This window comes from Heptranchias perlo, chromosome 10 (genome assembly GCF_035084215.1).
Source record: "Heptranchias perlo isolate sHepPer1 chromosome 10, sHepPer1.hap1, whole genome shotgun sequence".
Lineage (NCBI taxonomy): Eukaryota > Metazoa > Chordata > Chondrichthyes > Hexanchiformes > Hexanchidae > Heptranchias > Heptranchias perlo.
In genome coordinates this window covers 15871895-16016073 of record NC_090334.1, presented here as the reverse complement: position 1 = coordinate 16016073, position 144179 = coordinate 15871895, and the positions used below count along the sequence as shown (strand labels likewise).

The 144179-nt window shown below is 45.4% G+C and overlaps 1 protein-coding gene across 1 annotated transcript; it reads left to right on the top strand.

Annotated features, from left to right (window-relative positions):
• The first annotated feature begins 36373 nt into the window (after positions 1–36373).
• LOC137326768 (regulator of G-protein signaling 6-like) lies at positions 36374–140643 on the top strand. Its single transcript, XM_067992162.1, has 16 exons — positions 36374–36434; positions 39667–39753; positions 47139–47245; positions 51318–51369; positions 59329–59393; positions 59556–59632; positions 61907–61988; positions 63872–63946; positions 65995–66093; positions 69315–69376; positions 76737–76847; positions 80788–80913; positions 115747–115933; positions 134007–134096; positions 135611–135664; positions 139985–140643. The coding sequence occupies exons 1-16, from the start codon at positions 36374–36376 to the stop codon at positions 140033–140035; spliced, it is 1386 nt and encodes a 461-aa protein (XP_067848263.1). The 3' UTR covers positions 140036–140643.
• The last annotated feature ends 3536 nt before the right edge of the window (positions 140644–144179 follow it).

Genomic DNA, 144179 nt, shown 5'->3' with positions numbered 1-144179 from the left:
AGAGAAGATGTTTCCACATGTGGGGAAAGACCAAAACTAGGAGACATAAATATAAGATAGTCGCCAATAAATCCAATGAGAAATTCAGGAGAAATTTCTTTACCCAGTGGTTAGAATGTGGAACTTGCTACCACAAGGAGTAGTTAACAGTGACTAGCATAGACGCATTTATGGGGAAGCTAGATAAACACATGAGGGAGAAAGGAATAGAAGGATATGCTGATAGGGTTAGATGTAGTAAAGTAGAAGGAGGCATAAACACTGGCATAGACCAGTTGGGCCGAATGGCCTGTTTCTGTGCTGTAAATACTATATAATTCTATGTAAAGGAAGACACCATAGAGCAGGAGTAGTGCCAAAAGAGGGAGGAGGATGAGAGCCCTACACAGGAGGCCACACCCACAGTGGGTCTTCAGTGAGCACTCCTACATCAGCTTTACTGAGGAGCAATGGATGAGATGCCATCGCTTTACCAAGGAGGCTGTCACTGAGCTACGCCACTCTACACCCACAACTCGAGCCTCACACCTGGGCATGGAAAGCACTGCCTGTGGCTGTCAAGGTCATCGTGGGCCTCAACTTTTATGCCACAAACTCCTTTCAGGTTGCAACAGCTGTCATCAACAGCATCTCCCACTTCACACTCCACTGATGTATCAGGGAGGTGACCGAGGCTCTCTACGCCAGGAAAAATACTGACATCTCCTTCCTTATTGACAGAGCGAAGCAGGATGAGAGAACACTAGGCTTTTCCCGCATTGCAGGCTTCCCCAGAGTGCAGAGTGCCATTGACTGTACCCACCTTGCCTTGTGTGCTCCCCATCACCAGCCTGGCATCTTTATCAATCGAAAGGGATTCCACTCCCTCAACATGCAGCTGGTTTGGAACCACAGGCAGTGCATCATGCAGGTCTGTGCCTGGTATCCCGGCAGCAGTCATGACTCTCATTCTGCTCCAGTCCACTGTGTTGCCTTTATTACGACCAGGCTGCCAAGTTACAGGCTGGCTATTGGATGACAAGGGTTATCCCCTACAGACATGACTACAGTCAAGAAACCAGGCACAATTTCAGAGCTAACCTATTAGAGCCAAGCGGGCACAAGAAACATCATCGAACAAATGATCGGTGTGCTCAACCTACCCTTCCGCTGCCTGGACTGTTTGGGAGGAGCTTTGCAGTACAGCCCTGGGCGGGTATCCAGATTTGTGGTCATCTGCTGCATGCTGCATAACTTCACCATCATGAGGGACCAGCCCTTACCACCGCCTGGGCAGCAAAAAGTGCAGGAGGAGGAGGAGGAGGAAGAGAAGGAGAAGGAAGGGGAGGAGAAGAGGCAGTGACCATCAGAGCCCATACCTGCCAGAGCTCTCAAAGACCAGCTCATCGAGGGGAGCTTCACCTGACCCATCCCTCCCATTCCCCAATACACCAACAGTCCCACAATCGTTATCACTGTCCTTACAACCACCATCCGATTGTCCTCCTTCACTCCGGACATATGGGTCTTACCCTCACTTCACTACAAATATCAACACCAAATCCAGAACAGGAAACAAATTTATCCAACAAATATTCTCAAATCATGTCAGCATTGACAGAAAATCCCACTACTCACCCTTCTGCAAGCCCTTAGTGCCTGTCTTATGTGCTTATTTCCCTATCCTAGTGCTCTAACAAAGTATTTCCCCACTGGCTGCAGCTTGGGAGGTGGAAGGCTGCTGGGCTTCCATTAAGGACACTTCAGATGGCCGTGGAGGATGACCTCGGGCCTAGAGGGCCCGGTTACAAACTGTAGCATCTTGGCCTGGGCTAGGGTAGTCTGGGCCGGCTGGCTCAGTGACTCCAGCTAGGGCACTGGCGGGAAGCAGGCATACTGTTATCCTGAGAGGACAGCAGATGCCTCTCCCATGGAGCCAATGCTCCTAGGACGGCCCCTCAGCACACCTAGGGCTCTGCTGGGGATCAGAGTGCTGGAGTGATGTGACGCTCTGGAAGCTCCTTTCAACAGATCCCTGAAAACCATGATGGCAGGCGACCGAGCTTCCATGCCAGCAGTATGAACTGCCATATTAACCCTGTGAGCTTCCATGCCTGCAATGTGAGCTGCCAATGTACCCGTCTTAGCTTCCATGGCAGCATTCTGTGCTGTCGGAACTGTCAGCATAGGCTCCATCATGATGCGATGCACTGTGGTGATGATGGATCTGGCCATGTTGGACCGAATGGTCTCCTGGCTTTGCATGAAGCCTTGAGACAAGTTGGAGCTGGACTCCTCCATGCTCTGCGACATTGTGTGCAAGTTCTCTGGCAGGCTGTCCTGTGCACCAAGCATTTCCCGATGTATGTCCATGAGCCTTCTTGGATAACCTGGGTCCTCGAAGTCAGCATTTGAGTCCTCTGCAGCAGAACTTGTATGCGACCTCGCCCTCCGGTAAGCTGGCATTTGTGGCATCCTATTCTCCTGCTCTGCCTCCTGTGCACTTTGCCCGGTGAGCAGAGAACAGTCTTTTTACCTTAATATCTCTAGCTAGATCATTAAATTTCATGCGGCATTCCAGCCATGTCCTGGATGCAATGCTCCTGGCATTGACCTGCTCGCCGATTTCTTCCCACTACCGGCAAATTAGATACCTGGAGAGCTTCCTGCCCCTGGAGTGAGGAGGATGTCCCTCGTCCATTGTTTTCAAATCCCTCCATGACCTCACCGCTCCCTGCTCCCTGTAACCTCCTCCAGCCCTACAACCCTCCGCGATCTCTGCGTTCCTCCAATTCTGGCCTCTTGCGCATCCCCGATTTTAATCGCTCCACTGGTGGCGACCGTGCCTTCAGCTGCCTAGGCCCTAAGCTCTGGAATTTCCTCTGTAAACCTCTCCGCCACTCTATCTCTCTTTCCTCCTTTAAGACACTCCTTAAAACCTACCTCTTTGACCAAGCTTTTGGTCACCTGTCCTAATTTCTCTTTATGCGGCTTGGTATCAAATTTTGTTTGAAAATCGCTCTTGTGAAGCACCTTGGGACATTTTACTATGTTAAAGGCTCTATATAAATGCAAGTTGGTGGTGTTGGTGTTGTTGTCCTCTCCACTGCCTGCACAAGGGCCTCCAGTGCAGCATCTTAGAATCCTGGAGCCTGCTCAACACCTCCTTCAGTCATTTCTTCAGCACTAGCTTCCTTATTCTCTGCATCCAGAATGCACCTCCCCTTTAAGAGGTGCTGGCTGCCTTTAAGTGGCATCACGCCCAATAGCCGTGCAGCCAATCAGTAGCGCATGTAGCGCTGGATGCACACCTGAGCAATTATAATCAGAAGGCAGCACGAATATTAGGTGCTGCCTGAGTCAATACTCACAGCCCCTGCCCACTGTTTCCAGGTGCGATCAGATTTTTAGGCCAATGAAACAGAATTACAAACAAACAGAAAGATAAAGAGACTTGAGCACAAAGAATCAGAATGGGAGACAAACAGAAAGATAGAGAGACACAAAGGTAGTTGAGATAGTGGATGGGCTAAAAATTGATAAAGAGGTGGTACTAGAAAGGCTGGCTGTACTTAAAGCAGATAAGTCACCTGGTCCGGATGGGGTGCATCGTAGGCTGCTGAAGGAAGTAAGGGTGGAAATTGCAGAGGTACTGACCATAATCTTCCAATCCTTAGATATGGAGATGGTGCCAGAGGACTGGAGAATTGCAAATGTTACACCCTTGTTCAAAAAAGGGTGTAAGGATAAACCCAGCAACTACAGGCCAGTCAGTTTAACCTCGGTGGTGGGGAAACTTTTAGAAACTATTACCCGGGACAAAATTAATAGTCACTTGGGTAAGTGTGAATTAATAAAGGAAAGCCAGCACGGATTTGTTAAAGGCAAATCGTGTTTAACTAACTTGATTTAGTTTTTTGATGAGGTAACAGAGAGGGCTGATGAGGGCAATGCGGCTGATGTGGTGCATATGGACTTTCAAAAGGCGTTTGATAAAGTGCCACAAGATAGGCTTGTCAGCAAAATTGAAGCCCATGGAATAAAAGGGGCAGTGGCAGCATGGATACAAAATTGGCTAAGCAACAGGAAACAGAGAGTAGTGGTGAATGGTTGTTTTTCGGACTGGAGGAAGGTATACAGTGGTGTTCCCCAGGGGTCGGTACTAGGACCACTGCTTTTCTTGATGCATAAATGACTTGGACTTGGGTGTGCAGGGCACAATTTCAAAATTTACAGATGATACAAAACTTGGAAATGTAGTAAACGGTGAGGAGGTTAGTGACAGACTTCAAGAGGACATAGACAGACTGGTGGAATGAGAGGCAGACACATGGCAGGTGAAATTTAACACAGAGGAGTGGGAAGTGACACATTTTGGCAGAAAGAATGAGGAGAGGCAATAATAACTAAATAGTACAATTCTAAAGGGTGTGCAGGAACAGAGAGACCTGGGAGTATATGTGCACAACTCTTAAAAAAGCTTACGGGATCCTGGGCTTTATAAATAGAGGCATAGAGTATAAAAGCAAGGAAGTTATGTTGAACCTTTATAAAACACTGGTTCGGCCACAACTGGAGTATTGTGTCCAATTCTGGGCACCGCACTTTAGGAAGGATGTAAAAGTCTTGTGGAAGGTGCAGAAAAGATTTACTAGAATGGTTCCAGGGATGAGGGACTTCAGTTAAGTGGATAGACTGGAGAAGCTGGGGTTGTTCTCCTTAGAACAGAGAAGGTTAAGTGGAGATTTGATAGAAGTGTTCAAAATCATGAAGGGTTTAGATAAAGTAAGTAAAGAGAATTTGTTCCCATTGGTGGAAGGGTCAAGAACCAGAGGACTCAGATTTAAGGTGATTGGCAAAATTTTGGCTACTTTTTTACGTAGCGAGTAGTTATGATCTGGAATGCGTTGCCTGAAAGGGTGGGGTAAGCAGATTCAATCGTGGCTTTCAAAAAGGAATTAGATATGTACTTGAAGGGAAAAAATTTGCCGGGCTACGGCGAAAGAGCGGGGGATTGGGACGAACTGGATTGCTGTTACAAAGAGCCGGCACATGCTCAGTGGGCCGAATGGCCTCCTTCTGTCCTGTAACCATTCTATGATTCTATGAACACAAAGAATCAGAGTGGGAGACAAGCACTCTTACATGAAGAGAAAAAGGCCAACTTTTAATTATTTTTTTTTATCCATGAACAATGTCATGACAGATCAACAAATATGAATGAAATATTTCTGTAAATTAGTTTATGCATAACATAAATTTAATTTTTAAAATGCCAGTAGATCTCGTGTGGCATTGGCCACAGATAATCTAGGACTTGGAATGCAGTTTTTGATGTTTACTGGATCCTACTTGCAAGTCCCAGCACTCTAATATGACAAATACACCGCGTGACTGACTCAAGGCAAATATGTTACCTTACTGATACTAAAAGAAAGGGCCCCCACAGATATGTCTGTAATACGATTGGCAAAATTTGCTCAAGATGAAAATAACTTGGATTTTCAAAAGGCTTTCGATAAGGTACCGCATAGTACTCATGATTAAGGTCAGAGCATGTGGAGTCAGGAGACAAGTAGCGGAATGAATAGCAAACTGGCTACAAAACAGAAAAGAGAGAGTAGGGGTTAAAGGTAGTTACTCAGACTGGCAAAAGGTGGGAAATGGGGTTCCACAAGGATCGATGCTGGGACCACTGTTGTTCACCATTTACATAAACGATTTGGACTCGGGAATCGCAAGTACAATTTCAAAATTTGCGAAAGACACCAAATTGTGGGATATAGTTAATACCGAAGAGGACTTTTTTAAAAATTCGTTCACGGGATTTGGGCGTCGCAGACGAGGCCAGCATTTATTGCCCAGCCCTAATTGCCCTCGAGAAGGTGGTGGTGAGCTGCCTTCTTGAACCGCTGCAGTCCGTGTGGTGACTGTTCTCCCACAGTGCTGTTAGGAAGGGAGTTCCAGGATTTTGACCCAGCGACAATGAAGGAACTGCGATATATTTCCAAGTCAGGATGGTGTGTGACTTGGAGGGGAACGTGCAGGTGGTGTTGTTCCCATGTGCCTGCTGCTCTTGTCCTTCTAGGTGGTAGAGGTCGCGGGTTTGGGAGGTGCTGTCGAAGAAGCCTTGGCGAGTTGCTGCAGTGCATCCTGTGGATGGTACACACTGCAGCCACAGTGCACCGGTGGTGAAGGGAGTGAATGTTTAGGGTGGTGGATGGGGTGCCAATCAAGCGGGCTGCTTTGTCCTGGATAGTGTCGAGCTTCCTGAGTGTTGTTGGAGCTGCACTCATCCAGGCAAGTGGAGAGTATTCCATCACACTCCTGACTTGTGCCTTGTAGATGGTGGAAAGGCTTTGGGGAGTCAGGAGGTGAGTCACTCACCGCAGAATACCCAGCCTCTGACCTGCTCTCGTAGCCACAGTATTTATATGGCTGGTCCAGTTAAGTTTCTGGTCAATGTTGACCCCCAGGATGTTGATGGTGGGGGATTCGGCGATGGTAATGCTGTTGAATGTCAAGGGGAGGTGGTTAGACTCACTCTTGTTGGAGATGATCATTGCCTGTCACTTATCTGGCGCGAATGTTACTTGCCACTTATGAGCCCAAGCCTGGATGTTGTCCAGGTCTTGCTGCATGCGGGCTCGGACTGCTTCATTATTTGAGGGGTTGCGAATGGAACTGAACACTGTGTAGTCATCAGCGAACATCCCCATTTCTGACCTTATGATGGAGGGAAGGTCATTGGTGAAGCAGCTGGGCCGAGGACACTGCCCTGAGGAACTCCTGCGGCAATGTCCTGGGGCTGAGATGATTGGCCTCCAACAACCACTACCATCTTCCTTTGTGCTAGGTATGACTCCAGCCACTGGAGAGTTTTCCCCCTGATTCCCATTGACTTCAATTTTACTAGGGCTCCTTGGTGCCACACTCGGTCAAATGCTGCCTTGATGTCAAGGGCAGTCACTCTCACCTCACCTCTGGAATTCAGCTCTTTTGTCCATGTTTGGACCAAGGCTGTAATGAGGTCCAGAGCCGAGTGGTCCTGGCGGAACCCAAACTGAGCATCGGTGAGCAGGTTATTGGTGAGTAAGTGCCGCTTGATAGCACTGTTGATGACACCTTCCATCACTTTGCTGATGATTGAGAGTAGACTGATGGGGCGGTAATTGGCCGGATTGGATTTGTCCTACTTTTTGTGGACAGGACATACCTGGGCAATTTTCCACATTGTCGGGTAGATGCCAGTGTTGTAGCTGTACTGGAACAGCTTGGCTAGAGGCACAGCTAGTTCTGGAGCACAAGTCTTCAGCACTACAGCTGGGATGTTGTCGGGGCCCATAGCCTTTGCTGTATCCAGTGCACTCAGCCGTTTCTTGATATCACGTGGAGTGAATCGAATTGGCTGAAGATTGGCTTCCGTGATGGTGGGGATATCGGGAGGAGGCCGAGATGGATCATCCACTCGACACTTCTGGCTGAAGATGGTTGCAAACGCTTCAGCCTTGTCTTTTGCACTCACGTGCTGGACTCCGCCATCATTGAGGATGGGAATGTTTACAGAGCCTCCTCCTCCCGTTAGTTGTTTACTTGTTCACCATCATTCTCGACTGGATGTGGCAGGACTGCAGAGCTTTGATCTGATCCGTTGGTTGTGGAATCGCTTAGCTCTGTCTATAGCATGTTGCTTCCGCTGTTTAGCATGCATGTAGTCCTGAGTTGTAGCTTCACCAGGTTGGCACCTCATTTTTAGGTACACCTGCTGCTGCTCTTGGCATGCTCTTCTGCACTCCTCATTGAACCAGGGTTGATCCCCTGGCTTGTTGGTAATGGTAGAGTGAGGAATATGCCAGGCCATGAGGTTACAGATTGTGCTGGAATACAATTCTGCTGCTGCTGATGGCCCACAGCGCCTCATGGATGCCCAGTTTTGAGCTGCTAGATCTGCTCTGAATCTATCCCATTTAGCACGGTGGTAGTGCCACACAACACGTTGGATGGTGTCCTCAGTGCGAAGACGGGACTTCATCTCCACGAGGACTGTGCGGTGGTCACTCCTACCAATACTGTCATGGACAGATGCATTTGCGACAGGTAGATTGGTGAGGACGAGGTCAAGTAAGTTTTTCCCTCGTGTTGGTTCGCTCACCACCTGCCGCAGGCCCAGTCTAGCAGCTATGTCCTTCAGGACTCGGCCAGCTCGGTCAGTAGTGGTGCTACCGAGCCCCCTCCAAGTCACACACCATCCCGACTTGGAAATATATCGCCGTTCCTTCATTGTCGCTGGGTCAAAATCCTGGAACTCCCTTCCTAACAGCACTGTGGGAGAACCGTCACCACACGGACTGCAGCGGTTCAAGAAGGCGGCTTACCACCACCTTCTCGAGGGCAATTAGGGATGGGCAATAAATGCCGGCCTTGCCAGCGACGCCCACATCCCGTGAACGAATATAAAAAAAAACTCTTGGTGATGGACATTGAAGTCCCCCACCCAGAGTACATTTTGTGCCCTTGCTACCCTCAGTGCTTCCTCCAAGTGGTGCTCAACATGGAGGAAGACTGATTCATCAGCTGAGGGAGGACGGTAGGTGGTAATCAGCAGGAGGCTTCCTTGCCCATGTTTGACCTGATGCCATGAAATTTCATGGGGTCCAGAGTCAATGTTGAGGACTCCCAGGGCCACTCCCTCCTGACTGTATACCACTGTACCACCACCTCTGGTGGGTCTGTCCTGCCGGTGGGACAGGACATACTCTGGGATGGTGATGGAAGAGTCTGGGACGTTAGCTGAAAGGTATGATTCTGTGAGTCTGGCTATGTCAGGCTGTTACTTGACTAGTCTGTGGGACAGCTCTCCCAATTTTGGCACAAGTCCCCAGATGTTAGTAAGGAGGACTGCGACAGAATACAGGAAGACATTAATAAACTTGCAGAATGGGTGTGTAATTGTCAAATGAATTTCAATATAGATAGTGTGAGGTGGTACATTTTGGTAGGAAGAATAAGGAGGCCACATACTGCTTGGATAATAAGAGTCTAAATGGAGTAGAAGAGCAAAGAGATCTCGGGGTACAGATACACAAATCACTAAAAGTAGCAATGCAGGTTAATAAGGCCATAAAAAAATCAAACAAAGCACTGGGCTTAATTTCTAGGGGGATAGAATTGAAAAGCAGAGAAGTTATGTTAAACTTGTATCGAACCTTGGTTAGACTGCACTTGGAGTACTGGTCTCCATATTATAAAAAGGATATCGAGGCACTGGAGAAGGTGCAAAAAAAATATACTAGGATAATATCAGAACTGAGAGGTTATACCTATCGGGAAAGATTAAGCAGGCTGGGGCTGTCTCCTCTAGAAAAGAGAAGACTGAGGGGTGGACCTGATAGGGGATTTTAAGATTATGAAAGGGTTTGATAGAGTAGATGTAGAGAAGATGTTTCCACTTGCAGGGGAGACCAGAACTAGGGGCCATAAATATAAGATAATCGCTAATAAATCCAATTGAGAATTCAGGAGAAACTTCTTTACCCAGAGAGTGGTTAGAATGTGGAACTTGCTACCACGTGGAGTGGTTGTGGCAACTAGCATAGATGCATTTAAGGGGAAGCTAGATAAACACATGAGGGAGAAAGGAATAGAAGGATATGCAGATAGGGTTAGATGAAGTCTGGAGGGAGGAAGCTCATGTGGAGCATAAACACCAGCATGGACCTGCTGGGCTGAATGGCCTGTTTCTGTGCTGTACATTCTATGTAATTCTATGTAACTTTGTTCTTCCTTCCACAAAACCTCTTATTTACAGTTATTTATTTTTTTCCAATCTCCCACTGTGGTTTTGTAGTATTTGTTTAAAATGCAAGTACTTTATTTATTTGTTTATTTCCCCTCCTCCTTTCTCAACCCGTTCCTCTTCCTGAGTTATTTACATGACTCTACAAGGTATATATTTTCTCCCTCTTGCTTTCCACAACCTATTGCTGAAGCACTGCCAGAGGAGCTTTATCCTACTGTCCAGTTACAATGATCCGCACCTGAATAAATAGTCATTTAATGTGGTCTAGGCCCAACTGACTGATTCAATGTGCAAAGTCTGCATCAACCCAGCTCATAAATATCGCTCTCTAATCCTAAAGTAAGCATTAGTCACTCTCAGTTCAAAGTAAACTAATCTCAAACAGTACTGTTAATGCAGAATTTATTTTGGTAGCTTAAACTATGTAAAAAAGAATATTATTCCATTGCACGCACCTCTCAGTTGTAAACTTTTGTAAACTTTTCCTTCCTGGGTCATAGTACATTCTGAGTATTGTGGTTCCACAGCAGCAGGTTATAAACTACAACTCCCATAAAGCGCCTGTCTTGCACTGAGGGAGGATTACCTTCACTACCTGGCCGGTAATCTGATGGAACATATCGTCCGCCCTTTATGGAACCTGCCCCATTTTCATTCCGTTGATTTCTATAAAGGGGTTTCAGAAAGGGCGAACAATCCACTCCTCCAGATTACTACGCAGGTGGTGAAATGAAAATCTACCCCAGGATTTCCCCATGGGAACTAGAACGTCCTGCCACATTATCATGTGACAGGGGTTGCCCTGGTGTACTGTGGATGTCACAGCGGCATGGTGAAAATAACTCCAATGATGTACCTCTCGCTCGCTCTCACACAATGGGGTCGATTTTGGGCTGGGCCTGTCTTTGTTCCCAGAATCGGCACTTGCCACAACCAAGAGGCCCGCGAGCGCCAATTTTCATCAGCGAAGACATCAATGTCGGGCCTCCTGCCCGCCAGCAGTGGCCCTCGATGGGGTCAAAGTGGCTCCAAGATGACATGCGAATAGAAATTCAATACTAAATCCGGCCTCCCTGTCGGACTTGGTAATCCAGTACACGGTGGGTCTGCAGTGCTGTTGGAGACTGACTTACCAGCCTGGACCATTAATGAAGAGATAGACCTGTTGCTAGGGGCTGAGATTCTTCCCACCCACTTCCAGATAACCTTGCAAGCCAATGTCCTAATGGGCAAAGTTGCCCTGGTTGGACAAACAGTGGGAAGCTTACCAGTGCTCTGTGCTGATAAAGTGAGTGGTTTTAGCTGGTTAGACTCTTGCAGTACCCCTATGCTCACCTGGGGGGGTGTCCCTAAGCCTCAGCTCTGCCAACTTGCACCTAAGCTCTCTGGATTTGGATAAGCGAGGTGTGTCCCTATGGGGAAAGAGTGTGCACTCCATATTCATCAAACAGAAACTCTACCTGTGTAAATTTCTCATTGACATAATTTAGAGACATTTAAACATGGTGATGAGCTGCACACATATCAGTTACCCAGCTGACCCTCTCTCCCCGCGCCCCACCCCCCAGAAAAAAATACAAGTATTCCTCTGATGGCTAAGATATACAGACTGAGACACTGCCAGGTTTGATCCCTAATCTGGGCTGAGTTGGCTGATCTCAGTCATGTAGGCTGTAGGGGCTGCAGTTGGTGTCCTTTTAACAGGGAGAGGACAATCATCCAGGGTTCCCACTCCCAGTTCTAGTTGATCCAACAACCTCTGCTGGAAGTATGCATTTGTAGCCATCAAGTGAAGATAGGATCAGGCTTGACTATGATTCCCTCCACTGCCTGCCAACTCTCACTGTCTGTGCTCACACATGAAGCATAGATACTTGAGTGAGATATTGAAGATTGATGAATGCCTGTGGAACCGTAACTGAGCAAAGAGTCAAGGTCTTCAGGAGAGGAGGAGAGAGGAGAAAATTGATGAGGGGAACAAATTATACTCACTCTGTCTTTCAATAAGGATGAGCAACAACTTATTAAATTATCTTGGCTGTGGGATTGTGTGGCCAATGTGTGTGTATGGCTGTCTCTGCCAGTTTACTCAATATATTTCATTAAAACCTCTTTCTTTAGCAATATAGCTCTTAACACTTGTGAACATTAATAACGAAAACCATTAATAACAAACACAAAGGGGCCGGTTTTTGGATGGCCAAGTGGGTGCGTTGGGGCCGGGGGGGCAACGAAAATGGCAGAATCCCAGAGCGTGTTCGGGTGCGCGCAGCTCCCGCATGTGGGACTCCCACCGGCAATTAAAGCCGGCGGGATGCTGCTTTACATAGTTATTTAGCTAGTTGAGGTACTTGACAGACCTCATTGAGTGGAGATTTTGGCAGGGGTGCAATTTTGAAGGATCCTCAGCGTGTTTCCCGTGCTGTGGGAAACACTCCCTGTTGGAGCAGATGTGTTTCAGCCAGCAGCCAGTGGGAGATGCAAAGGATTATTTGACAGTTGGGGGGAAACCTCATTTATTGAGCAGGTCACTCTGTCACTTCAGACAAAGTTTTGGCTGCAACACCTTTGTCTTTCCACTCAAAATTATTAATTTACACCCTAAAATCTGCTGTGCAAACACATTTATCTACTTTGCGGACCCCCTCAAACTCACACCGTCAGGATGGGGGGGGCGCCATGGCTGCATTTATCACTTCATCCGAGGACGAGCAACATCACCAGCCTCGCCAGGCACTCCGTCCATCTCCACCACGTGGAGCTCCACAACACAGTGCTGCACCACAGGCACCTGCACAAGAGCAGGGAGGGCAACAGCAGAGAGAGCGATGTCGCAGGAGGCTCAGCTTCCTGGACCTCTCTGAGGAGCAGTGCATACGGAGGCTCAGAATCAGTCGCCAGGTAGTCGCAGACATCTGCAGCCTCCTTCATGCTGAGCTGCTCCCGGCTGGCCCAAGCAACATCTTCCCTACCTGTCGCTGTCAAAGTCACCACTTTTTCACCTCCGGATCGTTCCAGGGTGCCACCGGGGACATCGCCGGGGTCTCTTTGCCGTCTGCACACCAGTGCATAAGGCAGGTCACCGATGGCTTGTTTCGCAGGGCCTCGCACTATATCAACTTCCCCATGGATGACCTCAGCCAGACGGAGAGGGCAGTGGGATTCCACTCTGTGGCTGGCTTCCCACGGGTGCAGGGTGTAATCGATTGTACCCATATAGCAATACGAGCATCTCCACACGAGCCAGGACTGTTCATCAACAGGAAGGGCTATCACTCCATCAACACTCAGCTCATTTGTGACCACCACAAGAGATTCCTTCACGTGTGCGCCAGATGCCCTGGCAGCTGCCATGATTCCTTCATCCTCTGGGAGTCCAACATCCCGCCCCTCTTCCATGCACCGAACACCCACAAGGGCAGGCTCCTCGGGGACAAGGGATATCCCCTGCACACGTGGCTCATGACACCTCTGAGGAACCTCATCACCGAGCAACAGCGTCGATATAATGATAGCCACATCGCTAGTAGGTCTACAATTGAGCGTGCTATAGGGCTGCTCAAGATGTGCTTCAGGTGCCTTGATCATTCTGGGGGAGCCCTTCAATACATACCAGACAAAGTGGGACACATTATAGTCATCTGTTGTGCCCTGCACAACATGGCATAACAGAGAGGAGTGCCGCTGGAGGAGGCCCCATCCACATCTACCACCCATATTGAGGAGGAGGAGGAGGAGCAACCCATGGGCAGAACAGCCGCTCACCTGGCTGCTCGTGAGGCCAGGGAGTCACTGATATGTGAACAGTTCTCCTAACATCAGACAGTGTGAAGAGTCCAGTCCTCACCACCTGGACAGAGGAGCGGCCACACCAGTCCCCTCCCCCTCCCCCGCACCCTGCACAAAACAGTCCTGCAACTACACATACACCCACTGTAGAGTGACCCAATGGGGGGCATCAAGTGTGGATGTTCATGGTGAACCTCATGAAAGGGACTTATTACTGAAGCCAGTCAAGAATGGCCAAGACGTGGCAGTAGTTATGACAATGATAAAATTTAATGCGCCATCAACAAAAATCAAATATAAATAAAAAACATGACAAACCGTCAAACACCCTTGTGAATCCCCTTTGTGCTTACAAAACCTTCGCCTTACGCTTCCGACTACTTCTACGTGGTGCTTCCCCTGTGGCTGCAGCAGAGGTAGTGGCAGTTTGCTCTTGTTCATGCCCTGACCGATTAGATGCTTTGGGCCTACGTCCTCTGGGTTTTGATGCCCGTGAGGGCCCCTCCAAAGACTGCTCCACCTGCACCTGTGCAGGGGCAGACTTGACCACCTGGAGAAGAGGCAGCATTGCAGATACTGATTGAGAATGGGTGAGATGTGGGAACGTTTTGAGTGGCGTCCCCACTTCCATGTCCCCTTTCGCCATCATCCCTCCCCTGGGCCAGGCCCACATCACTCCAACCACCCTGTTGGACGACAGTTTGGAGGACATGTGTGAAGCCTTGTAAGGCCAGTGCTAGTGTATCTGCCTGCCTGTTTAAGGTGGCAGGAAGTTTCTCACCCTGAGTCCGAAGGGCCGTTGTCAGGGCCTCAATAGACTCATTGGTGAGCCGTGCTTGAAGCTCGATGGAGGTTAGCCTTCCCTCCATCGCAGACATTCCCGCACTTACCTGTGACATTATCTCAGAGATGCCCTCACGTCCCTGTAACAGTATCTCAGAGATTCCCTCCCGTACCTGTGCCACCATTCCACTCATGCAGGAGTTGGACTCCTCCATCCTCTGCGCGATTGTGGAGAGTGCACCTGGCACTTATTCCAGCACCTTGCAAATGTGCTGCTGCCCTTCGATGTACTTTTGGTAGTTTGCTGCAGGAGCAGCAGTGGAGGACTGCCCCCTTTAAATAGGGCTCCTCCAGCTGACAGCCTGTGGTGCGGGTGCGCAGTCCACCCGCTGCGCAGGTTGACGACAGGAAACCCGGAAGCCACGGTAAGTGCCTTCAATTTACCCGCAATCGCGTGGGGAACGTACCGATTTCACTGGGCGGGTTACCCACCCGCCTAGTCGCCTCCCCCCGCCCCCCCCCCCGGCTGCCATCCCGCCTCCCTGGTAATATCGGAGCCAATTGGTCCCAACAGAAGCCTATTGCAACATAGTACTCCTGTAGTCTGCTACAGTCCCTGTAACTCATTTATTTTAATTGTGCTGGGAAATATTTGAAAGGAGAGGTGTTTTGAGATGAGAGGTGTTTTGATTTATGGATTTCACTTTCCCTCAGTAAGGCAAAAGTATGGGAATTGGGTTGGGGGGGGAAGGAAGAGTCTGGTCATTTATGTCAGTACCTTTATCAGTTTGGGCTAGACACCTCTGCTGTCACAAGGGAGGTCATTCAGCCACCAATGCCCCCCCTTAGTCACTAGGAGAAAGTGGGGGATCTCTCTTGTCCAATTTTTCCAACCCTCTCCCAAAGAAGGGATCCACCGCAGACTTCATTCAATTCCTTCCTATGCAGCACAGCTCAGGCTGGAATCTGAGCGGAGTGAAGACCGGACGTCCTTCACCCTTAGATTTAACTCTCATTGCTGTCCACCTGCCTCTCATCCTTTTTTTTCAATAAAAAATTCATGAACCGTAAGTTCTCACCTTTAAGAACTGCAAGTAATAATTTTGATGCAAATACAGCAGACAGAATACTCATGAGCTGTGCAAATCAAACCCAATATACACACCCAAATTGGGCTGATCATAAAATGGATACTCCCTAATAATCTAAGACGTGAAAGTCACATCATGATGAAAATTTAAGGGAATATTAGTGGCTATTTTAGCTCTTTGTTATTTATGCTAATTTTGCCTAGTTTACATACGTAGATAATGTTTGTAGATCCTTTTTTAGATAACTGAAATAAATGCCTGTTCCGTGTTCTGACTCCCACATTGTCATTGAGTGACTCAAAGTACAATGCAGCATTGGGTCTAAATGTGATTAGTCTTATTAATTACGGCTGCAGGAAGGTTTTATTCACTTTGGGTCAGTGCGTGTCAATTGAGAACACTGAATTGGATAGGCTGGGGTTGTTTTCTTTGGAACAGAGGAGGCTGAGGAGTGATTTAATTGAGGTATATAAAATTATGAGGGGCCTAGATAGAGTGGATAGGAAGGACCTATTCCCCTTAGCAGAGAGGTCAATAATAAGGGGGCATAGATTTAAAGTGATTGGTAGAAGGATTAGAGAGGAGTTGAAGAGAATTTTTTTCACCCAGAGGGTGGTGGGGGTCTGGAACTCACTGCTTGAAAGGGTGGCAGAGGCAGAAACCCTCATTGCATTTAAAAAGTACTTAGTTATGCACTTGAAATGCCGCAACCTACAAGGCTACGGACCAAGAGCTGGAAAGTGGGATAAGGCTCCATGGCTCTTTTTCAGCCAGCACAGACACGATGGGCCAAATGGCCTCCTTCTGTGCAGTAAATTTCTATGATTCTATGACTGAATTGTAGCACATCAGTCTGAAAATTTAAAGTGTTGATAAACTTAAGTTAAAGCATGGAGTTGTAATCTGGTAGTCTCTGAATTTGATGAATCAATTAACCACGTCTTAGCAGTATGTTGAAATAAATAAAATCTGGGAAGAGCTGTTGGAAATGCAGTGATTTTCCACGTGTTGTTCATGGTAGTTGGAAGCCAAATATTGTGGCACAACAATGATTTGCTGGACAAAAAGCAATTATAAGTAGTTGGCAATCTTTTCCGCAGAGATTCTCTGAACTGCTAAGTTTTGAAGCTATTCAGTTTGGGTCATTTACAGAAACGAACAGATTCTGAATTGCCAGATGCTTGTTTTTCTCCTATTAATATGATAATCGAGGGGTTTGTGTTGGTTTATAAGCAGTTGCGGCTTGTCAGCTTCTTTTCACAGGGGAGACCAAAAGGTCTTTGATGGTAGTCTTTCAAGTCAGATTCTGAGACCTCAGTGCCTGACTTTGTCTTCGTTTACTGTCGATCTATAGACACCAGATTTAACAGAATAAAGGCTGGGACCCAGCTGGGTGGTGGTGATGGACTCCAGCATTCTAATTTAAAAAGGAGATCAATAATAAAGCACTGTTAGTGACTTTGTTGTAATAAACCCACTTGTGACAAGAACTTGTGTGTGCAATAAGAGAATCTGCAGACGTTGTCTGGCAGGAGAGAATTCTGGACAGCTGGCAGCGAGTTGTGAAGCAGGAACTAAATCAAGCAGCTCTGTCAAAAATTGCAAGCGTGAATCTCAAAATGGTTTCTGAACATCTGCAGCACCCCTGAGATTGAATTGCTCTTTGAAACTTATTGCCTGACATTTATTGTCCTTAACATTTTCTGGTCAATTTTTTTTTTTACATTTCTGATCCTTTTTAAAGTTGGGCAACGAAGACGATTGCAATTTAGGATTTGAAGATGTTGGCAATGCAGAACTGATAACAGTCCTCTACTGAATAAATCTGGTGCTACTATCAAGAAACATACAATATATGTATAATATGTAATAATATATAATTGTCTAATATGTTCTGGTATAATAAGGAGGACGTCATTAACAAGGTGGACAGGAGAGTGTCTGTGGATGTTGTCTATATGGACTTCCAGAAGGCATTTGATGAGGTTCCATCCTCTGTGTTACTTCCCAACAAATTACAGACCCATGTCTCAAGACCCATGTCGAAGGGCCGAATGGCCAACTCCCGCTCCTATTTTCTATGTTTCTATGATTACCTCCAATTCCGTGCACTCTCATTTTCGCTAATAATATCTTGTGAGGAATCTTATCAAATGCCTTTTGAAAGCCCATCTAGACAACATTCATAGCCATTCCCCATCCACCCTGCTAGTAACCTCCTCAAAAAAATTAAACTAGATTAGTTAAACATGACCTATCCTTCACAAATCCATGTTGACTCTCTTTAATCAGCTGATACAATAAACATGGCTTAGGTAACAATGAACATTTATTTTACCGTGAGTGGAATTTTACTATTAGAAAGGTTAATATTTTGTATGAAATGAGTTCCAAAACCACTCGTGTTAGAGTGTGGAATATTCCCCTTTTAGAATTTTTTTTAAACAAATTAATCTCAAACTCTAGAGAGCAGGAGAGATTTTTCTCCTCTGTAGAGAACCTCTAATTTTCCAATGATTTTTCAACCTGGATGAAGAGTTAAGCAAAGAAAGTCCCCACTCATGGTAGTTTTGTTCATCAAAAGTAATTATTTAATGATGTTATAATTCATACGAGCATTCATGAAGCAAAATCAAACCATACATATGACCTCACTTCACCCATTATAATTTGCAATGTTATTATTTAATGATTTAACAATTCACACACGTATCAGGCAAATTGTTAATACATATAACCTTAATCCAAAGATTTTTCATCAAGGCCTGAAGAGTGATCAGTTCTTCAACACTTGAGGTCCTCTTCTTCTTGCACAATGTTCATCTGCAGTGTGGTAAAGGGACTGCTTTTACCATGAGGTCTTGTTTTATATGGTTTTGGCCAGTGAGACGTAGGATTGGGGGAGTGTCATCTTTTTGTCCAATTACCTTCCTGTTGCTAGGCTTTGATCATTAACGTACCTCAGTGATTGACAGTTTAGGCTTTGATCATTAGTATACCCCAATGATTGACAGTTAAGTCAACTGAAACTAGGTGCAATGATCTCATGTGACTGGAACGCGGAGGCCCTTCTTACCTCTGTGTCTCAAACAATTTGGTCTCCAATTCTTATCTGTCAATGGTTTCAAATCTTTTATGACCTTGTACATCCTGTTTCATATGGCCCCTTTCATTTCCTCCTCTTACACCATTTGCTTTCATGGTATATCATATGCTGGATCCAACACCACTCGATGTTTTACAAATCCCAGTTCTTTGAACAGATTACCAGAACGATATGAGAGGCCTCATGCTTCTTCACACCATGTTATTTCCTATTATTGCTTTCCCAATTTATAGCTTGTTGCAAACAACCTTTGATGTATGCAACACGTTGCCTTTTCTTACTTTACCCCCTGATGTGTTGAAAAGCTTGTGATTCCAAAATTCAGGATTTGCTTTTAAACCAATTCTGTCGACATTATTGTGTTTGCAGTTTTTCAAACGTAATGTTTTTAAAAGGAATCCTTTCTTTCAAATGTCATTTGTTCAAGGGGTTTTTAACCCCACATCTCTCACTATTTAGGTTTAAGCTTGAGGAAAAACAAAGATTTTCAATAATGGAGATAAGAAAGTATTATGAAACAAGAAAAAGAAAAGCACTGAATATGATGGAAATCTGAAATGAAACAGAAAATGCTGAAAATTCACAGCACGTCCATCAGCATCTGTAAACAGAAATTAAATGTTCTGGGTGTAAAATTTTCCTCAGAATTAGAGATTAGAAGATAGGCCTGCCCCTTAATTGTGCAAATTAAAAAGAAAAAAAAGGAGGCAGTTGGTCTACTGAAACAGTCCTGTTTGTGTACCCTGGGGATAGGAACTGGATGTGCTGGATTGGGAACTACAAGATCGGGGGCAATGGGGAACAACCTCTGGAAGAGATGAGATTGGTAACAGTCTGGGAAACAATGCTGTGGTGTTGGTAATGGGGTAATAGACTCATGACTAAAGTCAGACCTTATGGAGTCAGGGGACAAGTAGCAGAACGGAGAGCAAACTAGCTACAAAACAGAAAATAGAGAGTAGGGGTTAAATGTAGTTACTCAGACTGGCAAAAGGCCGGAAGTAGTATTTCACACAAGGATCGGTACTGGGACCGATGATTAACATAAACAATTTGGGCACGGGAATCGGAACTACAATTTCAAAATTTGTGGATGACACCAAAATGGGGGGTATAGTTAATAACGAGGAGGACTGCAACAAAATACAAGAAGTCATTAATAAACTTCCAGAACGTGTGTGTAATTTGCAAATGAATTTCAATATAGATAAGTGTGAGCTGGTACATTTTGGTAGGAAGAATAAGGAGACCACATATTGCTTGGATAATAAGAGTCTAAATGGGGTAGAGGAGCAGAGGGATCTCGGGGTACAGATACACAAATCACTAAAAGTAGCGACGCAGGTTAATAAGGCCATATAAAAAAGCAAAGCACTGGGCTTCATTTCTAGAGGGATAGATTTGAAAAGCAGAGAAGTTATGTTAAACTTGTATAGAACCTTGGAGTACTGTGAACAGTTCTGGTCGCCATATTATAATAAAGATATAGAGGCACTGGAGAAGGTGCAAAAAAGATTTACTAGGATGATACCAGAATTGAGAAGTTATACTTATCAGGAAAGATTGAACAGGCTGGGGCTCTTTTCTCTAGAAAAGAGAAGACTGAGGGTTGACCTGATCGAGGTCTTTACGATTATGAAAGGGTTTGATAGGGTAGATGTAGAGAAGATGTTTCCACTTGCGGGGGAGACCAGAACTAGGGGCCATAAATATAAGATAGTCACTAATTAATCCACTGGGGAATACAGGAGAAACTTCTTTACCCAGAGAGTGGTTAGAATGTGCAACTTGCTACCACAAGGAGTAGTTGAGATGATTAGCATTGTTGCATTTAAGGGGAAGCTAGATAAACACACGAGGGAGAAAGGAATAGAAGGATATGCTGATAAGGTTAATGGGAGGGAGGTAGAGGAAGTTTCAGAGTTAATGTTCAGTCAAAGCCACGAAGAGGTCCTTCCAGCGTAATGCAACAGCCCCTCCTTAATCAGCAGATTTGAAGACGAGGTCTGGGTTCGAACGAAGAGAATGGAGTGCTACAAATTCCGAATGTTTTAGATTAAAGTGAATAAGGAGAGTAGAGAAACTGAGATACCTAATGTCACAGTGGTAGCTGTTGATGATACGATTAAGAGAAAGCATGAGACCAAGAAAGCATTCTAGAAGAATTGAGAAGGCTGGAGATAGAAGGGAATAACAAGCAAATACTGGAAATCTGAAACAAAAACAGAAAAAGCTGGACAGCAGACCAATCAGCATCTGTCAAAAGAAGAGACCGCCAACATTTTCATACCCTTGGTCAGATCTTTAAAACCTGAAACATTGACTGACAGCGCTCTCCACAGATGTTGATTGACCTATTGTGCGTTTTCAGATTGGAGAAGGAATCAGATTCATGAGACAAGAGGGACCCTCCTGGCCAAAAATGGAGGCAAAAACAGCAGAATACCCCAACATCATTTTGAGCTTCTAATTCATTGTCGGAGAGAAGGGGTGGAGGGGGATTAAGCTAAGGCCCTTGCTACACACAGACCATTCAGAACTATAAACGGGAAAGTCAAAAGGAATGGGGAAATCCTGACAAGCAGTGAGTTTAGGAGGAGCGATAGAATCAGATGAAAGTGAAATGAAAAAGGGATCAGGGATAAGCTGACATCCAAGAATTGTGATGAAACAAAGGATGAAGTGGAACTGAAGACCAGAATAGCTAAGATACAAATTAAATCGGTGCTGCTGAAGAGAGGTTGAGAGCGTGCAAGCAGTGGCTTATAATAGAAAAGATGGATTGCATAAAACACTGAGAGACGCAATCAGAAGAGTGTAAGGTATCGGTGATTGGGGGTGGATTCGGAAAACAACAGGTGAGAATCCAGCCAGAGTCCATGTTGAATAACTTAGACCTGGAGGTAGGTGCTGAGAAAAGAGATGTCACTGTAAAAGCAGGTCTTGGCAAACACATAGGCCCCGATATTTACAGGGAGGCAGGGAGGAAGCGGGGGGGGCGCGGTGGCAGGGGGGAAAGACGTAAATCGTGGGGATGCGGAGGTCCTGCCGAATTTAATGATAGGACCTCATCTAATTTTTAAATCCCGTTTCCTGCCTGGCAGCCGGTCAGCCTGTCAATCCAGTAAGCCAGCAGCAGAAGGATGGTGGGGACGGTCCCCGGCAATCGGAGCTCGCGATCGGGGCTTCGTGGCGGGAGGTGGGGGGGAGTGGGGAGAGCCCAGCAATTGGGAAGGAGGGAGGGTGAGATCAGGGATTGGGATCGGTGGGGGGGGGGCGGGGGGGTGGGAGGCGGGGCAGGTGGAGATCGAGGGTTGGAGGAGGTGGGAGGGGGAAAGGGAAGGTTTTCTGAGGGGCCGGGGGAAGCACTCCTGCTCCTCCTGGCTCACAAGGAATACTCTAAAAAGCACTTACCTCCTGCATCTGGCTGCTAGGAGCCTGATTTAAATATGAAGATGAAGTGTCCTGCTTCTTCGGACGCGTTCCCCGATTTTTTTATTTTTAATCCCCCACCCGACCTCCTCTCGCTTGCTGTGAGGGGGTTTAATATTGACCCCATAGTGACAGACAAGGGAAAGAGATAACAATAAAGGTGAGTCATAACAAAGCGAAGAAACAAACTTCTTTAAGGCTGATATTCCTGGAAGAGAAGTGGCAGCAAATCAAACAGAGCAAATAAAAAGAAAAAACCGCAAATGCTGGAAATCTGACACATAAACAGAAAATACTGGAAGTCCACAGTCAAGTGGAGGAGGATGCTGGTAGATGGGAACATGATGGAGTAGATAAAGTGGCTGAACCTGAGTGCCATCATTAATATGAATGAAAGTATTTGGTTCTAACCAATTTTTTTTTTGCTCTTAAACTCAAATTTAAAATAATTTTCAAAAATGCTTCTTGTGCAAGGCTGTTTGAGGTTCTCGTGTCTTAGAATAAAAGAGCATTAACAAAATGCAGGTGTACGTGTCCACATTGTACTGTGATTACAATATGCTGCTGTGTAAGGCACAGGAAATTGCGCATCAAGAACTGACTGGTTCTCAGTCTAAAACATGCTCTTCCAACTGACAAGCAGATTGTCCGCAGAAAAATGTTGTCCAATTTGTTGAGGAAATTAATCTGACAATCACACAGTGCTAATCAATAGTGAACAGAGGAATCCTGAATATGCACGTAGGACGAGACATAGTCCCAGTGAGGACATACTGTAACTCATCAGGATCCTGCTGGGTAAATTAAAACTGATCAATTTTGTTTGTCACATGAAACAGGTCTCTTGGTAGAAAATCTCAAAATACTAATTGATGTAAAACTATGCTCTGCTCTTTTATTAAAGAGAATAAAATTGGATAGCCCAACTCAGTGGTTTAGAACAATGTCGTTTCACCTCTAGACTCCAATCCAACCCAGAGTGATGGGATGAAAGTCTCTCTCTGACAGCTGTAAGTGAAGTGAGTTTCAGGAGTTAGAATTCAGTCCCTAGTGGGTATAAACTCATAACCCAAAGCATTCAGTACTAAATTGACAACTTAACTCAGAGAGGATGACTTTTGTGGGAATGGAAATTCTCCGGTGCAGTAGAGGTATGTGATGGTGTCAAGGTATGTTACATAGAATTACACAGAATCTACAGCACAGAAACAGGCCATTCGGCCCAACTGGTCTATGCCAGCATTTCTGCTCCACACGAGCCTCCTCTTCAGCTAACCCTATCAGCATATCCTTCTATTCCTTTCTCCCTCATATACTTATCTAGCTTCCCTTTAAATGCATCAATGCTATTCGCCTCAACCACTCCATGTGGTAGCGAGTTCCACGTTCTTACCACTCTTTGGGTAAAGAGGTTTCTCCTGAATTCCCTATTGGATTTATTGGTGACTATCTTATATTTATGGCTCCTAGTTTTGGTCTCCCCCACAAGTGGAAACATCTTCTCTACGTCTACCCTATCAAACCCCATCATAATTTTAAAGACCTCTATTAGGTCGCCCCTCAGCATTCTATTTTCTAGAGAAAAGAGCCCCAGCTTGTTCAATCTTTCCTGATAGGTATATCCTCTCAGTTCTGCTATCATCCATGTGAATCTTTTTTGCACCTTCTCCAGTACTTCTATATCCTTTTTATAATATGAAGACCAGAACTATGCACAGTACTGTAAGTGTGGCCTAACCAAGGTTTGAGACAAATTAAACATAACTTCTCTGCTTTTAAATTCTATTCCGCTAAAAACGAACCCCTGTACTTTGTTTGCTTTTTTTTTTGTTGTTGGAACAAAGTGAGGGAGCTTTACTCTGAATCCAGCCAGTGCTATCATTGATTTGACAGTGCCTAATACTGTTGTTGTTCATAAGATCACATGATACTTATGGAAGAGGAAGGTCACTCATCCAACCAGAACAACCCTACACTCCCCCCGTTGCTGTGTTTAATTGTTTCTGAAATAATTGCAGGATTTCTACCTCCATCACTCTGCCTCAAGTCCATTCCAAGTGTAAATTTACCTTTCACTAGTTTGAATCTGTGTTCCCTTTTTCTATTCGCAATGTTTAATTTGAAGTACTATTGCAGATTAACCTTTTGATTATCAATTACTGTCTTATATAAGGTAATCTCTCAGACACCTCCTTTCCAGGCTGAAAAACCCAAGTTTCTCATAACTCAGACCCCGTGGGCATGATTATAGCTCAGAGCCGAGAACCCAGTGCATGGGTAGATATTCACGTGGGTAGATATTCACGGTTCACTGGAAGCCAAACGAGTGCTTCGCAATCTGTGATCACAACTCAACTGACGGTAAATATTTGTGCTTCTGGGTTTCCCGCGTGGCAGGCAGCCAATTGACAGGCTGGCTGCCTATCAGGAGGGAAAGGAGCCGTAAATCAAAGAGGAGGGAGGGATTGTGGTCCGTGGAAGAAATCGGGGGAGCTGGGGGGTGGACAGCATTGGGTAGGCCTTGGAGAAGATCGGGGTGGGGGGGGCGGATAGTTCACCATCAAAGGGATCCACTATTGGGAGCAGTCCACTATAGGGTGGGGGGGTCCGCCATCGGGGAAGGATCCACCATCGGGGAAGGATCCACCATCGAGGGAGGGTCCACCATCGAGGGAGGATCCACCATCGAGGGAGGGTCCACCATCGGGGAAGGATCCACCATCGAGGGAGGATCCACCATCGAGGGAGGATCCACCATCGGGGAAGGATCCACCATCGAGGGAGGGTCCACCATCGGGGAAGGATCCACCATCGGGGAAGGGTCCACCATCGGGGAAGGGTCCACCATCGAGGGAGGATCCACCATCGGGGAAGGGTCCACCATCGGGGAAGGGTCCACCATCGAGGGAGGATCCACCATCGAGGGAGGGTCCACCATCGGGGAAGGATCCACCATCGGGGAAGGGTCCACCATCGAGGGAGGATCCACCATCGGGGAAGGGTCCACCATCGAGGGAGGGTCCACCATCGGGGAAGGATCCACCATCGGGGAAGGATCCACCATCGAGGGAGGGTCCACCATCGGGGAAGGATCCACCATCGGGGAAGGATCCACCATCGGGGAAGGATCCACCATCGAGGGAGGATCCACCATCGGGGAAGGGTCCACCATCGGGGAAGGGTCCACCATCGAGGGAGGATCCACCATCGGGGAAGGATCCACCATCGGGGAAGGGTCCACCATCGGGGAAGGGTCCACCATCGAGGGAGGATCCACCATCGAGGGAGGATCCACCATCGAGGGAGGGTCCACCATCGGGGAAGGGTCCACCATCGAGGGAGGATCCACCATCGAGGGAGGATCCACCATCGAGGGAGGATCCACCATCGGGGAAGGGTTCACCATTGAGGGAGGATCCACCATCGGGGAAGGGTTCACCATTGAGGGAGGATCCACCATCGGGGAAGGGTTCACCATTGAGGGAGGATCCACCATCGGGGTGGGGTGGTCTCTCTCACCCTTTACGTTGCTCCTTAAAGCTTACCTCTTTGACCAAGTTTTTGATCACCTGTCCTAGTAATCTCCTGCTTTGGCTCAGTGTCAATTATTGTCTGATTACGCTCGGTGTCGAATTTTGTTTGACAATGCTGCTGTGAAGCGCCTTGGGACGTTAAAGGCTCTACATAAATCCAAGATGTTGTTGTTGGAGTAATACTAATGGGTCTGTATATGCCAGTGTTTGTTTTGTCATCCTTTTTGAATATGGGCCTGTTTCTAATCTACCCCAAGGTCCATTGTCTCACTCACAATGATTGTTAGTGTGCTTTTCTGAAGCATGGACATTCCTTACATTGAGGAACACAACCCTTCACCCGTCAGTTATTATGTAAGGAGCACCAGTGAGGTCACCCCTCCAGCCCAAACCCTTCATTCTGTCTTTCTCACCTTCCCTACCACGGCCAATGCTTTCTCAGCCAGGTGCAGGTCTTGTTCCCATACCTTTCATACCCCAACCAAACTTACTATCAAAACCAAAAGGTGTATACAATGTCCAGTTGTTTTTTAAGTGAGTGAAAAGATAGTTTGGTCATTTTGTTTTCAAATTTCCTGCTTGAAGACACTAAAACATTATCAAGGAATAGTAAAGAGTAAAGGGCATTGCAGTTCCACGATCAAATTTCAGATTTTTGGACCATTTTTCCATAGATAGGACTTGGAAAAAGAATTACTTTTAATGTTGGGTTTTTAAATCAACCTGTGTGGGGAACAACAAGTTTAGAGTGGAAAAGGCACTTAGTTGAAAGGTGGTTAATATGTTTAATTAAGTTGTTTTCTCTAAAGGTTGGACAGTAAGGTTTCGTTAGGTTGTCTTCATAAGTTACAAACACCTCACACCCATTGTGTTAGGAAGTCTCTGGTCCCAATTTGACAGGAGTTTTGACAGTTGCTGTTGCTCCTGTTCCAGACCCAGTGCTGTTGCTCCTGTTCCAGACCCAGTGCTGTTGCTCCTGTTCCAGACCCAGTGCTGTTGCTCCTGTTCCAGACCCAGTGCTGATGCTCCTGTTCCAGACCCAGTGCTGTTGCTCCTGTTCCAGACCCAGTGCTGTTGCTCCTGTTCCAGACCCAGTGCTGTTGCTCCTGTTCCAGACCCAGTGCTGTTGCTCCTGTTCTAGTCCCAGTGCTGATGCTCCTGTTCTAGTCCCAGTGCGGATGCTCCTGTTCCAGACCCAGTGCTGTTGCTCCTGTTCCAGACCCAGTGCTGATGCTCCTGTTCTGGGCCCAGTGCTGATGCTCCTGTTCTAGACCCAGTGCTGATGCTCCTGTTCCAGACCCAGTGCTGATGCTCCTGTTCCAGACCCAGTGCTGATGCTCCTGTTCCAGACCCAACACTGATGCTCCTGTTCTAGACCCAGTGCTGTTGCTCCTGTTCCAGACCCAATGCTGATGCTCCTGTTCTAGACCCAGTGCTGTTGCTCCTCTTCTGGGCCCAGTGCTGATGCTCCTGTTCCAGACCCAGTGCTGATGCTCCTGTTCCAGACCCAGTGCTGATGCTCCTGTTCTGGGCCCAGTGCTGATGCTCCTGTTCCAGACCCAGTGCTGATGCTCCTGTTCCAGACCCAGTGCTGATGCTCCTGTTCTAGACCCAGTGCTGTTGCTCCTGTTCCAGACCCAATGCTGATGCTCCTGCTCTAGACCCAGTCTTGTTGCTCCTGTTCCAGACCCAGTGCTGATGCTCCTGTTCTGGGCCCAGTGCTGATGCTCCTGTTCTAGACCCAGTGCTGATGCTCCTGTTCCTGACCCAGTGCTGATGCTCCTGTTCTAGACCCAGTGTTGTTGCTCCTGTTCCAGACCCAACACTGATGCTCCTGTTCTAGACCCAGTGCTGTTGCTCCTGTTCCAGACCCAATGCTGATGCTCCTGTTCCAGACCCAGTGCTGATGCTCCTGTTCTAGACCCAGTGCTGTTGCTCCTGTTCCAGACCCAGTGCTGATGCTCCTGTTCCAGACCCAGGGCTGACGCTCCTGTTCTAGACCCAGTGCTGTTGCTCCTGTTCCAGACCCAGTGCTGATGCTCCTGTTCCAGACCCAGTGCTGATGCTCCTGTTCTGGGCCCAGTGCTGTTGCTCCTGTTCCAGACCCAGTGCTGTTGCTCCTGTTCCAGACCCAGTGCTGTTGCTCCTGTTCCAGACCCAGTGCTGTTGCTCCTGTTCCAGACCCAGTGCTGATGCTCCTGTTCCAGACCCAGTGCTGATGCTCCTGTTTTGGGCCCAGTGCTGTTGCTCCTGTTCCAGACCCAGTGCTGATGCTCCTGTTCCAGACCCAGTGCTGATGCTCCTGTTCTGGGCCCAGTGCTGTTGCTCCTGTTCCAGACCCAGTGCTGTTGCTCCTGTTCCAGACCCAGTGCTGTTGCTCCTGTTCCAGACCCAGTGCTGTTGCTCCTGTTCTAGTCCCAGTGCTGATGCTCCTGTTCTAGTCCCAGTGCTGATGCTCCTGTTCCAGACCCAGTGCTGTTGCTCCTGTTCCAGACCCAGTGCTGATGCTCCTGTTCTGGGCCCAGTGCTGATGCTCCTGTTCCAGACCCAGTGCTGATGCTCCTGTTCCAGACCCAGTGCTGATGCTCCTGTTCTAGACCCAGTGCTGTTGCTCCTGTTCCAGACCCAACACTGATGCTCCTGTTCTAGACCCAGTGCTGTTGCTCCTGTTCCAGACCCAATGCTGATGCTCCTGTTCTAGACCCAGTGCTGTTGCTCCTGTTCCAGACCCAGTGCTGTTGCTCCTGTTCTGGGCCCAGTGCTGATGCTCCTGTTCCAGACCCAGTGCTGATGCTCCTGTTCCAGACCCAGTGCTGATGCTCCTGTTCTGGGCCCAGTGCTGATGCTCCTGTTCCAGACCCAGTGCTGATGCTCCTGTTCCAGACCCAGTGCTGATGCTCCTGTTCCAGACTCAGTGCTGATGCTCCTGTTCTAGACCCAGTGCTGTTGCTCCCGTTCCAGACCCAGTGCTGATGCTCCTGTTCTGGGCCCAGTGCTGATGCTTCTGTTCCAGACCTAGTGCTGATGCTCCTGTTCCAGACCCAGTGCTGATGCTCCTGTTCTGGGCCCAGTGCTGATGCTCCTGTTCCAGACCCAGTGCTGATGCTCCTGTTCTAGACCCAGTGCTGTTGCTCCTGTTCCAGACCCAGTGCTGATGCTCCTGTTCCAGACCCAGTGCTGACGCTCCTGTTCTAGACCCAGTGCTGTTGCTCCTGTTCCAGACCCAATGCTGATGCTCCTGTTCTAGACCCAGTGCTGTTGCTCCTGTTCCAGACCCAGTGCTGATGCTCCTGTTCCAGACCCAGTGCTGATGCTCCTGTTCTGGGCCCAGTGCTGTTGCTCCTGTTCCAGACCCAGTGTTATTGCTTCTGTTCCAGACCCAGTGCTGTTGCTCCTGTTCCAGACCCAGTGCTGTTGCTCCTGTTGCTCCTGTTCCAGACCCAGTGCTGTTGCTTCTGTTCCAGTCCCAGTGTTATTGCTCCTCTTCCAGACCCAGTGCTGTTGCTCCTGTTGCTCCTGTTCCAGTCCCAGTGTTATTGCTCCTGTTCCAGTCCCAGAGTTATTGCTCCTGTTCCAGACCCAGTGCTGTTGCTGCTGTTGCTCCTCTTCCAGACCCAGTGCTGTTGCTCCTGTTCCAGACCCAGTGTTGTTGCTCCTGTTCTAGTCCCAGTGCTGATGCTCCTGTTCTAGTCCCAGTGCGGATGCTCCTGTTCCAGACCCAGTGCTGTTGCTCCTGTTCCAGACCCAGTGCTGATGCTCCTGTTCTGGGCCCAGTGCTGATGCTCCTGTTCTAGACCCAGTGCTGATGCTCCTGTTCCAGACCCAGTGCTGATGCTCCTGTTCTAGACCCAGTGTTGTTGCTCCTGTTCCAGACCCAACACTGATGCTCCTGTTCTAGACCCAGTGCTGTTGCTCCTGTTCCAGACCCAATGCTGATGCTCCTGTTCTAGACCCAGTGCTGTTGCTCCTCTTCTGGGCCCAGTGCTGATGCTCCTGTTCCAGACCCAGTGCTGATGCTCCTGTTCCAGACCCAGTGCTGATGCTCCTGTTCTGGGCCCAGTGCTGATGCTCCTGTTCCAGACCCAGTGCTGATGCTCCTGTTCCAGACCCAGTGCTGATGCTCCTGTTCTAGACCCAGTGCTGTTGCTCCTGTTCCAGACCCAATGCTGATGCTCCTGCTCTAGACCCAGTCTTGTTGCTCCTGTTCCAGAACCAGTGCTGTTGCTCCCGTTCCAGACCCAGTGCTGATGCTCCTGTTCTGGGCCCAGTGCTGATGCTCCTGTTCCAGACCCAGTGCTGATGCTCCTGTTCCAGACCCAGTGCTGATGCTCCTGTTCCAGACTCAGTGCTGATGCTCCTGTTCTAGACCCAGTGCTGTTGCTCCCGTTCCAGACCCAGTGCTGATGCTCCTGTTCTGGGCCCAGTGCTGATGCTTCTGTTCCAGACCTAGTGCTGATGCTCCTGTTCCAGACCCAGTGCTGATGCTCCTGTTCTGGGCCCAGTGCTGATGCTCCTGTTCCAGACCCAGTGCTGATGCTCCTGTTCTAGACCCAGTGCTGTTGCTCCTGTTCCAGACCCAGTGCTGATGCTCCTGTTCCAGACCCAATGCTGATGCTCCTGTTCTAGACCCAGTGCTGTTGCTCCTGTTCCAGACCCAGTGCTGATGCTCCTGTTCCAGACCCAGTGCTGATGCTCCTGTTCTGGGCCCAGTGCTGTTGCTCCTGTTCCAGACCCAGTGTTATTGCTTCTGTTCCAGACCCAGTGCTGTTGCTCCTGTTCCAGACCCAGTGCTGTTGCTCCTGTTGCTCCTGTTCCAGACCCAGTGCTGTTGCTTCTGTTCCAGTCCCAGTGTTATTGCTCCTCTTCCAGACCCAGTGCTGTTGCTCCTGTTGCTCCTGTTCCAGTCCCAGTGTTATTGCTCCTGTTCCAGTCCCAGAGTTATTGCTCCTGTTCCAGACCCAGTGCTGTTGCTGCTGTTGCTCCTCTTCCAGACCCAGTGCTGTTGCTCCTGTTGCTCCTGTTCCAGACCCAGTGTTGTTGCTCCTGTTCTAGTCCCAGTGCTGATGCTCCTGTTCTAGTCCCAGTGCGGATGCTCCTGTTCCAGACCCAGTGCTGTTGCTCCTGTTCCAGACCCAGTGCTGATGCTCCTGTTCTGGGCCCAGTGCTGATGCTCCTGTTCTAGACCCAGTGCTGATGCTCCTGTTCCAGACCCAGTGCTGATGCTCCTGTTCTAGACCCAGTGTTGTTGCTCCTGTTCCAGACCCAACACTGATGCTCCTGTTCTAGACCCAGTGCTGTTGCTCCTGTTCCAGACCCAATGCTGATGCTCCTGTTCTAGACCCAGTGCTGTTGCTCCTCTTCTGGGCCCAGTGCTGATGCTCCTGTTCCAGACCCAGTGCTGATGCTCCTGTTCCAGACCCAGTGCTGATGCTCCTGTTCTGGGCCCAGTGCTGATGCTCCTGTTCCAGACCCAGTGCTGATGCTCCTGTTCCAGACCCAGTGCTGATGCTCCTGTTCTAGACCCAGTGCTGTTGCTCCTGTTCCAGACCCAATGCTGATGCTCCTGCTCTAGACCCAGTCTTGTTGCTCCTGTTCCAGACCCAGTGCTGTTGCTCCCGTTCCAGACCCAGTGCTGATGCTCCTGTTCTGGGCCCAGTGCTGATGCTCCTGTTCTAGACCCAGTGCTGATGCTCCTGTTCCAGACCCAGTGCTGATGCTCCTGTTCTAGACCCAGTGTTGTTGCTCCTGTTCCAGACCCAACACTGATGCTCCTGTTCCAGACCCAGTGCTGTTGCTCCTGTTCCAGACCCAATGCTGATGCTCCTGATCTAGACCCAGTGCTGTTGCTCCTGTTCTGGGCCCAGTGCTGATGCTTCTGTTCCAGACCCAGTGCTGTTGCTCCTGTTCCAGACCCAGTGCTGATGCTCCTGTTCCAGACCCAGTGCTGATGCTCCTGTTCTGGGCCCAGTGCTGTTGCTCCTGTTCCAGACCCAGTGCTGTTGCTCCTGTTCCAGACCCAGTGCTGTTGCTCCTGTTCCAGACCCAGTGCTGATGCTCCTGTTCCAGACCCAGTGCTGATGCTCCTGTTTTGGGCCCAGTGCTGTTGCTCCTGTTCCAGACCCAGTGCTGATGCTCCTGTTCCAGACCCAGTGCTGATGCTCCTGTTCTGGGCCCAGTGCTGTTGCTCCTGTTCCAGACCCAGTGCTGTTGCTCCTGTTCCAGACCCAGTGCTGTTGCTCCTGTTCCAGACCCAGTGCTGTTGCTCCTGTTCTAGTCCCAGTGCTGATGCTCCTGTTCTAGTCCCAGTGCTGATGCTCCTGTTCCAGACCCAGTGCTGTTGCTCCTGTTCCAGACCCAGTGCTGATGCTCCTGTTCTGGGCCCAGTGCTGATGCTCCTGTTCCAGACCCAGTGCTGATGCTCCTGTTCCAGACCCAGTGCTGATGCTCCTGTTCTAGACCCAGTGCTGTTGCTCCTGTTCCAGACCCAACACTGATGCTCCTGTTCTAGAACCAGTGCTGTTGCTCCTGTTCCAGACCCAATGCTGATGCTCCTGTTCTAGACCCAGTGCTGTTGCTCCTGTTCCAGACCCAGTGCTGTTGCTCCTGTTCTGGGCCCAGTGCTGATGCTCCTGTTCCAGACCCAGTGCTGATGCTCCTGTTCCAGACCCAGTGCTGATGCTCCTGTTCTGGGCCCAGTGCTGATGCTCCTGTTCCAGACCCAGTGCTGATGCTCCTGTTCCAGACCCAGTGCTGATGCTCCTGTTCCAAACTCAGTGCTGATGCTCCTGTTCTAGACCCAGTGCTGTTGCTCCCGTTCCAGACCCAGTGCTGATGCTCCTGTTCTGGGCCCAGTGCTGATGCTTCTGTTCCAGACCCAGTGCTGATGCTCCTGTTCCAGACCCAGTGCTGATGCTCCTGTTCTGGGCCCAGTGCTGATGCTCCTGTTCCAGACCCAGTGCTGATGCTCCTGTTCTAGACCCAGTGCTGTTGCTCCTGTTCCAGACCCAGTGCTGATGCTCCTGTTCCAGACCCAGTGCTGACGCTCCTGTTCTAGACCCAGTGCTGTTGCTCCTGTTCCAGACCCAATGCTGATGCTCCTGTTCTAGACCCAGTGCTGTTGCTCCTGTTCCAGACCCAGTGCTGATGCTCCTGTTCCAGACCCAGTGCTGATGCTCCTGTTCTGGGCCCAGTGCTGTTGCTCCTGTTCCAGACCCAGTGTTATTGCTTCTGTTCCAGACCCAGTGCTGTTGCTCCTGTTCCAGACCCAGTGCTGTTGCTCCTGTTGCTCCTGTTCCAGACCCAGTGCTGTTGCTTCTGTTCCAGTCCCAGTGTTATTGCTCCTCTTCCAGACCCAGTGTTATTGCTTCTGTTCCAGACCCAGTGCTGTTGCTCCTGTTCCAGACCCAGTGCTGTTGCTCCTGTTGCTCCTGTTCCAGACCCAGTGCTGTTGCTTCTGTTCCAGTCCCAGTGTTATTGCTCCTCTTCCAGACCCAGTGCTGTTGCTCCTGTTGCTCCTGTTCCAGTCCCAGTGTTATTGCTCCTGTTCCAGTCCCAGAGTTATTGCTCCTGTTCCAGACCCAGTGCTGTTGCTGCTGTTGCTCCTCTTCCAGACCCAGTGCTGTTGCTCCTGTTGCTCCTGTTCCAGACCCAGTGTTGTTGCTCCTGTTCCAGTCCCAGTGTTATTGCTCCTGTTCCAGTCCCAGTGTTGTTGCTGCTGTTCCAGTCCCAGTGTTGTTGCTCCTGTTCCAGTCCCAGTGCTGTTGCTCCTGTTCCAGTCCCAGTGTTGTTGCTGCTGTTCTCGGCCATATGCTGCTGTCCCATATATTCAGCTGTGTGTTGGCAGCTCTTGCATGCGTTGAACAGCTAGCAGCTGTAGGAGCAGTGGAAAAGTGGATGGCCTTTTCTGTACCAGAACACATCACTTAAATAACAAAATGCAGCTGTTTAGTGAAGAAAAGCTAGAGGGCAAAGTTGAAAAGTCCTTGGTAAAGCAGGCTGTAACTTATCTTGGAGCGGGCTACAGCGCTCCTTTAAGGACTGCTGGTTCAGCTGCTCAGTGCTCTGCCCCACTCCGCCCAGTGGAAGCCCAAATTTACATCAGCATTTTAAATATGGCATAGAACCATGATTTAAATATTTTAATGAGGCTCCTACATTTATTTCAAGGCCAGTAGGCGGGTTCAGAGCTGTATGTATTTTTCCCACTATTGTTCATTCTCACTGAAAAATAGGGCGGTGATAAGATGAAAATCACGTCCCTCACCCATGTATTACTCTGCTACGATCTAACTGCGTCTCTTTAAGGCCACAGCCGAACTTGTTGAGTAACCACAAGCTGAGGTCAGTCAGAGTTTAGTTGTTGTTTGGTCAGGGAATTTTATAGATTGGAATGTGTTTGTTCGTTTCAGGCTGCAGCTCAGAGGCACCGAACATTAAATCTAAGTTTGGTGTCTGTATGTGCTTGATGTTCTGTTTTTAATATCTGACTAGTGAATGCCCCATAACATTTCTCACGATAAGACAGAGAATACACTGTTTTACAAGGAGTAAACATTTTACCATGTGAAATAGAATGTAAGGGTGTGTCTCTTTAAAGATAGGAGGTGCATCATAGAATCATAGAATTATAGAAATAGAAATTTACAGTACAGAAAAAGGCCATTTGGCCCATCGTGTCTGTGCTAGCTGAAAAAGAGCTATCCAGCCTAATCCCACTTTCCAGCTCTTGATCCGTAGCCTTGTAGGTTACGGCACTTCAAGTGCGTTTCCAAGTACTTTTTAAATGCAATGAGGGTTTCTGCCTCTACCACCCTTTCAGGCAATGAGTTCCAGAACCCCACCACTCTCTGAGTGAAAAAAATTTCTCCTTAACTCCCCTCTAATCCTTCTATCAATCACTTTAAGTCTATGCCCCCTGATTATTGACCTCTCTGCTAAGGGAAATAGGTCCTCCTTATCCACTCTATCTAGGCCCCTCATAATTTTTTACACATCAATTAAATCTCCCCTCAGCCTCCTCTGTTCCAAAGAAAACAACCCCAGCCTATCCCATCTTTCCTCATAGCTAAAATTCTCCAATCCTGGCAACACCCTCGTAAATCTCCTCTGTGCCCTCTCTAGTGCAATCACATCTTTCCTGTAATGTGGTGACCAGAACTGTACGCAGTACTCAAGTTGTGGCCTAACTAGCGTTTTATACAGTTCCAGCATAACCTCCCTGCTCTCATTTTCTATGCCTCGGCTAATAAAGGCAAGTATCCCATATGCTTTCTTAACCACCTTCTCTACCTGTCCTGCTACCTTCAGGGATCTGTGGACATGCACTCCAAGGCCCCTCTGTTCCTTTACACTTCTCTGTGTCCTCCCATTTATTGTGTATTCCCTTGCCTTGTTTGCCCTCCCCCAAATGCATTACCTCACACTTCTCCGGATTGGATTCCATTTGCCACTTTTCTGCCCACCTGACCAGTCCACTGATATCTTCCTGCAGTCTACAGCTTTCCTCCTCACTATCAACCACACGGCCAATTTTTGTATCATCTGTAAACTTCTTAATCATGCCCCCTATATTTAAGTCAAGCAGGGTTAGAGGATGGGGGATAATTAGACCCAGGTGGGGGTGAGAGGAAATGGGGGTAGGAGGGTGATGGGAGAGTATGGGGAAGGGAGTGGATATCCACCCCTCCACTACCAACGCACTGTGGCTGCAGGATGTACAATCTACAGGATGCAGTGCAGCAACTTGGCAAACTTACTTGGACAACACCTCCTTGTCCTGCAACTTCTATCAGCAAGAAGGACAAGAGCAGCAAGATCTTGAGAACACCATCATCTGCAAATTTCTCTCCAAGTCTCACACCACTCTAACTTGGACATTTACTGCCATTCCTTCATCGTCCTAGAATTCCCTGCCTATCACTATTGTGGGAGCACCTTCAGCGTAAAGACTGCAGTGGTTGAAAGAGAGGATCCGTCACCAATCATCACCTTCTCAAGGCAATTGGGAATCAGCAATAAAAATGTGGCTTTGCCAGCATCGCCCACATTCTGAGAGCAAATTTTAAAAAAATGTACCTCTCTGCTATTTGCTACCCCTTGACAACTCAGCTGAGATTTGGCCCTCTGCAGTCACCATATGGGCAAGTTGCAGGTCCAGCCTCTAATGTTCCATTGCACATGGCAATGGCTTAACAGTATCATCGGGGTCTATGTTAACTCCCCCACGATGGGTGGGAGAGGGTTGGTGGGGGGGAGGTGGAATTTTAAAACGGGGAACGCGTCCCAAACCCGTCGAGTACGCGCCTGCCACCATTTTTATGGGAGGCAGGTTTCATGCCGTGCGTGTGGCCTGTCTTGGAGAGGCGGGACATGTCATTAACATATTTAAATCAGGCTCCCACAGTGCAGTTACTGGCACTGGCTGGGTTTCCCAGCAGTGAAAGGGAGGCGAGAGCAGTCGGATCAAGTAGGTTAGTGCTTTTTTAGAGCACTCCTTGTGGGCCAGAAGGAGCTGGAGTGATCTCCCCAGCCCCTCAAGCAAACCTTCAGCCTCCCCTCTGCCAATCGCGGCCTCTCCTCACTGCTGCGGTCAGCGACCCCCACCCACCACCCTCCCACCCCCTCAACAAGCTCCAATCTTTCCCTCCCTCATCATTGCTGGGTTCTGACACCTCCCCACCCCCAACATAGGTGATACACATCCACATAATTACATGTAGCCAGTCTGCTGGATGGAACCTTGGGCGTCCTGAGGTTGATCGCCAATGTCTTAACTTCAAGTTGACCCCAGGGCACTAGAATAAGCCAACCTTTATATCCCTTCTACAACACATCTACTTTGGTCACAGGATATGATGTAACCATGGCACCATGTGCTATTGTCTTTCTGAAAAATGGTAGAAACCAGTTTGTCCAGTTCGGCAGTACAGACATTAGGCCTCATCCCTTATCTCCTCAAGGTTTCTCTATTTCACTACGCCATGGCTGGAGCCTGTCTTTCCCGGACAGCACTTCAATTGTCTGACTTTACCCCCTTCACCAACAAAGTCTCAGTTAAGCATTCTGCTGATCTATAGTAGCTTTCCTTCTGTTTATTATGTTAGTTCTTATAATATTAAGATCATATGTTATAATCTGATCTATTCTATTATTCATGCTTACTTTTGCTTGTGAAATGGTTAACTATAAAATTGTCACAGTTGCCTAGGTAACTGATTTCTTACCCCCTTCCCTAGTCCTGAACTTCCATACTTCTCTAGTTTCTCTACTACCTCCCTTTATGCCCTCTTTGAGCTCATCTTGCCAATGAGGCCCATCTCCTGCCCCCTCGACCCTATTCCCACTAAACTACTGACCACCCAACTTCCCTTTCTGGGCCACATTAGCTGATATTGTAAATGGTTCCCTCTCCTCAGGTACTGTCCCCCTCCCTTTCAAATCTGCCGTCATCACCCACCTCCTCAAAAAACCCACCCTTGACCCATCTGTCTTTGCAAACTACCATCCCATCTTCAACCTTCCTTTCCCTAATCAATGCCACAAATGACATCCAATGTGACTGTGACCGTGGTAAACTACCCCTCCTCATCCTTCTCAACCTGTCTGCAGCCTTTGACACGTTTGACCACACCATCCTCCTTCCACGCCTCTCCTCCGTCGTCCAGCTGGGTGGGACTGTGCTCGCCTGGTTCCATTCTTATTTATCCAGTCGTAGTCAGAGAATCTACTGCAATGGCTTCTCTACCTGCTCCCGCACCGTTACCTCAGGAGTCCTCCAAGGATCTATCCTTGGCCCCCTCCTATTTCTCATCTACATGCTGCCCCTTGGTGATATCATCTGAAAACACAACATCAGATTCCACATGTACCCTGATGACACCCAGCTCTACCTCACCTGCACCTCTCTCGACCCCACCACTGTCTATGATTTGTCACACTGCTTGTCCGACATCCAGCAGGAATTTCTTCCAATTAGATATTGGGAAGACCGAAGCTATTTTCTTCGGTCCCCGCCACAAACTCCATTCCCTAGCCACCGACACCATCCCTCTCTCTGGCCACCGTCTGAGGCTCAACCAGACCATTCGCAACCTCGGTGTCCTATTTGACCCTGAGCTGAGCTTCCAACCCTATATCCTCTCCATCACCAAGGCCGCCTATTTCTACCTCAGTAATATCACCAGTCTCTGCCCCTGCCTCAATCCACCTGCTGCTGAAACTCTCATCCATGCTTTTGTTACCTCCAGACTCAACTATTCCAATGCTCTCCTGGCTGGTCTTCCATCTTCCATCCTCTGTAAACTTGAGCTGATCCAAAACTCCACTGCCCGAATCCTAACTCGCACCAAGTCCTGTTCACCCATCACCCCTGTGCTCGCTGTCCTACAATGGGCCCCGGTTCAGCAACGCCACGAATTTAACATCCTTCCGTGGCCTCGCCCCTCCCTATCTCTGTAACCTCTTCCAGCCCTACAACCCTCCAACACCTCTGCGTTCCTCCAATTAAGGCCTCTTGTGCATCCCCGATTTTCATCGCCTTCAGCTGTTTAGGCCCTAAGCTCTGGAATTCCCTTACTAAGCCTCGCAGTCTCTCCACCTTTTTCTCCTCCTTTAAGATGCAGCTTAAAACCTACCTCTTTGACCATGCTTTTGGTCCCCTGCCCTAATATGTGGCTATTTGTCGCGGTTTGTGGTTTCTGGTTATGTGGCTCGGTGTCAAATTATGTTTGATAATGCTCCTGTGAAGATGTTTTATTACGTTAAAAGTGTTATATAAATGCAAGTTGTTGTTGTTATCTCACCCAGCCTGAATACTCAAAATGTCTCTTCCTGTGTCATCAGAAATATGTGCAGAAAGCTGTCTGTATACACTTACATTTATCTATGTTGCTTTCTGCTCATGTCAGTTTATCCTTATTTAGTAATTTTCTACTATTGCCCCTAAAACCTACAGTCACCGCCTCTTACTGAAAGCACAGAATCACACCTTCTATCAAATGACCCAACTACCATTCAATCCAACATCAAATCCGTAGCCACCGGAAACACAAGATTTTTCACTTAGTTGTTTATAAATTAGTAACCATACTGGGTGACTCTTGGGTGAAATACAGACACCAATCCAGTGTAGGAGTTTAGCTGCTAGAGATTCACTTGAGTGGAATATTATGGCCATGAATTTCCTCTGATCTGCCCCCACTCCACCGCCATCTCTTCACCTGAAGGCAAATCGTCAATTGGGTTTCTGCCGCTCTTCCGGAAAAGTTACGATGGCGAAGTTGGAGCAGATCCGAGGATACTGAACCCCTGAATTGGATTACTACCAGATAGATCAGCCATCCAGTATCTTTTGTTTATAATGCCATTTCAAATCAAAGATCTCCTATACCTCACCTACATAATATTTTCAACTGTTCTTAAATGAGTGAAACCATTGCAACATATTAGGTGTGAATGGCACTGGAATGTCTTAATGAACTCCATTGTTTCAAGCTGACATGGTATGCAAGAAATAATGTTTCTCTAGCCACTTCGCCTGGATCTAATCCATATTCCAGAAGCAGATTGTGTTGTGTGGATTGAATCCCTTATGAGCTGAATTTAAGTTAATAGCAACATCTTAATATAAATTAATTCCAAATCCCTCCTAGGTCAAATTGTCAAAATTCTAAAAACATGACTGTCCCACTGAGGGCAATGGTTTTATTTGGAAATACATTTAAAAACATATTTTCTGTGTAGACAGTAAGTACCCCTGCCAAAACTATTTCCCTAACAGTCATTGTCCAGGTCAGTATTTTTTAGTACAAAAATGTGAAAAATATCCTGTGAAGCCTCCAATTTTTCCCATCCTGCCATTTTCTTAGTGGCTCAACATTAAGCCATGGGAGTTGATTCAAAACAAGCTTCTAAAGCAGTAAGTAACACTGCGTTTGTTTGTACTCCCCTCATGAGATTACCATAGTCCTGCAGTGACCATGGGTTTAATAATAGAACAGACGTGTTTGGTTTTGATTTTAATTATGAAGGTGTTACTTTCTAATTTGGAACTTGGTCTATTCTTAGTCTCACTATAAAAAGAATTTTCATCAAAGCTCCTAGATGAGCAGCTTTGATAGATTTGTTAATGACAATGCACTTGCATCGGGCTCTCAGTTCAATCATTTGTTTTGCATTATCTTTCCATTTCAGGTGCTGACATTGTACAGTGGTTGATGAAGAGCCTGAACATTGAAGATCAAGGTAAAGAAAGAATGACAATTATGAATTTAATTACGTGGCCTGAAAAGACAGCATTCTATGTTTACAATCTGCTTTGCACAGTTTATCCTGCAAATGCTTTTACCAACCAAGTCAAATCTGTGATAACAGTGCTAACTTGACAGTGCTTTAGTGAATGTTAAATGATTGAAGGGTAAGCAGGATTGGGCGAATTATAAAGACAAGCTAGACCTGGTGAAAAAAACACAATAGGAGAAGACAAGTGACCCATAGACAGAAAGATTTCTGAGAATATCTCAGTTAATAAATTGTTAAAGGTGGCAGGGCAGGTTGAGAAAGCGGCTAAAAAAGCATATGGAGTCGTGGGCTTTATAATTAGAGACATAGAGTACAAAAGCAAGGACGTCATGATGAACCTTTATTAAACACTGGTTCGGCCACAACTGGAGTATTGTGTCCAGTTCTGGGCACCGCACTTTAGGAAGGATGGGAAGGCCTTATAGAGGGTGCAGAGGAGATTTACTAGAATGATTCCAGGGATGAGGGACTTAAATTACGTGGATAGACTGGAGAAGCTGGGATTGTTCTCCTTGAAACAGAGAAGGTTGAGAGGAGATTGGATGGAGGTATTCAAAATCATGAAGGGTCTAGACAGAGTAGATACAGAGAAACTGTTCCCATTGGCAGAAGGGTTAAGAACCAGAGGATGTAGATATAAGGTGATTGGCAAAAGAACCAAAGTTGAGATGAGGAAAAACTTTTTTACACAGTGAGTGGTTAGGATCTGGAAAGCACTGCCCGAGGGAGTGGTGGAAGCAGAGTCAATCATGGCCTTCAAAAGGGAACTGGATAAGTACTTGAAACAAAAAAATGTGCAGGGCTATGGGGATAGGACAGGACAGTAAGACTAGCTGGATTGCTCATGCATAGGGCCGGCGCGGACTCAATGGGCCGAATGGCCTCCTTCCTTGCTGTAACCTTCTATGATTCTATGATTCTAATAACTAATGGATTTTCAAATATATCCCCAGCAAAAAAGTGTGAGAGAAATGATTAATCCATTAAAAAGTGATAGTGGGAAGCTTGAATCCAGAGACACAGCAATGGCAGTTTCATTAAATAGTTGCTTAACAGCTGTCTTTTCTTAATTATTTTCTTAATGGTGAGAAACTTGGAGCATTGGAGGAGCAAAAGGACTTAGGTGTCCATGTACACAAATCGCTAAAAGCAAGTACAAAAAGTGATGAAAAAGATTAATGAAATGTTGGCCTTTATCTCATGGAGGTTGGAATACAAAAGTGAGGAAGGGATGCTTCAGTTGCACAGAGTCTTGGTCAGACCCCATCTGGAGAACTGCATTCAGTTTTGGGCACCGAACTTCAGGAAAGATATATTAGCGTAGGAAGGGGCACAGCGCAGATTCACCAGAATTATACCAGGGCTTAAAGGGTTAAATTATGAGGGCAGGTTGCATAAACGAACAACAGTGACTACACTTCAAAAGTACTTCAATGGTTGTAATGCGCTTTGAGATGTCCCGAGGTCATGAAAGGCACTTTAGAAATGCAAGTCTTTCTTTCTTTATTCTTCTATAAACATGGCTTGTATTCCCGTAAATTTAGAAGATTGAGGGGTGGCCTAATCAAGGTGTTTAAAATGATAAAGGGATTCGACTGGGTCGATACAGAGAAACTATTTCCCCTGGTGCGAGAATCTAGAACAAGGGGGCATAATCTTAAAATTAGAGCTAGGTCTTTCAAGAGTGAAATCAGGAAGCATTTTTTCACAAAAAGGGTAGTGGTTTTTCTGGAACTCTCCCTCAAAAGTCTATAGATGCTGGGGGTCAATTAAAATTTTTAAGACTGAGATCGATAGATTTTTGTTAGATAACGGTATAAAGGGATAGCGAGCAAAGGTGGGTAAATGGAGTTGAGCTACAGGTCAGCCATGATCTAATTGAATAGTGGAATAGGCTTGAGGGGCTGAATGGCCTGCTTCTGTTCCTATGCCTTCACATAAAAAGACAAGTGAAAAGATCTAGACAGAATGCAAATAGCAAATGATATGGTTGCAAAAAGATTAGACGTTAAAAGATATATATATATTACATATTACATAGTATTTACAGCACAGAAACTGGGCATTCGGCCCAACAGGTCCATGCCGGTGTTTATGTCCACAGGAGCCTTCTCCCACCTTACTTCATCTAACCCTATCAATATATCCTTCTATTGCTTCTTCGCTCGTGTACTTATCTAGCATCCCCTTAAATGCATCTACGCTATTCGCCTCAACCACTCCATGTGGTAGCAAGTCCACATTCTCACCACTATCTGAGTAAAGATGTTTCTCCTGAACTCCCTATTGGATTTATTAGTGACTATCTTATATTTACGGCCCCTAGTTCTGGTCTCCCCCACAAGTGGAAACATCTTCTCTTCGTTTACCCTATCAAACCCTTCCATAATCTTAAAGACCTCTATCAGGTCACCTCTCAGCCTTCTCTGAGCCCCAACCTGTTCAGTCTTTCCTGATAGTCATAATCTCTCAGTTCTAGTATCATCCTTGTAAATCTTGCTTGCAACACAAGCCTCTCACTTCTAGGACCTGCGTTCAAATCCAATGCAGGGTTTGGAATGAAATGTTCTTGTAACTGGTGGCTGTACAGGTTCCGTGTATAATGGTTTGGGCACTCTCAATCCAGTGGCCATAGGCCCACATCACAAAACTGCCCTTCATTTGGCACTAAATTGACAACCTCACTCAGAGACGGCACAGACTGGCTGATGTGGAACTAGAAAATTTAATTCTGGTGCAGTAGGGGGCGCTCTTCTGAGACTGGTGCTGCAGCACATCGTTGGGGCAGACTGAATTGAGCATCGAGCCATGCTATATCTAACTGTGCCATACCTGGCCTGTGAGAGGCTAATCTTTTAGTTCTTATTCACATTTTACATCAATTACTGAGGGTAAAAATGATGCTTGACACTAAGTGCTTAAACAGAACTGTCTCGATGTTAACGCCCCCACGATGGGTGGGAGGAGGTTGGGGTGAGGGCGTTAAACCCTAAAAAACAGGGAACGCACCCCCAACCCAACGCCTACACCCCAGTTGCTGTTTTTACGGCAGCGGGACACCTCATTGACATATTTAAATCAGGCTCATACAGTGCAATTGGGAGCCTGATTTAAATTTAACTGCTGCCAGCCGGGTTTCCAGGGCTCAGAAAACCCGGCAGCAGGAGGGAGGCGCGAGCTGCCAGCTCCAAAAGGTAAGTCCTTTTTATACCACTCCTTGTGGGCCAAGAGGAGCAGCAGTGCTCTCCCCCCGCCTCTCCCGCTGGCCCCTGAAGGACGCCTTTGGCCTCCCTTCTGCCGATCGCGGCCTTTCTCTAGCTTCTGCTGAAATGGGTGACCTCCCTCCCCGCTCCCAACCCCTGATTTGTAACTTGCCCCGCGAGCATGATTGTCGGGGACCATCCTCGAGGGACCCCGTCTGCGGCTTCTTTCCACTGCTTTTCCCGCCCGGCAGCCGGCCAGTCTGTCAATTTGGCCGGCTGCCAGGCGGGAAACGGAAGAAAAAGATTATAATGAGGTCCTGCAGTTAAATTCGGCCGGTCCTCCGCACCCCCGGCCTTGCTGGATTTCCCCCGCACCCTTCCCGCCTCCCGTAAATATCGGGACCAAAGTGTTCCATTCCCTAGCACTGACATCCCTCAGCTTGATGAGTACAAAATTTACACAAAAAAAGAGGAAAATAAGGAGATGGGAGCTGAAATGAGTGAACCCTTAAGTTAGATTTTTGTAGGTTTGCTAACTGTTGGATATATTCTTGAACTTGTCAAGAGACATAGCCGGAAACAGCAGGCCAGTGAATGAAGCATGTGTGGCAGGGAAAGTCTTTGAGACAATTTTGAGAGATCAAGTGGGTGCCAGATTTAGAAAAAGGATAACTTGTTAAAGGATCATCAGCAAGGGGCCTGGAAAGAGGGTGTTGTGTTTAGCCAACCTTCTGGAGTTTTCAGAAACATTACTGTTAGGGTGGACAAGGGAAATGCAGTTATTATTATATACTTAGATATTTTGAAAGCCTTTAACAAGGTTCCACATCACAAATGAATGGTTAAGGTAAGCAGACATGGAAGAGGATGTAAAGTACTTTTGCTTGATAAAAGATTGGCTGGAAAACAGGAATCAAAGTATCCATAAATGAAAGGCTTTCAGGCTAAAAGGAGGTTATAATTGGGGCATCCCAAGAGTCAGACTCGGGATACGAGCAATTTTTTGTACCTCCTGGCCGATCTTCCATAGTGGTGTATGGTGAGTTGGACAATACACTGATTCACACTGACCCAGCATTACCACACGTTATTATATATGAGAAACTCTGAATGTCTGAAATGGAGAAGCTGGTTCCTGTGTGGGTGAAAGCCATTGGAAGATGGCATGGATGAGTTTATTGGTGGTGTTGTTTAATTTTGAAAATTGTTGAATCATTTAGGTGTTCAATATGTTACATATTTTACTTTTGGGGATATATAGTGGGGTGGATAAGAAATGAACATAGCTCCTGAAAGCATGTGCTCCAGTGTTGATCAGTACCTGTTTACACATCAGCTTTCCTATGAGGCTAAAGTTGGTGTGGAATTGTATCCTCACACTTCTGGACAGGATGAAGGAAAAATCTTCTGGTTTAATAGGTGATTACTCCCTTACTTCGTGCCTCCAATCTATCCCTACCGATCTCAACCTTCTTGTTTTTTTCTATTTTGTGGATACAGCTATGGTCAAAGTTTCTTCTTTTTCTCGTTCTTCTCTTTCTCATTCTAAGTTTCGAATACACTGCCCTATTCTAACTTCACTTTACATCCCCACTAAATTGAGTCAAGACTCATCACATAGTTTTGTATTCTAAGTTATTCATAGAATCATAGAAACATAGAAAATAGGAGCAAGAGTAGGCCATTCGGCCCTTCGGGCCTGCTTCATCATTCAAAGTGATCATGGCTGATCGTCTAACTCAGTACCCTGTTCCCACTTTTTCCCCATTTCCCTTGATCACTTTAACATTAAGAAATATATCTATCTCCTTTTTGAATATATTTAATGACTTGGCCTCCACTGCCTTTTGTGGTAGATAATTCCACAGGTTCACCACCCTCTGAGTGAAGAAATTTCTCCTCATCTCGGTTCTAAATGGCATACCCCGTATCCTGAGACTGTGACCCCTGGTTCTGGATTCCCCATTCATCGGGAACATCCTCCCTGTATCTAATCTGTCTAGTCCTGTTAGAATTTTATATGTTTCGACGAGATCACCTCTCATTCTTCTAAACTCTTAGCACCTCATAACTGTGGAATTCCTTACTCACCTTAGACTTCACTTCCTCCTGCACAAACCTTTTAAAAACAAATTTATATCACTTAATAGTCGCCTCCTGAATAATTCATCTTTTCTACTCCTTTCAACCTTGGTGGTATCCAGACTATGGGCCTTGGCCCATCACTTCGGTTTGTTAATAAAAGACTGACAGTTTGGATTGAAGTCCCCTCACAGCCAGTCAATGTAATCTTCAAACAGAGAGGAAACAAATAGGAAAATTACACAAAATTTGCTCTTGTGCTTAGGAAGAATTGTTCTCATCAAAACCTCACATATCTAGAATATCATAAGAACACAGGAACAGGAGTAGAGCATTCCATATCCTGAGCCTGTTCCGCCATTCAGTTAGATCATGGCTGATCTGTATTTTAACTCCATCTGTCCGCCTTGGTTCCATAATCCTTAATACCATTGCCTAACAAAAATCTATCAATCTCAGTTTTGAAATTTTTAATTGAACTAGCCTCAACAGCTTTTTGGGGAGAGAGTTCCAGATTTCCACTATCCTTTATGATAGAAGTGTTTCTTGATATCATCCCTGAATGGCCTAGCTCTAATTTTAAGGTTATGCCCCCTTGTTCTGGACTCCCCAGCAGAGGAAGTAGCTTCTCTCTATCAACCCTATCAAATCCTTTAATCATCTTAAACACCTCAATTAGATCACCTCTTAATCATCTTGAGCTCATCCAAAACTCTGCTGCCCGTATCCTAACTCGCACCAAGTCAGCAACACCTCGATTTTAAAATTCTTATCCTTATTTTCAAATCCTTCCATGGCCTCACCCCTCCCTATCTCTGTAACCTCCTCCAGCCCCATAAACCACCTAGATCTCTGCGCTCTTCCAATACTGGCCTCTTGCGCATCCCCGATATTCATCGCTCCACCATTGGCGGCCGTGCCTTCAGCTGCCTTGGTCCTAAGCTCTGGAATTGCCTCCTTACGCGTCTCCGCCTCTCTACCTCTCCTCCTTTAAGATGCTTCTTAAAACCTACCTCTTTGCTTTGATCAACTGTCCTAATACCTCCTTATGTGGCTCGGTGTCAAATTTTGTTTGCTAATGCTCCTGTGAAGGGCCTTGGGACATTTTATTGCATTAATGGAGCTATATAAATGCAAGTTGTTGTTGTTGTACTCAAGGAGGTACGAGCCTATTCTATGCAACCTGTCCTTATAATTTAACCCTTTTAGCCCCCCCCCCCCCCCCCCCCCCGGTATCATTCTGGTGAATCTGCGCTGCTCCCCCTCCAAGGCCAATATATCCTTCCTGTGGTACGGTGCCCAAAACTGAACACAGCACTCCAGATGGGGTCTAACCAGAGCTTTATATAACTGTAACATAACTTCCACCCCTTTGTATTCCAGCCCTCTTGAGATAAAGGCCAACATTCCATTAGCCTTTTAAATTATTTTTTGTACCTGTCCTCTAGTTTTTAGTGATTTCTGTACTTGGACCCCTAAATCCCTCTGCTCCTCCACGGTCCCTAGCTTCTCACCATTTAGAAAATACTCTGATCTATCTTTCTTAAGTCCAAAGTGGATGACCTCACATTTCTCCACATTTAACTCCATCTGCCACAGTTTTGCCCACTCACTTAATCTATCAATATCACATTGCAACTTTCTGCTTCCATCTACATTATTTACTGTGCCATCTGTCTTAATGTCATCAGCAAGCTTGGATATACGACTCTCTGTTACTTCATCCAAGTCATTTATAAATGTAATGAAAAGTTGAGGCTTCTGTACAGATCCCTGGGGGACGCCACTAGTCACATTCTGCCAATTGGAGTACACATATTGATCTGCAACTTTGAGTATTTTACTAAATTGCACTGGTGAGGGACATTCGGCAATAATCATAACAGACTTTGTTGAAGGAAGAAGCATAACAGTGGGATGCAGCAACAAGGAACCCTAAAAGCAAACAAGTGGGGGAGGGGGGGCAGGAGAAAGACGGTTTAAATGGAATCTATGATAATAGGAATATTATTCAAATTATATTTCCTTTTTTCCTATTCACAGGCGAAGCAATACACCTAGGGAGCCTCATCGCTGCTCAAGGATACCTGTTTCCTATCTCAGACCATGTGCTGACACTGAAGGATGATGGGACATTTTACAGGTTTCAGGTGAGTGACCGTACCTCCTTTTCCAGAATCAGAGAGCCCCTTTGCCTAAGTTACCTTGAACTGAAGGGTTCACTTGTCAAAGTGTGTTTAATACTGTGGCCCCGGAAATCCGCAGCTATTCCAGTGTTCTTCCACCATAACTTCGGTGGGAGTCCACCCGGACAACAGGGAAATAGGATAGGAGCCGGATACACTGGAAATTCCATTCGACCTGCCCCCGACAAGGCCAGTGGCAAACGTTAGAGTTCCTGCATCCTTGGCCTTTCAGTTGGTGGGAGCGGGAACAGCTGCTGGTGAGATCAAGCCATTAAGGGTCCAAGCTCTTGCCATGTCTGGGACCTCTGTAGAGGATTGGATTTTTTTATTTGAAAAGCGTTCTCGGCCTCATACAGTGGACTGCTGAGGCAATTTCTGGGTGTTTTCAGGGGAGGGCATGGTACCCTCTCCCCCACTGGCAGACCACCCTTCATGTGGACTTTCTGGCCTTTACAGTGTGCTGGGGGAGCTCTAGACGCCTCCCTTGTGGTGCAGGCACCTGTCACTGCCATGGAAATTAAGGGATCTCCCTCTTAACTTCACGGACTTTGGCAGGGTCAATAGCAAACCTTTCCCCCCCCCCCCTTAAACAGAGGGAGCAAAGAGGAAAATTCCCATAAAATGTGCTCTTAACAGAAACTGTATTCATCAGAGAGGCACATTTCCACAATGATTATTGACCAAAAACCTTGTATTGTAGTAAATAGTTCTTAAGTCCTTTGCTTTTAAGTAATATATATGAGTAACATTGTGAAGTGCAGTTACTTTATTGGCAGTTGATGTAAGCTACAAGACTGCATAAAATATTTGGGCTTTTGCTGGTTGGCAGATTTTCTTTCCTTCAATTCTACAACTGGGAATTGACTTGAAACATTAGATGGCTCCATTAACACTGGAGACCACAGCTCATGCTCAGCTCAGTCTCACACTAAATAAAGGCTATTAAAGATCATGAGAGAAAACTCCCATATGGCTTAGTGGGTATCTGCATCATTCAATATCATACAAGTCCAGATTGGATCTTCAGCCTTTACTGAGTTAGCTGACCTCAAACAGATAAGCAGTTAATGCATTCGCCAGAGAGTGTGTTTATTTTTAATTCAGTAACTAAGGTGAAGTGCCAAGGCCTACAGTGCTGGCCAAGGTTGAGAAGAGCAAAAAGGAAAAACAAGGTTAATCGGAATTTGGGATTAGCGGATGCCAAACTTGGGTTTTAAAATCCTGCGGGTTGTAGGAGGAAGGACAGATTGAGGGAGGTGAGGGGTTCCACAGTTTTGAGATCTGGGAAAGAATGAGTTAGAATAGAAGACTGTGCAAAGAGTCCTGATTTCAACCCAGTGAAGATTTGGAGAGGTGTTGCTATACATTTCCCTATATAGATTATAGGTGTTGCTGTACGAGTCTATACTTTTCCCTGTGTAAATTGTGTATGTTGCTACCTCAGTCCATACATTCCCAATGCATGAGTGCTCACATTTCTTCTTCATATTTTGTATGTATTGCCATATGGAGAATAAGTATTTCCCAGTATAGTGAGTGAGTTATGTAGATATACATCAATAGAAAGGGGTAAATTTTACAAATTGGCGCTCCCAACACAGGACTGTGCACAACGGGAGCACACATCAGGAACTTGGCACAATGTCCAGTGCATCATATTCTACAGCCTGCTTGATTTTCCACAGATTAAAATGAATCCAAAGTTTCACTTCAGGAGAGGATTCCTGTTGCAATGTAATATATAGTGACTTATAATATATACATTTATAGCACAGAAGGAGACCATTTAGCCCCTGGTGTCTGTGTCGAATCCTTGCTACAGCAATCTTCCCACGATAGTACTGCGTATTTTCTTGAACCTCAGAAACTCTGACCCCGATATTTACAGTGAGGGTGTGGGGGAGGCTGAAAACGGCCGAAGAACACAGCAAGGCCGGGGATGTGGAGGCCCTGCCGAACTTAACGGCAGGACCTCATTCACATCTTGTAGCTCTGCCTCCTGCCTGGCAGCCGGCCAAATGGACAGCCTGGCCGGTGGGCGGGATGGAACACCAGCAGCAGGAGGCCGCAGCTGGGGACTCTTGGGGACAGTCCCTGGCAATTGGGAGGGGGGAGAGGCCTGCGATCGGGAGTTGGGGAAGATCAGCAATCAGGGCTGGGGGAGGCCAAAGGCTTCCTTGAGGGGGTTGGAGGGAGCATTCCTGCTCCTTTGGCCCACAAGGAGTGATGAAAGAGGGACTTGCCTGGTGGAGGCGGCAGCTCCCGCCTCCCTTTCACTGCCAGGTTTTCTGACCCCTGGCAAACCCACACAGCAGCAGTGAATTTCAATTTGGGCTCCCAATTCCACTGTGGGAGCCCGATTTAAATATGTTAATTAAGCGCCCCACCTCTCCACAGCGGGTTACTCAGACGGGATACCCACCGCCGTAAAAAAGGCAACGGACACGTGCTTAGCGGGTTGGGGTCGTGTTCCGCGCATTTCACTTTATAACCGTACTCCCCCACCCTGCCCAGACCCTCTCCTGCCATGGTGGGGGATGGTCAATAGCGAAGCCTTAGAAGACAAAAGGACAGGGGAAATCTTAGCAGAAACACAAGCCAGGGCTTCCATTTTAAAAGTTCCAGTGCCTTGTTTTAGCTAAAGGTCATATGAAAGGATGGAATACTCTTCACTTGCCTGGATGAGTGCAGCTCCAACAACACTCAAGAAGCTCAACACCATCCAGGACAAAGCAGCCCGCTTGATTGGCACCCCATCCACCACCCTAAACATTCACTCCCTTCACCACCGGCGCACAGTGGCTGCAGTGTGTGCCATCCACAGGATGCACTGCAGCAACTCGCCAAGGCTTCTTCGACAGCACCTCCCAAACCCGCGACCTCTACCACCTAGAAGGACTAGAGCAGCAGGCACATGGGAACAACACCACCTGCACGTTCCCCTCCAAGTCACACACCATCCCGACTTGGAAATATATCGCCGTTCCTTCATCGTCGCTGGGTCAAAATCCTGGAACTCCCTTCCTAACAGCACTGTGGGAGAACCTTCAACACACGGACTGCAGCGGTTCATGGGCAATTAGGGATGGGCAATAAATGCCGGCCTCGCCAGCGACGCCCACATCCCATGAACGAATAAATTTTTAAAAATGAAGTAAGGCCACACTCCTAGTACAGAGTATTTCTTGATGGGAGCACGGAACAGAAAACCAGCAGTGCATTGTGTCTGGTGCGCTGGTGTCTGTGTCTGGCTCAGCGATCCATACTCCCATCTTTCTCTGACAAACTGCTGCTGAGGTCAATTTTAGCACCTCCCCCGCTTCACTGCTGATCCGTCAGCACAAACTAGAGGTCAAATGTCATTAAAAAAAACATGGAAATGAGTTATAAGCCCGCAACCCCATCTAATAATTCAGTTGACACAAACCACAAAAATGATATTCAACAACAACCACAACAACTTGCGTTTATATGGAGCCTTTAACATATACCATTACTGGATGTCGGACGAGCAGCGTGGCAAATTAAAGGTAGTGGAGGGGTCGAGAGAGGCGGTGGTGAGGTGGAGCTGGGTGGCATCAGCGTACATGTGGAACCTGACGTCGTGTTTTCGGATGATGTCACTGAGGGGCAGCATGTAGATGAGAGATAGGAGGGGGGGCCAAGATTAGATCCTGGGGGGACTCCAGAGGTAATGGTGCAGGAGTGGGAAGAGAAGCCATTGCAGGTGATTCTCTCACTACGACTGGATAGATCTGACCTAAAGTGAAAAATAAACCAAGCACTGAAAACTCAGTAGTCTAACACAGTTGAAGCTTGTCTATTTTGTACTTCCTGGCATTTGTTTCCTATGGATATCAGAACTATAGTGCGATGTAAATAGTTACCTGAAGCAACAACAAACTCAAAAGAAAAGCTATTCTCCACTATTCTGTAGACTTAGCCCCATCGAAGGGAGGAGTGAGCTGTGTGTATCTACCCGTGTGTCTTTAATGTCGTCAGATTAATTGCAGTAACAAATAAATCTTCATTATAGGCTCCATACTTTTGGCCATCGAACTGCTGGGAGCCAGAAAACACAGACTATGGTAAGTGCGTCTCTCATTTCATTTACTTCAGTGCTGCAAAAAATTAACACGTCAGTCAGATAATTCCATGTACATTGAACGGCCAGCTACGCAAGCAGAAACAGAATGAAAATAGCGCAGTTACATTATATTCCATTGTTCAGCCAGGAAAAATATTAATCAAGTCATTCATCTTGTACAGTTTGCTTTGCCAGTTTGTTTCCTTTCTGCTGGAAAAAAGTGCAAATACAGTGCAACATACCGCCCCCTCCCAATAGTTCCAGGTCTTCATGAATTGAGTTTGATGGTTTTCTGTGTGCCAAGGTGCACGAATAATCATTCATTCTTTCTATTTGATAACAATTAATCATCGGATATATTTTTGGAGACTGCTTCCGCAGCGCAGAAAATCAATTGATAGGAGCACAGATCAGAGGAATGGGTTGGAAGGTCAGCTCACCTGATTCACAGCAATCCAAATTTTCCAGTTATTGAAATGAAATTAATAACCAGAAAATCAGAATCATCACAAACTGGAAATGTTAACTTCTGCTCGAATTCGTCGACCCACAGTCCCAGCAAGTGAGACTTCACTCCACAAGTCACCAAAAATGTATTCTCTAAGGTCAATGTTTAATACAATTTAAGCTCAGGTCAGTCTGATGGAAATTTAACAAAGTAGGAATGAGGAGGTTCGTAGATAATTCAGCAATTATTGTTATAATTGTGATTTTTAATATTATTTGGCTTCCAGTAACTTCCTATCAATATCAGTGATGATACAGTCGATAATTAATTTGTATTGTTTGGACCTAATACCCTCGCATAAAGAACAGGCCGACTTTAACGTTATTAAGACATGATTTTCTTTAAAAAAGACATTATTGGTGAATTTTGTGCCCAATAAGATGGGGGATGTTAGAATTGGGAAACGGAACACTTTGATATTTTGTGCAGGTAATGTCAATGTCAAGCACTCCTAAGTTGGCTATAGCACCATTTGATGCAAAATAAGATTACATTTACATAATACTGTAGCATCGGTGTAAAGCGGTTTTGGTTCACATGGACATTTAATATTATAGTGTAAATCCAGAGTCAGGGCCTGACCTAACTCCAGAGCAAAGCAAAGTGCGATTTCCTTCCCCAGGATGTCTCAGTCCGCTTCACTCCAGAGTCAGCTCGGGCCTTGATTCCAGATTTACACAACATTTTTAGCTTACAGTCACAGTTTAAATGAAACTTAAAACCCCCTCTGTTCTGTACCAATAATGTACCTTAATCTCAAGCGCACAAGACCACCACTCACCTGTGTGATAGTTTAGAATTTTCGAGGTCACGGAAATGAAAAAGAACTATTTTCAAAAAAGGTGCAATGTCGCAAAAGTATTTTTGCCAAATTTGAAGACTGACAATGTGACACTTGAATTCCCCTATTGACTATCTTAACAACTGAAATTTGAAAGGTCCTCCCTGTTGATCAAGATCTAGGGCCTAGAAATCATATCACACCCAGAGACTGGAATGCAGGAGGCATGACGCTCACTGCCCATGCCAGTCAATGGCAATACAGGCAGCACGCAATATTCGTGCTGCCTGCTAATTCTAATGATCCGTGTGTGCAGCCAGTGCTACCTGCGCTGTTCATTGGCTGCATGCATACTGGGGGGACTGGAAGCCCTCCAGGCATCTACTCAGGAGTGGGAAGAGATTGCTGAGCACATCAATACCAGGAACATTGCACTAAGGACATGGCGGCAATGCAGGAAAAAATTCAGTGATCTAACTGGAGTTGTTACAGTCGGAAGATTGCTCTGATACTTCCTGATCACAGCTGCACGGCTCACAGCTTTATTAATTATAACACTGACAGCGCTCACAACACTGCCCTCACCCTGCACTGCCCAGCAATCACTACAGCACACTTCACTAAACCGCGTTCTCCTCAACCTCACACACTCGCCACTATTACAACCCCCACTTTTCCACAACTCACAACTCACCTCTCACACACACAGACTATCAGCTGTTCCACCAAGACAGCCACACTCTCCAAACGCCTTATGAGACTCTCGCTAACACACTTCCCTCTTTCTTGCAGGAGAAGGTCGCACACAACACCAGGTAACAGGCTGCCACCGGAGATCAGCCGGGTGCCTGCACACCTTCTCCCCCTTTGAAGAGCACATCTTATCCATCATGGCAGAGCAGAGGCCGTGTCCACTGGTGACACTGGAGTAGATGCAGCTGAGGGTTTCCTTACACCTAATCCTCTTAGTCTTTTCTCAGTTCTCCCTCAACCCCACACTCTGCATGACAGCCTGCAGAAGCTTTCAACACTCACTTCTTTCTCTCTGCTCTCCCTCACACCACAATCTAACCCTTATCTCTTTCATATCAGCTGCTGAGAATGCCAACGCCCCTCAGCCAGTGGAGGAAGAGGCGTGCAGTGTATAGCAGAAGAGGCACCGTCACTCGATCTGACTGTTACAAGCATCATCTCAGATACTGACACCACACGGACCTTGGAGGCTAAGTTAGAGGATGGATCTGCACGTGATGACTCACTGGGCACAAGTGCACAGGAGTTAGGGCAGGGGACAGGACACCACAGATTTCAGCTCACTGGAAACCAAGGTTGCATCCTAATTCTGCTGCCGAGGACTCAGGCACTGACTTCGAGGGCCCAGGCCACCCAAGAAGGCTCATGGACCTACACCGGGAAATGCTAGGTGCACTGGGCAGCCTGCCAGACAACCAAGTTTGCGCACAATGTTGTGGAGGATGGAGGAGTCCAGCTCCAACTTGTCTGAAAGCTTTGCACAGAACACGGAGACCATTCCGTCTAGCATGGACCGAGTGGTCAGCGCCGCAGTGGAACCCACCATGTTGGAGCGTCTTATGACAGATTCCACAGGCTGCTGGCATGGAAGCTCAGCTGACTGCCATCTTGGATTTGGGACCACTGTTTGAAGGGGCTTCCAGGACATCACATCACTGCTGCACTCTAGTCTCCAGCAAACCCCTGGGAGTGCTGAGGCAGCCCTCCAGGAGAGAGGCCTTGGCTCCATGGAAAGGGCACTCCGCCAGCACCCTTGCTGGAGCCACTCAAATAGCCGGTCCAGACTGCTGCAGCCCACGTCGAGATGCTGCAGTCTGTAGCCAGGCCCTCTAGGCCCAGAGGTGCTCGAGCTCGTTCTCCACAGACATCTGAAGTGTCCTCAGTGGAATCTCAGCAGCATTCCACCTCCCAAGCTGTAGCCAGTGGGGAAGCACTTTATAGGAGCGCCGGGATAGGAGAAAGATCACACAAAACTGGCACTAAGGGCTTGTAGAAGGGCGAGTAGTGTTTTGCTTGGACAATGCTGACATGATTTGTTTGATAAATTTGTTTTTTGTTCTGGATTTGGTGTTGATGTTTATCTTTGTAGTGAAGTGAGGGTAAGACCCATATGTCTGGAGTGAAGGTGGTAGTTGTAAGAAGAGTGGGAAGGATTGTGGGACTGTTAGTGACTAATGAATGGGAGAGCCGACTTAGATGAAGAAGCTGTCCTGGATAAACTTGTCTCTCAGAGCTCGGGCAGATAGGAGCTCTAGTGGTCGCTGCCTCTCCTCCCTTTCCTGCTGCTCCTCCTGTACTTGTTGCAGCCCAGGTGGTGGTAAGGGCTGGTCCCTCATGATGGCAAAGTTGTGGAGCATGCAGCAGATGACCACAAATCTGCTCAGGGCTGCACTGCAAAGCTCCTCCGGAACGGTCCAGGCAGTGGAAACATTGCTTGAGCACCCCAATTGTTTGCTCGATCGTGTTCCTTGTGCCAGCATGGCTCTCATTGTTCTGCAGCTGTGCCCAGGTTCCTGACAGGAGTTATGAGCCATGTCTGCAGGGGGTAGCCCTTGTCGCCCAATCGCCAACCAGTGACTTGTCGGCCTAGTTAGAATAATGGCAGCGCGGAGGACTGGAGCAGGGTGAATGAGTTATGACTGCTGCCTGGATAGGTGGCACAGATCTCCACGATGTGCTGCCTGTGTTTGCAAACCAGCTATACGTTGATGGAGTGAAATCCCTTTCGATTGATGAAGATGCCAGGCTGGCGACAGGGAACTTGCAAGGCAAGGTGTGAGCAGTCAATGGCACCTTGGACACTGGGGAAGCCTGCAATGTGTGTAAAACCTAGTGCTCTCTTGTCCTGCTTCACTCTGTCAATAGGGAAGGAAATGTAGGTGTTCCCTCCTGCTCTAGAGAGCCTCGGTGATACATCGGTATACTGTGAGCTGGGAGATGTTGCTGATGTCACCTGTTTCAGCCTGAAAGGAGCCCATGGCATAAAAGTTGAGAGCCACGGCGATCTTGACAGTCACAGGCCTGGTTCGAGGCTCGAGTTGTGGCTGCAGCTGGTGACATAACTCAGTGACAGCCTCCTTGGTGAAGCAAAGGCTCCTCACACATTGCTCCTCTGTACAATTGAGGTAGGAAGTGCTCCTGGAAGATTCTCTGTGGATATGGCCTCCTGTTCCCTGCCCCGCTCCTCCGCTTCCTCCTCCCTGTTCTGGGAACTGCTCCTGCTCTGTGGTTTCTTCCTTGCTGCTCCCCCTCATTCTCCAGTTCCAAAAGCAGTCCTATAAGACTACCCATGTCTGCAGGCGGATTATTTGTGAGGCAAAGAGCAACAGCCGTGCTACGCCAGCAAAACCTCTCACTCTACAAAGTGAACATTCCCAAGAGCTACAACACACCAAAAAACACCTAGAAGTCAAGCAGTAGCCTGAAATATTAAGCCAGCAACTAACCTGTAAGTACTGCATGATCCCTTTAAATAGTGTAGTAGCCTTTATGCCAGTTAATGCCACATTGTGCTGGGGTGATCTAAGATGGGAAACAGATCCTGCTAGAAGTCCAGGACTCTAATATTATTCTTGACATAGAATGTTACCAGCAGGTGTCTCTGCCGTCAGTGTGATCGCCTATGGTGGACAGCGCACTTCCGGTTGGAACTGTGCGCGCTCTACCTGCCCGCCATATTGGGAACCTAGTAGGCCCCATTTCGCCTGGAAAAAGGGCTGAATTTCTAGGCCCTGACGCCTACATCCTCTGCAGATGTCACATATCTAGTTGAACAGCTTACTAGGTATACCTTAAGAGACCAGTTTCTCAATGAGCCGGCGGTGTTGAAACCTTTTGAATATAATAAAAATGTCAAAGGCTACTGCTGTAACTACATGACGGACATCAAGAGACTGTCCCCATTTCTAGACCATTAAATTGAGAATATTGGCCGATTTTAATCTCCAACAAAATGGGCAGACCAGATTGCAGGGTCCTGCAATTGAAATGTTGCAACAGCTTGTGATTCACAATGCTTTCCATGAGCAGGTTTCTCATGAGCACAGCCCCAAATCTTACCATGCAACACACTGGCCAATGCACTGCACTCAGGCACCATCTCACCCCTTACCATGCAACACACTGGCCAATGCACTGCACTCAGGCACCATCTCACCCCTTACCATGCAACACACTGGCCAATGCACTGCACTCAGGCACCATCTCACCCCTTACCATGCAACACACTGGCCAATGCACTGCACTCAGGCACCATCTCACCCCTTACTATTTACTTCCAGATTATGTGACCTCGTGTAAGGAAAAAAATTGAAGCTGCTCATTTTCAATATTAAATTTTGGGCTATCTTCATTAATGAGAGGATGTGTAGGCCTGGCTATAAACTATAAGACAGACCTTTAAGCTTCAACTAATTTTTTGCTTGAAAGAAACAAGCTATTGAGCGCAAATTATTATTTTTTTGTTTAATAGCATGATAAATTAAACTATCTTGATCCTTTTTTGTGCCATTCATTTCTGTACCCTATTAAACCCACCCGTCCCCCAAAACGTAAATATTAACCAAAATCGCAGCTTCCACTCTTAAGAAAGCTGTTACTCTTTTTCGTGTTTTACATTGCAGGCCTTAGAAGTTGACACATTGCATAGATAAGACATAAATGTATTTGAAATTATTTTGTTTTGCATTAAAATGCATGGAAATTTATAGAAGTCAATCTAACCAAGCCTGTAGCTCTGTTTTAAAAGTAACTATAAATCATGACAGCTTTTCCAATCACAATCATGTACCTCATTCTTCAGATAAAAATTTGCTTTAACAGGACAATACATTTGAGAAACAATTGCTCATGTTTGTGAGGATTAACATCCCATCTGAGGGAGAGCCAGACTAGTACTGAATTTCTTTCTTCTGAGCCACTTACCCTTCAATGTAGAGCATGTACTTCCCTCACATCTCCCTCAGATTTTTGTAGACCCTGCCCAGGTCCTGTGTCTTTGCTGCCAAGAAGACAATTTGTGGGTGACCTCTTTCAGACTCTTTCCAATGGCCTCTTTAGCCAGCTGCCAAGAACTGCACAATCGTAACCTAGCGATAAACCCCCATCCACCCCACCGCCCGTCCCATCCAATTTTCTCTCCCCTGTATGTGGAGATGCCGGTGACGGACTGGGGTGGACAAATGTAAGGAATTTTACAACACCAGGTTATAGTCCAACAATTTTATTTTAAAATCACAAGCTTTCGGAGATTATCCCCTTCGTCACTCACCTGACGAAGGGGATAATCTCCGAAAGCTTCTGATTTTAAAATAAAATTGTTGGACTATAACCTGATGTTGTAAGATTCCTTACATTTGTCTCCCCTGTAGGGAGAAATCATAGCCAACGCTTTTAAGTAACAAGCGTTTCATGATAGCTTATCAAACAGGTGCACCAGTAGCTTCATTGCTCTTTCAAAATACCTCACCTTTTTCCGAAACAAGGCCTTGTCTATATCTCATCTTTAACCTCAGGAAGTCTGCTCTTTAGTGAGCATCCCTATTTCTAAGCTTTCTTTCCTGGTCGTTAGTTGATGACAATAAATTAATTTCCCCGTCAAGGTTGACTTATCTGCTGACTGCATTGATTGGGGATTTCCCTAATACATATGTTGAGGATTTCTTTTGGAGGAAGCCCATGAATTGTGTGGAGGTACGGCATATCCACCTGTTACCTGCTGGTCAGTGGATCCCGCTGCACGAGTTCCAATTGGATCCATGCAGGTGCATGAAGACAGTGGTGTTCCCAGTTCTAGCATCATCTATCATTCTACTGAAGGTCAAGCAATCCCCATATCGAACCTATCCTAGATTTCACATTCTGGTGAAATAGTACACTGCCCTATTTGGACATTGCTGGGCTCATTTTCTTCCTCAATTCTACCAGATTGTCTGTTTTTTGTAGCCTATGCAGAAACCTCTCAGGATCTAACTGGCACCTCACCCAGAGCCAGTCAGAACTTAATCTCAGAAAACATTGCCTCTTTGGATATTGACCAATTCTGACTTCTGTTTAGACATGAAGTGTTGGGTTAACCCCTTCTGGTCCATGCACAGTCATCAACTCCAATTTATCCTATACAAATAGCCAGAACAACATCAGCCTCTGAATGTTTGGTCTACTTAACCAAAGTGAAGGGGCACATCTTTGTACTTGAATCACAATCAATTCTACTCTAGCATCCTGCAACGAATCCTTATGCCACCCACTCCCTATGCATTCTCACACCTCCCGCACTCTTAGCTGGGTCTCCTGCCACAGAGCCATATCACATCTGAGCCCTTTAAATGGTGCAGGATCCTCTTCACTTTCAGTGGGGTAACCAGTCTTCTGACATTGTCACACACTTGATGTCAGGTGCTATAAAGTTATTTTGCAGACTTATGCAGTTTGTCAGGAATTGAACTATCTCACAAATGAATTGCAGTATCTTATCATTGGTACTAGTGGATGGGGAAGGAGCAGAACAGCCATGATGTGCTTTTTGTCATTGATATTGGTGAAGTGAAAAAACTTTGAATTGAAATTATGTTTAGAAAGGAAAAGGTTTAGTTATTTTAACAGTGTAGTTAATTATTTGATCTTTTTTACAATCATAGCCATCTACCTGTGCAAGCGGACAATGCAGAATAAAGCAAGACTGGAACTTGCAGATTATGAAGCCGTAGGTATACCGATTTTATAATCAGCAGCGTACTATTGTAATACCACACAGTCATTTTGAAAACTACAGCATGGATTCCAGTCAGTGCTTGCACTAACATATATCAGTAATAAAAAACAGAAACCTGTTTTCTGTTTTAACACAAGACTATTCATTCTGCAGGAAAACTTGGCCAGGTTGCAAAGAGCATTTGCAAGAAAGTGGGAGTTCATCTTTATGCAAGCAGAGGCCCAAGTAAAGTACGTAACTAACAACTTTATCAATGTATAAAATGAGAAACCATTAGGAATTAACGGGACATTTTTGTATATGTATATGCGAGCTGATCTCCCATGGTGCTGCTCATATATGATCTGGGTCTGGAGCATGATTGTAATACTAACCTGGCCTGTGCTCAGAAATTCCCTGTGGGGAATTGCTCTAAATACGTCCTGAAGTCAATTAGTGTCTAATTTGTTCTTTTGCTCCAAGTCTCTCTAGATTGGCAGGTGCTTAACTCCTCTCCTCATTATCCCAAGGTCATAAAAAATGAGATAACAGGGATTCCTGCCTTTGCAGCAGAAGCAGCAGAAATGAGATTTGATATTTTTGGGCTTACTACAATTATCCTTGTTAAAAAAGCACATTATTTTTGCTTCTACATGGTGGGTCCTCTGTGTCCCACTTTCAACTGTTTAGAGAGAGGAGAAGTCACCAGGCAGACTTTGTATGCCTTCTAGTACCTGCCCTTTCAACCAGAAATTGCTGCATGCCACAAGGAGAATCTAAAGAGAGAGAAAGAGAAAAGTTAATTGAGACAATGCCCCACCACAATCCAAATCATAGTTGAATAATTTACATAATGCAGGCACAAGCAGCATCTTAGCCACTGTTAGCACTGAGGTTATGATTGCATAACAATTTTAGGAAGCTAGTTCAGTGGTAGCACTCTCACTTCTGAGCCAGAAGGTTGTGAGTTCGAGCCCCACTCCAGAGACATGTGCACGCACTCTCAGCTGACACTCCAGTGCAGTACTGAGGGAGTGCTGCACTGTCAGAGATGCCATCTTTAGGATGAGATGTTAAACCCGTCTACTCTATCAAGCGAGCATAAAAGATCCTACGACACTATTCGAAGAAGAGCAGAGGAGTTTTCCCAGTGTCCTGACCAATATTTATCTCTCAAGAAACATCACTAAAACAGTTTAATTGGTCATTTATCTCATTGCTGTTTGTGGGGCCTTACTGTGCGCAAATTGTCTGCTGCGTTTCCTACATTACAACAATGACTACACTTCAAAAGTATTTTGTTGGCTGTAAAGCACTTTGGGACATCCTGAGGTTGTGAAAGGCGTGATATAAAGCAAGTTCGTTCTTTCTTCTGACCCAGTATCCATTGTGTCAGGTTAAAATACCTGATTTCAGATTCCATTGGAATCAAATGTGCAAAACATTTTTGCAGCATTTAAATTTATCCACAACGACATGGAAAGTGGTTGTTTATAGTCTTCAATTGCAGCCTAATTAGTCCAACATAGGCAGAATGTTTTGTTGTAATGCTGTATGTATTAAAAGAGAAGATTGATGTAGTTGTTTAGTGTGATTACCTTTGGGAAATTCCATTTTGAACCTGCGGGGGTGAAATTGGACGTGGCGGGGACGCAAAACAGGCGGAATCGCATTGGCCGACCATTATACAACACGCCTGATATTCAGTTCCAGCGTAGCCAATGGCAGTACACAGGAGGAAAATCCACACTATGCTCTCTAATGAGGGCTAGACCCAAGCTTTCAATGTAAGCAGGATTCCCAACATCTCCTCTCTTCACATCCTTCTAAACTCCATTTTTAGGCCTTGCTCCATATTGGAGCCACCACTAGATTCCACTCTCCCACAGATGGTGTTTGAGTAGAGGAGCTCCATTTGGTATGTATGTTCATAATAGGGATCAAAGAGAAAATGCATTAATCTTCCCTGGAAGCTAAGTTGAAACACAGGCTTGCCACCCATCTGATTTTGGACTGAAAAGTCTGGTTTTAACGGCCTAGCAATATTTTTTTTTTAAATGTAGTCTTATCATTAGTTAAGGATTGCAATGAATTTTCATTATTAGCAAAGCAATCATCAGAACTCAAGCCATTACCCATTGCCCTGCCTTGTGCCAACTCTGCCCCTATTCAATTTTGGACTTGGCAATAATTGGCAGCCCTGCTGCGAGAAGGAAGAGGGATTCTCTTCTCTGATTTAGTAAATTAGCTAATTTGGTGACTGCCAGTTGAAAAGGACTGAAGAGCGATGGAATTGGTGGTTCTTTGTAGAGCACAGAAAGGGGGTGGATTACATGGTACATGTTCTAAGGCCATGCAGACTTCTTATCATTGCTCATCACATATAGAGAAGCATTTCACTTATAAAAAAGAGGCGCTATTGCAGCTTAAGAGACTGTTATTTTTGCATGATTTAGGTACAACTGAAAAGTAACAATCCTGTAAATACAGTGCTTCCTTTGGAAGTTAATATCATTTTCTTTTAGAATTGACAGGAAAAAGGACAAAACGGAACGGAAGATCCTGGACAGTCAAGAAAGAGCATTTTGGGATGTCCATCGACCCGTTGTGAGTATAATTAAACTTTACCATAAGCCCTTATTTGTTTGGTGTAGTTATAAGGGGTCATTTTCCAACAAGAAGCCTCACCCGCAGTAGCTCAAATCAGAAATTCAGGCATGTGTGGCTCATGATTTTTTGCCTGGTTGGTAACCTGGCAAAATGGATTGTCTGCACTTTATAGAACCCGCTTGATTTATGTTCCACAGGAGACAGCATGATGATACTTGATTTCAACATGGGGGATGCTGGGTGGAGAAAAAGTAGCATAGGATGGTATATTTGGAGCTTAGTAAGAACAAGTGATGAAAGTTCAAAGGCACAATGGCCAAAGCAGTATTGATAACATAACCTTTAAAAAAAATTTACTTGCTTTCCAGTAAGGAGAATTTTATACATTCAAATATTTGTCTTAATATTTTATAGATCATTTTATTCAAAAATGTCTGGATAAATATTCATGAAAATGTATAGAAGATTACTTTCCTTAATTGGAATTGCGCCCTCTGAAAAGCAGTAGAGACAGAAATAAGGCAGATACTCATTTCATCGTTAGTATTTGTGTTATGTCCAAACAATCAATCTCATCTATCACGTTCTCACCATATCCCTCTGTGCAGGAGCCTGTCTAATTGTGTCTTGGATCAATTTACACTGTCTGCTGCAGTGACCTTTCCCAGTAACCCACACCACAGCTGTATTAAGCTTTGGATGAAAAAGATCCACATGGCTTCTTCTGATTTCCCAATGTTTAACTTGTGTCCGCAGGAATGTGAACTTTTCACCAATGTGAACAATTTTATCCAGATCAACATTGTCAATTCCATTCATAATCTTGAAAACTTCAATTGAGATCGCCTCTAATTGTATATTACAAGAGGTCTCCACTGGAGTGCTACAGCTGGCCTCAGCACACCTAGCTTAGGAAAGGGAAAATCACCCTGACCAACCCACCCACTTCCAGTTTTAAGTGGCAGGTCGGGGGGGCGGGTGATCAACCCGCTCTCAGGAGGTGGATCGGTCAGTGAAGGCATTTTGAGAGGCTGCAGGCCTCCATTTTGACAGCTTTTTTATTTTTAACTCCTGAGGGCTGGGATTCCCGGGCCTTCTGCTTCACTTCACATAAGAGGAGGCGAGAAGGCCCGGATCAGCAGGTAAGTGCCTTTATTGCACTGCTTGTGGGCCAGGAGGAGTAGGAGTGCTTCTTCCAGGCTCAACAAACCTACCTGCAGTGATCCCACACACGTGATCGACCCCCCCCCCCCCCCGATCTCCGACCCTCCAATGACCCCCGACCCACTGATAATCCCTGACCCCCCATCAGCCGACCCCGATGATCCCCGACCCCGATTATCCCCGACCACCCCGATGACCCCCCGAGCCCGACCCCCCACCGATGACCGAGCCCCACCCCCCTCCCTTTCTAAGACTTACCTGCTGGCATCCACTCCCTGGCTGTTCTACCATCCCAACTGACAGCCAGCCTGTCAATCTAGGCTGGCCTGTCCGGCAGGAAACCTACAAAAAAAAAGACGTCCTTACGTCAAAATTGTAAGGACTTCCGGGAAACCTGTACTTCCGGGTTTCCCATCAGGAATCCCCCCCCCCCCGCCCAACCTCTCCCTGTCTCCCGATTAAAATTTACCCCCTGGTGACTAGTGCTGAAACTGTTGAGTGAGCTGTGATGTCCTCCAGGGTCAAATGACCAGCTGTCATTCACTGTCAAGCCTCACACATGAATGATGGCCATTGGGGGAGGTAGTGGTCTGCACCCATGGTATCACACCTCAGACACGGAAAGCAAACTCTGTGACCAGCAATGGAAAAGCTAATAATCCATTGCGATTCTCACAGTCTCTTTTTAAAACCCTCTTTTAATATCCTCTCTGCAGCCTGGCTGTGTGAATACCACTGAGATGGACATCAGGAAGTGTCGCAGGATGAAAAACCCGAACAAAGTAAAGAAGGTACATACATGCAACCTCCCCATAATTCATCCAGAGAAGAATTATGTTCAATATTTAATGGGATTTTAGCAAAACAAATCACTGTCATGGTACCTACAGATCAATTTGTGCTTTAAATTGTGCTCTCTCGATGCTGAAAAAGAATGAAAAATTTAATTAAAACAGACAGCAACTTGTCATTCTGGTAATTAAAATGTGAATGGAATAATTGGAACTATATAGCCAAACAATACAGTAAATTCTCCTCAGCAAACTTGTTCTCATTTTTTTTAAAGAATGGAGTCTAACCTCAGCTGCTAAAAGCACTACCTGGCATACTGCTGAGTCATACTGACATAGAAGGTCCTCATTCAATCCCCAGTCTGTGTTGAGTTAGCACTAACATTTGCTTCAGCGTCCCCCTGATTTGAGAGGGGAAAATCTGCTGGGGTCCCCACTGCTAGTTGCTTTCCAGTAACCATCAATAGGAAGTACCTGTGTGTGCGGACAACGGGTGACAGCAGGATTAGGCACGTGGTTACCCCATGGTGGACTAGCCTAACAAAGCTCACGACCTAAGTCCAAGCATGAAGAATGGCCATTTAGGCGAAGTGATGGAGGCTAGCCCCTGTGTGAACTGCACCCCAGCGATGACAATGTCTTTGGGAGAGGAAGAGGCTTAGGAAAAGGCTTACTATGCCAAACTTTGAATTTTTTATTACAAAGAATTCAACAAAAATACCTTTCAGTTGTAAAACAAAAAGCAATAATGTCCTGACTTTTCCATGTTTGTGCAGCTGGTAAAAACCAACCCAAGGAGGAAATGAGAAGATTTCTCTAAGAAATAGATGGTCCTTGGGTTATTCAGTTTCACAATAAAAAGTGCCACTGACTACAATTAAATCTAGACAGATAGGAAATCTTATTAAATTCTCTGAAAACAATGGGAATAAGAATGCAGAACAGTCATATAAGAGCAGAGGAGACTCTCACTATTTCTAAGCAGTTGGAGTTAAAAAAGAACAGAGCATGGTCATTAGATAACCACAATTCAGGGCTTATAACCCCTGGTCTTTGAATGAGGAATAAAATGGGACAAGTAGGCACCTTCAGTGACGTGGCACATTGACATGCCAACATGGTGCATCCACTTTGCATCCACAATATTCCTGCATGCCAGGCTCCCCATCTTAGCTAGAGGGATTTGGCACATGGAATGTACATTGGTTTTTTTAGTTGTTCAGCTGTGGCAGAAGATTGTGGGCTCCAGCCCCACACTAGGACTTGACTATACACTCTAGGCTGGCACTCCATGTAGTATTGAGGGAGTGCTACTTTGTCAGAGGTGCTACCCAGATGAGATGTTCCTCAGGCGAGATGTTGTACCGAACTCCCACCCTCTTATTCAGATGGATCTTAAAAGATCCTGTGGCACGATGCAAAGAGGAGCAGGGAATTTTCTCAAGGTCATGCCTGACATTCCTCCCTCAACCAACAACAAACAAACAAAGGTGAACTGGTCAGTCACCTCATTGCTATTTATGGGACATTACTGACACGCAATGGCTGCTGCATTTGGCCATATAAAGATTGTCACTGTTACAAATTGACTAGCCCAGTGGTGAAGGATAGAATACTAGAGCCTGGTCTTCAGTTGCTTCCAAGCCTTTATTCGCAGAGCTCCACATTACCCACACCACACCCTAGATAAGCTCTTATATATGGATACAAGCGAGCACCAGTTGATACACACCACCTGATTACAATTAACACTAATTGATATAAATCATATGGATACAATTAACAGTCATTCCTCTTCACAAGTAATTCATTGCATGACTCATGTTGAGATGATTTGATGTGATAAGCTCTCTATGTAAATGTAAGTATCATTTATAAGGAGCAGGCTTTATGGGGCGAATGACCTTTTTTTAATTTCATGCTATCTTAAGTCACTGATTTCCAGGCTTATGTTTGGACAATGTAGTACTTGTTTTGTGGCAGAGTTTGAAAATGAAACAGGGATCAATCAGGGCATTTCTGACACTGAGAATTTTTTTTTATATCAGTCAGTGTATGGGGTTTCTGAAGATTCACAGATGCACAGTCCTGTACATATACACGTACCAACAGCTAAGAAACCTGCAAAAGAAGATCTGAAGAAACAGGTAACAAATTCAAATTGGAGGGTATAACATGATAGCTATTACTGAGACATGGCTGCAGGATAGTCAGGATTGGGAACTAAATATACCAGGTTATAAGGTCTACAGAAGAGATAGGGAAAATGGAAGAGGGGGAGGAGTAGCCTTACTGATTAGAGATTAAATCACTTCAATGATAAAGGAGGATATAATGAGAGATAAGCAGCCAACAGAGACCTTATGGGTCGAATTGAGAAATAGGAAAGGATCTAAGACTATAGTGGGAGTTGTGTATAGGACCCCTGGCAGCAGCTCTGAAGTGTTAGATTGTATACGTGCAGAGATTAGACAAGCGTGTAAGAAAGGCATAGTGGTCTTAATCGGGGACTTTAACCTTCACATAGATTGGGGAAAGCAGACTAGCAACTGTCAGGAAGGTAGTGAATTTCTTGAGTGTGTCCGGGATAGTTTTCTACAGCAGTATGTCCTAGAGGCAACAAGGGGGCAAGCCATACTAGATTTAGTAATGAGTAATGAACCAGATTTAGTTAACAGCTTAACTGTGCGTGAACATCTATCCAATAGCGATCATAACATGATCGAGTTCAATGTAGTGTTTGAAAGGGAAAAAAGTGAATCAGCTGCTAAAGATTCTAGACTTGGGTAAGGCCGACTTCAATGGGATGAGACAGAGACTGTCCACATTAAACTGGGCAAATCTGTTAATGGGTAAAACGAGTGATGATCAGTGGGAAATGTTTAAAGAAACATTTAACGTGATACAGAATCGGTTTATACCCCTGAGGGGCAAGAGCTCTACTTGCCAAAAAAAACAGCCGTGGACAACTAAAGAGGTAAAGGACAGTATAAGACATAAGGAAAGGGCATACAAAAAGGCAAAAAATGGCACAGGTCCTGGCAAATGGGAAAGATACAAAGATCAACAAAGGGTCACAAAACAGATAGTAAGAGCTACAAAAAGAGAGTATGAAAAGAAACTTGCAAGGGATATCAAAACCAATACGAAGAACTTTTATAGTTATATTAGGAAAAAGAGGGTGGTCAGAAGCAGTGTTGGACCCTTAAAAACTGAAAGTGGGGATATTGTCATTGACAATGGGGAAATGGCGGACATGTTGAATAATTATTTTGTGTCAGTATTTACAGTAGAAAAAGAGGATAGCAAGCCAGAAATCCCAAGAAAACTAATATTGAATCGGGGACAGGAACTCAATAAAATTAACATAAGTAAAGCAACAGTAATGAAGAAAATAATAGCACTAAAGAGTGACAAATCCCCAGGACCTGATGGTTTCCATCCCAGGGTTTTAAAGGAAGTAGGTGAGCACATTGCAGATGCAGTAACTATAATCTTTCAAAGTTCTCTAGATCCAGGAACTGTCCCTCTAGATTGGAAAATTGCACATGTCACTCCGCTTTTTAAGAAAGGAGAGAGAGGGAAACCAGGGAATTATAGACCAGTTAGCCTAACATCTGTTGTGGGGAAAATGCTGGAGTCTATAATTAAGGATAGGGTGACTGAACACCTCAAGAATTTTCAGTTAATCCGAGAGAGCCAGCATGGATTTGTGAAAGGTAGGTCGTGCCTGACAAACCTGATTGAATTTTTTGAAGAGGTGACTAAAGTAGTGGACAGGGGAATGTCAATGGATGTTATTTATATGGACTTCCAGAAGGCATTTGATAAAGTCCCACATAAGAGACTGTTAGCTAAGATAGAAGCCCATGGAATCGAGGGAAAAGTACGGACTTGGTTAGGAAGTTGGCTGAGCGAAAGGCGACAGAGAGTAGGGATAATGGGTAGGTACTCATATTGGCAGGATGTGACTAGTGGAGTCCCGCAGGGATCTGTCTTGGGGCCTCAATTATTCACAATATTTATTAACGACTTAAATGAAGGCATAGAAAGTCTCATATCTAAGTTTGCCGATGACACAAAGATTGGTGGCATTGTAAGCAGTGTAGATGAAAACATAAAATTACAAAGCGATATTGATAGATTAGGTGAATGGGCAAAATTGTGGCAAATGGAATTCAATGTAGGCAAATGTGAGGTCATCCACTTTGGACCAAAAAAGGATAGAACAGGGTACTTTCTAAATGGTAAAAAGTTAAAAACAGTGGATGTCCAAAGGGACTTAGGGGTTCAGGTACATCGATCATTGAAGTGTCATGAACAGTTGCAGAAAATAATCAATAAGGCTAATGGAATGCTGGCCTTTATATCTGGAGGACTAGAGTACAAGGGGGCAGAAGTTATGCTGCAGCTATACAAAACCCTGGTTAGACCGCACCTGGAGTACTGTGAGCAGTTCTGGGCACCGTACCTTCGGAAGGACATATTGGCCTTGGAGGGAGTGCAGCGTAGGTTTACGAGAATGATACCCGGACTTCAAGGGTTAAGTTACGAGGAGAGATTACACAAATTGGGGTTGTATTCCCTAGAGTTTAGAAGGTTAAGGGGTGATCTGATCGAAGTTTATAAGATATTAAGGGGAACAGATAGGGTGGATAGAGAGAAACTATTTCCGATGGTGGGGGATTCTAGGATTAGGGGGCACAGTCTAAAAATTAGAGCCAGACCTTTCAGGAGTGAGATTAGAAAACATTTCTACACACAAAGGGTGGTAGAAGTTTCAAACTCTCTTCCACAAACGGCAATTGATACTAGCTCAATTGCTAATTTTAAATCTGAGATAAATAACTTTTTGCCAACCAAAGGTATTAAGGGTTATGGGCCAAAGGCAAGTATATGGAGTTAGATCACAGATCAGCCATGATCTTATCAAATGGCAGAGCGGGCTCGAGGGGCTGAACGGCCTATTCCTGTTCCTATGTTCCTATGTAACATAAGATGAGAAAGATCTTCTATTCCGTGCATAACATTCCATTGTGAGTCTGGTTAGTTAATAAGCTTAATAATCTAATAGTCTTTGTTTAGTTATCTCGCTCACCTGCCAGCCGAAATCACAGATTACCACAACTTGAACTTGGAGCCCAAATCTGAATACTTTGGCAGCGGGTGATATGTGATATGATACTGAGCAGGTTCATTATGTCACTAAAAACTGTGAATTGTGACTTGGTGCATGCATTTTGGATGTGGCGTGTACATGCTCGGCGTGTGATGTGTTCAGGGTTTGTTGTGTATGTTGACTGGACTAATGTGTAGCTCCACTGATGCACGTACACATGTCTTAAACAATGTTTCTTTCTGTTTTCAGATAACCTTTTTAAATATCCAGCTAGACAGACATTGTTTAAAAATGTCCAAGGTAGCTGAAAGGTAAGGTTTTTATTTGGTAAAAATTCTGTAAAAAGCTGAAATTGGTTGTTGCTTTCAAATCTTCACACCCTTGGAGAAGAATGATACCAGAACTGAGAAGTTATAACTATCAGGAAAGTTTGAGCAGGAATTCTTTTCTCTAGAAAAGAGATGGCTGAGGGGTGACCTAATAGAGGTCTTTAAAATTATGAAAGGGTTCGATAGCGTAGACGTAGAGAAGATGTTCCCACTTGTGGGGGAGACCAGAAATAGGGGCCATAAATATAAGATAGACACCAATAAATCCAATAGGAAATTCAGGAGAAACTTCTTTACCCAAAGAGTAGTTAGAATGTGGAACTCGCTACCACAAGGAGTAGTTGAGGTGAATGGCATAAATCGGGAAGTGAGATAAACACGAGGGAGAAAGGAATAGAGGGTTATGCTGATACAATTAGATGACGAGAAGCGGGAGGAGGCTCATGTGGAGCATAAACATCGGCATGGACCAGTTGGGCCTAATGGCCTTTTTCTGTGCTGTACATTCTATGTAAGTAGTAGAAGGATTTGCAGACTGACAGGCTCCTTCCATGGCTGTGACCTTCTTTGTAGGTGGTTAATCCTATACAGTGCAAGGGTTTAAAGGCTTATGGGCTCCCACAACCCGTACGATGGGGGGGGGGGGAAGGGGAAAGGGCTACCCACACCTACCGGATGCTCTATCCCATTGGATGTTAACCCAGAATTCAGAGTTAGAGCTCTGGTCTCCACTCGCTGGGACTGCCTGGGGCAGGGTTTAAACCCTGCACCTTTGGACTCAGAGTCAGGGATGCTACCACTCGGCCAAAGGCTCGCTCTGCTGAAATGGTGCATTCGGTGTACGTGTTTGAGTTGGCCCTCACACATTTTACTATAAGTGTTGGTCATGAGGGTTTGCTCCCAAACTTTCTTCCATTTTTCTCTTGTTATTTGTTGGCCTGGAGCTCATTCCAATAGGTTGCAATACTAAACCTGGGTAACCCAGAAAAAGGCAGGGAATGGGATCCAAGTAAATAGATCCAGTTGAAGAGCACAGGCTCAGGGGAGGAGAGAGGGACAAATGGCCACCTTCTTTACTGTCATTTCTGATTCTAACTCTTAATGAATTATACATGGCAGGTTTGCTTTAAAAACAATTGAGTAGAGAAGGTAAGATAATTAGATAAATTATCCGCACATACGTCTAAACAAAAATACAGTATACAAAATATTTTTATTAAAAATATTTTTTAATATGCATTCTGTATTTCCTGGTTAAAGTGTGTCACTAGTGATTTAAAAAAATAATAAAACAGGCATTTTGTATCAGAAGGCAACACATCTGAAACAACTTATTTATTTAACTTGGAACACAATCCCACTATGGAAAGCTCCTCATTGGGTGGAGGGCACAGACTGCTTCTCCCCAAAATCTTTTGCCCCATTCACTGCAATTTGAAATCTCCAGCAGTGCTACACCATCCCTAATAGCTCACAGGTAAGTCTTAGATTGCTGGTAGCTCTATTAGTGGGTGTTTATCACTACTATCACTAGTCTAGTGATTGTGGTAGTGGACTAGCAACCCACAGGTTGTGAGGTTAACTCCCTCCATGGCAAGTTGGGAAATTGAATTCAATCATTCAGCAGAAAAAATGACCATGAAGCTACTGCATTGTCATAAAAACCCAAATAGTTCACTAATGTCCTTCAGGGAGAGAACATAAGAACATAAGAACATAAGAACATAAGAAATTGGAGCAGGAGTAGGCCAATCGGCCCCTCGAGCCTGCTCCGCCATTCAATAAGATCATGGCTGATCTGATCCCAACCACAATTCTAAAGAACACAAGAAGTCGGAGCAGGACCCGGCCACATAGCCCCTGGGCCCTCTCCGCCACCCACAGGGCATTGACCAATCCGAACTCAGCTTCATGTCCAATTTCCTGCCCGCTCCCCATAACCCCTAATTCCCTTTACTTCTAGGAAACTGTCTATTTCTGCTTTAAATTTATCTAATGATGTTGCTTCCACAGCTTCCTGGGGCAGCAAATTCCACAGACCTACCACCCTCTGAGTGAAGAAGTTTCTCCTCATCTCAGTTTTGAAAGAGCAGCCCCTTATTCTAAGATTATGCCCCCTAGTTCTAGTTTCACCCATCTTTGGGAACATCCTTACTGCATCCACCCGATCAAGACCCTTCACAATCTTATATGTTTCGATAAGATCGCCTCTCATTCTTCTGAACTCCAATGAGTAGAGTCCCAATCTACTCAACCTCTCCTCATATGTCCGCCCCCTCATCCCCGGGATTAACCGAGTGAACCTTCTTTGTACTGCCTCGAGAGCAAGTATGTATTTTCTTAAGTATGGAGACCAAAACTGTATGCAGTATTCCAGGTGCGGTCTCACCAATACCTTATATAACTGCAGCAATACCTCCTTGTTTTTATATTCTATCCCCCTAGCAATAAAAGCCAACATTCCGTTGGCTTTCTTGATCACCTGCTGCACCTGCATACCAACTTTTTGATTTTCTTGCACTAGGACCCCCAGATCCCTTTGTACTGCAGTACTTTCCAGTCTCTCGCCATTAAGAAAATAACTTGCTCTCTGATTTTTCCTGCCAAAGTGCATAACCTCACATTTTCCAATATTATATTGCATCTGCCAAATCTCCGCCCACTCACCCAGCCTGTCTATATCCCCTTGCAGGTTTTTTATGTCCTCCTCACTCTCTACTTTCCCTCCCATCTTTGTATCATCTGCAAATTTTGATATGTTGCACTCGGTCCCCTCCTCCAAATCGTTAATATAGATTGTAAAGAGTTGGGGACCCAGCACCGACCCCTGTGGAACACCACTGGTTACTGGTTGCCAGTCCGAAAATGAACCATTTATCCCAACTCTCTGCTTCCTGTTTGATAACCAATCCTCCACCCATGCCAGAATATTACCCCCAATCCCGTGATTTTTTATCTTAAGTAATAATCTTTTATGTGGCACCTTGTCGAATGCCTTCTGGAAGTCTAAATACACTACGTCCACTGGTTCCCCTTTATCCACCCTGTACGTTATATCCTCGAAGAACTCAAGCAAATTTGTCAGACATGACTTCCCCTTCATAAAGCCATGCTGACTTTGTCCTATTAAATTATGCTTATCTAAATGTTCCGTTACTGTCTCCTTAATAATAGACTCCAAAATTTTACCCACCACAGATGTTAAGCTAACTGGCCTATAATTTCCAGCCTTCTGCCTACTACCCTTTTTAAATAACGGTGTTACATTAGCAGTTTTCCAATCTGCCGGGACCTCTCCTGAGTCCAGGGAATTTTGGAAAACTATCACCAAAGCATCCACAATCCCTACTGCCACTTCCCTCAAGACCCTAGGATGGAAGCCATCAGGTCCAGGGGATTTATCCGCCTTGAGTCCCATTATTTTACTGAGTACCATCTCTTGAGTGATTTTAATCGTATTTAGCTCCTCCCCCCCGAGAGTCCCCTGTTTGTCCAGTGTTGGGATATTCTTAGTGTCCTCTACTGTAAAGACTGAAACAAAATATTTGTTCAGCATTTTTGCCATCTCCATGTTTCCCACCATTAATTTCCCGGTCTCATCCTCTAAGGGACCTATGTTTGCCTTAGCCACCCTTTTTCTTTTTATATAACTATAGAAACTCTTGCTATCTGTTTTTATATTTTTTGCTAATTTCTTTTCATAATCTAACTTCCCTTTCTTAATCAATCCTTTAGTTACTTTTTGCTGTCTTTTGAAGAATTCCCAATCTTCTATCTTCCCACTAAGTTTGGCTACCTTATATGTCCTTGTTTTTAGTCGGATACTATCCTTGATTTCTTTACTTAGCCACGGGTGGCTGTCATTTCTTTTACACCCTTTTTTCCTCAGTGGAATATATTTATTTTGAAAGTTGTAAAATAACTCCCTAAATGAACACCACTGCTCATGTACCGTCTTACCCTTTAATCTATTTTCCCAGTCCACTTTAATCAATTCTGCTCTCATACCATCATAGTCTCCTTTATTCAAGCTCAGTACGCTTGTTTGAGAATCAACCTTCTCACCCTCTAATTGGATATGGAATTCAACCATGTTGTGGTCGCTCGTTCCAAGGGGATCCTTAACTAGGACATTATTAATTAATCCTGACTCATTACACAGGACCAGGTCCAAGGTTGCCTGCCCCCTTGTAGGATCAGTTACATACTGCTCAAGAAATCCATCCCTGATGCACTCAATGAACTCGTCCTCAAGGCTGCTCTGCCCAATTTGATTTGTCCAGTTAATATGATAATTAAAATCCCCCATAATTATGGCTGTTCCCTTATTACATGCCCCGACTATCTCCTGATTAATACTTCTTCCAGCAGAGTTGCAACTATTAGGAGGCCTATATACTACGCCCACTAATGTTTTTTTTCCCTTATTATTCCTTATCTCCACCCAAACTGTTTCATTATCTTGATGCTTTGTCCCAATATCATTTCTCTGTATTACAGTGATTCCTTCCTTTATTAACATAGCCACCCCACCTCCCCTTCCTTCCTGCCTGTCCTTCCTGATTGTTAAATACCCTGGCATATTTAATTCCCAGTCGTTGTCACCCTGCAGCCATGTTTCTGTAATGGCCACAAGATCATACCCATACGTAGTTATTTGTGCCGTTAACTCGTCCATTTTATTACGAATGCTACGTGCATTCAGATAAAGAACTTTCAAATCTGTTTTGTGACGCTTAGTTCCTGCTTTTTCCTTTTTTAACACTTTACCTATTACTCCATACCTTCTGTCCCTTCCTGTTACGCTTTCCTCTCTCTCCCTGCTCAGGTTCCCAACCCCCTGCCACTCCTACCTAGTCTGGCTTAATCTCCGACACCAGTCCCACACCATGTGGTTGACTCTTGGTGCCCTCAAGGCAACTAGCGATGGGCAAAAATACTGCACTTGTCAGTGTTGCCCACATCTCAAGAATAAATTTTAAAAATTGCAATGCAGTGCTGACCCAATAAAGCCATTGTCTCCAGGATCTAGTGAAAGCTGTGATTACTGGTTCCCTCTCAAAATACTCATTCTTCTTTTACAAACTGCATATTTTACTTGTTTAAAAAAAAATGCAGCCACATCTGTGAAAATGTAATTGCTATTTGTATGTCAGTTAATTCTTTTGAAGGGTATCATGTTCTGGGCTATCTAGAGAGCTGTAAGAATTAAATTACTGGGGTTTTTTCAGCATGAGCATAAATCAGAATTAAAACAATTCATAGCATTTGTGAAAAATAGTAATTTATATCAAGTTGTTTACCCTTGTCTTGCCATTTCTAAATTTACAATCTGATGAGAGTAGGAAGTAAGGCGACTGCTGTTTGCGCATAAAATTAGTAAATGCATTGCCCAGTCTCAAAGTCGTACAAACTAGCAAGATGCCAGGTCGAATCCCTGACTGCACTGCTGAGTTAGCTGATATCAGCTCAGGTAGCAGTTGGAAGCACTGTAATTGATAGCAGTGGAGTAAGGAAAAAGCACAACTCTTTTCATGCTGGCATCACAGGTTAAAGTCTATGTAAAAAAATAATGCACGCAGGAATGTAGAATGACTGCGTTAAGTATTCATAAGTGGACTTCGCCGATCGAAAGTCCTACCCACTAATGTCTAATGGTTTGGTGCTAATATTTTGTCATTTCTAAACATGCAATGTAGAAAAGAGAGGCAGGGATACTGAAATTTATAGTAACTGCACTAACACAAAACCAGTTCAGCAGTGCAAAGTCTGACTATTACTCGTCACAGGTCACAGGTCAAAAGCTGTATCTCAGGCTGTTTCGAAGAGTTCATCCCAAACACAGTGGGATTCGTACAAAACCTTGTTTTTGCATCATTCTTGAGACTTCCTGTTTGCCTGGCCTATTTTATAGTCTTGTGACATTGGTAACAACTAGCGGTAACACTTAAGGTGTAACTGCAACGCTTGCGTCTATTACTTTCAATCGGTAACATTATAATGCCTGCTATTTAATCTTTCTACTACTGTAGCATGAGTCGCGCAGATCGCTTTTGACTGGTTACAACAGACACAGCTAAAAGAGAAGCCATTTCCTCTAACTATCTGAGATCCATGCCACAGGAGATTCCATTTTCAAATTGCCGTTCATTCAGAAACCTGTTGAATACAACAAAGCAGGAGCCGCAAAATTCCCCATTCCACAAAAAGATGGGAGAATGCCCGCTTTTCGTCATAGTTAACAACCATCCAATGAAATCATATATTTTTTTTAAATAACAGGATTACATGTCCTCATGATTTTGTTAACGTGTCATTAATCATGCAGAAAAACTGTCTTTCTGTTAATAGAGGAATTTCACCCCTTGGTCTTTTGTCAGCAGAGCATTTTAGGGAGTCTTTGTGCTGTTAGATAATGGATTTTTGATTGATTTACATAGAATTTACAGCACAGAAACAGGCCATTCGGCCCAACTGGCTTATGGTGGTGTTTATGCTCCACATGAGTCTTCTCCCACCGTACTTCATCTCACCCAATCAGCGTATCCTTCTATTATTTTCTCTCTCATGTACTTATCCAGCTTCTCCTTAAAGGCATCTATGCTATTCGCCTCAACTACTCCTTGTGATAGCAAGTTCCACATTGTAACCACTTTCTGGGTAAGAAATTTCTCCTGAATTCCTTATTGGATTTATTAGTGACTATCCTATATTTATGACCTCTAAAATCATAGAATCTCAGAAGGATACAGCACAGAAGGAGGCCATTCGGCCCATCATGCCTGTGCTGGCTCATTGAAAGAGCTATCCAATTAGTCGCACTCTCCTTCCCTTTCCCCGTAGCCATGTAAATTTTTCACTCTTGTTCTCTAGTTTTGGACTCCCCCACAAGTGGAAACATCCTCTCTACATCTACCCTATTAAAACCGTTCATAATTTTAAAGGCCTCTATCGGGTCACCCTTCTCTTTGGCCTTCTCTTTTCGAGAGAAAAGAGCTGCATCCTGTTCAGTCTTTCCTGATAGTTATAACCTCTCAATTCTGGTACCTTTAAAAATGAATTGTAATGTACTCTGTCATTTTATAGATAGAATAAAAGTGAATAGTAGCTGTTTGTTCTACTGACCCATTTTATGTAAAGTATGAAGTAAACCCTAATGCAGTGGATCCCCATTAGAGGAAAATATTACCCTACTCCACAATATCATTATGAGAGGAGTTTTCCTACATTGGGGTTTATCTATGCCAGTGGTGGGACTTTTGGCACTTTTCATTAAAAAAGGGAGTCTCAATATAACTGGATTCAGCCAGTATAACACACTGTTTGATGCATTGCTTTTCAGTTTGGTCACTTATGCCGAGCAGTACCTGGAGTATGATCCTCTGCTGACACCACAAGATCCTTCTAACCCTTGGATCAGTGACGACAGCACATTCTGGGACATGGAGGCCAGGTAAGACAGGAGGTTTTGTTTATTGTTGAACGAGACAAGTCATTAAGTGGAATATGTAGCCTAAAAATTAAATACTATTCAGTGCATAGTATCAGTGAAAAGTAACTATTAGAAAGGGATTGTGTGGAATAACGGGTTAATGCACTGTCCCTTCACCTCTGACACCTGAGATAGAATCCAGCCCAGTGATTCTTGTAGCAGTCAGTTGGGGCAAATCACAACTGAGTTTATATGTATACTTGGTGGAAGCTTATGACGTAAAACTGTTTTTGTTCATAATTAGAATCAATTCAACATGGTTTGCTTTCTGGAAAATTTAACAGGGTTCAAAATTTGGAAATGTGTTCCATTCTCCACTATATAGAGTCATAGAATGATACAACACAGAAGGAGGCCATTGAGCCCATCGTGCCTGTGCTGGCTCTCTCAAAGAGCTATCCAATTAGTCCCACTCCCCTGCTCTTTCCCATAGTCCTGCAAATTTCTCCTTTTCAAGTATTTATCTAATTCCCTTTCAAAAGTTACTATTGGCACTGCTTCCACCATCTTTTCAGGCAGTGCATTCCAGATCATAATAACTCGCTGCGTAAAAAAAATTCTCCTCATCTCTCTTCTGGTTCTTTTGCCAATTACCTTGTCAGTGGAAACAGTTTCTCCTTATTTAATCTCTCAAAACCCTTCATCATTTTGAACACCTCTGTTAAATCTCCCCTTAAGCTTCTCTGCTCTAAGGAGAATGATCCCAGCTTCTCCATTCTCTCCACATAATTGAAGTCCCTCATCCCTGGTATCATTTTAGTAAATCTGCTCTGCACCCTCTCCAAGGCCTTGACATCCTTCCTAAAGTGTGATGCCTAGAATTGGACACAATACTGAGGCCTAACCAATGATTTATAAAGGTTTACCATAACTTCCTTGCTTTTGTACTATGTGCCTCTATTTATAAAGCCCAGGATCCCACATGCTGTTTTAACAGCCCTATCAATTTCAAAGATTTGTGTATGTGCACCCCCAAGTCTCTTTGTTTCTGTAGCTCCTTTAAAATTTTACCATTTAGTTTATATTGCCTCTCCTCATTCTTACTTCTAAAATGCATTACTTCACATTTCCCTGCATTAAATTTAACCTGCCATGTGTCTGCCCATTTTACCAGTCCATATCCTCCTGAAGTGTGCTACTATCTTCCTCACTATTTACTACATTTCCAAGTTTTGTGTCATCTGCAAACTTTGAAATTATGTCCCCTATGTCCAAGTTGAGATCATTAATATGTATCAAAAACAGCAGTGGATAAAATGCCGACCCGTAGGGAACACTACTGTAAACTTCCCTCCAGTCCAAAAAACAACCGTTCACCACTACTCTCTGCTTTCTGATTCTTAGCCAATTTTGTATCCACACTGCCACTGCCCCTTTAATCCCATGGGCTTCTATTTTGCTAACAAGTCTATTATGTGGCACTTTATCAATTGCCTTTTGGAAGTCCATATACACAACATCAACTGCATTTCCTTCATTAACCCTCCCCATTATCTCATTGAAGAACTCCATCAAGTTTGACAGGCATGATATGCCTTTTACAAATCTGTGCTGGTTGTCATTTAGTAACCCGTATTTTCCAAGTACCAATTAATTTTGTCCCTGATTATGATCTCTAAAGGTTTCCCCATCACCATTGTTAGACTGACTGGCCTGTAGTTGCCAGGTTTATCTTTCTCCCCTTTTTTGAACAGGGGTGTAACATTTGCAGCCCTCCAGTCCTCTGGCACCACTCCCGTATCCAAGGAGGATTGAAAGATTGTGGCCAGAGCCTCCGTTATTTCCACCTTTACTTCCCTCAGCAACCTAAGATGCATTCCATCTGGACCGGGTGTTTTTTCTACTTTAAGCGCTGCAAACCTTTTAAGTACTCTCCTCTATCTATTTTTATCCTACCCACTTTCTCTACCCCCTCCTTTACTGTGACATTGGCAGCATCCTCTTCTTTTGTGATGACATATGCAAAGCATTCATTTAGTGCCTCAGCCATGTCCTCTGCCTCCACAAGAAGATTTCTTCTTTGTCCCTAATCGGCCCCACCCTTCCTTTGACTATTCATTTACTCTTTATATGTTTATATAAGACTTTAGTGTTCCCTTTTATGTTACAATGCTAAACTTTTCTCATAGACTCTTTTTGCCCCTCTTATTTCCCTTTTCTATATTCTGCTTGTTTCTCTACTCTATTATGAACCTGACATTTATAATAAACCTTTTTCTGTTTCATTTTAATCTCTATATCTTTGGGCATCCAGGGAGCGCTAGCTTTGGATGTCCTTCTTTTCCCCCCTCGTGGGAATGTGTCCAGTCTGTACCAGAACTATCTCCTCTTTGAAGACCTCCCATTGCTCATTTACTGTTTTACCTGCCAATCTTTGTTTCCAATCCACCAGATCCCTTCTCAACTCACTGAAATTAGCTCTCTTACAGTTGAGTATCTTCACATTTGATTGTTCCTTGTCCTTTTCCATAACTACTCTAAACCTAATGATATTGTGATCACTGTTTCCCAAATGCTCTCCCATTGAAACATGTTCCACTTGCCCCATTTTATTCCCCAGCACTGCTTCCTTCCTCATTGGGCTGGAAACATACTGATGAAGAAACTTCTCCTGTACACATTTCAGGAATTCTTCCCCTTCCTTGCCCTTTACACTGTTTTTCCCCAGTCTATATTAGGATAATTGAAGTCCCAATTATCACTACTCTATTGTGTTTATATCTTTCTGAACTTTGCCTGCATATTTGCTCCTCGATCAATGGTGATGTTGGTTGGGGGGGGGGGGGGGGGAGGGGAGTTGTCAGGGAGGTCGGGATCTGGCTACCCCAAGGCTCACCAATCTTGTAGTTAGGCCCATTTTCTTTTCCTTTACCAATATGGTGAGTGGTGCACTTCCATCCAGAAATGTGCACACGCTTCCTGCCCGCCATATTGGGGCTTAGTGGACTGTATTTATAAGCCCTTATGTTTAATGAATTTGCAATCTATCTTACTTTTAGGGATCATAAACCTTACTCCTAGAATTTCCTCAGTACTGGTAGTACTGGCAGCCCAATACTGACAGCCCTCTAGCTGACTAGTGACGACTTGGCACGAGTTGGTAGCATTTTTGACTTTAGCCCCACTCCAGGACTTGAGCTGACAGTTCAGTGCGGCACTGAGGGAGAGTTGCATTGTCTGAGGTACCATCCTCTATCTGCCCTTTTTCAGTCGTTCAAATAGACGTAAGAAACCGTATGGCACTATTTGAAGAAAAAGAGAGTTTCCAATGGTACTCCTTCAACCAGCACCACTAAAAATAGTTTAACGGATTATTTGCTGTTTGTGGGACGATGCTGTGTGCAAATTGGCTGCAACTGTGGAGGCAGGAAGAAGGGGTAATGAGAGAGAAGACATATGCCCACAGAAGCACAGCTGAGTTCAGAATCCCAATAGAGCAAGGATTAGTCTGTGGTACAGGCCATTGGTGCTGTGATAAGTCGCATTGCAAAGTTAGTAGACTTTTTAATTGTTTTTGTTAATTGTTAATACACAATTACAGAGTGCTATCACTGTGTGTTGCGTGTATTTTATAATTACATTGTTGACGTGCATTAAACATGGCAAAGTTTAACGGGCAGTATAGTTGTGGGTGGCTTATGAGTGATCCATGCAACTCACTTTAATCTGGAATTAGGGATTGTGGAAGGACATTGCTATTGGTTATATAATTCTGTGTAACAAAACTGACTATACATCATTGTATATGAATAGTTTTGGGACATCCTGAGAAACGTGATACTATATTGCTATATAAATGCAAGTTCTTCCTTTTATTTGCCTTGAATTGATCTCTTTTTTGAAATGGATACATTTGATATTATGTTAAAGAATTTCTCTCCTCTTTTTTGTGTACGTTAAGCAATGAGCCCAGCCAGCAGCGTGTGAAGAGATGGGGCTTCTCCTTCGATGAGGTGCTAAAAGATCCTGCAGGACGAGAACAATTTCTGAAGTTTGTAGAGTCGGAATTTAGCTCTGAGAATCTGAGGTAACATGATTATCACTGCACTAAAGGAACTTTAAATTAGGAATGTCAGCACCCCAGTGACCTGGTGGGTAAATATACATGATTAAATTTAAGAGATTTAGGACAGAGAACAGGAGAAACCTTTTTACACAGAGTTTGTGAGGCTAATTGGATCATCCAACTGACTGAGATAGGTTAGCTCGACACTTAACGTGTGAACATCAGTAAGTGCTTACGTGTGAACATCGGGTGAAAGCAAGAACAGACTTGTGTGAGAAGTCATATTTGCACTCGTTGTGAAGGCTCAAGTATGAAGGATGGATGAGGTACAAGAGGCTTGTGTGTCTGTGGAACTGTACCCGAGAATAATGTTCTTATTTTAGGGCTCCTTATAATCCAAGGCTAATAAAAGGAATATGCATATATCAAGCTAATATCCAGTAGTTCAGTCTTGTGCTAACAAACTCCATCTGCAGCCTATCTGTCTGGAGCAGACTGCTTCAAACCAGTGGTCTGACTGATACAATGTCAGATACTGATTGTTAATGGAATGTTCTAACATGCTCGAACTGATAGAAAACATTTTCTGTGCTAATGGTGAAGTCCTTTTGGAAGAGCATTTGTAGATGTTCTGGTGCGAATAGGCTTCACCCGAAACAGCACACTTACTGAAGTAAAGGAGCTCCTTAAATGCTCATACTGCACTGTTACAAGGAGATGAGAACATTTTAAAAACAAAATAAAGAACAACTTATTGAAAATTAGATATAGCCTTAAAAGCTGATCAAATATTTGCTTCTGACACTTAATAGCTTGTGTATTTACAGTGAGAAACTTACTTCAGAAGAATTCCTCTGGACAACACTTCAATAATGAACAATCATTTTACCAGTTTGTGCTCTGGTCTATTAAGAAGAAAAAGACACTATTTGAGTAGGATCACCAAAGCACTATAATTTAGGGCTAATTATAATGTGTATTTTTAAAATTCGTTCATGGGATGTGGGCGTCGCTGGCAAGGCCGGCATTTATTGCCCATCCCTAATTGCCCTTGAGAAGGTGGTGGTGAGCTGCCTTCTTGAACCGCTGCAGTCCGTGTGGTGAAGGTTCTCCCACAGTGCTGTTAGGAAGGGAGTTCCAGGATTTTGACCCAGCGACGACGAAGGAACGGCGATATATTCCCAAGTTGGGATGGTGTGTGACTTGGAGGGGAACGTGCAGGTGGTGGTGTTCCGATGTGCCTGCTGCCCTTGTCCTTCTAGGTGGTAGAGGTCGCAGGTTTGGAAGGTGCTGTCGAAGAAGCCTTGGCGAGTTGCTGCAGTGCATCCTGTAAATGGTACACACTGCAGCCACAGTGTGCCGGTGGTGAAGGGAGTGAATGTTTAGGGTGGTGGATGAGGTGCCAATCAAGCGGGCTGCTTTGTCCTGGATGGGGTTGAGTTTCTTGACAGCTGTGCCAATCCAGGCAAGTGGAGAGTATTCCATCACACTCCTGACTTGTGCCTTGTAGATGGTGGAAAGGCTTTGGGGAGTCAGGAGGTGAGTCACTCACCGCAGAATACCCAGCCTCTGACCTGCTCTTGTAGCCACAGTATTTATGTGGCTGGTCCAATTGAGTTTCTGGTCAATGGTGACTCCCAGGATGTTGATGGTGTGGGTTTCAGCGATGGTAATGCCATTGAATGTCAAGGGAAGGTGATTGGACTCTCTCTTGTTAGAGATGGTAATTGCCTGGCATTTGTGTGACATGAATGATATTTGCCACTTATCAGCCCAAACCTGGATGTTGTCCAGGTCGTGCTGCATGCGGGCACGGACTGCTTCCTTATCTGAGGAATTATGAATGGAGCTGAACAATGTACAATCATCAGCGAACAGCCCCATTTCTGACCTTATGATGGAGGAAAGGTCATTGATGAAGCAGCTGAAAATAGTTTGGCCTAGAACATTGCCCTGAGGAACTCCTGCAGCGATGTCCTGCGGCTGTGATGATTGGCCTCCAACAACCACTACCGTCTTCCTTTGTGCTAGGTATGACTCCAGCCACTGGAGAGATTTCCCCCTGATCCCCATTGACTTCAGTTTTACTTGGCCTCCTTGGTGCCACACTCGGTCAAATGCTGCCTTGATGTCAAGGGCAGTCACTCTCACCTCACCTCTGGAATTCAGCTCTTTTGTCCATGTTTGGACCAAGGCTGTAATGAGTTCTGGAGCTGAATGGTCCTGGTGGAATCCAAACTGAGCATCGGTGAGCAGGTTATTGGTGAGTAAGTGCCGCTTGATAGCACTGTTGACAACACCTTTCATCACTTTGCTGATGGTTGGGAGTAGGTTATTGGGGTGTATTTGGCCGGGGTGGATTTGTCCTGCATTTTGTGGACAAAACATATCTGGGCAATTCTCCGCATTGCCAGGTAGATGCCAGTGTTGTAGCTGCACTGGGACAGCTGGGCTAGAGGCACAGCTAGTTCTGGAGCTCAGGTCTTCAGCACTACAGCCAAGATATTGTAGGGGCCCTTAGCCTTTATTGTGTCCCGTGCACTCAAACACTAGGTCAGTCATTTTATGTCAAAGTAAGTACAAGGAACAATGGGGAATATTACTATGCACTGCTTGTGGCTAAGAGTTTGGTTAGGAAGGCTGCTCTCAATCATCTACCACTGCAGCCCAAGGATTACTCTCGATTTGATTTTGCTTCCAATTGTAGTGCCAGGAAGAAGGGGGAATGGTGGGGAGAAGACATGTGGCTTCTGTTTGGCTTCTGCCCACGGAAGCATAGCTGAGTTCAGGATCCAGTAGAGCAAGGGTTAATCTGTGGTACAGGCCATTGGTGCTGTGACATGTTGCATTTCAAAGTTAGTAGACTTTTTAATTGTTTTTCTTAATTGTTAATGTACAGTCACAAAGTGCTATTGTTGTGTGTTGTGTGTATTTTATACTTACATTGTTGACGTGCATTAAATGTGGCAAAGTTTAACGGGCAGTATAGTATGTATGGGTGGCTTATGGATGATCCATGCAACTCACTTTTATCTGGAACTAGGGATTGTAGAAGGGCATTACTATTGGTTGTATAATTCTGTTCCCTCTCTCATGAATCCTTAGATTTTTAATTTAATGTTAAATTATACATGTATTTGCATTGTAAATCCTTCCTCTTTAAAAAGTTAACTGAAAGGAGAATCTTTTTTCCTGTGTTAGACGCAACATTCCCAGTGTCTGACATTGGGACAATAAGTCATTTCACTACATTACCGTACGTAAATATAAAATATACACATTACTGTACATCTGATCACATCTGACTTCCTTTTCCACTGTGCGTGACTGCATATCAAACACCCTGAGGACCGGGTTCCACAAAGTTCTTGTCCTCATTGAACATTAAACAAATGGAAATGGAAGTGAGATTACACGTGGTTCCTATATTTGGGTTTTCTGGCTGCCTCGGCATGAATGCTGTGGAGCATTAATATCCTGACAGTGATCACATTAGACATATCTTAGGGTCGTTATCAAGGCCTACCCCATCTATCTTGGCTCCAATATTCACTTCCACTTCCCAAAGAATGAGATTTTAAGACAGTACCACAGTATGTGATAAGAGGGAGCAAGCACCTAACTTTACCCGAGGAGCCCAGTTTAGCCATTCTATGCAGAGTGCAGTCGAATCTATGGAGGATCTTCAGTTGCATTAACCAGATCCACATACAGCTACATGTTAAGTATGCATTTGACCAACTTGGTGAACAACTGAATTGCATGAGTTTGAGCCCAAAGTCCTTTTTGTTTTGTTGATAATAGTGTCTCCCATTTTATTGAATATCTATTATGCCTTGGCCACAAAGTGAGGTTTGTTGACCTCCTGTCAGATAAAGTTCTCAAGCGCTGAACATATAAAATAACTGATTTATGTGTTGGAACGAGCTGAGAAACCCTTTCTCTTCCGTCTTCATCAGCCTCCCCCACCTCCACACCTCCCTCTGTGTCCTCGATCATGTCTGTTTTGCTGTACATCCAAATCATCATAAATATAATCTATTGGAAGACAGTACCATGCACCCTGTAATCAATCTGGATATGAAATAACCCCCAGAGCTTCCAGACCCAGCAGATCTTTCATTTTTTGTTTTGGAATTATTATGATAATTGTTATTACTGTAGAGATCAAAGAATCAGCACTTAATTCATTAAAGTATGTGACTGCTCCTATATTCAACGTTTCCATTTGGGTTATTATGGCTTCATGAAGTGTTCAATATTTAATAACAGCAACAGTTTTTTTAATTCATCTGTTGCTTTAACAGCTAAGAGACCACAGGCTAGAAATTCGGCTGTGTAGCGCCTGTTGTTTTGGCGCTACGTGGCTTTCCGAAGTTCCGAAATGGCGTCCGGAATGCTGCTCGCATGACGTGCGCCAGATGCCATCTTGGTAAAGGGGTTCGCGCAGGTCCAAATAAATTACATGCCGGCAGCATGTAAAGTAAGGAGAATATGCATTAGATCAGTGTGATCAAATGTACAAAATAATGGGTAATTGTAACAATTTAATGTTATAGCGGCTGATAAATTTATATAATTTATGAAATGGGTTTCTTAAGTTGTGCTAGGATTTAGCAGACCAGTCGGGTTATATTTTATTCAAAATTATCTGATGGGAACGATTCCAATCAGCTTTTTGTTTAATCAGCTTAATGACTCTGATTCAAACAGAAATAAATTGTGTGCAATCAGAATATTTGAATTGAGTCAGAAATACAAAACAGCGGTCAAGTCAGTCAGTGTGAATTTGGGGATAGGGTACAGTTTAATTAAAGCTCTCCCCTAACACCCCCCCCCCCCCCGCCTCTATTGGATTCTTAGCAGGGTTAAAAAATTATTGCACTACAATCGTATATCTTGCAGGTCTCATTAGTTTTGGCTGCTTCTATGTATGGGCCCCTCACCTCTGATTGGGAGGAGATGCCTGGTCTCTGATTGGGTGGAGATGCCTGGTCTCTGATTGGGTGGAGATGCCTGGTCTCTGATTGGGAGGAGATGCCTGGTCTCTGATTGGGTGGAGATGCCTGGTCTCTGATTGGGTGGATAGGTCCGGTCTGTGATTGGCCACTGACAAATGCTTTGGTTTCAATTTTACTTCCTGGTCTGGTTTCCGCACAGCCAATCAGCTGCTCGCTGACTGCATTTCCTAGCAACGCAGGGACCCTCAGACACCACCCCCCCCCTACCTGAGGCAGAGCAGCCTGACTGGGGACTGGGGACCGGGGACCGGGGACCGGGGAACGGGGAACGGGGAACGGGGAACGGGGAACTGTAGAGGCAGAGCTGGAGAAGGGCCTGGGGTCTGGGCACTGGTCAGTGTGGGAGAGGGGCCGAGAGCATTGGTTTGGTGCGCAGATAGAATTTTTAAGTGCGTGGCCCACAACAGACTGCTGCGAGGCCGTGCATGTGTGTAACTTAGAGGCAACGATGGTCTTAACCACGACCAGCTGAACATGTCTTAAACGGCCTGGATTACCCCCAACTGTGCTATTTAAAGGGACCATGCAGGCTTTACAGGTTAGTTGCTGGATTATTGCTTCTGGCTGCTGATACATTTGTACCTGTTTTTGGAGGTCTCCTATACTTGAACACTAGGACTAGGGGACATAGCCTAACATTTAGAGCCAGGACTTGCAAGGGTGAAGTTAGGAAATGTTTCTACACGCAAAGAGTGGGAGACGTTTGGAACTCTCTTCTGCAAACGGCATTTGAAGCTAGCTCACATGTTCATTTTAAATATGAGATAGAAAGATTTCTGTGAACCAAAGGTATTAAGGGATATGGGGCTAAGGCGGGTATACAGAGTTAGGTCACAAATCAACCATGATCTCATTGAATGGCGGAACAGGCCCGAGGGGCTAAATGCCACTTGCTGCCTCCTGTTACGCACCACCTTCTCCTGTGAGAAAGTTGGACGTGTGATGGTGAGTGTCCTGCAGTATGTCTGGGCGATGTGCCTGCCATGGCTGAATAGCCGCCGGTGTGCGTGACCTGTGAGTTGTGGGTGTGCAGCTTGCAACAGTGGTAATGTGTGAGGATGAGAGGAAGCATCTGATTGGACGAGTTGTGTACTGATTGAAAGAGTTTGTTGGTAGTTGGGTGATATGGCGGTGGGGGGGTGTAGTGCATAGAGCAGTGGGTGCGGCTAGTGGTGCAGTTGGTAGGAGATGCCACTTGACAGTTGACCTCACTCACCTTGACCACTTGTGTCAAAGTGTTGAACTTCTTCCTGCACTGCATCCATGTTCGTGGTGCTATGTGCCTGGCATTGACGTCATCCCCTGATGCATCTCACTGCCTCTTGAGCATATGTCTGGAGGGTGTCTTGCCCCATCTGTGGATATAGGATGTCCCTCCTTCTGTCCATCTCTTGCACCAAGGCCTCTAGTGCATCAGCGGAGAACCTTGGTACAAACTCTAATCAGCAGATTGGTGAGTTCTGGTGTGCAGATTGGAGGATGTGGGATTTAGTAGTGTGCAACCTTTATTCAATGTTTTAACATAACTCAACAGTTTGTAAACACAGGGACAGGATCTGCATCTGTGTTTTATGTGTGCGATGTCTGATCTCTGTTCAGACTCCTTGTGGACCCATATCTTATTTTTTGCAAATAAGAGGTGCAGCCTGCCTTTAAGAGGTGTGAGCACATCACGAGCTATTTGGGCCCCCCTGCCGGTGAGAAGTGCGAAGCTGGTGCAAACATGGTCGCTGGGCCTGACTGCTGCGCTTCGATGAGGTAAGTGAGGAGGCAGCACGAATGTCTCATGCTGCCTGCATTGGAACCACTGGGCGTGGGTTAATCGCGCACCGCGATGCCCGAGCCTGGATTCGGGGGTTAACCAATTTAACGCTCACCTTCAAGATCTTTACTGATCATCAAATTTTAGTCCAGGGCCTCGATGTAACAACATTCTATCCATGGTCACAGCTGCCAGTTCCATTTTGTGAACATTTGAGACTGACATCAATGGCAATTTCAACCAATTGCTTTCACGCTGATACCAGAGGCAGAGGCAGTACTGTGCAGATTTGCCTGACCTGCTTGCACTCTTGCTGAATGCTCCAATCAAACTGCCAACCTGCTCTGCTTGTTACTAAATGCAAATTCCGTTTGATTCTCGTCTGCATCAACATGACAGTAACTGTGACAGCAATCAGTGATCATGGCAAAAATCTGCTCTAGCTCTGGTCATTTACCCTTAAGCCTCTGGCCGTTATTTTCTCAAAGATTCGTTATTTCAAATTTATGATTACAAAGCATTTTCTACTGAGAACAGAGTCAGAACTGGAGAGAGATTGGGGGTTGAATGACTGTCATTAAATAATTGAATGACATTCAGTGACATGTTATTTCGCTGGGCAAGAGCATAATTCAAAAGCTGATGTTTTCATTCCAAAATCTATAAAAGTAGACATATCTCTGGATAACAGTTCTGCTGACGACACTCACACTCACTGAGGCATTGTGTGAGCTTGGCTGTTTGCAGCACACTTACAGCTCTTCAGATATTGCAGCTCAAACAGAATATCAATCATCTCCGGATACCCGTTTGTGAATACCTGGCTGCCTTTCAGTGTTGCGTTGTTTAGTGTCTGTTATATTGTATTATTTTTGTTCTACATACATCTTTCTGTTCTTTGAAACTTGATGTGGGTTTTAGTTCAACATTGATTTTAATAATAGGCAAACCCTGTTTGTACTAAGTTAGCCCAATTTGGAGATTTTCATGGTAGCACACTTGCCTCTGAGTCAGACAGTTGTGGGTTTAAGCCCCACTCCAGAGACTTGAGCTCATAATCCAGGCTGACACTTCAGTGCAGTACTGATGGAGCGCCGCACTATCGGCGATGCCCTTTTGGATGAGATGTTAAACTGAAGGTCCCCGATCACGAGGCGCAGTGGACACCTCCTTCCTGTGATATACCCGACTGCAGAGGACTGTTCCTTCGGTCCCCAGCAGCAGCTTTCTGCTGCCCGACATTGTGTTCCTGCCCACCTGTATTCTAAGCTGCCACTTGGAATCATAGAATCGTACAGCACAGAAGGAGACCATTTGGCCCATCGTGCCTGTGCCGGCTCTTTGAAAGAGCTGTCCAATTAGTCCCACTCCCCTGCTCTTTCCCCATGGCCCTGCAAATTTTTCCTTTTCAAGTATATATCTAATTCCCTTTTGAAAGTTACTATTGAATCTGCTTCCACCGTCCTTTCAGGCAGAGCATTCCAGATCATAACAACTCACTGCGTAATAAAATTTCTCCTCACCTCTCCTCTGGTTCTTTTGGTAATTACCTTAAATCTGTAGCCTTCAGTTACCGACCCTCCTGCCAGTGGAAACAGTTTCTCCTTATTTGCTCTATCAAAACTGTTCATAATTTTGAACACCTCTATTAACCTTCTCTGCTCTAAGGAGAACAACCCTAGTTACTCATAGAATCGTAGAATGATACAGCACAAAAGGAGGCCATTCGGCCCATTGTGCCTGTGCCGGCTCTTTGAAAGAGCTATCCAATTAGTCCCACTCCCCTGTTCTTTCCCCATAACCCTGTACTTTTTTCCCTTCAGGGATTTATCTAATTCCCTTTTGAAAGTTATTATTGAATCTGCTTCCCCCACCCTTTCAGGCAGTGCATTCCAGATCATAACAACTCGCTGCGTAAAAAACTTTTTCATCATGTCGCCTCTGGTTCTTTTGCCAATTACCTTAAATCTGCGTCTTTTGGTTACCGACTCTTCTGCCACTGGAAACAGTTTCTCCTTATTCACTCGATCAAAACCATTCATGATTTTGAACACTTCTATCAAATCTCCACCTAACCTTCTCTGCTCTAAGAAGAACAACCCCAGCTTCTCCAGTCTCTCCACATAACTGAAGTCCGTCATCCCTGGTACCATTCTAGTAAATCTCTTCTGCACCCTCTCTGAGGCCTTGGCATCTTTCCTAAAGTGTGGTGCTCAGAATTGAACACAATACTCCAGCTGAGGCCTAACCAGTGTTTCATAAAGGTTTAGTGTAACTTACTTGCTTTTGTACTCTATGCCTCTATTAATAAAGCCCAAGATCCCATATGCTTTTTTGACCGCCTTCTCAACTTGTCCTGCCACCTTCAATTTGTGTACATACACCCCCAGGTCTCTCTGGTCCTGCACTCCCTTTAAAATTGTACCATTTAATTTATATTGCCTCGCCTCATTCTTCCTGCCAAAATGTATCACTTCACACTTCGTCTACCGTGTGTCTGCCCATTTCACCAGTCTGTCTACGTCCTCCTGCAGTCTGTTACTAGCATCCTCATTATTTGCCACATTTCCGAGTTTTGTGTCATCTGGAAACTTTGAAATTGTGCCCAGTATACCCAAGTCATTAATCTATATCAAAAAGAGCAGTGGTCCTAATACTGACCCCCGAGGAACACCACTGTATACTTCCCTCCAGTTTGAAAAACAACCTTTCACCACTACTCTCTGCTTTTCCTTCCTTAGCTGATTTTGTATCCACTGTCCCTTTAATCCCAAGGGCTTTAATTTTGTTAACAAATCTATAATGTAGAACTTTATCAAACACCTTTTGAAAGTTCATATATACATCAACTGCACTACCCTCATCAACCTTCTCCGTTACTTCATCAAAAAACTCAATCATGTTAGTCAAACACAATTTGCCTTTAACAACTCCGTGCTGAATTTCATTTATTAGCCCATATTTTCCCAAGTGCCAATTAATTTTGTCCCAGATAAGTGTCTCTAAAAGTTTCCCACCACTGATATTAGGCTGACTGGCCTGTATTTGCTCTGGTTTATCTCTCTCCCCTTCTTTGAACAGGAGTGTAACATTTGCAATCCTCCAGTCCTCTGGCACTGTCTCCATATCGAAGGAGGATTGGAAGATTGTGGCCAGAGCCTCCGCAATTTCCACCCTTACTTCCCTCAGTAACCTAGGATGCCTGGACCGGGTGACTTTTCTACTTTGAGTACTGCCAACCTTTTAAGTACCTGCTCTTTATCTATTTTTATCCTATCCAATATTGCTACTTTCTCATTTGCCACTACATTGGCAGCATCATCTTCTCAACTGATGCAAGGTACTTATTTAGTACCTCAGCCATGCCCTCTGCCTCCTATTTGGTCCCTGGTCCTGGACCCACCCCTCCTCTACATGTTCATAAAAGACTTTTTGTTCCCTTTTATGCTAGCTGCTAATCTATTCTCATACTCTCACTTTGCCACTCTTATTCCCTTTTTTAGATCACCTCTGTACTTTCTGTATTTTGCCCGATTTTCTACCGTATTAAGAATCTGACATTTAACATTAGTCTTTTTCAGTTTCATTTTGATCTCAATTTTTTCATTTATATAGCTTTGGATGGCCTTCCTTTCCCTGTCATATTCTGTACTGTAAGGGGTTTTGTTTCCGGGGCTTATTGTAGGTCAGCCAGTTATGTTTTCCTGAGCTGCCCTGCCCGCTGTGCGGTTTCGAATCGCTTTCCCCTTCCTGATTCTGAGCTCAGGACTTATCGAGCGGTAATAAGGACAGACAAACAGACCAGTGGATTGGTGCAAGGAAAACCAATGTTTATTAATGAGAAAACTAAAACTGCAAGGTAAACAGTATTATACAGAAGATAAAATGAATCGCTATGGATGCAATACAGTCTTACACTTAACGGGGTGGAAGAAACGGACACATCGAGGGAAAATTCTAAAATCACAATTTTAGCAATACCCCTTTAACTCCCACCCTTACACCTAGCTAGGTTGTATTGTGACGGCCAAAAAAAGATAATGCTCACCGATGAAACAGATGAAAAGGCCTGGCCCCTGTGTCCTGCTGCTGCCGTTGACATGTGGTTGCGATGCTTACTGGACGGCCTGCCTTCCTTGGTTGCTAGCAGGCAAGCAGGACGCCGGGCCGAGGCGAAGAGAGAGAGAGGCTCTGGGACGCCCCAGTTATACCCTCCCGGCAATGGGTTATTTTCGCGCCTCATCAGTTTGCTCCATTGTCCGATTTGGGCGCGAAAACGTAAGACAAGAGGGCCCCGATCTTGGCCCATTTACATTAATGGCCGGTACCTGTACTGATCTGTTCCATAACTGCTTTCCATTGTTCCGAATGTTCCTTAGTCCTGGGATTACTTCTGCTCGAACTTTGATTGTGCAGTTACGCAACGTTGATGGCTTGCCTCAGGGTGTGAATGCAACTGTGCTTGCCTCACTGCATTGTTCAAAGAGCCCTGTCTGCTCTTGTGGAAAGGTGTTTGCAGACGTGTTAAACACAGAGCCTGCCAAGCTGTCAGAGAATCCAATTTCAAATGCTGCAGGCCTTTGGCCATGTGTCTGACTGCAGCCATTTTGAGAGGCCCTGGATTTTTTTAAAACACAGTCACACCAGGGTTTCTTTAATAACTCCAATAAATCGTTGGGGGGGGAGACATATGAAATTTTGCGAATCCCTTCAGTACCCGAACGATCTCTTCCTTGAAGGCCTCCCTTTGCTCATTTACTGTTTTACCTGCCAATCTTTGTTTCCAATCCACCAGGGCCAGATCCCTTTTCAACTCACTAAAATTAGCCTTCTTCCAGTTCAGTATCTTGCCTATCATCTTGTACAGGTCCCTCCTGCCCCTGGTCCCAATGCCCCAGGAATCTGAATGCCCCCCCTCCTGCAACATTTCTCCAGCCACGCATTAACCTGCTTTCTCTTGCTGTTCCTCATTTCCTTCTTGGGCCTCATTAAATATGCAGGATGGACTTCCAGCTGGAATTCCATCTCCAAGAGGGAGCCCTGCGCTACCCGGGGAGGAAGATGAGGCTCTGCTGCAGCAAGACCAATGCTGTAGCATTCAAAGAGTTGGAGCCCGGCTTAAAAGGGACAAAGGGCTCTGAAGGTCGAAGGGCAACTCTTAACTTGGGCCTTGGATTGAGCCAAGGTGTAACAAACATAAGGTTTTAGTGCCCGAGTGGAGTGAGAGGACCCAGTAGTGGGCACCTCTCCCTCCAAAAGAGTTATTGGTGGGCCTTCTGCTACTGCCCCTGGACTGCAGCCACCCGTCTCCTGTTAGTCCCTGGTTATGGCAGTGGCATGAGCAGAAGGCAGGGAAATTGGGCAGCTTGTCAAGTCCTGCCTCCCCATCATCAGGTACATGCAGCAGGTGGGGGAAGAGGCGGCCAACAACCTTCCCAGCGGACACGGGAGGAGGAAAATTGCGGTCGGGGCAGGAATGTAACAGCAGGCCTCGCTGCCCAATTTCCCTGCATTTTCTGCTCTCCGCCCCATCTGGTTAGTTGGGGAAAATCCGGGCCGAGGTGTCACTTGCCTGAGAACTTGTTGGTGGTTCCCTACTGGTGTTTATGCCGGCATCGAGGGGGAGCTTGAGTCATTGCTGGAGGCGCAAAAGATGAAAATACTGGTCTGGCTCCTTGTTGTCCACTCTTCCTGAATCATGTGACTTTTAAGAAAAGCCACCTCTCATTTGAAAACCTACCCTTGCATTGTGCCGACCGTATGGTGAGCTTGGAACACTGGCGTTTTTAGGAGCTATGTTTTCTGATCAGTGATGCATTTGGAGCCATCGAAAAAGAGACTTTTGCTTTAAGAAGACATTTCTGTAATCTTGTTTTGTGGGCCTGCAGGGAAACTTGAAATCATCGACCGAGTATATCTCCTGAGCAAGAAGCCTTGGGCTGCTGTCCTAGTCCACAGACAATGTCCACGGTGGACTTCGGCAATGATTTGGCTGTTTGGATAATATTATCTCCAAAGCCTTGCACCATACACTTCTACACAAGTTATCATCATGTGATCATTCACCACATTGCATTCAAGCCTACTTAGTCTCCTCTGAAACTGCTCTATCTCTGCCAGTTGATGGCTCCTCCTCTAACTCTTTTTTTCATTACTTTAGGAATTCCTAGGTTTCTGTCCTTTCTCTCATTCTTTTCCTTCTTCACATCAATGACTGCTTCTGCTCATTGCCCAACCCTGTCCATACATTTGCTGATGATTCCAGTCTTCGTTTACCAGGCTTCCTTCAGATTACACACACCTCAGTCCTCACAGTGTTGAGTTTACTTGCTGGGCAATGCCTGAATCATTACATCTTGATCTCTTCTACACCCTTCAATGTGCAATGGAAATGTTGTTTCTTTTCCTTTCTTCAATTTCTTGATATCTCAATACCCCACCATTCTGACCAACAGGTTACCTTGTGCTCCTCCTGGCTCCACATTAATAATACGAGCCATTGCCGGCCCGCGCCTGACTCCTTCTGAGATCGCCCCCCCACCCCCACCCCCACCCGCTCCCCAGGCTCCAACCTGCATGCAAGCCGACTTATATCCTGCCCTCCTATAACTGGTGAGCTGCAGCGGGGTACCCGCTTGGTGCCCGCAGTTCGTCAATGGTATTCAAATCCACAAATGGTTTGGGCAGGTAAGTGCGGCCGCTCCACCAACTTATGCCCGTTTCAGACGGAAGTTGAAAATTGCCCCTCAAGTCTCTCCAACAGTTGAATACTGCTGCCATTGCTGGGAACGCACTTATAGCACCTGTTGTACATAAGAAAATGTATTTACTCCCTCTCTCATCTGTAGACTCCAACCTCTCCATCGCTACCTTGTCTTTCTCGATTTGATCTTCACCACTATGCTCAGTGATCTTCACCACTTTCTCCTCTCTGAAACTCCAAGCAAGTCATCTTATAGGCTCTTCCTCCTCCCTGAATCTCTGTGGCATTGAAAACTAAACTCAGTGTACAGTCTCCGACTTTTAACTTATTTTTTCCCAGGACTTCAAAACCTTGCAGTCTTTCATTCCTCCAACAATCTCCAGGCTGCCAAAACCCAAGCTTAGCAGTACCTGCTCACTTCTTTGTCTTCCCTTTTCATCTTTGGTGGTGTGTGAAGTTAAATTAAGTTAAATCCGTCGGGTGAAATGATAGGCAGACTCGGTCCTTTGCCTTTGTTTCCATGTTGCAGTGTGATAAGTTGGATACAGTCAAGCCTAGGCACGAGCTCTCCATACAGTACCACCTACACAGTGTGGTCCCTTTATGCTACCTTTCCCTCATACTCTGGACACGCCTACCGAAACCTATTTAATACACATAGACTGATTTGTCTCTGTCTGCCATTCAAACACCACTTAAAGACAACTGGCTTTGAAACAGCCATTTCCCCCACAAAGATTGCTCCGACTTTGTTCACCTCAATTAGGTGTGAGTTTTCTCCCATCAAACTCGATCCCGCACAGATCACTGTGTCCTGTTTGGAGTGATGTGTGACTTCCCTCTATTTGACCAATCCTTGTTTCCTAGACTGGTTGTCTTTGTTTCTCGTTCAACAAATTGCATGTTCAAAGCTAATTATCATATGTATATTTTTCCAGGGCTTCATCTGATGCAGAGGTCCCACCGGCAGGATAGACCCACCAGAGGTGGCGGTACAGGGGTATACAGTCAGGAGGGAGTAGACCTGGGAGGTATTTTTACATTCGTTCATGGGATGTGGGCGTCGCTGGCAAGGCCAGCATTTATTGCCCATCCCTAATTGCCCTTGAGAAGGTGGTGGTGAGCTGACTTCTTGAACCGCTGCAGTCTGTGTGGTGACGGTTCTCACACAGTGCTGTTAGGAAGGGAGTTCCAGGATTTTGACCCAGCAACGATGAAGGAATGGCGATAAATTTCCAAGTCGAGATGGTGTGTGACTTGGAGGGGAACGTGCAGGTGGTGTTGTTCCCATGTGCCTGCTGCTCTTGTCCTTCTAGGTGGTAGAGGTCGTGGGTTTGGGAGGTGCTGTCGAAGAAGCCTTGGCGAATTGCTGCAGTGCATCATGTAGATGGTTCACACTGCAGCCACAGTGCACCGGTGTTGGAGGGAGTGAATATCTAGGGTGGTGGATGGGGTGCCAATCAAGTAAGTTGCTTGATTGGGGATCAGTGATAAGTGACATTCGCACCAGACAAGTGCCAGGCAATGACCATCTCCAATAAGAGAGAGTCTAACCACCTCCCTTTGACATTCAATGGCATTACCATCACTGAATCCCCCACCATCAATATCCTGGGGGTCACCATTGACCAGAAACTTAACTGGACCAGCCACATAAATACTGTGGCTACAAGAGCAGGTCAGAGGCTGGGTATTCTGCGGGGAGTGACTCACCTCCTGACTCCACAAAGCCTTTCCACCATCTACAAGGCACAAGTCAGGAGTGTGATGTAATACTCTCCACTTGCCTGGATGAGTGCAGCTCCAACAACACTCAGGAAGCTCGACACCATCCAGGACAAAGCAGCCCGCTTGATTGGCACCCCATCCACCACCCTAAACATTCACTCTCTCCGCAACAGGTATGATCATGTGCAAGATCATGAGACAACGCCTGGTATACAAGGCAATGTTGTACCTTCGGCAAACCAACAAGGCTACAAGACGAACCTCTGGTTTGCATGTTTATTTGCAATCACGCTTGCAATTGCATCTCTAGCCCCTCCAGCTTCCATGGTCTGTAATAAAAACAGACTTTGGCCGTTCTCTGGCCATGTAAGTTATCATTCATCGTTTGGAAACCTCGAGCCTTCTAGGTAAGTGTTTGAATTAAGCTGTTGCAGGAGCTGAGCATGCTTGAAAACTCCCGAACACCACAGCAATGCCCCTTTAAGACCGTGTTGGATCTTGTTGTTTTAAAACAAAACTTGAAATCAGTAGAGCTGTGTCTTAACCTGCCCAGGGGGTAATTAACAAGGTTAGATTGGCTGCCCGCTTTACACCCATCGGCTGGTGTGTAAAACACACAACTGATCCAATCCCATTCATTTCCCGCCAGGCGGGTCTGGTTAAAATGATCCCCCAGGACCATGAATTTGCTTGGACCCTCTGCCATCGTAAGTTTCCCGGAAGTGCGGCGGAAACCCCATTGATCCAGAATTCTCACTGCACTTCCAGCAAAACTGCAGCGGCAGAAAGTCCGAGGAAATTCAGGGCCACTTATCATTGTGCCAGTTGGATCGGAATCAGATATTTTAGACCACTAGAGGGCAGCCTCATCACATTCCTTAACTGCAATTACTTGTTTTGATTGAATCCAGCAAAGTTCTTTCTTGAGTTATGTGACCTTACAGATTGCATTACCAGGATTCTTTTAACTATGCCAGGAAGCTATGTTCAGTCTGCTCTTGTTAATTCAAAGCCCTTTTTTTGTGCTGAGAAAATGTGAATTATCTAGTAATTCAAATTAAGCGAATTTGAATTAACAGGAGTGAACTGTTTGCTCAATGAGTCACCGCTGAAGTTACACTCACATCGTCATGGGAAAGACTCATGCAAGACAATTTACCGCGATCTGTATGTAGAGGAGGGTGCAATAGTCAAGAGATAATTATGAATGAAGATGGCTAATTGGCTCATCTTAATTCCTCCTTCCAGAGAGATCCTAACAGCCTCTTATTGCAGCATCCAGTTGTCTCTTAAATGATTCCAGGGATTTTGCTTCCATTACTCTATCTGGAAGTTTATTCCACATGTTGACCTCTCTTTGTGTGAAGAAGAATTTCCTGATATCAATCCTAAAAGTGCCCTTCTCTAGTTTGAATCTGTAGCTCCTAGTTCTACTCCCACTGTTTAAATTAAAGTAATATTCTGGATCAACATTTTTTATACCCTTAATAATCTTATAAACCTCTAAGATCTCAGATACCTCCTCTCCGGGCTGAAAAGCCCAATTGTCTCCAATCTTCATTCATAACTGAGAGCCTTGACACTGGGGTCTTCACCCATGGGTCTTCTCTGCACTGCCCCCAGCACTTGAATGTCTCACTCGTTTCTTGGTGACCAGCGTTGGATGCATTGGATGCAGTATTCAAGGTGCAGTCTGACAAGAACTCTCTGAAGTTTGATCATTACTTCCTCTTATTTATATTCCACTGTTCTAGCTATGCATTACAACAACAACAACAACAACAACAACATATAGGGACTTTATTGTAGAAACACGTCACAGAGACGTAATCAGACAAAAATAAACAACGAGACAAAGAAGGAGATATTAGGCTGACCAAAAGCTCGTCAAAGAGGTGAGTTTTAAGGAGGAGAGGGAGAGAGATTTAGGAGGACTGCAGAGATCTCGGAGGGTTGTAGGGCTGAAGGAGGTTACAGAGATAGGGAGGGGCGAGGCCATGGATGGATTTGAACACACGGGTGAGAATTTTAAATGTAGGTCAGCAAGCACATGGCTGATGGGTGAATGGGACTTGGTGCGAGTTAGGATACAGGCAAAAGAACTTTGGATGAGCTCAAGTTTACAGAGGGTGGAAGATAGGAGGCCGGCCAGGAGAGCATTGGAATAGTCAAGTCTGGAGGTAACAAAGGCATGAATGACGGCTCAGCATATGGGCTGAGGCAGGGGCGGATGTGGGCAATATTACAGAGGTTGGTAGGTGTTTTTTGTGATGGAGAGGATATGGGGTGGAACTCAGGTCGGGGTCAGATAGGACAGAGAATGTGAACAGTCTAATTCAGCCTGAGACAACAGCAGGGAAGGGGGATGGAATCAGTGGTGAAGGTATGCTGTTTGTGGTGGGGGCTGAAGATGATGGCTTCAGTCCCAATTTTTGACTGGAGGAAATTGCGGCTCATTCAAGACTAGATAACGGACAAGTGATAACAAGCCGAGGGGTCGAGGGAAATGTGGGGAGGTAGAGCTTGGAGTCATTAGTGGTCATGTGGAAGCTTTTTTTATATTTCAAAATAAACTTTATTCATAAAATTTGTAAAAGTACATACAATGCAATTCAAACAATACAATACAGGTCATACAATTTGCATACAGTACAGTTCAACAGTCCCGGTACAATGAATCTGATACTTCAGCTAGTAGCATTAGTAGCATTGAGTCTACTAAGATCTCTTTCAACTTCATCTTTGGCTGTATCAACACCTTTCACAGTATGTGTGCTATTATTTTCCTCCTATATATAGCACTTTACATGTGTCTGTATTAAATTTCACCTGCAATTGTTCTGCCCACTTACATATCTTGTCGAACTTTCTCTGTAATTTCTGAGCTGCTTCCTCCAATTCCATTGCCCCTTCCCAGTTTGGTGTCATCTGCAAATTGACCACTTCTTATTGAAGGAGACTACAATTACACTAATAGTTTGACACACAGCACAGCACAGCACACATTACTGGTCACACGGATACATCAACCACCCAACACTTTTTAGCACAGTCTTTTAGTGGCTGCTATCAAATCGAGGATGGTCTATGATCATTAGCCTCCGTCTCTTTATTCCAGGAGAAAGTGAGGCCAATTCAGAAGGGAGAGAACTTTAGAACCACCTCAACAGAGGATGGTGCGTGAGATTGGAAGACCATTGATGGGGTTAGGGAAGAATTTAAAAATATTTCGAAATTTTATCAAATATCCTGAGAAAACAATTTGAACTGTTGGATAATGGAGGTGTGAAGTAACTCTCACTGATCAAATAAATAAAAATAAACATATCACCAGTTTCGGAGAATGGGGCACGGTATGCAAGAGGCCAAGGAATAAGGGGACGAAAAGATTTGGAAGGGAAAAATCAGGTACAATATTTTAAAATCAAGTACATCAATGTTTTGGCAATCAAAAACCTCGTTTCTAGACATTTTTTTTAAAAAATACCTCGGAGAAAGCCTAAGGCTCAGAGTTCAAGGCATTGACATTGTAAAAGTATGGGAGAAGAGATGGACCTTAAAGTAGTGCTTAGGTGGCACTGAGCTTAAGGACAAGGTGAACCAATAAACCGTAGTTGAATAATGCCAATATAAAAGCCTGTAGAATTTAGGAGGAGAGGAATTCTGAGTGAGGTGAAAGAGTTCCACAGTTTTGAGGTAATGGAAAAGAATTTTTTTTATTCGTTCATGGGGTGTGGGCGTCGCTGGCGAGGCCGGCATTTATTGCCCATCCCTAATTGCCCTTGAGAAGGTGGTGGTGAGCCGCCTTCTTGAACCGCTGCAGTCCGTGTGGTGAAGGTTCTCCCACAGTGCTGTTAGGAAGGGAGTTCCAGGATTTTGACCCAGCGACGATGAAGGAACGGGGATATATTTCCATGGTGTGTGACTTGGAGGGGAATGAGTTTGTGAAGGAGACAGTGCGATGAGACTTGGGAGCAGATTTTCCTGTTATTGCTCCAGGGTCTATTGCGCAGGGGAAAGTCAATCGGGGTGGATTGCATGTAAATTACAGAGCCTAGATCCATTTACATCAGTGGATGGAAGCTCGGGCAGGTTCCCAAACTAGCGTGGAATCCTCCCGGACGATTTTGCTCTATTTGCTGCCCCAAGGTGATCCAATAGCCCCAGGAGCAGGGAAATATGCCCTTTGATTTCAATACAATGGTGTTGCAATGAGGAGGAAGAGGCATGTAAGATGGTACATTTAGAGCTTGATAGGGACAAAAGGGGAAAATTTGGTCTATCAATCATCAATGTAGAAAGGATAGAGACAAAACAAGATTGAGATGGTGAGGGAGAGAGAAGTTGGAAGCTGGAGGTAAGAAAAGAATCATTGGATGACAATTTTTTTAAGAGAGAAATCATCAGATGACAATCATTTTCAGTCACCAGCTGCCAGTGATCTCAGTCCATTAGTTGAATTAGCTAGAAAAACATTAAGTAAAATGAATCCCCCATCAGTGCTGTGGTAAAGCTGCTTGTAACTGAGGCTGTGCTTATATCACTTTGAGACTTTGAGGTCGATTTACGTCTTCACCATCTGGGTGGTAATCTGGCTAGCGTGAACTGTCCCACTGGCAGGTCAAGCCCACTTAGAGGTGGGTGCACTGTGGTATACAGTCAGGCAGGAGTGGTCCTGGGAGCCTCAGCACTGGCTCTGGACCCCATGAAGTCTCATGTCTTCAGCTCAAAGGTGGGGCAATGAAACCTCCTGCCCTCCCTCAGCTGATCAATCAGTACGCCTCCATGTTGAACACCACTTGGAGGAAGCTTGAGGGTAGCAAATGGTACAGAATGTATTCTGGGTGGAGCAAGTTTGCTGATGACACCAGGTTAGGTGGCACAGTAAATAATGTCGATGGGAGCAGAAAGTTGCAAAGGGACATTGATAGATTAAGTGAATGGGCAAAACTCTGGCAGATGGAGATCATTGTGGGGAAGTGTGAGGTCATCCACCTTGGACCTAAGAAAGATACTTCAGAGTATTTTCTAAATGGTGTGAAGCTAGGAACAGTGGAGGAGCAGAGATTTAGGGGTTTAAGTACAGAAATCACTAAAAACTAGTGGACAGGTACAAAAAATAATTAAAAAGACTAATGTTGGCCTTTGCTCATATTGCGAGTCAGGGAGTATTTAACACACAGTAAGTGAGGAGGGAGGTGGAGAAAATAAAATACATTTTAAAAGGGAGAAGTGCTTGAAAGGACACTTCCCCAGCCACTGCACCGGACGAAGCGATATGCTGCCCAACTCTCAAGTGCTTCAGTGGCGAATACAGAAAGTCAAATAAAGGATACGGACTCAGCGGTTTACTGAAAAAAGTCACCAAATGACATTGGGAGCCGAATGACAAATGGCTTGTACATGCCTTACTCACTGGTGATTTACATTCCAGGGAGCCACAGAGTCGCATTATCTACACCACATCTTGACTGATGTTGCCAAATTACTCAAGTTCATTTTTTTTACAGAAAATTTAAGGCAGTGCGAAGCTGTTATATGACACCTGTGATTAGAAAGTTGCCCGTAGGAATGTTGTTGAATGACGTAGCCTATTAATGAAATATAAACTGCAAGTCACAATTGTGAAAGCAACCTAATGCAATGTCTTGTGAGAAAGAAAAGACTGACTTGTATTTATACAGTGCTCTTCACAACCTCAGGATGTCCCAAAGTGCTTCACAGCCAATGAAGTATTTTTGAAGTGCAGTCACTGTTGTAATGTAGGAAAGGCGGCAGCCAATTTGCACTCAGCAAGATCCCACAAACAGCAATGTGAAAATGTCCAGATCATCTGTTTTTGTGATGTTGGTTGAGGGATAAATATTGGCCAGGACACCAGGGAGAACTCCCCTGCTTTTCTTTGAAATAGTGCCTTGGGATGTTTTACGTCCACCTAAGAGAGCAGATGGGACCTCAGTTTAACATCTCATCCAAAAGACAGCACCTCCAACAGTGCAGCACTGGAGTGTCAGCCTAGATTTTGTGCTCAAGTCTCTGGAGTGGGACTTGAACCCACGACCTACGACTGACTTAGCAGGGGAGAGTGCTACCCATCGAGCCACAGTTGACAGGCAGCCAGTCTATGTATGATAGGGAGCAGCACTTTGCTGGAAAATAAACCACTGAATGAGATCAGAGCTACTTAACCCACAAACCTGTTGGTGATGGTTCATTTCCCAGAGAAGCTCTGTTGAATGCAGAGCTTATACAGCGTGCTTCTGTAATTCCAGCTACATACAGCTCCTAAGAGAAATAAACCATCACTGAAGTGTTGGTGTGATTATATACATCTATATACATGCATGCTATACAACCTTGACCTCACACAGTAATCACATAACAAAGGGATTCAAATGTCACAATCCCAGTGCGTTGCTCATGCACGTTATCAGAAAATCGAGGCTGCATTGCTTTGTTTAACACACACACATAACTCTCTATTGTGGTTTTTTTTGCACAGTGTGGCTCCATGCTTGATATGCACAAGAGAGAACACAGAGAACTGAGTTGGAAGTGTGATTTCTGTCATAAATATTCAAGGATTAAAACTTGTGTACAAGAACCAAAGACTCCTGAATTACAGAGGCTGATTTTTCAGATGCTGTTTATTTCAATAGCAGACGCACCGGGGGTGATTTTAAACCCCAAGAACGGGTGAGTTGGGGGCGGGTGCGAGTTGAAAACAGTTGTTTTTTGGGTCGCGACCGCAACCCGGCTTGATTTCCGGGTTTAACGTCAGCGCAGAAAAGTCCAGGCTTCCCACTGAGAATGGAAAGTCCGAAAATTTTGCGGTCGCCAAAAAAACAACTGTTTTCAAGTCCCACCCGTACCTAACCCACCCATTCTTGGGGTTTAAAATCACCCCCACTATCAAAAGCACAGATGTAACAGACTGGATGGTGCAGGGAGGATTAGCACATTCTCCTCACATCTTGGAGCTGGGTTTGAATCCAGGCCTGATTAATAGAATAAAATAAGAAATCCTCTTGCTGTCAGCTGTGAAGGTTTGAAGTGAAAAAACACTTGGGCAGTCTCAAGCCCACAGGACAAACTGGCGTTAAATTAACGATCTCCCTGAGACACCATTGTGGGAAAGGGGATCTAGCACACTGATCCAGTAGAAGGCTGCTCTTCTGAAGTTCGGGTGAAGGCATGTTGTTGGTGTAGGTTAGAGGGAAATTTACCCTGCGTTTGATCATATATCAAAGCTGACCTGCCCCACACAGAATTGGGAAGGTTTTCCATTCCCCAGCTCAGATATATAGTGAAAAGTAGAATATTTAGAAGGATAGGTCTACCACAACTTTAAGATGTGAAGATATAAACCACAATATTTTTCTCTCACAATGAACTCCTTTCAGTTTTCACCTCTCCCTTGCTACTGATGCCAGATGAAGCACAGTCCATGGTTATCAGCTGCCTTCCAAGGCCTCACCGAACTGGTCGTTCTTCACGTGTAAGCCAAAGCAGTAAAAACAGCAGGCAATTCAACCTTGGGGGCTTCACAGCTGAACCTGATCCTATCCTCGCCTAACGTTCAGCATCAGGGTGGTGGGGGATGGGGGGAGAGGGCGGCGTTTGGGCCACTGGATAGTGGTGAGTACTGGGAACCCTGGCTGATTGTTCCCTCCCTAGCCCAGGGATGCTGAGGTTCATTGTAATAATGATGACCCCAGTTGAAATCAGTTAATCCAGCAGGAAGGGGGGAGGGGGGGAATCAAACCTGGGAACTTCCTAATCTATATGGCTCAGTATAACACCCCAGTGTCTCCCCCCACCCCCCCCCTCCATGATCTCATCGTCTGCCAACAATTATTGTTTGTGCTTATTCATGTTCTGATGAAAGGTCCCACTGGAAACACTAACCGGTGCCATTTCAGAAAAAGCTGCTGTGCATTTGCAGCATTTGTGGTTTTTTTCCTTTATATCTCCTGTTATTTTAACAATACATATGTTGATGGCAAAGTGTTGGCTGCCCAAATGTTCCATTCTGTTACTTGTTTTTTTCCTTTGCGTGACGTAGACATTGGTGTTGGAGGAAACTCTGAGATAACTGAGGCCAGATATTGTACCACGTGCTCATAAATCCAGGATCCGGTACTGACCCTGACTGGTTGCACTTAGGCAAACCTTTGCTATTGAAGCTCCTCACCTCCAGCTGTAGGGTTGCCAACCCTCCAGGATTGCTCTGGAGTCTCTAAAAAATTAAAGGTTACTCCCCAGTTAATGAAAGCAATCTGGGAGAAAAATCATAGAGGCATGAAAAACAATTGTGTATTTTTTCATTTTCTTTGACCATTAAAAATATCGGAGATGGGGGGAAAAGGCTGTTTAAATAACAATCAAGAATCATCCAGTCAGGTAAAGAAGTGTTTAGCCTGGGAAGGCGGGCGTCGCGAGGAGGGACGTGTCAGACGACCAATGGCTGGACTGTGGGGGGCGGGGTGTTTGGGAGGCGGGACGTCATGCGATGAAACCTGCTGGAATACATTCAATCAGAGTTGAGAACCCTAACTGGATGGTGTGTTTGAGACCATGTTCAGATAATGAAGCAGTCCGTGCCCACATGCAGCAAGACCTGGACAATATCCAGGCTTGGGCTGATAAGTGGCAAGTAACATTCGGACCAGACAAGTGCCAGGCAATGACCATCTCCAACAAGAGAGAGTCTAACCACCTCCCCTTGTCATTCAATGACATTACCATCGCCGAATCCCCCACCATCAACATCCTGGGGGTCACCATTGACCAGAAACTTAACTGGACCAGCCACATAAATACTGTGGCTACAAGAGCAGGTCGGAGTCTGGGTATTCTGTGGCGAGTGACTCACCTCCTGACTCCCCAAAGCCTTTCCACCATCTACAAGGCACAAGTCAGGAGTGAGATGAAATACTCTCCTCTTGCTTGGATGAGTGCAGCTCCAACAACATTCAAGAAGCTCGACACCATCCAGGACAAAGCAGCCCGCTTGATTGGCATCCCATCCACCGCCCTAAACATTCACTCCCTTCACCACCAGCGCACCGTGGCTGCAGTGTGTACCATCCACAGGATACACTGCAGCAACTCGCCAAAGATTCTTCGACAGCACCTCCCAAATCTGCGACCTCTACCACCTCGAAGGACAAGGGCAGCAGGCACATGGGAACAACACCACCTGCACGTTCCCGTCCAAGTCACACACCATCCAGACTTGGAAATATATCGCCGTTCCTTCATCGTCGCTGGGTCAAAATCCTGGAACTCCCTTCCTAACAGCACTGTGGGAGAACTTTCACCACTCGGACTGCAGCGGTTCAAGAAGAGACTTGAGTACAAAATCTAGGCTGATACTTCAGTGTAGTACTGAGGGAGTGCTGCACTGTCGGAGGTGTGGTCTTTCAAAGCTCCATCTGCCTTCTCAGTTGGGCATAAAAGATCCTTTGGTGCTATTCAAAGAAGAGCAGGGGAGTTCTGGCTCACCACCACCTTCTCAAGGGCAATTAGGGATGGGCAATAAATGCTGGCCTTGCCAGCGACACCCACATCCCATGAACGAATAAAAAAAAATGTTGTGGTCAGGAGGATGCTGGCAGTGCCCGTACACATTTAACGGGGAGCTGTGCTCCTCATTAAGCTATTTGTGAGGAATTCACTTATCATTGGCTCATACCTGAGTTTATTAACTTTCCACCTTGAGGGGAAGATAAGCAGACACTCTCTGGGGTCAAGTTGGGTCCGAGATGAGATGTCTAGTGACGGAAGATTAGAACCGAGCAGACTCGGTAATCTGATACCTGAACTAGGGAGGATTGGCTCAGGTATCAGACTCCAGGACACTAATGACGATTGACAGCCAATCTCGGTCATTATTGGAAGCTGGAGGAGTAGACTTGGCATTGGGTGCTGCAATTCTTCCCACTCGGCTCCAGAAAACGGTAAAAGCCATTATTCTAATGGGTAGGTTGGTCCTAACTGGGCAAGCAGCAGGAAGTTCACCAGTGCTCTGTACTGGTAAACTATGTGGTTTTAGCTGGTTAAACTTTAGCAATACCCCTGCACATATCTCTAAGCTTTGGTTCTTAACAATGTGCGCCTGATCTCTCTGAACTCAGGTAAGTGTGGGGTGTCCCTCAAGATAGAGAGTGTGCACTCCATATCGGGCAAACAGAAACTACCTGTGTGGATTTCTCAGTAATTTGCTTTGGAGACTCCTAAACATTGTGATGCATTTCTGTGCATATCTGACATGTGCCTAACCGAAAAAAAATTACTTATTTTTACATCCCATCAACCAGGATAAATTCAGACCCAAATCCCAGAGGTAACCCATGCACCTCCCAACCCTCCGCTTCCGCCCTTTTTGTAGTCCAGGATTCTCCTGTCTAAAGAGCTTTACATTGATGTTCTTCTCTAGAGAACATACTGGAGGTTAAATTGGTTAACCCCCGAAAATGGGCGCAGGGATCGCGGTGCGTGATTACGATGCATACAGCACGTTACATTCGTGCTGCTTGCTGTTTTACATGATTGCTGCGTGCAGCCAGCCCTACCTGCGCTGTTGAGTAGCTGCTCACCAGCAGGGGGCCTCAATACCACGAGTGGCTAGCATCACTTAAAGGCAGCCTGCACCTCTTAAAGGGGAAGTGCAGTGTGGCTGCAGGAAGTGGTGGAAGTCAATGATGAAGTGAATCTGTGCTGCAATATAGTGCAGCATGGTGATGATGGGACCTCTGGAATTTTTAATGAGCAACAACTGGGCTACTCAACATTTGCGGGACTCTGATATTTTCAAAATATATGATACGGGTCTGAATGGAGTCTGAACAGAGATCAGAAATCGCACACGTAAAACACAGAAGCAGGTCCCATCCCTATGTTTACAAACTGTTGAGTTCTTTGAAAACATTGAATAAAAGTTGCTCACAACTACATCCCACATCCTCCAATCTGCACGCCAGTCCCTGCCAATCTGCCAATCTGAGATTGTACTGGGCCTGCAAGAAAGCGTGGACCAAGGTTCTCTGATAGTGCACTAGATGTTCAAGAGGTGGACAGAAGGAGGGGTATCTTATATTCGCAGGGGTTGGGGGGTGGGCAAGAGGCCTTCCAGACATTTGCTCCCAAGGCAGTGGGAAGCAGTAGGGGAGCGGTCAATACCAGGAGTATAGAACCACAAACATGGATGCAGTGCAGGAAGAAGTTCAATGCTTTGACACGAGTGGTCAAGGTGAGTGAGTTCAACTGTCAAGTGGCGTCTCCTACCAACTACACCACTAGCCGCATCCAATGCTCCACGCGCGACACCCCATCACCTACATGCCAACAAACTCTTTCAATAAGTACTCAACTCTTCCAATCAGATGCTTCATCTCACCCTCACACATTATCACTGTTGCAAGCCGCCCACCCACAACTCACAGGTCACACACACTGGCAGCTATTCAACCATGACAGCCACATCACCCAAATATCTTGTAGGACACTCACTGACACAAGTCCTGCTTTCTTGCAGGAGAAGGTGGCGCATTGCAGGAGGCAGCAAGTGGCAGTGGCTCCATGGAAGATGAACCTGCTGTCCTCTCTCAGGATGATAGCGTTCCTGTCCCACCCCTGCCCTCTGCCAGTGCCCTTGCCATTGCCTGTCAGCTACCCGGCCCACTCCCTGTAGAGTATTGAAACTTTATTATAGGAACAGGACTAGGCCATTTAGCCCCTCGAGCCTGTTCCACTATTCAATGAGATCATGGTTGATCTGTGACCTAACTCCATATACCCGCCTCAGCCCCATATCCCTTAATACCTTTGGTTAACAAAAATCTATCAATCTCAGATTTAAAGTTAACAATTGAGCTAGCATCAACTGCCGTTTGCGGAAGAGCGTTCCAAACTTCTCCCACTCTTTGTGTGTAGAAGCGTTTCCTAACTTCACTCCTGCAAGTCCTGGCTCTAATTTTTAGGCTATGTCCCCTAGTCCTAGTATTCAAGTATAGGAGACCTCCAAAAACAGGTCCAAATGCATCAGCAGCCAGAAACAATAATCCAGCAACTAACCTGTAACTCCTGCATGATCCCTTTAAATAGCACTGGTGGGGGGGTCCTCCATGCTGTTTAAGACCTGTTCAGCTGTGCGAGGTTAAGGCAGTGCATTGGCTTGAGTGTGGAGTTCCAAAATCGCATCTGTCCCTTTAAATCAGCGTTGCACACTGATCCATCGTGTAATCTCCCTACTTTACATGCTGCCGGCATTCATTAAGTGCGCATGTGCAAACGCCTTTACCAATATGGCTTCCTGCGGACGGCACGCTGGAAATGTGCGCACGCATCTCAGATGCCATTTTCTACACAACGGGCGCTAGGCGGCCCAATTTAGCCCCCACTCTGTTCTAAACTCTCAAAGTACTAAGTGGTTTCAACAGTCACAATAGAAATCCCTGAGCGGCAATGGTGCTTGAAATTTTACTTGTTGTTAAGAGCATAGAATGAAATCCAAACTGTCATCAATACCAGTTGCACTTAGAGCCACAAGTGCTGTCACTTTTGCGAAACATTTCCTTCGCCCATTATTTCCCGTACATTGCTGTTGTGTTTTTTATTGTTATTTAGTCGGCTGCTATTTCTGTGTACCAAGCGTTCCACAGTTCAGTTCAATTTACAGTCGGGGAGCTGGTATCTCCAGGGACTAAAGGCAGTCAACATTCTACAAGCTGAGTAAGATCTGGTAGCAGGGCAGATGCTGCTTCAATTTGTACTGTCATTCTGGCTTCCTGTTGACAATTATCTAGAGTGTTAGGTGTCACCTCCTCTGCTTCCATTAGTTTTGCTGAAGAATAGCATTTGGAAATAGACAGAAAAAAACATTTTTTTTCTTTAGCTGTTTTAGACGATGCAAGTATATTATCAACAAAGAGCTCTGCTGGTTGAACTGGGCATAGGATAACAATGTTTTACCACATCACAAGACATCTAAAGCTATCATTGCTCACTGTATTTACAACAAAAATGAGAGGCCTTTTGATTGACCCACACAAGGTACAGTTGCCTAATGGTTACAGCACTCCTGCTCCTCCAAGCTCCACGTTCAGGTAAGTTACTTACCATCTTGTTTGGCAAGTTTTCAGTAGGGCTGGTTTACCGTGAGTGTAGCCCGCGATGGCGCTCGCTGCCTCAGGACAAACCAATCTTGGAGCAGCGACCTCAAGAAAGCGTTAGGCTCTTTATCTGCAGATGCAATGGGCCTAATGCCTGCTTCAGGCATGGGTAAAGAACAGCTGTTGTTTGTCCTTACCCAATATGGCGGTTGGCACACTTCCAGGTGGAAGTGTGCGCGCGCTTCCTGCCCGCCATTTTGGGGCCTTAGTAGGCTGTGTAGCGCCTGAAAATTCCTAGGCCTCCATGTTCTAATAACTCCCTGTGTGAAATAAATATTTTTTTCCCTGTTTCGTTCTTTGTGATAATCCTGTGTCTATGCCTCTTTATGACCAATCTGTCAACCAATAGAAACAACCTTTCACTATTTACCTTCTCAAAACCTTTCAGGAATTTGAGTACATCTATTAAACTCCCCTTTAACCTTCTCTGTTCCAGTGGAAAAACTTCAATTTTTCAAGCCTTTCTTCATTACTATAACCTTTTATTCCTGGTTTCAGTGAATCTGCGCTGTACCCTTCCCATGGCTCTAATATTCATCTTGGAGTACTGTGAACAGTTCTGGTCTCCATATTACAAAAAGGATATAGAGGCACTGGAGAAGGTGCAACAAAGATTTACTAGGATGATACCAGAACTGAGAGGATATCCTCTATCAGGGAAAGATTGTGAACAGGCTGAAACTCTTTTCTCTTGAAATGAGAAGACTGAGGGGTGGCCTGTTAGAGGCCTTTAAGATTATGAAAGGGTTTGATAGGGTAGACGTAGAGAAGGTGTTTCCACTTGTGGGAGAGACCAGAACTAGGAACCATAAATATAAGATAGTCACTAATAAATCCAATTGGGAATTCAGGAGAAACTTCTTTACCCAGAGAGTGGTTAGAATGTGGAACTCACTACAACATGGAGTAGTTGAGGCAAATAGCATAGATGCATTTAAGGGGAAGCTGGATAAACACATGAGGGAGAAAGGAACAGAAGGATATGGTGCTCGGGTTAGATGAAGTATGGTGGGAGGAGGCTCGTGTGGAGCATAAACCTGTTATGGACCTGTTGGGCCGAATGGCCTGTTTCAGTGCTGTACATTCTATGTAATCTATGTAATTGTATGTAATGGGGCATCGAAAACTGCATGCAGTACTGCAGCAGGGGCCTAACCAATATCTTGTACAAATTCAACATCTCTTCCTTACTTTTGTATTCATTGCTCCTATATTTAAAATCCGAATCCCATTTGTCTTTTTTATTGCTTTTTATACTTGCACTCCTATCTTTAAACATCTATTTGGGGGTGAAATTCAACTTTGTTGGGGGTGCAGAATGGGTGATAGCGGATCGGCCGCCCGTTATACACTCCGTCTGATTTTCTGTTCCATTGACGACTGCTCATTTGTACCCTCATCAAAATTGAATTTCAGCCCCTGTATGGCCACTTCTAGATCTCTATTTTTTTTATTCGTTCACAGGATGTGGGCGTCGCTGGCGAGGCCGGCATTTATTGTCCATCCCTAATTGCCCTTGAGAAGGTCAATTAGGGATGGGCAATAAATGCCGGCCTCGCCAGCGACGCCCACATCCCGTGAACGAATAATAAATTTTTTTTTATTATTTTACCTAAAACATACTACTTCACATTTCGTTGTATTGAACTGTATCTGCCACCTATCTGCCACTCTGCTAACCTGTCTGTGGCCTCCTGCATGTAAGAGATTGCAGGATTCAGGGAGTTAAGGAGTTTGACAGCTTTGAAGCGCGAGGAAAGAATGAATTAGCTGAAGGAGCGGTACGATAAGGGTTAATTTCAACGTGGTGAGGATAGGAGGAAGAGCACATGAGGAGAGCGAGGATAAGAGGAAGAGCATGTGAGGAGAGTTAGGATAAGAGGAAGAGCACGTGAGGAGAGTGAGGATAAGAGGAAGAGCACGTGAGGAGAGTGAAGATAGGAGGAAGAGCACGTGAGGAGAGTGAGGATAAGAGGAAGAGCATGTGAGGAGAGTGAGGATAGGAGGAAGAGCACGTGAGGAGAGTGAGGATAAGAGGAAGAGCACGTGAGGAGAGTGAGGATAAGAGGAAGAGCACGTGAGGAGAGTGAGGATAAGAGGAAGAACACGTGAGGAGAGTGAGGATAAGAGGAAGAGCACGTGAGGAGAGTGAAGATAGGAGGAAGAGCACGTGAGGAGAGTGAGGATAAGAGGAAGAGCACGTGAGGAGAATGAGGATAGGAGGAAGAGCACGTGAGGAGAGTGAGGATAGGAGGAAGAGCACGTGAGGAGAGTGAGGATAAGAGGAAGAGCACGTGAGGAGAGTGAGGATAAGAGGAAGAGCACGTGAGGAGAGTGAAGATAGGAGGAAGAGCACGTGAGGAGAGTGAGGATAAGAGGAAGAGCATGTGAGGAGAGTGAGGATAAGAGGAAGAGCATGTGAGGAGAGTGAGGATAAGAGGAAGAGCACATGAGGAGAGTGAGGATAAGAGGAAGAGCACGTGAGGAGAGTGAGGATAAGAGGAAGAGCACGTGAGGAGAGTGAAGATAGGAGGAAGAGCACGTGAGGAGAGTGAAGATAAGAGGAAGAGCACGTGAGGAGAGTGAGGATAGGAGGAAGAGCACGTGAGGAGAGTGAAGATAGGAGGAAGAGCACGTGAGGAGAGTGAAGATAGGAGGAAGAGCACGTGAGGAGAGTGAGGATAAGAGGAAGAGCACGTGAGGAGAGTGAAGATAGGAGGAAGAGCACGTGAGGAGAGTGAGGATAGGAGGAAGAGCACGTGAGGAGAGTGAGGATAAGAGGAAGAGCACGTGAGGAGAGTGAGGATAGGAGGAAGAGCACGTGAGGAGAGTGAGGATAGGAGGAAGAGCACGTCAGGAGAGTGAAGATAGGAGGAAGAGCAGGTGAGAAGTGTGAGGATAAGAGGAAGAGCAGGTGAGGAGAGTGAGGATAGGAGGAAGAGTCTGTGAAGAGAGTGAGGATAGGAGGAAGAGCTCGTGAGGAGAGTGAGGATAGGAGGAAGAGCACGTGAGGAGAGTGAGGATAAGAGGAAGAGCACGTCAGGAGAGTGAAGATAGGAGGAAGAGCAGGTGAGGAGTGTGAGGATAAGAGGAAGAGCAGGTGAGGAGAGTGAGGATAGGAGGATGAGTCTGTGAAGAGAGTGAGGATAGGAGGAAGAGCACGCGAGGAGAGTGAGGATAGGAGGAAGAGCACGTGAGGAGAGTGAGGATAAGAGGAAGAGCACGTGAGGAGAGTGAGGATAGGAGGAAGAGTCTGTGAAGAGAGTGAGGATAGGAGGAAGAGCAGGTGAGGAGATTGAGGATAGGAGGAAGAGTCTGTGAAGAGAGTGAGGATAGGAGGAAGAGCAGGTGAGGATAGGAGGACGAGCAGGTGAGGAGAGTGAGGATAGGAGGAAGAGCACGTGAGGAGAGTGAGGATAGGAGGAAGAGTCTGTGAAGAGAGTGAGGATAGGAGGAAGAGCAGGTGAGGATAGGAGGAAGAGCAGGTGAGGAGTGTGAGGTAAGGAGGAAGAGCACGTGAGGAGAGTGAGGATAGGAGGAAGAGCACGTGAGGAGAGTGAGGATAGGAGGAAGATCACGTGAGGAGAGTGAGGATAGGAGGAAGAGTCTGTGAAGAGAGTGAGGATAGGAGGAAGAGCAGGTGAGGAGAGTGAGGATAAGAGGAACAGCAGGTGAGGAGAGTGAAGATAGGAGGAATAGCAGGTGAGGAGAGTGAGGATAGGAGGAAGAGCAGGTGAGGAGTGTGAGGATAGGAGGAAGAGCACGTGAGGAGAGTGAGGATAGGAGGAAGAGCAGGTGAGGATAGGAGGAAGAGCAGGTGAGGAGAGTGAGGATAGGAGGAAGAGCACGTGAGGAGAGTGAGGATAGGAGGAAGAGTCTGTGAAGAGAGTGAGGATAGGAGGAAGAGCAGGTGAGGAGTGTGAGGTAAGGAGGAAGAGCACGTGAGGAGAGTGAGGATAGGAGGAAGAGCACGTGAGGAGAGTGAGGATAGGAGGAAGAGCAGGTGAGGAGAGTGAGGATAGGAGGAAGAGCAGGTGAGGATTGTGAGGTAAGGAGGAAGAGCATGTGAGGAGAGTGAGGATAGGAGGAAGAGCAGGTGAGGAGAGTGAGGATAGGAGGAAGAGCAGGTGAGGAGTGTGAGGTAAGGAGGAAGAGCATGTGAGGAGAGTGAAGATAAGAGGAAGAGCACGTGAGGAGAGTGAGGATAGGAGGAAGAGCATGTGAGGAGAGTGAGGATAGGAGGAAGAGCAGGTGAGGAGAGTGAGGATAGGAGGAAGAGCACGTGAGGAGAGTGAGGATAGGAGGAAGAGCACGTGAGGAGAGTGAGGATAGGAGGAAGAGCAGGTGAGGAGAGTGAGGATAGGAGGAAGAGCAGGTGAGGAGTGTGAGGTAAGGAGGAAGAGCATGTGAGGAGAGTGAAGATAAGAGGAAGAGCACGTGAGGAGAGTGAGGATCGGAGGAAGAGCATGTGAGGAGAGTGAGGATAGGAGGAAGAGCACCTGAGGAGAGTGAGGATAAGAGGAAGAGCACGTGAGGAGAGTGAGGATAAGAGGAAGAGCACGTGAGGAGAGTGAGGATAGGAGGAAGAGCACGTGAGGAGAGTGAAGATAGGAGGAAGAGCACGTGAGGAGAGTGAAGATAGGAGGAAGAGCACGTGAGGAGAGTGAGGATAAGAGGAAGAGCACGTGAGGAGAGTGAGGATAGGAGGAAGAGCACGTGAGGAGAGTGAGGATAAGAGGAAGAGCACGTGAGGAGAGTGAGGATAGGAGGAAGAGCACGTGAGGAGAGTGAAGATAGGAGGAAGAGCACGTGAGGAGAGTGAAGATAGGAGGAAGAGCAGGTTAGGAGAGTGAGGATAAGAGGAAGAGCACGTGAGGAGAGTGAGGATAGGAGGAAGAGCATGTGAGGAGAGTGAGGATAGGAGGAAGAGCACGTGAGGAGAGTGAAGATAGGAGGAAGAGCACGTGAGGAGAGTGAAGATAGGAGGAAGAGCACGTGAGGAGAGTGAGGATAAGAGGAAGAGCACGTGAGGAGAGTGAGGATAGGAGGAAGAGCATGTGAGGAGAGTGAGGATAGGAGGAAGAGCACGTGAGGAGAGTGAAGATAGGAGGAAGAGCACGTGAGGAGTGTGAGGATAAGAGGAAGAGCACGTGAGGAGAGTGAGGATAAGAGGAAGAGCACGTGAGGAGAGTGAGGATAGGAGGAAGAGCACGTGAGGAGAGTGAGGATAAGAGGAAGAGCACGTGAGGAGAGTGAGGATAAGAGGAAGAGCACGTGAGGAGAGTGAGGATAGGAGGAAGAGCACGTGAGGAGAGTGAAGATAGGAGGAAGAGCACGTGAGGAGAGTGAAGATAGGAGGAAGAGCACGTGAGGAGAGTGAGGATAAGAGGAAGAGCACGTGAGGAGAGTGAGGATAGGAGGAAGAGCACGTGAGGAGAGTGAGGATAAGAGGAAGACCACGTGAGGAGAGTGAGGATAGGAGGAAGAGCACGTGAGGAGAGTGAAGATAGGAGGAAGAGCACGTGAGGAGAGTGAAGATAGGAGGAAGAGCAGGTGAGGAGAGTGAGGATAAGAGGAAGAGCACGTGAGGAGAGTGAGGATAGGAGGAAGAGCATGTGAGGAGAGTGAGGATAGGAGGAAGAGCACGTGAGGAGAGTGAGGATAGGAGGAAGAGCAGGTGAGGAGAGTGAGGATAGGAGGAAGAGCACGTGAGGAGAGTGAAGATAGGAGGAAGAGCAGGTGAGGAGAGTGAAGATAAGAGGAAGAGCACGTGAGGAGAGTGAAGATAGGAGGAAGAGCACGTGAGCTGACGTATTTGGAGCTAAGATGAATAAAAAGTTCAGTGCGGCAACAACCATTGTGGTATCGATAAAATAGAAAAACAAGATGGACGTGACTTGGAGAGAGAGGTTCGAAGCTTGCGATCTACAAGCTTTCTCTGCCTTCCTTCCCAGGAAGGCAAGAGAGGCGATAGACAATCACCTCCCATATTTAAGAGTAATATTCAAGTCTTAGATGAACTTTTGGGTGAGAGGGGGTTGATCTTCAGATTGTGAAGCACTATAGGGTATTCTACGGATTGTTGGAAACTGGAAGTAAATCCATGGAATTGAATGCTGGTAATTTGGGAATATGGACTCTCCGGGGGCAGATGATACAGGTTTCATGATTAAATATCTTGTGAACTGATTCCCTAATCTTATATAATATACTGACTCCATATTATTTATTAATATGATCTATCTGTTATGTTTGGATATTACCAGCTCTACATTTACTGTTTACTTGGCTAAATCGTGAGGCCGATGATGCAGGTGATTATGTGAATGTTTAAATCTGTTCAGTCAATGTCAATGGGTTGGAGCAATGATGTTGCTTTTTATTTGGTTAACTTCATGGATTAATTTAGATTATTTTTTCTTCTTTGGCTCAGTATCAATCCATGTCCTTTCCATCCCTCTGCAGGTTTTGGTTGGCTGCCGAGGACCTGAAGAAACGCCCCCTTCAGGAAGTCCCGGACAAGGTTCAAGAAACCTGGCAAGAATTTCTCGCTCCTGGAGCACCCAGCGCTATCAACCTGGATTCCCATTCATATGAGATAACCAGTCAGAATGTCAAGGATCCAGGAAGGTACACCTTTGAAGATGCACAGGTTTGTTATTTTTTTTAGGTTTAATGGCACTAATGACAAATTACATAGAATTATACAGCACAGAAACAGGCCATTCAGCCCGACTGGTCCATGCCGGTGTTTACGCTCCACACAAGCCTCCTCCCACCTTACTTCATCTAACCCTATCTGCATGCCCTTCTATTTCTTTCTCCCTCATGTACTTATCTAGCTTCCTCTTAAATGCATCTATGCTATTCACCTCAATTACTCCACGTGGTAGCAAATTTTTTTTTATTTGTTCATGGGATGTGGGCGTCGCTGGCAAAGCCAGCATTTATTGCCCATCCCTAATTGCCGTTGACAAGTTGGTGGTGAGCCGCTTTCTTGAACCGCTGCAGTCCGTGTGGTGACGGTTCTCCCACAGTGCTGTTAGGAAGGGAGTTCCAGGATTTTGATCCAGCGACGATGAAGGAACGGCGATATATTTCCAAGTCGGGATGGTGTGTGACTTGGAGGGGAACGTGCAGGTGGTGTTGTTCCCATGGGAGGTCGCAGATTTGGGAGGTGCTGTTGAAGAAGCCTTGGCGAGTTGCTGCAGTGCATCCTGTGGATGGTACACACTGCAGCCACTGTGCGCCGGTGGTGAAGGGAGTGAATGTTTAGGGTAGTGGATGGGGTGCCAATCAAGCGGGTTGCTTTGTCCTGGATGGTGTCGAGCTTCTTGAGTGTTGTTGGAGCTGCACTCATCCAGGCAAGTGGAGAGTATTCCATCACACTCCTGACTTGTGCCTTGTAGATGGTGGAAAGGCTTTGGGGAGTCAGGAGGTGAGTCACTCGCCGCAGAATACCCAGCCTCTGACCTACTCTTGTAGCCACAGTATTTATATGGCTGGCCCAGTTAAGTTTCTGGTCAATGGTGATTGTGGGGGATCCGGCGATGGTAATGCCATTGAATGTCAAGGGGAGGTGGTTAGACACACTTTTGTTGGAGATGGTCATTGCCTGGCACTTGTCTGGTGCGAATGTTACTTGCCACTTATGAGCCCAAGCCTGGATGTTGTCCAGGTTTTGTTGCATGCGGGCACAGACTGCTTCATTATCTGAGGGGTTGCGAATGGAACTGAACACTGTGCAATCATCAGCGAACATCCCCATTTCTGACCTTATGATGGAGGGAAGGTCATTGATGAAGCAGCTGAAGATGGTTGGGCCAAGGACACTGTCCTGAGAAACTCCTGCAGCAATGTCCTGGGGCTGAGATGATTGGCCTCCAAACAACCACTACCATCTTCCTTTGTGCTAGGTATGACTCCAGCCGCTGGAGAGTTTTCTCCCTGATTCCCATTGACTTCAATTTTACTAGGGCTCCTTGGTGCCACACTCGGTCAAATGCTGCCTTGATGTCAAGGGCAGTCACTCTTGCTTCACCTCTAGAATTCAGCTCTTTTGTCCATGTTTGGACCAAGGCTGTAATGAGGTCTGGAGCCGACTGGTCCTGGTGGAACCCAAACTGAGCATCAGTGAGCAGGTTATTGGTGAGTAAGTGCCGCTTGATAGCACTGTCGACGACACCTTCCATCACTTTGCTGATGATTGAGAGTAGGCTGATGGAGCGGTAATTGGCCGGATTGGATTTTTCCTGCTTTTTGTGGTCAGGACATGCCTGGGCAATTTTCCATATTGTCGGGTAGATGCCAGTGTTGTAGCTGTACTGGAACATTCCACATTCTAACCTCTCTCTGGGTAAAGAAGCTTCTCCTGAATTCCCTATTGTATTTATTAGTAACTAGCTTATATTCATAAGTAAAACACAGGAGTTTTTTTTAAAGGCCACACAGCACTAGCTGGTTATAAAACTGTGGCTGGTCGTGCCTGAGTGTTTGACGTTACTCACTGCACTGCAGGAATGTGAGTGCGGGGACTGCAGTGCTCAGTGTGACACTGTGATCTCTGCTGGTTTTTTGTTGCTCGGTCAATCAGACATAGACATAAACTGCCCCTTTAAAGCTTCCATGTCACCTGTTCATACAGCTTATGACTGAGATTTCTGCTGCTAGTGGTGCCTAACATTGCTGATGTTGGAAACCTGAAATAAAAACTGAAAATGTGGGAATGAGCATCAGGTTGGTTAAATGAAAATCCCCCCTCTCCCCAGCTCAGTGCTTTCTTTCTCTGTTGTTGCAAGTCATTTGAAAGTTGTTGTACGTTCACATTGCAGCAACCAGTAGTGTGAACGTTGGGAGCTTCAATATCTTGTGTTACAGGCTTGTTCACCACAAGCTCACAGCCCTTATTCACCACACAGTGGGGTAGATTTGGACTTTTGGTTGGCCGCCCATTCTGGCGGTGAAGTGGCCCCGTGGTTTTAGGGCTCCAGCCTCATTTACATTTACCAGGTGAGCTGCAGGACGCCAAGCGGGCCGTCCTGTCACAGCACGCCAGGAAGACAGGCCGGAGCTGCCGCCAGGATGGTAACTCGCAGGGGAGGGAAGGGTCTTGATCGCGGAGGGTGGGGATCCCAGGACAGCAACGGTCCAGATTATTTTGGTGGGCCACGGAGGTGAGTACCTGTTCCTCCAAGGTCCACAAAAATAATTGAACACTTATCTTTACAGGGCCTCTTCTCTTCCATCGCCCATGGAACTGATCGGAGCCTGCATATTGCAGTTAGGAATAGGAGTAGGCCATTCAGCCCCTCGAGCCTGTTCCAGCATTTAATTAGATCATGGCTGATCTCTATCTTAACTCTATTTACCCATTGATAGATTAAGTGAGTGGGCAAAACTGTGGCAGATGGAGTTCAATGTGGAGAAATGTGAGCTCATCCACTTTGGACCTAAGAAAGATAGATCAGAGTATTTTCTAAATGGTGAGAAGCTAGGAACGTTCCTTCATCGTCGCTGGGTCAAAATCCTGGAACTCCCTTCCTAACAGCACTGTGGGAGAACCTTCACCTCACGGACTGCAGCGGTTCAAGAAGGCGGCTCACCCCCACCTTCTCAAGGGCAATTAGGGATGGGCAATAAATGCCGGCCTCGCCAGCGATGCCCACATCCCGTGAATGAATTTAAAAAAAGGATTTAGGGGCCCAAGTACAGAAATCTCTAAAAACTTGTGGACAGGTACAAAAAATAATTTAAAAGGCTAATGGAATGTTGGCCTTTATCTCATTGGGCTGGAATACAAAAGGGTGGAAGTTATGTTATAGTTATATAAAGCTCTGGTTAGACTGCGATGTGGAGAATTGCGTTCAGCTCTGGGCACCGCACCCCAGGAAGGATATATTGGCCTTGTGGGCGGGGGGGGGGGGGCGTACAGCGCAGATTCACAAGAATGATACTGGGGCTAAAAGAGTTAAATTATGAGGACAGGTTGCATAGATTAGGCTTGTATTCCCTTGAGTATAGAAGAGTAAGGGGTGATCGAATTGAGATATTTAAGATGATTAAAGGATTTGATAGGGTAGATAGAGAGAAACTATTTCCTGGGGTGGGGGAGTCCAGAACAGGGGGACATAACCTTAAAATTAGAGCTAGGTCATTCAGGGGTGATGTCAGAAAGCATTTCTTCACACAAAGGGTAGTGGAAATCTGGAACTCTCTCCCCAAAAAGCTGTTGAGGCTGGGGGTCAATTGAAAATTCCAAGACTAAGATTGATCGATTTTTGTTAGGCAATGATATTAAGGGTTACGGAACCAAGGCGGGTAAATGGAGTAAAGATACAAATCAGCCATGATCTAATTGAATGACGGAACAGCCTCAAGGTACTGAATGACCTACTCCTGTTCCTATCTTCAAACCCGCCTTGGTTCCATTAACCCCCACCGCCCTACCCCCACCGATTGCCACCGCCCTCCCCACCCCCCCCCCCACGATTGTCGCCGCCCTCCCCCCACTGATTGCCACTGAACTTTCATCACCGATTGCCACCAGGAATGCTATCCCTAACCCCTCAAGGAAGCCCTCAGCCTCCTCTCTGCCGACTGCAGACTCTCTCTATTCTCCCCCCAACCACAAGCGCCAATTGCCGACCTTCGCCCCCCCCCTCCCGAATGACCGTCAGTCCCTGGCTGTGGCCTCTTACGCTGGTCTTCCCACCTGGCAGCCTGCCAGGATGTCAATTTAGCTGGCTGTTAGGCAGGAAAAGGAAGAAAATAACGATAATGAGTTCCTGCCGTTAAATTCATCAGGAACTCTGCGTCCCCAGCCTTGCCGGGTTCCTCGGCCGTTTCCGGTCTCCCCCGTACCCTCCCCGTCTCTCCGTAAATATTGGGTCCATGGTTTCCACTGGTGGACGAATAGGGAACATGGGAACGGAGACTGAGGATTCTCACTGGAACAACTAAGGGGGAAGGGAGGAGGAGGAAGGTTTTTGAACTGAGGGCAACGGGACCATGGGATGATTCACCACAAGTAGTTATTGAGGCATAGACTAGAACATCATTTAAAAGGGATTGGGATAAGTATTTGTAAAGGAAGAATATAAAAGGATCGGGAGGAATGGGGTTACAGGAGAGAGCACCAGTACAGGGGGCCGAATGGCCTCCTCCTTTACTGTAATTTCCATAATTCTATGTAAACTCTCCTTTATTGAGACTGAGCCCAGGGAATGGTTTAGAAATGTTGGTGCTGAGCTGAGTTTTGGACAATGTGCTCTGTGAGAATTGCCCCAAACACTGAGCCTGCTGCCCTTTGTGCAATCTCTCGGTTTGGTTCAGGTCGGTCTGTACCGGCCGGTTTTGTTGAGTGAAGTCCAAGTACAGATCGGCTCTGACTGAGGTTCCCAGTTCAGAGTTGTCACCTGCACATGGAGCTCGAGTCCAAACCAGTGTCCAAGGAGACAGGGGGAGAGATGGGGCCTATTAGAAGTGGCATCAACTGGGAGCCTGACCACACCTCATGCAGTGCAGGGTGGTCCGGCTGTAGTTACAGGGTGAATATCAGCGAGTTATAGGATTACTGCTAGTTACAAATAGTATATCGGGGCGTTATACCTATTACTACCAGTTACATATAGAATATCAGTGAGTTATTGTATTACTGTTGGTTATCAGGAGAACCTGAGTGTTACCAGTATTACTAGTAGTTAGTGGTACAATTTCAGTGAGTTGCTATTAGTTATTGGTGGAATCGATATTCCTTCCCCCTCTGGTTTTCCCCTGCTAACCCCCTTCCCCACTCTCAGTTTCCCTTCTTCCCTTTGGAAGAAATATGTTTTAAAGTGTAAAGTGCCATTAGATGATGATTAAGAGTAAAGGGTTGTACTGAGCATGAGATTTCACTGATCTGCCAGTCAACATGCAGTTTGATTCCACCACAGAGTTACAAAATAAATATGAATCAGGAAGACTAGTTGGCCCATCTTAGCTGATTCTTTTAAAAAAAAACCCTAGAGTTCCCTAATCACTGCATCCAATTGTTCCTTAAATAATTCCAGGGTGTTGCCAACACAGCCTTGCCCAGACGCCTATTCCATTCCATTCCAGGTATTGATCATTCTTTGCACAAAGAACTTACTCACATCGGTCCTAGCTTTCCCTCTCTCCATTTTGAACTAGTTCCCCTTCATCCAGCTTTTATGAAGCGTTGTTCTACGTCTGAGCTGTGCTATACGGTCAGGAGCATCGTAAACAAATGGTGGTCTATACGTTTTTAACGTACATTTAAAGAGTGAAGGATACTCACCGGCCAAATCTAGTGGCATTAATGCAATCCAAGGCGCACGGCATTTTCGGTTTCCGATGGCTTGTTTCCTGGTGTGGCAAGGATCTGCAATAAACAGCTTCATCCGTTACTCACTCGTTTGTGACCCGTAAACACTGTGCACTGAAGACGTTCATAAGATAAGAACTAAAGCCGTTCACTTGCCACAAAATCCTTGTTGATGACAAATTGGACCTGCCGTGTCTTTGCAGGGAATAGTGGATGAGTAAAGATTAAATCACTTGTGGAACTTTGAAAACTGCATTAAAAGATTATTTGCTGAAAGTTGCAAATATCAGAATAATTATCACAACAGCAGAAATTCCACAGCCCTTCCGCGATGGCAGATGCTTAAAGGCCAAATAGTTTGCGAAGATTAGTGCTTTTCTGCCAGGATTGGGCCTGAAGCTCTAAAGCTGGGGATGGGAATTTCAAATTGCCATCTGTCCCCTCGTGGTAGCATCTTCCCAACACTGTGACTGGTTCACGTCAAGGAGTCACCTCTCACCGTCTGAAGAACTGTGGTTACAAACCAATTATCTACACCCTGTAACACCGCACTGGTGCACACACTGTGCTGACTCAGCATTCATTTAAAAATAAATAAACATTGGGATATAAAACAAGTTGCTTAAACCTACCACTTGCAAGGTTTTCAGAGGGGAACTGGAGTTATGTACAGTGTCAATGTAAAATATGACATTTTTTGGTTTGTTAATTGCTGGCCGCAGATTTATCTGAGGAATGATCCAACCTTTAAGGAGACAGTGCAGCAGAAATGCTACAGCAGGTGGCAATGACAGAAGGAGAAATAGACAGTAAATAATTTGATCTGGGAGTTACTTTATATATGGATTAAAAGATAATTCATGGGCGAGGAGATTCACACGTGGTTAAGTGAGAACAGCATTTGCAGCTCAAGTTCATGTTGCAGGAAGTGGAGTATCATAGTATCATAGTAGGTAGAGTAAAGGAGGAGGCCATTTGGCCCATCGTGCCTGTGCCGGCTCTTTGAAAGAGCTATCCAATTAGTCCCATTCCCCTGCTCTTTCTCCAAAGCCCTGTAATTTTTTTCCCTTCAGGTATTTATCCAATTCCCTTTTGAAAGTTACTATTGAATCTGCTTCCACCGCCCTTTCAGGCAGTGCATTCCAGATCATAACAACTCGCTGCGTAAAAAATGTTTCCTCATGTCACCTCTGGTTCTTTTGCTGATCACCTTAAATCTGTGTCCTCTGGTTACCGACCCTTCTACCACTGGAAAGAGTTTCTCCTTACTTGCTCTTATCAAAACCGTTCATGATTTTGAACACCTCTGGTGATATTGCAAAGAGATGTAACAAACTGGAAATGGTGATATTGCAGAGAGATGCAACAAACTGGAACAGGGATGTACAGCAGTGAATGGGAAATGGAGTTCCCTGGTAATAAACAGGCTATTTGATAGAAAATCATGGAAATTTATACAGGTTCCTATTGTTTTATAAGCACATTTGACATATTAGGTTAAGTTACTGTGAATTTATTCTGCATTGTTTTTAAATGTGTGAATTGTAATCTTAAAAATTTAGACTTTTAAGACCGAAGTCAGGTAATTATTTATGGTAACTAAAACAACAACAACTTGCATTTATATAGCATCTTTGACGTAGTAAAATGTCCCAAGGCACTTCACGGGAGCGTAATCAGACAGTAATTGACTCTGAGCCAAAGAAGGAGACATTAGGACAGGTGACCAAAAGCTTGGTCAAAGAGCATTTTAAGGAGTGTCTTAAAGGAGGAGAGAGAGGTAGAGAGGTGGAGGTTTAGGGAGGGAATTCCAGAGCTTAGGGCCTAGGCAGCTGAAGGCACGGCCGCCAATGTGAAGCGAAGGAAATCTGGCATGTGTAAGAGGACAGAATTGGAGGAACACTGAGTTCTCGGAGGAGGTTACAGAGATAGGAAGGGGTGAGGCAATAGAGAAATGTCATTATTACGGTCTCATTAATTTGATAACATCCACTGGAACCAAACCAGCTTAAAATCAATCCTGGCAACTGTTAGAATGCAGAATTGCAGCCTTGCCAGAATAGCATTATTTTTCAGTACACAGCCTGGCAATATCGAGTAATCAAGATAAGGAAACTTGTATTTACAGGCAGGGCAATAGCTTTCCTTTCGAGGCACCGATAACCTCTGCAAAAAACAGCAAACTTAGCTGATGCCGTGCTGGTGATGTGTGTATTTTGGGAGTATCGCTTTCCCAATGAGATACTTGTCAATCTTTAGTGAATTCATGAAATTGGCTGCGTGCCCCCGAGTTGTATGAAACTCAACATCTGCCAAGCACATGTACAGTGAAGTCAGTTACTAGACCAGCTGTTGGATGAGGCATCTTCTCCCAGCAGGAAGGGGGGAGTAGGTGGAGAGGAAGGGAAGGGAATAAATGCCCACTTCAACATGTTCCAGAGTTATCAAAAGTTCCCCCATACCTGAGACATAGGTCCATAGGTATATAGCTTTAAAGGGGCACCGTTTTCACTAGAGAAGTTTTAATCATACTGAAAGACATGCATCCTATCTTAAACATTGTGTGATGTGTCTCTATTTGAAATTGTGTGTAATTATGTTTCTAATGTGCTGTCACCATTTAATTAATTAGTATATTCAATCTCTCCTTAATAATTCAGTCACTTGAACAGGCCCCTGAACTCTCTGGCAAAATGCGGGAAACTGTATGTAATTAGGGTCAAATCAGATTTTCAATGCAAGTTTGATGATGAGGATGCTGCAATAGTCCTCAGTGCTCCTGGGCTAACTCAGATAAAGGAAGATGGTAGTGGTTGTTGGAGGCCAATCATCTCAGCCCCAGGACATTGCTGCAGGAGTTCCTCAGGGCAGTGTCCTAGGCCCAACCATCTTCAGCTGCTTCATCAATGACCTTCCCTCCATCATAAGGTCAGAAATGGGGATGTTCGCTGATGATTGCACAGTGTTCAGTTCCATTCGCAACCCCTCAAATAATGAAGCAGTCTGACCCCGCATGCAGCAAGACCTGGACAACATCCAGGCTTGGGCTCATATGTGGCAAGTAACATTCACGCCAGATAAGTGCCAGGCAATGACCATCTCCAACAAGAGAGAGTCTAACCACCTCCCCTTGACATTCAACAGCATTACCATCGCTGAATCCCCCACCATCAACATCCTGGGGGTCACCATTGACCAGAAACTTAACTGGACCAGCCATATAAATACTGTGGCTACGAGAGCAGGTCAGAGGCTGGGTATTCTGCGGCGAGTGACTCACCTCCTGACTCCCCAAAGCCTTTCCACCATCTACAAGGCACAAGTCAGGAGTGTGATGGAATACTCTCCACTTGCTTGGATGAGTGCAGCTCCAACAACACTCAAGAAGCTCGACACCATCTAAGATAAAGCAGCCCGCTTGATTGGCACCCCATCCACCACCCTAAACATTCACTCCCTTCACCACCGGCGCACAGTGGCTGCAGTGTGTACCATCCACAGGATGCACTGCAGCAACTCGCCAAGGCTTCTTCGACAGCACCTCCCAAACCCGCGACCTCGACCACCTAGAAGGACAAGAGCAGCAGGTACATGGGAACAACACCACCTGCATGTTCCCCTCCAAGTCACACACCATCCCGACTTGGAAATATATCGCCGTTCCTTCATCATCGCTGGGTCAAAATCCTGGAACTCCCTTCCTAACAGCACTGTGGGAGAACCGTCACCACACAGACTGCAGCGGTTCAAGAAGGCGGCTCACCACCACCTTCTCAAGGGCAATTAGGGATGGGCAATAAATGCCGGCCTCGCCAGCGACGCCCACATCCCATCAACGAATCAAAAAAAAAGCCTGCCGGTCCTCAACTTCTTGCCTTTTACCTGAAGAATAGTCAATTGTTTTGGCACCTTCAGGATTGGGAGGAAAGAAGATAAAATTCCAGCCAAGATGACACAAGCTAAAGTTGGAAACACATCATTTTTTTAAACTTCTTTGGATTTTCCGCAGAAAAAGCTTTAACAAGAGTGAGAAGTATTTCTATATCATTGCTATCTGTGCATTTAATCTTCCTTTGCTGTGCGCAAGTTAGCTGCTGCGTTTGCTTACATAATAACTGCACTTGTGTGGAAATGTGGGACAATTTGTGTATTTCATATAGTGAGAGAACCAAAGGTAATTTATGGCTATCAGAATGCTGCAGTGAAAATATGATATAAAGAGCTATATAAATCTATGTAGTTTTAATGCTATAGAATTTAATAATAGGAAAAATATCATTGTCTTCGAGAGAGTAAATAGTTGATTCTAAATTTCAGGGGCCATGGTTCTGGTATCCCAGCGGTGAATGGTGGGTGGGGAAAATGCAATGAGAACCTGGTGTAGTCAGCAGGGCACCCATGCGATTTTCTGGGTCGGCCCTCATTAATGTGCTTGAGGCAAGGTGCCGGCGTGGAACGTGCTCCCCATAGCCAATTTGGAAGTGGAAAATCAGGCTGTTCTCAAAGGCCTGCAGCAACAGTTTAAATGGGAGGTGCAATTTTTGTGTGGCACCGAGAGAAGCAACACTGTGGAGCAGCAGGCAACATCAGTTCAGAACCGATTGCAGTCACCGTAAGCCCTTCCAAATCCTTTAAGGTGAAAAAAACCCACAAGCTACCGAAAGAAAAGTGTCTCCAAAAGCTGGATCCCTATAAATATCACTCAAAATGGCCACCTCCTGACTTATACCCCCCCATGGTTGGTGGGCAGGAACTGGCGGTCGTCAGGCAGTGAGGGCAGAAAATGGCATTGGGGGTCTAAATTATGAAACTTGACCCCTATTTGCATAAATTCAGGAGGCTCCCAATTAAATTACCTAATTGAAGTTTTCAAGATGGCGAAAGGGAAAGACAAATTAATCGAGGCAAATTGTACACAATGGTGAAGAGTTCAAATGCCAGGGGCCACACATTAAAAAAGTAAAAAGTTAGGAGTAAGAAGGGAGCCAGGCAGAATTTCGTTTACACAAAGTGGAATAATCTTGTGGAATAAGTGACCAGACAAGGCCACTGAAACAGATTTACTGTATAACTGGATTGAAGAGGCAATTGGGTATCCTGTCAGAGAGAGAGAAGAGTTTCAGGGATCTGGTGAGAAAACAGGGAGGTAGGATTGCTTTATCAAAAAGGATGGATTTTGGGTTTAATGGCATCTTTCTGTTCCTAAAAAACTATGCATTCAATATTAGTGAAGGAGCCATAAACAAGGAGGACACGGCATACCAAAGTGCCATCGTAGGGAATTGTTACAGAAGCTGTTTTAAACTCGATGGCCCCGATTTTAATCGCGCAGGAAAGGGTCAGGCAAGGGGTTAAAATGTGAGAATTCTGGGTCCCGGCTCCAACCCGCCACGAATGATGTCGAGTCAGGCCGTCGACAATGCTGCCACGACAGGCAGGCGGGGCCCACATAACAATCAAAAGTCAAGGCCTGATGACGTCATTGGAGCCTCAACATGATCTTAACTAATAGTCGGGGGAGACCCGCAGTGTCTGCAACCCAGCAGCAGAACTATGGTGGGAGGAGCCGACTGGCTAGAAGAGGCCAAGATAAGTTTAACATTTTTCTTTTGTTAGACCTCCTTGTGGGTGAGGAGGAGCAAGAGTCCTCCCCCCAGGCTCCGCAAGGAGTCCTTGGGCCTCCCCAGCCCCGGCATCCCATTGATCCGGGTGGAATATCCCTCTCCCCACCCCCACCCCCATTGCCTCCAGACCCCTCCTCGCACTGATTGCCAGGGCCATTCCCATGCTGATCTTAATGGCTGCGGCCTCCTACTCCTGTCCACTGGCCAGGCAGTGAATCTGGCCAGGTGTTGAGCGGGACTCCAGAAAGTTTATGTTAATGAGGCCCAACCGTTAAGATCGACCGGGCATCCATGTCCACAACCTGGCAGGGTGTGTCGCCCACTTTGGGGCTCGCACGCACCATTCCCGTCCCTCCTTTTAAATCAGGGCCTATTAGTGGGGGCAGAGTGTCTGTTGACACCACTGTGAGTTTCAACCAGTGAGTTGGAGGTGGGGCGGGACTTACAGCAAACAATCTATTTCACAGCGAACAAAGTCTATTCAAACAGCGCACTACAGCAAACAGTCTACAGAGTCTATTTAAAGAGTCTCTACGAACTACAGCAAACAGAACCCATGACTGAAACTACAGCAACCTCTCCCGATAAAAGCAGGATTATTTCACCAGCAAAAGGCAGCGAGTGGAGGATAGATACATAATACAAATTATGTGCGTAAAATCAATCCCAGTCACTTACAGCAGTACAGGCTACAGGCGTGATTGAGGGGGGAATTACCCAACCATCTCCATTCTGGCCGGGAATAGCAGCGTCACTATATGCGGCCTAGTGTGGGATCCACAAATACATGTTATAACAGAGATTATGGCTTAACAGCATAATAAGCTTTAATGCATTCGTCACCCTAACCTTGTCTTGTTTCGGTATTCCAAGCTCTAATCCATGCTTATATTAGGGTTTGTCAACCAGAGTTCCCAGAAGCTATGTTTCCATGAAGCAAATGACAGGGAGAAAACATGGCCGTTTGTACCATCCCGCCCATGAAGCAGTTTCAACCCGACCTACCATGCCCACTGCTTCTCTGCTATTAAAAGATATTAAAGTAAAAGTAAAATGTGTAAGAAAAAAAATTGGATTAATGTTGTATTAAATCTTAGATTATAGCAATGATAATGTTGAGAGGGGTGTTCATTATTATTTTTCAGAACTTCACACTGATTTATATATTGGTACTGTTGTGTATTTTGCATACTCTGAATTTGTAGGAGCACACAAGAGCTTTCATAATTACGCATACTGTGTAGTAGTGTGGCCATTCTTGTGGTACCTGAAGCAATGGTGATCTACCCCCTGCTACAGATCAGACATTTTTCCAACACCTTTTTTCTCATGTGAAAGGTTTGGTGATTGTTGCTTTAAGCAGACCGAGTCCCTTACCTACTGAAGCTTGTGTCTTTTACTCTCTGGGTTAATGTAGTCTTGTAGTAACATTGAACCTTGATTGTGATAAATTGCTGATCAGAGTACATAAGGTGCCAATTATGCCACCTGTCAATCAGGACAAAGACAAACCAAGCCCATTCGACCCTGCAAAGTCCTCCTCACTAACATCTGGGGACTTGTGCCAAAATTGGGAGAGCTGTCCCACAGACTAGTCAAGCAACAGCCTGACATAGCCATACTCACAGAATCATACCTTTTAGCTAACGTCCGGGACACTTCCATCACCATCCCTGGGTATGTCCTGTCTCACCGGCAGGACAGACCCACCAGAGGTGGTGGTACAGTGATATACAGTCAGGAGGAAGTGGCCCTGGAAGTCCTCAACATTGACTCTGGACCCCATGAAATCTCATGGCATCAGGTCAAACATGGGCAAGGAAATCTCCTGCTGATTACCACCAACCGTCCTCCTTCAGCTGATGAATCAGTCCTCCTCCATGTTGAACAGCACTTGGAGGAAGCACTGAGGGTAGAAAGGGCACAGAATGTACTCTGGGTGGGGGACTTCAATGTCCATCACCAAGAGTGGCTCAGTAGCACCACTACTGACCGAGCTGGCCGAGTCCTGAAGGACATAGCTGCCAGACTGGGCCTGCGGCAGGTGGTGAGCGAACCAACACGAGGGAAAAACTTACTTGACCTCGTCCTCACCAATCTACCTGTCGCAGATGCATCTGTCCATGACAATATTGGTAGGAGTGACCATTGCACAGTCCTCGTGGAGATGACGTCCCGTCTTCGCACTGAGGACACCATCCAACGTGTTGTGTGGCACTACCACTATGCTAAATGGGATAGATTCAGAACAGATCTAGCAGCTCAAAACTGGGCATCCATGAAGCGCTGTGGACCATCAGCAGCAACAGAATTGTATTCCAGTACAGTCTGTAACCTCATGGCCTGGCATATTCCTCACTCTACCTTTACCAACAAGCCAGGGGATCAACCCTGGTTCAATGAGGAGTGTAGAAGAGCATGCCAGGAGCAGCACCAGGTGTACCTAAAAATGAGGTGCCAACCTGGTGAAGCTACAACTCAGGACTACATGCGTGCTAAACAGCGGAAGCAACATGCTATAGACAGAACTAAGCGATTCCACAGCCAACGGATCAGATCAAAGCTCTGCAGTCCTGCCACATCCAGTCGTGTATGGTGGTGGACAATTAAACAACTAACGGGAGGAGGAGGCTTTGTAAACATCCCCATCCTCAATGATGGTGGAGTCCAGCATGTGAGTGCAAAAGACAAGGCTGAAGCGTTTGCAACCATCTTCAGCCAGAAGTGCCGAGTGGATGATCCATCTCGGCCTCCTCCCGATATCCCTACCATCACAGAAGCCAGTCTTCAGCCAATTTGATTCACTCCACATGATATCAAGAAACGGCTGAGTGCACTGGATACAGCAAAGGCTATGGGCCCCGACAATATCCCGGCTGTAGTGCTGAAGACTTGTGCTCCAGAACTAGCTGCGCCTCTAGCCAAGCTGTTCCAGTACAGCTACAACACTGGCATCTACCCGACAATGTGGAAAATTGCCCAGGTATGTCCTGTCCACAAAAAGCAGGACAAATCCAATCTGGCCAATTACCGCCCCCATCAGTCTACTCTCAATCATCAGCAAAGTGATGGAAGGTGTCGTCGACAGTGCTATCAAGCAGCACTTATTCACCAATAACTTGCTCACCGATGCTCAGTTTGGGTTCCGCCAGGACCACTCGACTCCAGACCTCATTACAGCCTTGGTCCAAACATGGACAAAAGAGCTGAATTCCAGAGGTGAGGTGAGAGTGACTGCCCTTGACATCAAGGCAGCATTTGACCGAGTGTGGCACCAAGGAGCCCTCGTAAAATTGAAGTCAATGGGAATCGGGGAAAACTCTCCAGTGGCTGGAGTCATACCTAGCACAAAGGAAGATGGTAGTGGTTGTTGGTGGCCAATTATCTCAGCCCCAGGACATTGCTGCAGGAGTTCCTCAGGGCAGTGTCCTCGGCCCAACCATCTTCAGCTGCTTCATCAATGACCTTCCCTCCATCATAAGGTCAGAAATGGGGATGTTCGCTGATGATTGCACAGTGTTCAGTTCCATTCGCAACCCCTCAGATAATGAAGCATTCCGTGCCCGCATGCAGCAAGACCTGGACAACATCCAGGCTTGGGCTCATAAGTGGCAAGTAACATTCGCGCCAGACAAGTGCCAGGCAATGACCATCTCCAACAAGAGAGAGTCCAACCACCTCCCCTTGACATTCAACGGCATTACCATCACTGAATCCCCCACCATCAACATCCTGGGGGTCACCATTGACCAGAAACTTAACTGGACCAGCCATATAAATACTGTGGCTACAAGAGCAGGTCAGAGGCTGGGTATTCTGCGGTGAGTGACTCACCTCCTGACTCCCCAAAGCCTTTCCACCATCTACAAGGCACAAGTCAGGAGTGTGATGGAATACTCTCCACTTGCCTGGATGAGTGCAGCTCCAACAACACTCAAGAAGCTCAACACCATCCAGGACAAAGCAGCCCGCTTGATTGGCACCCCATCCACCACCCTAAACATTCACTCCCTTCACCACCAGCGCACAGTGGCTGCAGTGTGTACCATCCACGGGATGCGCTGCAGCAACTCGCCAAGGCTTCTTCGACAGCACCTCCCAAACCCGCGATCTCTACCACCTAGAAGGACAAGAGCAGCAGGTACATGGGAACAACACCACCAGCACGTTCCCCTCCAAATCACACACCATCCCGACTTGGAAATATATCGCCGTTCCTTCATCATCGCTGGGTCAAAATCCTGGAACTCCCTTCCTAACAGCACTGTGGGAGAACTTTCACCACACGGACTGCAGCGGTTCAAGAAGGCGGCTCACCACCACCTTCTCAAGGGCAATTAGGGATGGGCAATAAATGCCGGCCTCGCCAGCGACGCCCACATCCCATGAATGAATTTTTAAAAATCACAGTGTTGGACCACTCTATAGTTTATACTACTGTACCGGCGTTATTCAAGAAATAAATGATTCACTAATCAAAAAAAAACTATACAGTTGCACTGCATAAAACTGAATTAATTGCTTCCGGTCCATTGCCCATTCTCTTGTTAAAATTTCGGCCTTACTGCCCTGTTCCTGCTCGATTCCTATCCACCTTAACTAGGTCCTTTTTTTAGACAGCCGAGGTGCCCGCCCGGCTCATGTAGAAGCCTCACTAATGTGTCGCAATTGGGGTCTTATGATGTCATTCATACCCTGATGGCATTTTAATGACCACCCTCCGCCCACCCTCAACGATTCACCTCGGTGCTGGCAGGCAGCCTCGGCCTCATAATTCTAACCTGCCCGAAGCTGTCTTCTTCCGCCCGTTTCAGGTGGACAGCAGTAAGAACATAAAAAATTAATGTGGAGATGCCGGTGATGGACTGGGGTTGACAATTGTAAACAATTTTACAACACCAAGTTATAGTCCAGCAATTTTATTTTAAATTCACAAGCTTTCGGAGATTTTCTCCTTCCTCAGGTAAATGTTTCAAGATCTCCTTGAAGCCTACGCATTCGTAGGCTTCAAGGAGATCTTGAAACATTTACCTGAGGAAGGAGAAAATCTCCGAAAGCTTGTGAATTTAAAATAAAATTGCTGGACTATAACTTGGTGTTGTAAAATTGTTTACAATAAAAAATTAAGAAATAGGAGCAGGAGTAGGCCATACGGCCCCTCGGGCCTGTTCCACCATTCAATCAGGTCATGGCTGATCTTGAACCTCAACTCCACTTTCCTGCCCGATCCCTATATCCCTTGATTCCCCTAGAGTCCAAAAATCTGTCTATCTCAGCCTTGAACATATTCAACGACTCAGCATCCACAGCCCTCTGGGGTAGAACATTCCAAAGATTCACAACCCTCTGTGTGAAGAAATTCCTCCTCATCTCAGTCTTAAATGGCCGACCCCTTATCCTGAGACTATGCCCCTTAGTTCTAGACTCTCCAGCCACGGGAAACAACCTCTCAGCATCTACCTTATCAAGCCCCCTCAGAATCTTGTATATTTCAATTAATTTTTTTTTTTAATTTTCGTTCATGGGATGTGGGCATCGCTGGCGAGGCCAGCATTTATTGCCCATCCCTAATTCTCCTTCAGAAGGTGGTGGTGAGCACTCTCATTCTTCTAAACTCCATTTAGTATAGGCCCATTCTATGCATGTAAATGAGCCCCAGGAGTTAAAATACCCCGGGAGCCAATCTGATGCTCGATCCCACCTCCTGCCCGCCTGAAACCTGCTCCCAGTTAAAATCCTCCCCGCAGACTATGATACTCACATGCTGCCTACAGAGTTGTGTTCACCTCTGTCGGAAATGTTACAATAAACATAAACTAAGGCTCCTGAGTTATAAAGATGTTATTCATTTGCAGTTAAAGCCTTTATGAAGCAGTCAGACAACCAAACGTGAGACAAGGGGGTAATGGCCTGTGACGGATGCACTTCCTTTAATCATTTTTCACATGGCCACAAATAGAAATTAGATATCCATCTGATAAAAGCCTAAACAGTTTTAAACATGCTGCCCTGCCATCAAAGGAGTATCCTTTATCTGCCAATTTATGGGTAGGAACCCTGCCCGGTTTATCCAGATGGAATGTACTTAATGAAAAATAAAGGCAGTCTCCATTTTAAACCAGAGTTACTTGAAACAACAGGAGTAACTTTAACCTAAACCACCAGGCACGAAACTGACAGGGTCGGATCCCCAGCCCCAATCAGACAGGATGTAAAACAGGCGGTCAGTCCGATCGTGTCAGTTTACAGCGGGTGCGTTAGGTTAAAATTACCCCCAATATAAAACGAAATACAGAAATTCCTCCTTTATCACATCTTCATCATTCCTCTTGTAGCAGTCGCTCTCTCTCACTTTCTCTCTCTCCCTCTCTCCCTCTGCAGGAGTGTCGTGGTGGGGCGAGGGGAGGACTCCAGGAAGGCTTTGTACTTTCTTAACCCTAGCAGGAAACTGCACAGTCTGGCATATCCCAGTCGGATTGAGTGTTGGCAGGGTTTATTGTAGTATATTAGTGGCAGAGTTTGATACAATAAGTATCAGTAAGGAAGCCTGAACTGTTTCATGTTATATCAGCCTGTTGTATTATCAGAGTGCTGAGTTTGAGAGAAGTTGCATTATTGTAGCAGGGCAGTCGACCAACCTTCCATATGTCATGTACAGTACAGATTCTAGTGTTGACGTATTGTTGTCGGATGCCAAGGAATCCTTGGCAAACGGTTATATGGTGAAGCAGCGATGAGTTGGAAACAGGATAATTAGAATTCATCTTGCCTTTCAGGAACACATCTATAAGCTGATGAAAAGTGACAGCTATGCTCGCTTTCTGCGTTCCAATGCCTATCAGGAGCTTTTACAAGCAAAAAAGAAGGTATTGTCCCACAATCTTGTATCTGCTTACATTTGGAATTCATTTTTTCTGTTCCTTATTTATAATGACATCCTTTTATTTGGTGTCCAAAAAAGTTCTTTGTTCGCTCAGTGGGTAAATCCATTGTGTTAATATGTTACTAAGCCCCACAGACCAGAGGTCTCAGATTTGAACCCTCACCCATGCTGAGTTGGCTGATCTTAGCTGGGGCAGCCATTGGGGCACCACACAATTAGTCTTAGTGCCCCTGGTCTAGGAAAGAGGGAAAAAAATCACCCTAGGTTCCCACTCCAAATTGCTGGCTAATGACTTGCTGGATAGTACGCAAGCATGGAATCAGGTAATCAGGTAAGGACAGGACTGTGATGCCCTTCATGATCAAATTGCCTGTTGACGCTTGTTGTCTAAGCTCAAACAAGGGGATTGGGGACCTGGGTGAGTGCACGAGGGCCTGTGGAACGGCACCTCAGCAAGAGTTAGGACAGAGGAGGATGAAATGAGAGGGAAAACAATTAATTTAAGAACATAGTGGATTGAGTACAGTGCGTGGCCTCATGGCGCCAGTGGAGAATGCGTGTTGGATCCGTCACTCTGCTGAGGTCACAATTGTAGCTGTACTTCTGTGGAAGGAGCTGGCCGGCTATCAGGCATCATCCCAGAGGGGCAGGGACGATATTCATCACTAGAGCTCTCATGTGCCCCTGGTGGAGAAAAGTCACTTAACCATCCTCTCCGCCATAGGAGGTGCATGACCTGGGAGACCAGAAAGAAAGTAAAAGAAATGAGAGGGTAACAGTACTCTGACCACCTGCCCTCTAGAAACAGCTAATTACCATACAGTAAGCAGAGCTGAATATTTAATTCTTCAGCTTGTGGAGCAAAGTACAATTGTAAAACATTTCAAATTGACTCACAAATGAGATCATTAGGAATTATTAAAATCAGTAATTTTAATAAAAAACTTTAATCTCTTTTGTTGTGCCAATTTCCTCCTCCCCTTAGTGAGGGTAACTTCTCCATGGGCGCCAGACTCCTGGCCCATGTGGTCATTATTCATGGGTGAGCCTTAAGAGTCAGCGAAAGAAGATTATTCAACTGCAGGGAGCATCACAGCTGACCTCGATGTCCACACATGCACTTCTAGCATGCGTCATTGGATAGCAATCAGAAACAACCATGGCTGATTTTTACCCTCTTCAACTCACAGAAACTTTCATAGTTCTGGTATTTTGCGGGAAAAAAACATCCTCTTTATTGATGAAGATCATAGACACTCCCTTACTCCCCATTGTAATTTCTGTCAGACAAATAGGGCTTTAGTCAATGAAAGCCCTCTATTTGGAACATCAGTTGGTGTCCCTGCTCCTGTGGAGCTGCCTGTATCCGTCTTCATTGATTTCCCCTCCCCTGATTTTTTTTTGTGTCACTTCTCCCACTTTGTTTCACATTATTATGGTGTTCATGTTGTAATTCTTCCTGCTTTGTTTTCTGTTCACTTTTTTTTTCCATTCAAGTTTGAGAATGAACAGGGTCGTAGAACCTCGCTGGAAAAATTCACTCGCAGTGTGGTAAGTTAAACGTTTCACAGCTATGTTGACGTAAAGTGGGTACTGATGGGTCCATGAAGTTACCTTCATCCTCTGAGCTGGAAAAACTTATCATCATGTTGAAATAAGATGTAAAAGGTATTATTTTTAGAAAGCATTGCTTCATTAATGGCTTAGAGGGTAGACATTCCACCCGATGTGGAACTGAGCCAAGCAGACCTGGAATTGCCATCCATTCAGTGTTCACTGAATTAGCTGATCTCAGTGAAGGCTCTACAGTGAACCTCAGCCAGAGCTCCTGATTGCTAACTATAGGCAAATAGTGTCATGGTTAGACAGCACTGCCAACACTCACTGTCCAGACTCACACTGGAGAGCCACTTGGGAGAGGAGTTCCAGCAATCGTGGACTCTTAGAAGAATTAGTGCTTTTAGGAGAAAAGGGAAGAAAATTAAAGAACAATTAAAAAAACAATGATATAAACATATTAGTAAATGCTCATTTGGAATTGTTTTAAACTATATAATTTGTTACCCTTCTTTGGGAGGGATGGGGTAGCATATAAGTAGAATCTCTTGAGAGTCAATCCCCCGGTTGTGCTGAGGTAGTTGATCTCAGCCAGGGTGGTGCTAGGGACACTACAGTAGGCCTCATCACCCCTAGGTTAAGGAGGCATAAATTAACCAGATTGCCCACTCCTCTGATTGCTATCCAGCAGCCCACGCCAGAGATATATATATATATGTGTATGTGAGCTGGTGAGAATAGGATCAAGTTCAAATGTGATGCTCCCTCAGTTGAATAACCTGCCAGTCCTAACTGATGAGGCTCACACATAAATAATAGTAGCCATGATGTGGAGATGCCGGTGATGGACTGGGGTGGACAAATGTAAGGAGTCTTACAACACCAGGTTATAGTCTAACAGCTTTATTTGAAATCACAAGCGTTCGGAGCTTTCCTCCTTCGTCAGGTGAAGGAGGAAAGCTCCGAACGCTTGTGATTTCAACGCTTGACGAAGGAGGAAAGCTCCGAACGCTTGTGATTTCAACGCTTGACGAAGGAGGAAAGCTCCGAACGCTTGTGATTTCAAATAAAGCTGTTAGACTATAACCTGGTGTTGTAAGACTCCTTACATAAATAATAGTCACTTGGACAATACACTGGAGGATAACTGGCAACAGTGTCAATGCTCACAGGAGAGGAAGGATGGGGAGAAAATCGGTGAGAAATAAAAAGGAAAGGAAATGAATGGGACTACTCAAAGCACAAGTGGTTCGTCACTGGAGCAGCACTGGAACGAAGGAGATGCAAAATAGCGGGTAGGATACTAAATTTGGAGGTGTCTTTTCCCAATACGGTAAGTATTTTCATGATTGCTTTTTTGCATGGATGTTGGGGGAGTAGGTTGAACGAAAGTACTCCCTTTAAACTTTCCTTCTCTTTTTAGTTACATTTAGCTTGTGTTTTCTTCCATGTCCAATCATGTTCTCTGGTTATTTTGCTATTCCGGTTCCAGCACAAGTACTTCTATATCCACCTTTCAATATTTGAACACTTACCTCACAAAAGCACCTCCCCCACCACACGCATGAGCAAGTAGATCAATAAAACAATCTAAAGTCAATAAGGGAAAAGAAAATTCAAATCTCTGGTGAGAAAATGAGGGGGTCATTGGAATGAATATTTGCATTCTTCAGAAACCACCAATGGGATGGTTAGATGATCAAAGAAGAAACTGAAAATAAGCATAACAGCATGGAATAATTTTAATCTCTAACAGTTAAAGGGCAGTCAGAGAAGAGAATAGAGCCCTAAAGAATGGGAGCAGGGCTGAAACATTAAAAAGATTAAAATACTGAATGTTTGCTTCATCCAGGTATTCACCTGGGAGGATCCATGTCAAGGATCGTTCAAGACTAAAGACTTTAACATCAATGTGATGGACATCTTAGACATCCTAGACAAACTCTCAAATCCCCGGGGCGAATGGTATTTAGGGTACTAAGAGACACAAAGGATCAGATCTGTTAGGTACTGAGAGTTATCATGACGGAGTAGCACTCTGGGGAGGAACACTGGACTGGAAGCAAGCTAATGTGATACACATTCCCCTTGAAGTGAATGAAAAAAAAATTATTTTAAACATTTTGAAAAAAACGAATAGAAATCAGATTCCTGTTTCCTTAATATGTTAAAAGATACAGATAGTTGTATAATTCAATTTGGTAGTTACATTTGACCTGTGCAGAATATGATCTTGTATGTGCTAATTCAATATTTACATCCAAAATTGGGAATGTGCATATGAAAAATAATAGATACTCTGGAGTGTGTACAGACAGTAATCTAATGGGGTCTGTGATCCATACAAAAATTAATGGATACCTGCTTACATTTTTTTTATCATTGGAAACAGCATGTTGAGGGGTTAAACCCCAAGGTTACATAGGGAACCTCAAGGTCAAAGGAATAGCCAAGAGTTCATAGACCAGACAGGCTGCATGCAAATTGTTAAGGAAATCACTTGGGAGTCCAATCCGCTAATAGTGTTATATGGGTGGAGATTTCACATTCCATGGCAAACAATATATGTTATTGTTAAATGTTGGCACTGCATTTAATATAGATAAGGAAAATACAGCATTTTGATTCAGCATAACTTGAAAAGGATTTGGGCTGTGATTGTGTGGGCAGCCTGTCTTACCGAAGAGTCAGCTTTCAGCTTTCCAATCGGCAGAAGGATTCAGGCCTAGAAATTTGTTCAGGCCAGCATGAACTGGGTACAGGATATGATCCCTGCACCTGAACGGGTAGGCCCGAGAAGGGAAACCACCGGGAAGGAAGGACACCGGAAGGCAGGAAGCGACCGAGAAGGAAAGCAACAGAGAGGAGGGAGGCGACTGAGAAGTAAAGTGATCGGGTAGGAAGGCTATCAGGAAGGAAGGCGATCGGGTAGGAAGGCGATGGTCTGCGGGACTCCAGTGAAGTCGGGAGAAGTACTCCTGCATCTCACAGCTCCACATTTAGGTAAGTATTCTTGACAAGATTACCTATTTGGTGATGGCCTGCAGTGGTTCCTTTAAGAACCTCTGGTTAGGCCGCATGTAGACCTGGTTTTCCTGAATGCCCGGCAGCAGCTGCTTTCAGGGCAACCCAATTTTGTACAGTAGGCCTCAAATAGGTGTTAGGACCTTAATTTGCATATGCAAAGGGTCTAATGCCTGTTTCAGGCGTAGAACCTGGACGCCATTTTTTTTGCCTATACCAATGTAGCGGTGGCACATTTCCAGCTCGTAATGAGTGCGTGCTTCCTGCCCACTGTTTGGAGGCTTCGGCACCCATTTAGCGCCTGAAAAACGGGCACGGCACCATCGAATTTCTAGGCCTCTGTGTTTTACGATAGTGCCAGCCAGCAGAAAAGCCAGCCCAGTTTTGATACTGGATGTATCAAGTATTAAGAACTGAGCTTCTGTTTTAAAATCCATGTATAGAGAAAAAGTGAGTGGCATATTTATTATGTTATGTTCCCTCTCACAGGCTACCCCTACTCTGCTTCACTTCCCCTTTAATAGTAATCCTCCCACCTTGAATGAATTTTGTGTACAGATAGGAAAAATATTTAAGTCAATATGCATTAATGTTGTGGTGATCCACTTAATTCATCCCCTCAGATTACTTCCAGCGCTGCTACCAACAGTGACAGGTTGGGGGTTCAAACCCCACACCAGTTCACATCCAGATTCACACTGCAGTAATCTAGACTGAAATCTCCGTGTGAATATGCTGCATTATCAGAGATGTCACTCTTTGGACGAGATGTTAAATTGAGGCCCTGCCTTCCTGTTCCAGTGGTTTAGGTCATTGTGAAAGATCCCATGCCACTAATTGAAGAGCAGGAAGTTCTTTTGGTGTCCTGGCCAGCATTTCTCCCTCAACCAACATGATGAAACTAGTCCTTCATATCGTTTGTTGTTCATGCGATGTTGCGGTGCGTGAAATTGCTGATTTGCACAATAGTGACTGCATTTCAGTCATTCATTGTGTGAAAAGCATCTTGGCATGTTTCTGAGATAAGTCATGTGATAAATCTTTATATAACCGTAATCCTTCCTTCCTGATTGCAGAGCTAACAATACTTCCTCCAACACAACTCAAGTTTGGAAGAACCTGCTGGATATCTTTTGAAGTGGAGATAGTATGAAAATGTCATGAACCCACTTATTGAATTCCTGTGACAATGCTGATAGTATTATCATTGGTTAACAGGTGCATCTGTTAACAACAAATGTATTTGAGTACTATTTTAAATGTATTCAAACATGTCTTTATGTTTTCTAGGGTAAGTCTCTGACTGCCAAACGTCTTACTGGTCTCATGCAGTCCTCCTGACATAAATCCAGAGCTGTCCGTTGAAGGAGAGGGAAGAGACTTGTACCTACACTCCTGGGAGTCACCATGTGAAGGAGCCACTGTGAGGGGGTTGTACTGTACAAATAGACAAAAGATCACCTTTGAACATTTTAATCTTCCCTCTGTGCAGAATGAATTTGAGTCACCACAAATGTAATTAAAAAATCACCCTTTTTTTAAGAAACAAAAAAAGTGGATTAGTCCTGGACACAACAGAGCAGAAATTGAATTCTTGGCAGTCAGTGAAACCTTAAAACAGTTTCTGACCTTTTGAATAGAGGGATAAGGGGGAAAAAAGCTCATGAATTCATGGATTTTGTTTTTATCCAGGCGCAGTTTAGCACAGCTGAGAGATAAATGTTAGCAAGAGAATTATGAATTGCATGTGGGCCTAGCAGCTCAAGTCTGGATTTTTTTTGGTGGTTGTTGGCCTGGCAATGCTGCAGTCACAAAATCAAATCTTGGGAGGCCTTTCTGGAATGCATCTGTGAAGTGGGATTTTGTCACAGCCCACAGAACTGCTGTATCTCCAGCAAGTAGGTTGTCCCTAAGCTTCACATTTCAACTCAACTGTTTTTCATAGGTGTTCTTATTTCCTCATTCTTGGAGCAACTCAGAGTAACAGGGTAGATAGTTTATGCCGCTGTTTATGCTCCACACGAGCCTCCTCCCTCCCCTCTTCATTTAACCTATCGGCATATCCTTCTATTCCTTTCTCCCTCGTGTTTGTCTAGCTTCCCCTTAAAGGCATCCATGCTATTCACCTCAACTATTCCATGTGGTAGAAAATTCCACATTCTAACCACTCTCTGGGTAAAGAAGTTTCTTCTGAATACTTTATTGGATTTATTAGTGAGTGTCTTAAATTTATGGCCCCTAGTTTTGGACTCCCCCACAAGTGGAAACATCTGCTGTATGTCTACCCTATCAAACTCCTTCATAATTTTAAAGACCTCTATTAGGTCACCCCTCAGCCTTCTCTTTTCTGGAGAAACGAGCCCCAGACTGTTCAACCTTTCCTGATAGTTATAACCTCTCAGTTCTGGTATCATCCTTGTAAATCTCTTTTGCACCTTCTCCAATGTCTCTACATCCTTTTTATAATATGGAGACCAGAACTGTGCTCAGTACTCTAATTGTGGTCTAACCAAGGTTCTATATAGGTTTAACATAATGTCCCTGCTTTTCAATTCTATTCCTCTAGAAATGAACCCCAGTGATTTGTTTGCATTTTTTATGGCCTTGTTAACTTGCGTTGGTACTTTTGATGATCTGTGAATATGTACCCCTAGATCCCTCTGCTCTTCTACCCCATTTAGACACTTATTTTCCAAGCAGTGTGGCCCCCTTATGCCTCCCACCAAAATGCACCACCTCACACTTATCTATATTGAAATTCATTTGTCATTTACACGCCCATTCTGCAAATTTATTACTGTCTTCCTGTATTTTGTCGCAGTCCTCCCCAGTATTAACTATACCCCCCAATTTGGTGTCATCCGCAAATTTTGAAATTGTACTTCCGATTCTCGAGTCCAAATCGTTTATGTAAATGTAAACAGTGGTCCCAGCACCGATCCCTGTGGAACACCACTTCCCACCTTCCGCCAGTCTGGGTAACTACCTTTAACCCCTGCTCTTTGTTTCCTGCTTTGTAGCCAGGTTGCTATCCATTCCGCTATTTGTCCCCTGACTCCCACATGTTCTGACCTTATCTACCATATCGAAAGCCTTTTGAAAATCCAAGTATATTACATCGACTGCATTACCCTTGTCTACTCTTTCTGTTACTTCTTCAAAGAATTCAAGAAGGTTGGTCAAGCATGACCTTCCCTTTTAAAATCCGTGTGCACTATTCTTTATTACATTTTTGGTTTCTAGATGTTTTTCTGTTACATCTTTGAGTAAAGATTCCATTATCTTTCCTACCTCCAATGTTAAGCTAACTGACCTATAGTTCCCTGGACTTATTCTATCTCCCTTTTTAAATATAGAAGTAACATTAGCTGTCCGCCAGTCCTCTGGTACTATTCCCTTTTCTAATAATTTTTTCTATATATGTATATAAATATATAATCGTACCTCTACTATTTCTTCTCCAACTTCTTTTAATATGCACGGACGCAATCCATCCGGACCAGGGGTTATATCCTCTCTAAGTTTGATTAGTTTATCAATTATCTCCCCCCTTTCTACCTTAAATGTCTTTATACCTTTTTTGATTTCTTCTAATGCCATACCCACCTTTTTAGTCTTCCTGGTAAATACTGACGCAAAGTAACTATTCAGCCATTTCACTGTTATTACCTGTGAGTTCATCTTGTGTGGCCCTATTCCTATCCTGATTTTCCTTTTGTTGTTTATGTGTCTGTCGAATACTTTACTATTTCTTTTTATATTCCTTGATAATTTGATTTCGTAGTTTCTTCCTAATTTTGTTTTTACTTCTTTCCTAACCTCTTCATATTCCCTTTTGTCATCCTCTCCTTTATTGTCTATGTATTCAATGTATTATTGTCTATGGGTTCAATTTTTGTACCCCATGTTTGATATTTTCATTCAGAATTTGTCTTGACGTTGATGATAGTTGGGGAAGTAGAGGAAAGTAGAGGAAAAAAATAAACAGCCGGCCTACTATTGTCCACTTTTTCCATGAGATGATAAACTGAGGACCCACCTGCCTGCTCAAGCTTTGAGCATATAATCTAGGATAACACTCCAGTGCAGTGCTGAGAGAGAGCTGCATTGTTGTAGGCACTGCCCTCCAGATGCAACTTTAAACTGAAGCGCTGTCTGCCTGTTCCGCAGCACTATTTGAAGAAGAGAGGGAGTTCTCCCGGTGTCCTACCCAACATTCCTCCAGCAGCCAATACCACCAAATAAATCAGTACTGCATTTTCAAAATGAGATTCGTTTTTGAAGTGCTTTGAGAAAATTATGGCAGTGTGTCGATGCAATTTTTTAATATCAGATGCACACGCAGTCTGAGTGCAGCATCTCCTAAGACAGAGGGAGCCAACTGCTTTAAGTTTCACTGACGGCCTGAAAAGAAAGTTTTATAGCTGATTGTGTTCTTCAAAAATAAGTCCCAGCAAAATCATATACATGTGAAAAAAATCCTCATGTAAAAAGCATATTATAAATTGAAGCATGTACAGACTTATAACAAAACCTAAAAAAAAATGCATTCTTTGCTTTGTCTTGCTTGTTTATGTCATTTATTGGGGCAAGAGACAGAGTTGTACAGTTTAATGCACAATTAGCAATTCCAATTAAAATTATATTAAAGGTTCGTCCTATGGTCAGTTGCAGTAGTTAAGTACGTTTTAGGGATAGTGTATCAGGGTTTCTTTAGCACTTTTTAATATCTATATTATATCACTCATCCTGCATTATGACCATGAGAAGGCAGCATGGGAGCCTGTATCGTGTAGGGAATGCATGTCTGTGTACTGGAGCATGTCCTGTAACCCTGGCAACGAACCACAGACATCATTGTAACAGAATCGGGAAACAATTTTTCATCATCAAAATATTTTTTCAGTAAATTTAAACAAACAAATTCAAGTCACAAAAAAATAGACAAGTACATGATTTTTTTTTGTGGATATATTTTCAGAAACTTATATTTTGATACCTGTAGTAAAATCAATTATGAGTGTAGAAAGTGCCGAATGTTTGGTTAAAAGCAACAAGCTGCTGCAGCTTTGAGATTGGGCTCTGAGATAATCATGGCCTTAGAAATGAGCGAGACAGTTTGGTAGCGGAGAGGAACTCCAAAGAAAATCCTATAAAAATGGTTTGTAAAAAGTAAATAGGTGCTCCCATCAGTTGTTACTTTTGTGTTGATGATGCAGTTTTTCAACTCACTCCCTCACAATCGAACTTATTAACCAATTCCTAATCTTTCAATAATATGGCAAAATCTACACACTTGGTCACCTGTCCTACTATCTCCTTCTTTGACTCAGTGTCAGTTTTTGTCCAATTATACCCCTGTGAAGCACCTTGGGACGTTTTATTACGTTAAAGGCACTATATAAATGCAAGTTGTTATTGTTGGAGTACCAAATAAAGTGGTTTTTGAGGGCCTGCAGAGGCAGAGGCCACTGCAGGTCTAGAT

Bases quoted from the DNA above. Each gene is read 5' to 3' on its own strand.
- LOC137326768 (XM_067992162.1), top strand. From the start codon at position 36,374: ATGGCACCATGTGCTATTGTCTTTCTGAAAAATGGTAGAAACCAGTTT. The intron at 59,633-61,906 runs GTACGTAACTAA...ATTTTCTTTTAG, and splicing joins CAAGCAGAGGCCCAAGTAAA to AATTGACAGGAAAAAGGACA. The intron at 76,848-80,787 runs GTAAGACAGGAG...GTGTACGTTAAG, and splicing joins TTCTGGGACATGGAGGCCAG to CAATGAGCCCAGCCAGCAGC.